Raw genomic sequence first — 116,582 nt, forward strand, 5'->3', positions numbered from 1 at the left:
CTGCATCTTATTAATGAGATAATCTGTCATCATTCTTGAAAAGGGATGAAAAGTTCCCTCAGAGTGCAGCATGTTGCTCAGTGATTCATTTACCTTCATGCTGACTAATGTGTTGCCGTGAGCAGATGCTTTCCACTGTACATTTCTAATTGGTCTCAAAGGCAAAAACAACCATTGCAAATTGCAGCCTCTCAGCAAATGGATGGTATGAGTTATACTGGAATGGTGTCATTACGGCTTCTAATTATTTATACTATGGTTTAATCACACTGTATGTGTCCAGTTTTAATTCAGATAGCACTCAGAGATATATAATGATGAACACATGGGCGCGTGTGTCTACATTTTGGTGTGGGAGTGTTTTTCTCATTTTGGATATTAGAGCGTTCTTGTTAATGTTTCTGCATATGACAACGTTTTAGTGAAATGGCGATTTCACTGCTGAGAGGAAACATTTTTCCCTGTTTATTATAGAAGAGCTTGACCGGCCTCTACAACAATTCTGACCTCAGTCTCATCCGGTGACTTGGGCATGACTCGGGACCTGGACTGTGAACCCGGCCTCATTTCTCAGCATCAGCATGAGGCTTCTCTAACGCATCCACGGCTGAAAGGGAGGAAGGTTCAAGGTTCAATTATTATGTTTGTGAAAGCCCTTTTCAACGGAGTCGACCATTAGGGATGCTGTTTGGCGTACTTAGACGTCTTCAAACAGGATATTTTAGACCTAGAATAACCTTAGAGAATATATTACTATTTTTGTTTAACAAACAAGACTAATACACCCATGCTAGCTGCTTACTGAGGCAGCAGTGATTTGACTGCAAAAAGCTAAAGTTAGTATGCTAACATTCTCACACTAGCAATGCTCAAGCTTAAAAGGTGTTCAGTGGCATAGGTCTTCAACAGGGGGTCCACGACACCTAGGGGATCCGCAGCGGTACTGCAGGGGGATTGCAACACATTTGGGTAATTAGACATTTTTCATAGATTTTTTTATTTATTTATTTTTTTTTAATTTGTTTAAATGCAAATTAACGTAAATCCAACATATTTTAGCGAAGGTATAATAACATAATAATAGGTTATCTTTCAGTCAGCACTCCACTCATTCAGCGATGCAGGGGCTGTTTGAACAGCGCACTATTACACACAGAGCACCACCCTAGCCGAGACCTGTCAATCTTCCTCCTGTACACAGTAGGACCCGCCCCCGTCGCTGCTGAGCCAATCACGAGGCAGCATATTACGCGCCGACTCTCACAGTGAAATCCAGACACAAGCTGCAGAGAAGCTAACTCCCATAAACTGAGACCAAAATGTTCTGGTGATTCACTGTCTCTACTGTATTTAGCTATGTTTAAAGGTAAATGTATGTATGTTTGAATTTGAACATGTATTATTTGAATATCTTAATATTGAACGCAAAATGATAATAATAATGCATATTTACGAATAGCACTAGGCCGAGTTTAATATAGAACACATATAGTAGGTAGGAGGTCCCTACTTCATCTCTCATCAGTTTGGGGATCCTTAGCCTGAAAAATGTTGAAAAGCCCTGCTTTATGCTAATGGTCAGCAATTAAACAAAACAGACTAGGCTGATGGAACAGAAGTCAAATTTTTAAACCTGTATCAAAGCAGAGTCATTCTGAGATTTAAATTAAATTAAATTTATCAACAGTTGAATGTGTTGATCAGCCAATTGTTTCACCTACAGCTGAAATGTGTGAGTAAGTGTGTGAGTCTCCGGTGTCCGTTCAAACAAATCTATAAAAACAAAACACAATGACACAGACCAATGACTCTGGACATATGTGTAGTAAAAATGATTCTTTAATATGGAACAAAATCAGAGCTCAGCTCCAAGGCTCCGTCCACCCAACACACTCTGTAACACTGATGGGTGGAGGAGAACGAGAAAAATCAACCAGTAAGATCACAGTCCGCTCGGCCCAAAAACAGGAGAGGCTAAAAAAAACATGGAACGCAAAACCAAAGTGCTACCGGGCTTCGGCCTTGAGACGCCCTCGCTCCCTTCCCTCCTCACCCAGGGTTCGACCTCAGGGACACGCCTCTCTGCTGCCACCCAGGGCTCTCCCACCTCCTCCCTTACCTCACCCGTCTCACCTCACCCCCCCCCCCTCGTCGAGTCAGCGGCTCCTCAAACCAGTCGGTGACCCACTGAGCTCTCGGAGCGGGTGAGGTCTGCGTGGAGGTGCGTTTAGAGGAGCAGAGCGGCATGCGTGAAGGTCTTCATGCTGAGCGTGCTGCCGCCGCCGGTTTGTGGGTTTAGGGCTCTCGGAGAAGAGGGGTGTGGGGGCGTTTCTGAACAAGATGTCTGGGTTACCAGCATGGCTCCAGTGGAAAACGGAGTGGAGGTCGCTCCCAGACTAACCTGAAATCTATATAACTTTATAATGACTTTCAGAAGAGGTTCAGATGGAATGTTTGAAGTTTCAAAGGAGATGAGGCGAGGACGGGAGGGAGAGGACGTCTGCGGAGGCCACCCGGTAAGAACCCGTCACTATACTAACACAGGGACATCAACAGAAGTACTACACAGATATGTACAGAGCAACCAAGCAACACATCGGAATACTGAGTAATAAATCTGGCGTGGGAAGGGGAGGGTAATAATAGTCCACTACAAATGCACATATCCCACTACTTTTTTCGCGTAGTTGGTCCAATCTTTAAGGCTATTCTCTTGCTCTTGCTACAAATGGGCAGCAGTGAAGCCGCCGCGACATAGATTCTGTGCTTGACTTTTGAATATGGCTGCTTTGTGATTCTGCGCGCTGAGCTGACAGACGCCCTTCCCCTCAGATTTTGCACAAGGTACGGAGAGAAAAAAAAAAGAAAAGAAAATGACATGAAGGCATGACCAGAGATGAGTTGCATGAATCTTTCTTTTTTGTGCTAAATCACTCTCTGCTCCACAGACCTCCACAGATATACAAGGTGCTCTTCAGCAACGTGGAGGGTGACTGATGAGAGATGCTAATGTACAAAGGAGCGCGGATAGATGAGGGATGGTAGACCGCTGTGAAATTAGACTCTGGTGGGGGTATGCATTACCAGCCGAACGGGAGAGTAAATGAACAATCGAGCAGAGGAAGTGGAAATCTATACTTAGTGGAGGATTAAAATGAGGCGCTGTAATGAAGAAACGGGGTGGACATGAGGAGGCACGGAGAAAATGAAAGAAAGAAAGAAAGAAAGAAAGAAAGAAAGAAAGAAAGAAAGAAAGAAAGAAAGAAAGAAAGGGCATTTGTCAGCTTCAGCAAACACAGTCATCCTGCACCTTAACACACACTGAGTCACATGACAAACTACATCAGAGGGAGGAGGGAGGCACTGCACAGAGAGCACTAGCACTACCATGGACGGACGCACACCTAACACACGTACGCACACGCACACACTACTGCACAGGGTCCCAGTCTGCGTTCCACTGCTCTCTCCTGGCTGCCAGAACCTCGCTGTGTCTTGTCGAGAGAAAAAACAACAAACGAACCGATTCAACAAACGAACGGACGGAAAGAAGAACTACACACACTTTTGGCTCCCCACTGGCTATAATAAAAAAATGAACCAGAAACGAAACCTAGGATATAAAAAGAGCCAGGGGCACCGGGTTTTACAGAAAGCATTTTCTCAATAACTGGCTTTTGAACAGCTCTACGCTTTTTCTTTTAGTCTACCAAGTATATACTATTAACCTTACCAGGCAGCTAAAATCTATACAGTACTGTCATTTTTCATATATTTATAGATATTTATACACTATACAAAGTTGGCAAAAATACATAAATAAATACATTAAATTAGATTGTACACATCACAATTGTGTGTTTTAAGTTAGAGCACTCTTTGTTGAAGAGGTGGGCCGCGGCAAGTGGAGAAAGTGGGTGAAGAAACAGGAGTGTTACCCTCGACATCCCTTAATGCAAAGAAAGTCACCATCGCGCCCGGTTAGTAACGTTTCAGAGTATGGCGTTAGTCATCAGTTGAGTGTATTGCTTATTACCTACCTGATTAAAAATGTCCACATTATGGCAGGAGTTAGAGGCAGCTCCAACTGCATCACAAAGTCTATTTACAACCGGCGAGGGAAGGAAAAAAAATACTCTGAAGGATCTGGGTTTAGGGGAAGTAGTCAGAGTTTATTTTTAGTGTGTCTGTGGACTTTGTGACTCCTCGTGGGACTCCCTCTAAAGGATGGTGTTACAAATGAAGGCAGGACTGTATCCACTGTCCTTCCTGCAGACGGCTGCTGGGAGTATCTGCTCTACCGTATCATGTCTGTGGCGGAGGCCGTCCTCAAGGTAATGTGAAACTGATAAGCTCCATCCCTGCACTGTACACAGGCCCAGCCAGATACATAAGGCTATGGCATATGGAAGATAGGGAAGTGGGTGTAATGACACCTGCAGCGAAACTAACCGGACCACAGCCCTGTGCAAATTCAATACGCGTGTCTGTCTAGAAGGCACGGGGCACATTTTGGACACGCGGAGACATTTTATTCTCCCATCTTTTTTTGAATGATTAAAAGCGATTATTACTATCAGATTCGCCACGTGCCCCGTTAATCGTCTGGCTCTCGCACTAATCCTGGGCCCTTCTCGTTAAAGTTTGAGAGTTCTTATAAATATCTGACGAAGGAAGAGACGAGCCAATTATGTGGCAAGTTCCTGTCAGTCGGTTGTGCTTAATCACGACTCCAACCCCAGAATTAGAGCCTGAATCACAAGCGTGCAGACTGCCTGTACGGGGTGACATGTTGTGGTTTACGTCCCTCGACTTCGCCCTCCGCACGTGCTCGCTCCCACACACTGTACGGCCTCCGGCCCAAGCCGTGAGGAGTCCAGGCTGAATGAGGAAGGCATCATCAGTGTCAGTACAGGGCCAATCCCGTCTAACACAATGACATTACAGTAAATCCCCAAGCCTATAAGCAGGCAGGGGTGAGATGTGGTGCCAAGACACCAGGGCAGAGCGCCTCCGTGGGGGAGGTGAGCAGTCCTCACGTGCACCCAGGGAGCACACAAAGACGTTTTATGGCGTAAGCGGCTACAAGCTACAAATTCGTTCAGTCAATTTCCTGCAGGTGTGGGAGGGGGAAAGGTATGTGGCAGTGTTGCTACAGTGGGCCTGGGATGTGTCGGGTATCACTCCGCGCCTTTGCTTCTCTTGCCCCGACCGCACGACGCCTCCAACAAAAATACAGCGGACATCAAAAGCCCTTATTCAAGAAGGGCAGGTATAATCAGCTTCAGCATCATCAACATCACCACTGGTTTTCATGGATATCATTGTTTTCTTCATCATTTCGAGTGACAAATGAAAACTCAGCGTAACAACAAATGTTAATTCTCCACCGACGATATTTACATAAAGTTTTTAAAAACAGAAGGACTTTTCTTCTCACGGTTTATGTAAAGAAAGAAACCCAACACAAGAACACCAAGCACACACATACGCACAGACCGACCCACAGTCGAATGTGAACGAAAAAAAAGGAAAGAAAAAAAAACAAGATATTATTACTCATTATTGTTTTTCATATTCAGTTTGTTACGATTCGGACGATGCTTACTTGAACCCTGATTGGGAGAAGTCACACTGGTTCCCACCAGATGCTTAAAACAATTGAAAGGGTGAGTTAGGGGAGGCGAGGTCTGTCCGCGCAGGGCGAGAAGTGCACACGCACACTCAGGCCGACTGGACAAATGACAAAGGTGACCTGGGAGACTTCTGAGCTTACTCAGCCGTCATAACATGAGTCAGCGGAATAAAGAATCAACTGCAGTCCCTCCAGGATGAGATTACTACCGCCTGATTTCAATACGCGCGCACACACACACACATTCTCCAAGACAAAATACAGCGCACCCTTAATTTAATATAGAAAAACCTACAGCAATGCAGGCACCTTTCCAATACAGTGAGTCACTGATGCTCGCCTTATGAAAAACCAGATCCGTCAAGCAAAACTAGAAGTGATGAATAACCGAGCGAGTATGACGAGGACAAACAGGCGCAGGAGAATATCATGCTAATCCCTCGGAAAACAGGTGTGACCCCTTCAGCCAATAAAGCCGCGCGTTATTTAGAAAGTAAACAGGGAAGAGGAAGCTGCTGGTGACAGTGATGAATTTGGGGGTGCATACCCATGAATAAACACTGCAGAGGAGACGGGTGTTCCCGGAGGTGAATGGAATTGTTCATGATACCAAGCTGGCCGTGGAGGATTAACCACGGAGAAACAGGGGGTTTGAGTTACATCAGGAGGGTCTGAGTTGTGTTTTTAAATGCAGTCACGCCTTCGAGGTCGAAAAATGAAGCCGGGGCACAAGAGCCAAAAACTGCATTTCCCCCGAATGGCCACTTGAGGCCGACTCCAAAGGGAGCAGGTCGATCCATATAAACCACATAGAAAGAATCTAATATTTGCTGGCACAAAAACAGTTTTTGTTCTCTATAGTTAATTTCATATTTATGACAACTGTACCGCTGAATTTCGCATTACTTGGACCAAAGTTTATAATTATTGTTAGTGATGAAAATAAGACTTTAACCAGATAATACTTCAAAAGTTAGGGTTAAGGGACAAACTGAGCCCAAATTCATCCTGAGGGGAACTTGAACGTTACTGGACAAATAACAACTCACATTCCTAAAGTAATGACGCTAACTTTGCCATGCCGGCAACTTGACTTGACTTAGCGTCAAAGAAAACTTTACAATAGAAATGAGAAAGTGTTGCAATACCCTCCAGATTCGACACTAAGCAAGGACACATAGAAGGGAAGGATGAATTTACATAACATAAAAGTCAGCGTGGAGAGCTTTCATTCTGAGGCCAAGTTTGCGGGCAGTGTTAGCTGTGTCTGTCATCTCGGATTAAACCTTTGTGATCAAACGCTAATTATCCACGCATGCACCTACGAGTCGACTCCGCCAGGGAACGCAGCAGCGATGAAAGACAGAGCTGAGGCTGAACACGGGGAGAGCGAGCACGCCAAGCCGAATTGGCCTTACAAAAAGAAGAAAAAGAAAAAAAAAGAAACAGAAATCTTGACTCAGAGCATCTGCAACACCGCCATGGTATATTCATGAGCTCTGGTTTGGCGAAGGTCACTGCTGACAGTGTAGCTGCCAACAAAACGCAATAAGTTTAGAGGCGTGAGACAGGTGGCAGCGTAATAAAACCAGGGATCTGGAGATGGCTTTCTTTCTTTATACCGTTTGGCTCCGGGCTCACCCTCCGTTTTAATGGCGGTGCTGTTTGACTGCTGGCAATGAGAACATAATGTTCAGGACTCCTGGCTATTTTATGGAGTGTGCAACTTTCTGGTTGATTTACGGCGTGTACCACCGTGATTCACACTGTTTACTAAAGTAAATAAGTTATGGAAGAGCAGGAGTCACGGCTGAGTGCTGTTTTCTCACCAGTTTTGGAGGCAATGCAAAAACGAATGCATAAAAACAACAACTTCATGCACTATTCATGAATATGAGCATTAAAAGCCTACTTGAATCTAAAGAATTAATGTTGCTTTTTTTAAGGCTCGTAAGTAGCACTTTTTTTTTTTGGTTCGATCCCACGTCTGAGAGCCGGGCCTCCTAAACAGCTTTAAAAAAAAATATGATTTGAATTATTTTATTAGCTGAAAATGTCACGACATTTTCCACCTTTAAATATGATTCTCTTTATCATTAACTCTGCATTTTACCAACTCTGTCAAGATAAATATTTACCTGCATATTGGATTTTAATCGGACCAGAGGAAGAGCTTTAAATGGTTGTTCTTGCTCCCATTATTAATATTTTACAGACACAGTTGCGTGGTCCGTGAGAGAAAGAATGAGGAGGTGAGTCCACCGTTGCATAACTGCATTTTCTAGCATTTCACTACTTTACATAACCGCCCGTCTCTCCTCAAAGGGTGTACTTAGGCGCACTCGCTAATCATTCGATGACCCATCTATTAAATAACTATCATTAAAAAAGAAAGCAGATAATAGTTTATTTGCATTTAAGATCCCATCTGTATTCAGAAGCGCTCGGCACTCGAGCCCGACCCCGTAGCCTTCCACCCTCCAGTCTACCTTCCAGGATCAGCAGCATCACACTGCGCCTCGCGCTACTAAAAATAAAGTCATACACCCAAGTTAGCAGGGTCACTGATGACGAAGCTTTGTAAACCCATGCAGCATAGCAATTTATCACTTCTTGAATAACATGGGATCTTGGTAAAAAGGAACCAGCAGAGGTAATGTGTTGACTCATCACCCGCACATGCGGTTTTCCCAGCTTCAGCAGTGATCACCCACTGATTATTTTCCATTTTTGACTGACGAGCCTTTATCCCTCCGCGCGTCTGCTAATGAGCTCAACGTCCTGTATTATTCTTAGCGAGCGCTACCTCTGCAAACAGCAGAGTCCTCGAGGTCCGAGGGAGCGGATACTGCTCCTTTCTGACCACCTAATGGGAGTGTAATGTGCTGTGACACTGCAGGCAGTGGCTGTCAAAACAGTGGCCCCTGTTCCACGGCTGGCCAATTGTTCTGAAGGTTGCTGGACCGGATCAGCGCTTCACAGCGGCCAGCACCGAGGCTCGCCACACGAAACGCGCTGCCCGGCGCAAGGTCTGCACACAAAGCCTGTTGCCCCGGACGAGCTCCAAAAAGACACAAGATGCGGAGTAACCTGGAGCAGATTAGGCCGCGGCTGAACAACCAGTCAGCTGGAGTTGATCAGATTATTGTTAGCATGGAAACATGCAAGACACTGTTAAATTACTGCGTGATAAGGCGAAATAAAATCCGCCGCGGGGCCCGTGGCGTTTTGATGACGACAGAGTTTGTAAGGACTGCGAATGTAGCATCAACAGAAGCTGGAAACAAACAACTGATTGCGTTTGCTCGCGGAGCCAGTCCGACTTGAGAGACGTTTGAAAGGTCGATCCTCGTTTAGAAATGACGGCTAATCTGCTGGAGTGAAAACAGAAAGTATCAAGTATCCGACAGGATTATGCTTCACAGGACTTTATGAATGTAGAAACGGGAAGTACACTAAGATGAGGCAGACGTCTGCGTGAATGGCTCGTGCGGCCTTCCTGTTGCCGCTTTGCGATTTACGTTACAGGAACATCGAGCCGAGCTGGACGTGCCTGACAAGCGGCGCGGCCACCAGCACACTCTGCGGCGCTCTTAAGCACTTAGCGTAGAGATAATCATCTGCCTCTCCAGTATCTCATAGTGGCACGTCGGGCCATCGTCTAATACATCTGCGATACATAGTTTATTTTTATTCTGCCCACATTCCCATCGGTTACCGTTTTCAGAGACGAACCTATTGTTCGCCAGCACAAATTCACACACGCTTGCGCAGAGCTCCGACTGGGCTCGTCGTTGATGGACACTTTGTGTAATAGCACTGTAGCGCTGGCCGACCTCCATATGACAAGCAGACAAGCCCGATATCTCCATCCTGGCCTGACATTTCAGACACGAGCAGTCTGCCACCAGGGGTCCGGTAGCTGACACACACACACACACACACACAGAAAAAAAACACGCACACACACACACCGAAGGGAAACAGCCAAACAGGAAGAGGAGGATGAGAGCCCCCCACATCCTCCGTGCCCTCAACGTCGTCTCCAAACCCTGACACCACAGAGCAGACGTCACCTCTCCCCAACTGCTGCTCACCCTGACAGGTACTCCTCCCTTGATTTTCACCGGTACTATAATCATCATCGAAACTATCACCGACCTTATTATTGTTATTACATTTCCAAAAAGTGCAGATAGAACTTCCCCGTGCCCTCATTCAGAAGGCAGGGCAGTAGAGGATGGGGAAACGATGGCAGTAAGAAGAGCAAGAAGAGCGCAAGATGAGAAAGAGAAAAGAGAAGAAGATTTCCGTCGAGTTTGAGTTGTGTTGCTCCCGTGAACACACGCGCACGCACATCAACAGGCACACGTTAACACGGCCGCCCCCCCATCCCCAACCCCCGCCCCCAACGTCGGCACAAAACAAGAGCACAGGGCAGCACAAAGAATTCATAGGATCAATAAACAGAGCACAAACTTTGCTTTCACCTTAACATCGGAAGAAGGTTTTAAATGAAACTCTATCAGTTGATGATGCTGTGAAAAATGACATCATAGTATCTTGGGGGGAGACTTGTTTGCTTGTTTTGGTTTTTTGTCGTCTTCTTTTTTCTCTCTCCGTCTCAGGGCTTTTTTTCGTCTGGAAAAATCAGAAGCGATCCGTTTCAGAAGTTTATCGTGTCCCCGCTTTCCCAGCTTCGGAAAGTTCAGTTTTTTGTTTTTGTTTTGTTTTTTTTTGTCTTTTTTTTAAATCTCTATTTTTGTTGGAGCTACAGCACAGCACCCACAGCACACAGACGACGAGGAGGGGGTCCAGAAAAGAGGGATGGGGGGGTCAGTTCACTAATAGTGTGCCAGAAGAAGAGAAAGGGGGAACAGTAAGAAAAGGGGGGAAAAAGACATAAAGAAGAGCATCAATAAGAAAAAAAAAAAGAAAAAGGGGAGGGGGGGGCAGGGAGAAGAGAGGGCAGTATCAACAACTCCATCTAGAGTTCAACCAATTTCATCACAAACCTAGTATTGATTGCTTTCGACATCTTCAGCTGAACATTAAACCACTTTCGAGTAAAAAGGAGGAAGGACTGAAATGGGGGAGAGATATAGTACACTTGAGACAGATGACAAGGACGAGGCAATAAATGAAGAGACGGGAGAGATGGGAGCCGGCAGAGAGGCTATGGATAAGATACTGTATACTAGTTGTGTGTATAGGGGGAGTTCTGCCAATCTATTCGCCTAATATATCAATAAGTATATGTACATACAGTACATACTGTATAGTATCGTTTACCTGGAATATTCATATGACATGATTATATGAGACTAGATCGTTACTGAAGGTTCTCTGTGATCCCACGGGACTGGCACCTTGAATGGGTCAGGGACGGCAGTGCAGGGATCGGCAAAGAAACTGATTATCAGACCTCCACAGGCAAAGTGCATAAGGACAGACAGACGTACAGACAGTCAGAAACAGGGGGACCATTGGCAAAGCGGTGAGACACAGAAATTAAGACACGGCCGCATGAGGGGACGGAACAGAGGAGGAGAGTTGGAGGGAAATTGAGATTTTGGAAAGAAAAGAGTTTAAAGGTTTAAGAGAGCAGATGGCTAATTGTACCCGTGTTTCGCAGCCTGGCAGCAAGTCAGTCTTGTGCATAAGGACGGGAGTGGGAGAAGAGGAGTGAGGGAGGCGGGGGGGAGGAGGAGGAGGAGGAGGAGGACGAGGTGGGGGAGGAGGAGGGGGCAGGAGACGGAAAGGGGCCACGGAGGAAGCTGGGCGGTGCGATCAGGCCTTGAGAGCGTGCCACTGGGCGACGTTAGTGCGCGGCCGGGCGAGCATGTCTTTCCAGTGCTTCACTTCTCCTGGTCCACTCTTCCACGATAGGTAGATCTGAAAGAAGAGGCAAGATCGTCTGGCAAATAAAATAACCTTTAAACCGTCTCAGGCATGCACGTCTCCCTGTTCAAAGCGAGTGGGCCTTTTAGCGCCCGTTCGGGTTAATGCTGCTCATGCCTTCGCTCAGACACCACGGCACCTTCGCAACAAAAAGAGGTGCGATATCTGGCGTCTGGTGCTTGAGAGGGAACGGCGTCGCTGCCGGAGAGCAGCAGTGAGATGGAAAAGCAACGGAACGCAGCAAAAATAGTGGTTTCGGTTCTCTGCCACGCTGCATTTCTTAAGAGGTAAATTAGCGAAGCCTTTTTTTTTTTTTTTTTTTTTTTTTTTTTTTCCTCGGCTGATGCCAGAAACTTTCTGGAGACTCCGATGTGGCCAAGAAACAGCCTGGCACACAAACCCGCTGCACAAAATCAAATTGTTATTTTCATACTTAATTTTTTTTGCCTTAAGGGTCCCGGCGGGACGATTCTGTTTTCGCACTGTTTCCTGCCTTTATGCTAAGCTAAGATAACCCCTTGGTTTATGTGTAATGGACAGACGTGAGAGTTGTGTTAATGCTCTCACTTAACCTTTATGGGAATGAGTGTGTTTTCGAAAATGTCAGAGTATTTCTCGGTTAGCAGCATGACACAATCCTCAACAGTCAAATTGTGACACATATTTTTGCTCCGAGCCGACCTGTTTGCTCGCTGCTGGTGAATAATGTATATGTGTAGTAATTTCGTGAATGAATTCCTCCTCAGCGGACGGGGAATCGTAACAGTGAGTTCCCCGACCTCAGCGGCGACCTCTTGCTGAAAGTACCTTAAGTCAGTTGCACTTTCAGACCTGGTCTCAGGTCACGTTAAATAACTTCCCAGGCGCCTGGTGAGGTTTACATTCTGCAGCAGAGAGCTGTGAAACATTACCTTGCCGATAACATCGTTGCGGCTGAGCCTGTCCTTGTCCATGACGGTGATGATGATGGTTGTCTCCCTCAGCACGTGGGCGGGCACGTCGAAGGGGAATGACTCATTGAAGACGGGGTTCAAGCAGCGCTTCATCGTCACCGTCTTCTTCTTCTCCACGCGCTTGTCCTTGTGCATCAGCCACACCTTCACGTACGGATCTGCAACATGGACGCACACAGCGCAGCGGTTTACACGGGCACGAGGCGACAAAGATGCACGGCGATGGTGATTTTTTTTTTTTTTAGGGTCAGGTTCCCAATTACCCTTGTAATTGTTAAAGTCAAAAAAGGCAGCAGGGAAGAAGATACTTCGTTTGAGCTCAAGGTCAACGTATTCCCAGGGCTAGGAAACATACAAATGAGGAAGTATTTATGGAAATAGGGCCTGGGATTTGTACTACCGATTCTGGAGCATTATCATATTCTGTAATACTGACAGACACCACTGCAGGAAGCCATAATTTTACAAAAATACGCCGCAGAGAGCGTCTCACACTGAGACAGGATACTTTAAAAACTAGCGGCAACCAGACCGGGCTGACACAGATTCGTCTGGGAGGCTGAAGATGCTCGTAGATATACGGAAAGCGAGAGAACGGTGGAAAAGAGAGGTCACGGGGGAGAGACGCTTGATGTAATGTCACCTTGCTGCTGCAGCTCTCTACGGCGGACGGCGAGTGCGTGTTTGAACACGGTGACAGGGCCATGTGTGTGAAGCCACTGAGCTTCCAAAGTCACAGGGAAGGCTTCACGCCGGCGAACAAGGGTTAGACAAAGAGAAGACTAAACAAACGAAGACCAATCTTTACCTGAGGTGCCCCCGATATCCATGGCTTTGAGATTGCGCGCTTTGATGATGTTCACAGTGATGGTGTTGGCAGTGGGATTATAGCAGAGAGACAACAGCAGGTCTCCTCGTCTCCCCTGGGGAACACAAGGACCGCAAACACAATGGAGCATGAATAACCTGGTCCAATATCAGATTCCATCAGGAAAAATCTAAACTCCACATTACTCACTAGTTTGTTGTGTAATCTTACATCACTGCCCTTTCTGCTCTAACCCCTTGTGCCAAACACAGATGGTCCAGTGACCAGGCTGGCACCGCGGAGCATGTTGCTCACTCGAAAAACTGCGTCAATCTAGCTCACGTGTTGAAAGTAGTCAACAACACCGTCACTCTCGTTTTAATAAGTCCGCGCTAACAACACTGGAGAAAAAAGAGTGGATTTATCCTGGCTCTACCTCCCCACCCCGTCCCCCGTCCCCACTTACGCTGCCATCACTGCAGGGCTTGAGCTCCTTCCAGAAGGTCTTTATCTGGCCCAGTTCCACCTTATTAAGGGGGATTGACACCTCTCCAATGGGGTCATTCCTGCTGAAGCGGTCATAGTCCAACACCTGAAGGTAGAGAGTGCGCTCTCTCACCTTCTCGTAAGGGAAGCCTGAAACAGACACAGATAACGCTGCAGGGTGAGCGGAGGATTGGCAACAGTGGAGAGCAGGAAACCTGCACCGTGCCAACAGGTACAAATTTGGCAAAAGCCAAAGGGCATTTGAAAAACTGCTTGACCGGACTATGACCTCTCAAATGACTAAACAAGATCATTATACTCCAGACACGAAGGCCTGTGTCGTTAATTTTTTAAGAGCACCGGCTATTGTTCTGATTTTAGAAAGTGTTTGAGTTTCTTGGAGACTCTCTTGGCTACAGCACCGCTGTGCTGTCAACCAAAAACAATACTCATAATGAGCCGGATACAGCTCATAGTGATACAAAACACTTCACTTGCCAGTTTACGGCGAGATTATTATCATTTTAAACAATGAAAAAAAAAAAAAAAGAAAACACGTCCCAGGGTTGGACATTTTATCAATGCAAAATCATTTCACACCTTCATTGTGAGTTTTCGCACGACTCCCACACTGCTCTTTTTGTGATGAGAAGCAGTCCTTTGTCATAGCTGCGAGTGCTTGAGGAAACAGTATAGACTTTTGCTGTGAGCTTTGGACTGCATGCATAATTTAAAGGTGCTGATGTGTGAACTGTGTTAACTTAGGGATGATTTTCAGTCTCCGTGCTTTATGCTGAGCAGCTCCTGTCTGTAGCTGGTTACAATTTTTGTTGGAGTAGAGAGCGACATAAATCTTCCCACATAATATTCAGGAAGGTTCCCAGATTGTCACTTTGAAGTGGGTTTACAGCTATTACGAGGCCTAATAGTGAAATTCATCTACCGTAGAGGGGAAAAAATGCTGTGAAATATTTTGAAATGAAAAGCTGTGGTTGGTTCTTACACCAGATTTCTAAATCTCTATTATCGTACCATTCTTCCTGATTTGAAGGGGACTCTGTTAATTCTCATTATTTAATATGAAAGGGATATACTGTGCTTATTTGGACGACAAGACAGAGGAAAACATGCAGTATGAGAGATTATTTGTCGCTGTTACAGAAACTATGAATTTGATGAGTGGAAACAATACAAACCCTCAAACAGGAAGGTTTCATTCCAGTGGGGGTTGAGGTTCTTCCTCTTGACCTTGGTCTCCAGCTTGTGCTTCTTGTCAGGCAGCAGGTAGATTTTGACAAAGGGGTCGGAGGTGCCGGAGAAGTCCTTGGCCGGGAGGTCCTGGCCCCTGAGAACTTTGACGGTGAGGGTCGTGTTCTGGAAGCTGTAGCCTATGCTGAACTGGATCCGACCCAGCTTTTCACTGATAGGCCCTTCACCGTCGTCATCCTCTGAACCTGGAGACAGCTGCAGGGCCACAAAAACGCAGACGGATAAATATAAAAGCGCACACATCGGGCAGTAGCAGACACTCACACGAAAAGTTCAGTTCAAGGGCGCACACTTTTTTTTTTTTTTTCTGTGTCACAGGCACACGCACAGAGACCTTGACGGAGAGAAGCTGTGAGGGGGGGAGGTTTTACAGCCGCATTTCTGTCATGGCGCTCTCAAACAGCTGCTCAAAAGCAGAGATTGGTCTGACATTAAGAAGACTGAGAGAGTTTAATTTCCTTACTAATGTTCTTAAGAGGCAGGAGGCACTCAGATTGAAGATAGGGGAGCTTTAGGCCACCCATTCTCTTTCACAGCCACTCTGACTGCTTTATCATTGCTGTGGACTAAAAGGCCACTATCTGATAGAAGCAGCGGATGGCAAGAGGGAGTGAGAGAGTGAGAGACAAACAGAAAAGAGTAGAGGAGAGAGAGAGAGAGAAAAGGCAGTGCAGGGAGAGCACAGCTCAAGGTTGGCATTCTGCTCTTGCATCTGTCTTTACAGTCACTTCTTTTCTCCCCGTGGCTCCACCTTCTGCCTCTGCCTTTATTTTATTTTGTTTTATTCGCCCTCACTCTCTAACAATAGCATTCATTTGAACAAAGAGTTTGAGGACTTTACGTGGAGATAAGCAACCAGCAGTTCATAAAAACACACTGAGCAAGAGCTGAAACAGCTAAAAAGACGCGAGCTCTGAAGAGTGCTCTGCACTGGGAAGGTTTTCTCTGAGTAATACGCGAAATTGTTTATTTTGATGCATTACGCCGGAGCTACAATTTCAAAGTGACAAAGACTCACTCAGAATTTGTCAATATGGCTTTTAGAAATATCGGGCAGAGCAAGTGTGAAATATTCCAGGTACAATTTATCCAACAGTGTGAGTCACCTTGGGCAGCTTGTCTCATTGTGACTGCCACTGCAGGGACAACCTGGAGTGTTTGGTTGTATTTGACTCCTTTTCTTCTTTAAATCCACCGTCTATTTGCATTGAGGATGACTCTGCAACACTAGTCTCTCCAGGGTTTCCTCTATCCGCATACTTTTATTTTTGGACTTAATCAAATATTATGAAAGCACACTGAACACTTAATTATAAAATTATGGACAAGATCAGTCCACTCTAGTCTGACATCTTTATTAATTATGTTGATGTGCTGGTTCAACAGTGTTTCTCTCTTACCAAACTAGTCAAAATCACAGCATTAGTCCTGAAGATGTTCTCATGATTATCTAAGACTGACTTGGCTCGCAGACAACATCTTTAAAAGTGTGTTTTATAAACTCGAGCTTAAAAGATGATCATTCCGTGTGCATGATGGATGCAGTGTTTCTGGAGCCTGCCGCGCTCTAGGGAGTAAAAACCAGAACATCTTGGCATCTGCTGCTAAAACTGTGTCTTATGAGTCCCCAAAAATCGTGGAAGTGAATCCTAAACAACCGAAAAGCCTAAAACTATCACTGATTTGATCTCACTAAGTGTGATGGAAGTTGCAGGTTTTTACCCGTGCGGGAGGCTCAGAAGCCTTAAGCAGAAACATTCACTGAGGAGAATTAAAATGACACAAAAGTCGCCAAAGGTGTCGCCGCCACAATTCTGAAAGTCTCTCTCTCTTTCTCTCGGCAGTGCGTTTTTTTTGTACGCACACATTTTTAGTTCTTCAGACGTCCTTGTCTGCAACTTTCCACAATGTGAAGTCACCCAAAATAAATAAGTATTTATCTCTGCAGATTGTGGCATTGTGGCCTCAGGTCCTTGGCAGAGCTTCGGTACATTCATTCCAGCCTGGCACCAGCATTGAAAAATAACAATTGGGAGCACTGTGACCCAGCTTTAACGTATGAATAGGATTTTCTGGTGACAGCTCCTGAATGAAGCCAACGTATGGATGTAAGGATGAACGGGTTTTCCGTAAAACTATTTAAAAACCACACGAATGAACCGCATTGTTGAAGTGGTTGACATATTCCTCAATAAGATGACGATGGGCACAGTAGATTATTTTGACTCAATCCCACGTAGCTTGCACTGGTGCCATAATTATTATTAATCATAATAATTTTACATATTCATCAGCTCTGGTTTGAGACAGGCTATAATCACTGCCGAGCTGTTCTCCCTCCTACTTCCTAGACGTTCTGATTGGTGATTCACATCTTCAGTAGAAACCGGTGGAAGCTGCAGACAGGGTGGTGGTGTTACTGAGAGAGAAGCTACCATTATAATGTTGTTTGATGGGTTTTTAAGGGAAAAAAAAAACACCTGATTTATCTTTTCTGTGTGAGCAAAGGATCTTAACTGTGAAAACCAGACCTAAGTCAGAGCACAGAAGTATGTGGACATGGCAGATGAATTCGTTTAGTCACGTATCGCAGACTGTGAATCATCAGCACACGTGACAGTGGGACTGACGCGTGGCGGGACAGGGGGTCTTACCATCACCATGTCTCCGGTGAGAGAGTTGGCCAGGTCAGTTACGGAGGAGTGGCCGTCAGCATCAGGGGGTTGGCCCTTGGGGCTGTTAGCTGGCTTGTTGCCCCTGTAAGCAAAAACTCAGGTTGACAGAGGAAAAAACGCAGAGGACAAGCGCTCAAGCTAACTTATCTACAGAAAGAGAGAACGTCTGAGAACACGGGGAGTCCAGCCTCCACCTGTTTAACGCTTGAAGGCTGCCTATCTGAAAACGGTCGGTCCGCTCCAAGTTTACTTTGCATAGATGCCACTTCAGAGTAGCAGCACTTCAGTGCTTTTTGTCGGCAACTAACTTGAGCGAAGCCAAATAAAATCTGCCAATGATGCTACAGATCAATGCCGGGCGCCAGACCTGAGGACAATTGATGCAGCGAGTTGTGTTTGAGGAAAATTGGAGTCTGAGGCGACTATATGTGAGTCCGGTGTGGCAGTCGTCCACATTTCTAACAAGAAAGTTACCTCCACCAAAAGAAAACAACAAAAAAAAATTTAATAACACAACACAAAACAGAACAGAAGGACTAAAATTAATTATCTCCATATCCCCATAGAGTTAATGATCGACCTTTATTCACTCTGAAGACATTAACGAGACACACATGTATAATGACAGATATAGCAACATGACGTTACAACAGAAACAACAGACAGACATGAACAGCAACATGTAGAGGACCAGACGTTTGACAAGACAGACGTTGAACAGTTTTGTAAAGTATTTGTGTGTTTTAATGTCTCTCAGTTGCATCAACAACACAAATGATTTATTTGTTTATTTATTTTTTAAAAGATGCGAGAAATAAAGGAGAGAGCAGAGGTCTCCCGTGGCACAGCTGGTACTCAGATACAAATGTTAATAGATTTAGTTCCTTCACGTGAGGATTGTTAAAAACATTCGGGATAAACACTCTGGGAGAAAAAACCTCCATGTTCATACATCATGTAAAAAAACAAGAATCACAACGTGGAAATAAAAGGAGACCAAAGAAATCAAACAAATAAGAGTTGAAATCATGAGATCAAAGAAAGCATGAGCAGAGATAGAACAAGAAAGAGTCAAATGCAAAAGTCCTTGCCAATGTAAGGTGACACATTGGACACACAGCACTCCATAGATGACTGGTCAAGGCACATGGAGAGGCTGAACACTGAAACACCATTAGCCAATAAACAAACGGTAAATAGAGGAGAAAAAGAAGGACACACGCACACAGAAAGAGAAAAGAAATGAGCAGACGCAGAGAGGATGCTGAAGTTGCAAACACAAACACACACGCACACCGGACAGAAATCATAAGGACTGAAGATAAGATAGAAGTTCAGAAAGGAATGTAAGAAATAGAAAAGCAAGCTGAAAAATATTTGTCTGTATTAGAAGAGATAGCAAGTATTAATAGCATGAACAGTACAAAAACCAAAAAACCAAACAGAGAGAGTGAGATTGTTACAAACACCAGCACATTAGAGAGAAAAACAGAGCTGCAAGAAAAGATAGGGAATGAAGGAAGGAAGCCTGGAAACACAAGAGAGGCTTAGTTTGGTCAGTCTGATAAGTATCAAAGAATAAGAGACAAAAAGAAAGAGCTACGCACATACAATATCTCTAACAGGAGACAAAGGAGAAAACATGCGAAGAGGAGAAAAAGAGCACAAAGAAGAAAAGAAAAAGACAATAAATACAGTTGATCATCAGGAAAAAGAGAGCGAGAACCACCGTTCTTTACGAGAAGAGTTCAAAATAATCGATAGATGATACAGTATGGAAGGGAGAAAAAAGGTAGATATACCGTACAAAAAAATAACAGCACAAAAAAAAAGGGGACGAATAGTAAGAACATAGGAGAGGCACATTTAGAGTGTTACAAAAGAGGGCGTCGTTGGGATTTAAGTACTGAGTACAAATGACAAAGGTTCATTTTAAAACTAACCTGATTTTCCAACCATTTAGCAACACTCTAAAAGTGGGGACTGGGGACACAGGGGCCAAAGCACGAACTGGCATTGGCTACATGTGCATATATAACATATGCAAGTAGATGTCACTCGAGAGAGTGAAGGCAATGCCTTGGACAGGCCATAAACAAGGAGCCCATAGAAAGTCTGTCTGTCTGGCCAGCATTCTCTGTCGAGCTTTTCACTGAGAGAATGGATGTTTCTGGGGTCGTCCTCATTTATTTTTTTTTGTTAGGCGCACTAAACTGCAAATTTGGATGGGAATAGATGTTGAATGCAATAATGTGTACATTTTTTTTTTCTTTTTTTTTTTGCAGAAGACAAGGACAAAACCAGGGGAAAATATACTGACAAATAGACAGACAGAAAAAAAAAGCAAGCAAACAAGACGGGCGAACAGACAATCACTTGAACCAGCAAAGGAACCAGAGCGAGACGGGGGGGAAGGAGGGATGTTAACCATTTCACGAATGGAGGGGAATATTCATCAATTGGTGTTAGTCGTATTAGTTGCCTAGGGAGGTAATTGCATTTTCAGGGGGCTGTTCGTTTTTTTTTCTTTTTTTCTCTTAACTGCAGGCAACGGGTTTGAGAGGAGAGGAAAAGGCTGGGTAGAAAACTTTATATAAGGACCGGCTCTAAAGCGCGGAGACACTCTGGGTTTGAAGTAAAGCAAGGCACCTCCCTCCTCCTCCACCTCTCAACTATCGATGGGGGAGTGAACGTCTTGAATTATTCATTCTCCTTCATGCTTCATTCAGGGCTTCAGTGCATTCTCAGGTAAGAGCTAGCGCTGCCAGGGGAATGGCCTTTCTACCAGCCTTGCTCTACAGCACCTGAGGTGGTCCTCTGCTTCCTGCCTCCAGGCTGTTTAAACAAAGCGGCTGGAGCTGCAGTTTTGTTGCAGAGAATAAGTCACTTCCTCCAAATCGCGCTCACTGCGTCACAAATCGAAAAATGAGTTCAGTTTATTTAATTTCTAAAAAAGCAATATTAATTGTGGCAGATGGTCTAACTACAACTGCTACGTCTTGGTGCCAATGCGTTTTCCGTCTGACCCCTTGGGGGGTTGATGTGGCTGATAAGACTCCGTAAAGCCTGCAGTTGTCTACAGTATCCAGTGGGAGGCAGAGTGGACTCAGATCAGATTCTCCCACTGCTAAGACACAGAAAGTGGGCTGTTGGCATAGCAACGACTCTAGAAACACAGACCATACATATGGGGGTTTGGGGGTGTTTGTGATGAGATGCTGTAAGGAGAGGGGGGCGAGGGGAGGGTGTGTTTTGGAGGGGTGCAACGAACAAGCAAACACACTGAGAACAGAGAAGGTATAGGATATATGACAGGTACGGGTGAGAGCCTCGCGGACACACACATTCACGTAAACACACATATGGAGGCAGGCGGGGCCACTTTGGGTTTCACCGTCCTGTGATACTATCCTGTTTTGTTACCTGACCGAGGGCCAGCAGCTCGTAGAGAGGGGGAAGGGGGGGAAAGACACTCCACTTCTAGGCTGGAGAGAGACGCGAAAAAGAAAGCCCAACCCAGCCCCTCTTTTTTTTTTTTTTTTCTTTTTTCTCAGACATTCATACTCGCCACCCTTCCTCAAAAACATGTCACACTCAAACAAACACGTTTGCCCGAGTCCATGAAGTGACGTGTTTCGGCACTCGATTTCACAAGCAGCCCACAAGATCCATCGTCCTTTCGGGGCACACAGCACGCTTCCCAGGATCATACACAGCCGCGCGGCGCGGCGCCGCTTACATAACCCACTCATCATCCACATGAAACACATGTACGTTCACACCAGAGTCAGACCTGCTGCTTCACTTCTCAGGCTACAGCCTCAAATTCTGCCACGGCATATAAATATGGACGCCTTCACTGTCGGCTAATTGCTTCCTGCCTGTTGGAACTGGAAATGTGTCTAAAATAGCATCATTTAGTGAAATTCCATTTCAGGAATAAGCGACAAGGGAGGCGCTAAACACAGCCTTCTGTGTATCTGCCTCCTTCTCTGAACCCCAGGACGGAAATAGAAAACCAGAACCAACATGGTTCAGTCACCTTATAAGTAGTCATATTAGGACACAGTTCCTTTCAGCTTTCCTGTTCACTGCCCTCCATAAACTGAGCACACTGTGAAAACAGCGAGTTTGATTACTATCAATAACAGCACACAGTCCCGCTTCCCTTTATGGCCTCCCAATACTCTCTGCAATTTAGCATTCACGTCTCGGTGCTCAGTCAAACAACAGACCTATCATTCCAGTATGAATAACACGAAATCGTTTACGCGTTTGGAAGGTCCATTAAAACTCCAAACACGAGTCGACTAAATGTTTTGAATCCTGATTCGTTCGAAAGGCTGCCTCCGAGGTGAAGGCTCCTGCTGCACATGTGCCACCTGTTCTGAGGCGGGACGCGCGAGTCCCGGGGTTAATGCTCCTAATAGCCCGTCTCCCCAACCGCCATCCATCCATCTATCTGGATGCAGGAGATGAGCATGTGTACCAGCATGTACCTGCTGGCTAGAGTGCTGCCTCCAGCCACGCATAATGCATGGATGTGCAGAGTACAATAAGTACTCCCTCTCGATGCTCTCGTGGACGGAAGATGGATTTGTGCTATGAATTTTCTCTCGTCCTCCCCTGAGCTGCGGTTAGATGGATGGATGGATGTAAGAATACACGCCGCCTCCTCCTCCTCCGCCTCCGCCTCCTCCTCCTCTCTTTGTGCCTCCATTTTTTCTGCCATAACGCAATCTACTTCCCCCCCTCTCTTAGCATGTAACTGAACGCATCTCAACATTGCCCCTGTGATGTGGTGATGAGCACAGTGGCCGCAGGGAGCCAAAGCCTCGGGGACGGTCTCAACCAGAGCCCCTGAAGACTCTGATGATTAGTCGGGCCTGCAAAGCCCTTGTCACAGGAGGAGCACAGTGTCAGACTAGCAGAGCATAGCATAATCAATTTACATGTTTATGTACACACACACACGCGCGCAGATTATATCATCTGAAAGAATAATAACAGCATTTCTGTCGGGCCTGAAATGTTAAACAGCACAAAGGCCCAAACATTATTGTTTTTTTATTACAAACCCCTTGAGATAAAACATCTCGTTTTCGAGGGGACACTTAGAACGAGCATGCAGAAAAACACAATGTGAGCAACCTCAAGATGACCTTACTTTACATTAGCCTAAACACACCACGCAGCACTGGATGATTTAACTCCTCCTTCTCGACTAATGCAGTTATAGGACGAACCCGCAGTCAGGATGTTAAATATACACACATTTATATTGATTTCGGTGAAGGGTCATAACCACCATCCACCGTGTTTGCCTTAGTCTTTCATGTCGAAGTTAAGCAACGTAATAAGCTCATAAATTATGGAGCAATGTTATATAGCCCATTTGGCAATTAACACACACTCTGAGACTCTCAGTGAGTGTCTTTGAGCCAGGGCAGTATACATCTCTATCTATTAATATCTGTGAGATGTGGTCTGAAACAAGAAACAACTCTGCTGGCTTACACAAAATGATGTAACATGCATGGATGAATAATTGAAGGACCACAGGCAAGTGGATTGAATGTTAATGTGGCACATGGATATATCCCGCCTCCTCTGCCCTGAACCTCCATCCCCATTGGGCTGTTTTCACTTGATGCTCAGAGAAGGATCTAGACTCAAAGCTCTTGGGTATTGTGGCTTCTCTTTACAGCAGCCCTGGAGAAAAAAAAAAAAAAAAAACTAACAACAAAAAAACTACAGTATATGTTCACTGAATCGCAACCGAATTCTACGAGTGAAGACCAATGAGGCATTCACAAGCCTCTGTAACATCCTAATTAAGCCTTCCAAGGACCACAACCTATGGGTGACTGGGATGTAAACATCTCAGCATGCGCCGATTGTGCTTCAACCACAATCAGAGCAAAGCACGCTTTTTTTTTATTCATTTATTTATTTATTTTATATCGTCTGCTGTATCGTCCTTCTATTTCTCTCCCTTGAAAATGTCCAGAACATTTCTATCACTATAAGCAACTCTGTCGGTCCGTTTCACTTCATAAACAAACGGCCGCACAGGACACTTCCATCCAGCGGCCGCGCACACACAAGGTCGGTGAAGGAGCATGACGAATGTCACGGACGATAACACCTCCTCATGGCCAGAGCATTTATTTGGACTGCCTTTAACTACAGCCAGGAACAATGGAGCATTAACACACCACTGGAGGGTTAATGACAAGCCTCTCTGCTGATTGCCTTAAGTGCTTTACATACATTCTCACTATACAAAGATTCTTTGGCTAATTGCGGCGTAAGTAGTAGGTTACTGACGAGGCAGAGAAAACACTCAGCCCCTCCTCTTTTCTTCTTTCTTTTTTTGTATCAATACAGCTACGTAAAAATACTTAATAAGAGGTAAAGGTCACACATTTGACTTCAAGTTTAGTCAAACATGACATAATCAGATTGCCTCTAGCCTTTTACTTCTATAGTCGGCTAAGGACTTCGTATACGGCAAGGTTAAGGTTAATGCAGCAAGGGGTAAGATCACGCTGAGGTGATATGACGTAGAGCCGACGCATTGTTGAGAGGATTAAGGAAAAATCCCTGCGGCAAAGTTTGTCTTAGGTTTTAAAATTTTTCCCTAATATTTGCTCAAACAGCGCAAACAACAAATAGATGTTTGCAAAGTGACCAACGCCCTCTAACCTTAACCTCTCATTGTACTATATGCATTGGTATCTACGCATGGTATCAGTGTTATAATTAAAAAGCACTCACAAGCAGCTAAAAGTTGTATTTAAGTATCGTATTTGTACTTTCTAAATGTACTTTGTTCTTCTCAGCCAATGGCTGTTTGAGTAATTTAGGGCGCTGAATGTCAGACTGCAGCTCTTTGCTATTCAGGAGTGGAGAGAATTCACTTTGATGTTACCACTGATGGTGTCAACATTTGAGTCCCATAAACTATTCACATTAACTTCAGAGGCTTTATGTTTGGTTGAAATAGTTTGCCAGTGACATGCCATCCAGGTGAATAAATTCACGGGATGAGACATCTGTGATGCAGGTGGAAATGAGCGATGGGTACAAACACATGAGTGATTGCGCAGGCTGCGACGATATGGCTAGAAACAGGGCGTGGAGGAAGAAAGACGGGGAAACGCGTGACTTTGTCTCCGGCTCAAGAGTCCCCGTCCAGAATGAGCAATACGCCAAGAGTGTGATTGATTAAATTATGGTTAGACATCTGTGAAGTCAGCACTAACACCACGGGGAATGATAAACTCCCCGCAAGCTTATACCTTGCATTTCTAATAGACCGTCAACGTTTACTCAAGCGTCTAAATTTAGCAGCCAATTAAAGCGTGGCTAAGTGATTCATTAAGCATTTGAATTTGTAATTTTGCATGAAACAAACACAACAATAAGTGGCTCAAGTGGAATTAGTTAACATCTCCGGGGAAGGATAGACGACAGGAGCGCGCAAGAGGGTCAAGACCTTCAAAGCTTTCATTAGAGTCCTATCTTTACTCTTCAGTCCGCAAAAACTGTAAGCCGTAAGTTATTCTATTTTGAGCGAAAGCAATTAAATGAAACTCGGGTTAATCCAGGAAGCACTGCAATGTAGTCAATCACAGTCATTTAGTCGAGGTGGACCATCGCTGGTCGCGTTCAGGACCAACGACCAACCGCGTGCTGTTTAGCCCTTTAGCGGATTTCACAACCCATTTGCAGGGGGGGGTTTCCAGGTGAACACAAAAAGCTGGAAAGGCTATGAAATGTAAATTACACAGAAAATTGCTCTCCTGCGGCTCCACAGGTTCCACACTAATCCTGAACAATGTGGTCGGTGCTCACAAAGGTGCTCACAAAGGCGACATTCTTTCTCAAAGAAGTGACTCTTTGTGTCTCCGCTGTGTTGACTCTAGGAAAACGCCCCCGAACGCTTTGGGCAGGAGGCTAACATGAGGCGAAACAAAAAGATAACAACTTTTTATGATGGGTGGGACGACGATTGGGACGGCGCTAAAGACGCAAGGGACCCCGCTAAAGTCTCCGGTGGAGACGGGGGAATCGTGTGCAGCTTGATGCTGCAGCTGTGCCGTCCAGATAAGAAAACAGTTACCATCTGTATTGTAATAAGAGCCCTAGTTTTAAATCATGTGTCAAATTGATGAAACACTTGTGAATGAGGAATAATTGGTGTGACGAGTACATCAGAATTTGCTCACCCTCCCAGGCCACTTTGTTTTAAGGTGTGTGTCATATTATGTATCTCCAAATTGTCTCCCATTTGTCACAGAATCAAAGTGAGGTTAAAACTGCCTAATTGGACTGCAGGGGAAAATGAGTGTGTCGCGTCTGCCACGGGGCTGGACCCAAAACAGAATTTCCCTCCGACTCTCTGGTGTTACACGCCGCCGGTGCAAATAATCCAAGCTACCATCCGCGGCACCGAAAAAAAAAAATGGCTTGAGCTGCCTGGTGCACCAGCCACACGCACTGCCGCTCATTTGTTAGCCGTAAACTGCTTCACAAAGATCGGTCCAAATTACTAAACAGGCTGCAAACCCAATTATTTCAGGAGGTAGGGTGACGCGAGCGAGGCTGGTGCATCCTTATAGATGAGTGGAAATATTTTGGCTTCTCGCATGTAAGTTGGCTGGCGAGGAAAAGGGTTATTTATAGCAGCATGTTTATGTAAGTGACTAACATGTTGTGGAATAATGAGGAGGCTCTCTGGGCCCTCGCGGAGCTACAGAGACGAGACTCTCAGAGCAGCAGAGGGTGATTGAAGGAAGCTAATGAGCAGGAAGGAAAAAGGAACACAGAAAGGCAGAGAGGACCGGGATAATAAAAGCATGGATATACAAAGGAAATACGACAATTACCGACGGGAGGTCTCTGAAAGGCGGGAGTGAAAAGACAAACAAATCGAGATGAAAATGGTGGAGGGAAATGTCATTGCGATAGGGGAGATAGTTATCGTGATCAGGAAGAGAAGAAGAGCATGGGCATGGGAAAACACAGCTTTATTTGATTGGCCTGAATGTTGCCACTAAAAGCAGAAAAATGGGCTGCGAGAATCTGTGATTTATGAGCTCATTACTGCTTTCCAGCTAACACCCAGATTGTTTTATCTCTTTACTTATCTCAGCATTTCAGGATTATTTATTTATTTTTGTACCAGTGCAATTTCAGGTCCATGGCACGATACGTTTAAGTGCAGTGACTCACCTAAAACGCCATCTAACTAAACTACTCTCCTCTACCTAGTTTCGGAAATCATTTTTTCCCCTTCAATATCATGTCCTTTGCATCCTTTCATTTACACCCCATTCTCTCTTTATCTTTCTCTCTCTCTCTAACACACACACACACACACACACTCACACATTATCTGGTACCTCTTCTCAGGAGGGGGCTCCTGATTGGCCGGCGGCGCCGCCTGCGCTGTTTCCTGCAGGTCAGGGATATTGGCAAAGTCATCTTGCTCTGCCACGCCAATGGTCAAAGCCAGGACCACCAGCTTCCCTTCACTGGCTCCCCAACAAAACAAAATACAATAGATAGAGGCGGAGATAGAGAAGGAGGCGAGAAAAAAAGATGCGAAAGATAGAGGAATTGAACACAAAGGAGGCGTGGTGCGGGGGGGAGAGAGGAGAAGGAGAGGTCATTTTAGGTGAGGAGGGGCAGCGGACGGAGAGAGGCGGCGGAAACAATAAGAGACCGTGTGAGAGTAAACAGAAGAGTCAGCAACAGAGAGAACGGTCATAATAACACCACAGCAGTGAGCACTCGGTCCGGGGAAGGATATTAAGAAGGTGCCTCAATGTGAAAGGCCAAATTGATAACGATCTAATGATTTTAATGAAGTGGTGCTGACAACAGGTGCGGAATGTTTTCAGATCTGACCGACCAACAAATAACTCGGGGAACTGTAGGTGATTAGTTCGTGGTTGCTAATGAATGTGATATTCAGCGCATCAGCAAACACGCGTGTATATCTGTAGGTCTCTGTGCACATACACTGACAAAACACCACACACACACACACACACACACACAGTCGTTTATCTAGTTATTTAACCTGCCTCCTGCTCCCCCTCCAGACTCACCTTTCCCATGCAACATGCTGGGCGTCTTTCTCCAGAGTTAAGATTTAATTAAGCCTCATTACGAAGATCTGGACTAATTGTTTCTATTTGAGCGACACAGTATCTTGAGGTGCGCGCCGTGTGTCACCGTTTTCTGGGTCAATGCTCTCTCACTCTCCCCGCGTCGCACTCTTCTCATTTCATCTCCCGCTACAGTCGCTCTCCAAACCCCCCCACCCACTCTTCCTTCCTCATCTCCACCCCCCCCCCACCACCACCACCACCACCACCACCACCCTACACTTAATTCCCAGCCTCCTCCTCCTCCTCTCCTCCTTGTCACCCACACCCACGGTTCTATAGCTTAAGCCCCCCGACTGCATTACAACGTCTCGGCTAAGAAAAGCTGTGGCGAGATATCACCCCCAAACTGCCCAATTTCATCTTTCTCACACTCCGTGTCAAAGGCTTTTCTCGCGGCGCCATCAAGCTTGTTTAATAATCTTCCTGTTATACACCAGCGGTTTTATGTCTGGTAACTCAAGTCATCAGATTAACAGTTGCTGGCACCACCTGTCGCAAATCGATTTTATTAAAGTGATTTTTCTTTTTTAAATTCTATTTATTTTTTCATTGCTGTAATACACTTTTAACAACTTTAACTTGTTATTAGTTATTTCATCTCAGGCCGTATAAGTGTTACAGTTGAAAGAATTTCTTAATTATTATTATTATTATTTTTTTAATTAATTGAGGTATTTTCTGATCTTTCCACAACTTAACTGCAGAAGCACCATCTTGCATAAATGTGGCCCCTGCTCATAATCACTGGCCCACGGTGCTTGTATTGATAATGTAAGTGTAATGGTTATTGGATCCCTCTTCTCCCATCACGTTTTAAGTACGAGCGTTTACACTAAAGAATGTAGTGAGAGCACTTGACTCGATGGACTGAACATTAGGGAGGGAGGAGACACTGAGGACACGAGGATAAGTTATTGGTTTAAAATCAAACGGCAAGAAAACCCGCGTCCCCAGAGACCCATTTGGTCAAACGTCTCCAAAAGCTACATTATCTGCGTCAATGACATCAACACAGTCGTTTGAGCAATGATTCACCCGGATAGGGAATCTGGCGAGGGCTGGAATTAACTGGCTCAAACAATGGGTCATGTCTATTACTGAACCGGCCTGTCATCAATCATACGAGGTGAGGCTCTTGCAGAAAAATTAAATACAACAACAATGACCTCAGTTTCACATTTGCGTGATGAGTGGTGCAGCTGACTATTATGGGCGTTATTCTCGGTGACCTTGGCGCTCGCTCGTGGTACGGCGCTGATGCTCGGGGGGTAGCCGGCGGTGTTAGCTCAGCTGTGTCACACTCAAGAGGCCAGAGAAGCTTCGACGTGAATAAAAAAAAAAAAAAAAAAAAAAAAGGAAAAACCAATTGTGAAAAGCTACAATAAAAGTGATTGAGTGCACGTTAAACGCATGTCGTACTTTGACAGTGTCCTTGCTCATCCCTTCATCATGACCCGTCTCCCTCCTCTGCCCTCCTCTTCTGGGCGTGAAGCAACAATATGTCGTGGAAGCGACGGCGCTGGTGACATAAGATCAATGCTTCAGGGTTAACACGAATCTACACTCAGCTGATTAACCCTTGTTCTTACACTGATGCACAGCGACAGACAGGCTGTGTGAAGTACACATGTTGTAAGGCAGTCTGGCGGCGCAGCGATCACGCTCTCCATCGGCACAAAAGTTACAGAGATTCAGAGTGAAGAGCTGCCAAATACTCATGAAATATGGATCAGGCTTCCTGGTGCGTTTTCTGTAGAGGGCATTTAACAGTCATTCCGAAGGGTCGCTCAGAAACGGCGTCTTGTAATTGGGTGAGACGGTGTGAATATACAATATATTGTGACTTCTCGTGACACCACCTCATGAATATCGTGAGCTAGCATTCTAGCTCCTGTCCTGTAAAGACGATCGCGGCAGTCGGATTGAATGCCAACTAAACAGATGTTGGTGTTTAGCGGAGCATACAGCGTAAACATTGAACAGTTTTTTTTTTTTTTTTTTCTACGGAACGGGACAGAAATAGCCCCACAATATGCCCCCCTCCCACCGCCATTTTTGGTAGACACGACGCTCGCGCTGGGATCAGAGAGAATGTTTTGTGACAGATTGTTCACATGAAGCTTTGCGATTCATTAAAACCCATCAGCGAGACAGCAGACGGCAAGAAAAACTAAAACTAGCACTGCTCACGTTGTCTCCATTAAGTAAACACTCATCTGGGATAGGAGAAAAAAAAAAGTGACGCATCTCGACACAACTGCAGGGCTTAGCGCTGAAAGACAACAGCTTATTTACATTCATATCCTATCCTTAGTAATGTTTTAATAGATTTTTCATAATATAAGTCTTTTTTCTTGCTTCACCGTCTCCATTAAGCTTCATCATCCTACATCAGCCTCATGTGCTATAATGTGAAGTGAATTATCTCTGTGACTGTGTATAAAAAACTCCTTGCCAGTAGTAGGATTCACTAGAAGCAGAAACTAACCCGGGACTCAAACACGCACAACCCACAGACAGAACACACACATACGTGTATGTGCACGAGCGCACGGTTTATATTTTGACAGACAGAAGTAATATCCTTCCCTGGATATCAGATGCAAACTGAAAGGAAACACCTGGAGGGAGAGGCACAGAACAGTGTTTCACAAAGATAAAAAGTAAAAGTAGATTAGTTATTATTGTTGTTATAGACATAGTAACTTTATAATTCTTAGACGCTAAGTGTTAAACATTAAGACAAAAACCTTAAACAGCTAAATAAAATAACATCTTAATGAGGCTTATAGTCTATGACATACTCTACTAAGGTATGAATGAATAGTGAAAGAGACTCACAGGAAGGACTTGACATCAAGGCCTCGATTTCGGATCTGGTCCATCATGTAATCCCAGCTGCCAGGATTTGCACGTGAGCGCCCTCCCGCTCCACCTCCCCTATAGCGGGAGGCACCTGCTGCCGCCGACGCAGCCGCCGCCGGGCCACCCCGTGCACCCCGAGGACCGCCTCGCGTACCTGCGCCCCCACCCTCACCACCGCTGCCACCTCCCTCTCCTCTCCCAGCACCCCCGCCTCCCCCAGGCTGTCCAGGCGCAGTGTGTAATTGTCCCAAGCTCTGGGATGTGGTGGGGGGATGGCAGAGACCAGGGCCCGGGGGGTGGATGAGGGGCTGCTGAAGACTCTGCTGGCGCAGCAGCGTTCGAGGCCGGGCCGGCCCAGAGGAGACGTGCTCCAAAGTTGAAGCATAGGATAAGACCGGATCCCCAAAGCTAGGAGGGCAGAGGAGCAGGGATGAAAGAGAGCGTGAAGAAGGCCACGGCCGGCAGACAACAGGATTATTGGGGGGGGCAAAGGAGTCGGAGGTAGAGGAAGAGGAGGAGGAGGAAGCGGGAGCGGAAGAGGAGCCGTGGCAAGAGGAGGGGTGTTGGTCAGAAGCGGTGAGGTCAAGAGATGAGATGAAGTAGAAAGATAAAGAGTCATCAGAGAGGACACAAGGTGGCACGGGGCAGTAGTGAGACGCAGCAGGAGGAGTCAGGTTGACGTCAGGACGGACACAGGAAAGTTCGCCCGAACAGGAAGTTGACGGTTGAGGGACAGAGGAGGGAGGGGGGTCGATGGTGTTTGAAGAGAGAGGGGGGAAAGAGGCAAAGGGAGGAGTGTTGGGAGGAGGAGACAGGAGGAGGAGGAGAGAGAAAGAGAGGACCGTGAGGCAGCAGCAGTAACAGCAGTAGCAGAAATAGCAGTAGAAGGTGCAGCCTGAGTGATGGTCGCTGTGTGCCGTGTGCTGCTCGTGCGGCTGCGGCGGCGGCCAGCCGTGCGCGGCCTGTGATCTGGCCTTGTGCGTCAGATGCGCGTGTACCTTGCGTGTCTGCGCGGCCTGAGCGTGCTGTTTGCATGAGGGTGTGTTTCGCAGTGGCCGGATGCACACTGTCCGCGCGGGCGTGGAGCGGTTGGGCGCCACGTGGCCGCGGCGGGGCGTGCGAGTCGTGGCTTTGCAGCTGCCGGGCCTCCCCGATGACGGCTTTTTGGTCTGATGAGAGATCCCCATTTCCTCCACTCGTCAGTCAACTATTTCCATCTCTGCTAGTCTCGCCTCCTTTTCTCTCCAAGTCTTTTTCGTCTTTTAAATACGTGCTGCGCCTCCGGAGACATCCGAGCAGCCAACCAAGTTCTACAGGAGGACCCCCCTCCCTCTGCCAGCCTCTCGTTTTCCACTCCTCCCCTTCGTAAATGCTGCTTAATTGGCTCGTCGACTTTCCTTAAATGTCACAACAGCATGGAGGTGACAGACCCTACACCTATGGCGTTATTTATGTGTCATTGCTTTCTTACACATACATGTTTTGCAGACTCTACAGTGCCTCTCATCATCTTTTTCATATTTTCCTCCACTAACTAAATATATCCTCCTCTGTCTCAGATCGCTGTGTAACCCAGACTACCAGAATTAGGTCATGAGAGAGCTACTCACATCATTTAGGTGCAGTTTACTCGGATTTGCATTACTTCACCCGACGCAATTTTGCACAAAGCTTTTAGCGCGATATCCATCACGTTTAACGGTAATAAAAAGGACAATGGAAGATTTCATAGAGCCGGAACAGTTTGTGGGCAAAACTAAACAAAGGGGGAGAGCAAGTGCAGTCGCCTTACGACGGCGACGGAGAGATGGAGAGAGCGATGGGAGCCATAAGAGCAGAGGGTGACGATGGAGGAAAGACGGAAAATGGGGTGCGAGACACAAACACAAGAGACACGGACACTTATAGCAGCCTGAAAATAGAATCCAATTATAGACAGGGGCAAAAAGAAAGATGAGAAGAGGAGAGAAGGAGGGAATGAGGAGCGAGGTAGTGATGAGCGTAAATGTGTTGTGGAGGAAGAAGTCGCGCGCACACACACAAAGTGCCAAAGGAAGGTGCAAAATTTCGGGAGGAACCAAAAATGTAACTGCCTCATTTACAAGACGCCGAATATAGACCCCGAAACATGTCATGACGTCGCGGCTGGTGGGTTACGTGCAGCCGGCGGAGAAAAGCACGCGCTTCACGTTTCGCTTTTTAAAGGCGGCTCCGGCAGCGTGTTGTTGCAGTTAGCGTGTGAAGACGAAACGGTTTGTGTTGCAGTTGCATGCTTGAAATGACGTCACAGGCCGTGCAGCTTCTCACAAAAGTAAATCATCAATCAGTCAGATTCCCAGCAGAAGCTACTGCCTGCCGTGCAGTGGCTGCAGATATGAGTCAGTGTGATGTAGCAATGTGTTTGGAGGTTCTCAGTCATCCGGGTCGTGGTAATCCAACGGGCGTTTAAAAAAAAAAGCCAACTGGACTTGAAGAAGAGCTGAAGAAGCTACTCGGATTAGCGGCGAAACGTCTTCTCAAAACTCTACAAGTCCAGTCGCCTTTTCTAAACGCCTTTCGGATTAGCTTCCCCAGTGCTCACACCTTGATCTCCCATTGTCACCTGAACAGCAGGCTCCTCTCTGCTGAACCCCACCTGATTCAGCTACCCTGAATCTAACAACAAGGCTAACATTTGCGTAGTGGAAACGTGTTGGCTCCCAAAGCCCGGTACTGGACTCACTTGTTCGGCTTCAATCCTCCGGACTGCATGTGGCCCTGGACGGTCTGCCACCTCCCGGCCTTGACTCCCTCTGTCACCATGCTCTTCACGCTGTCACTGCGATAAGGACCCCCCCCAGCATCCCCATGCCCAGTTGCTGCCCCCTTCTGACCCCCTGACACTGCCCCACTAAGAGAAAGAGACAGGGTGCAGAGATCCCACAGCAGACAGACGGTATAGGGTAGAGGAGAGTAATGACAGGAGAGGAGAAAAAGACCAAAGAGTGTGAGAAAGATGCGCACAAACGCGCACACAGGAAAATAGACTGAGCAACCACTCGGCTAAGGAGGTGAGACAGATCAGTAGAGTGTGTGGAGGGGCAGGCCTAGTTCTCCAGGCCAACTGAGAGGCAGGTTGGATGGAAAGGGTCTGGAGTCCAGTGCGGAGACGGGGGAGGGATGGGGGAGAGGAGAGCGGGGAGGAGGAGGAGAATTTACAGGGAGCCTGTGGAGGGTGGAAAACCAGCAACAAGTCACTCCTCTGGGCCTGGAGGACCAATACTACAACTGCCAGCATTCACTAGAGGCAACAGTGTGCGGACACCGGTCATTTAGTTCTTATTTTCTCATTCATTTAGGCATTTGGAGCTTGAGATGCGCTACTATACAAGGCAATTCATTGCAGCAGCTTAGAGCAATGGGAGCACTGCTTGTACTCGAGCGCCTCATAAACAAAGAATCAAGTTATGTGTGAAGTCATTCAGAGTGATATTCTGTTTTTAAAAAGGGGTGGGGGGAGGTGGGCATCTGTTTCTGTAAGATATCCCGCTCTATTTTTAGATCTCTAATCTGCGCTTTTCACAATATCTGTCGTGCATCGATCATACTGGCCTCTAAAAAAGAACCAAGATTAATACTAAGACCTGTTTTCTGCTCAGACTTCCTCTAAAAACTGGTTTGAATTTAAAATGTCATGTTGACACTGAAAGCAGTGATGATCAAAAATAAAGAACATTAGTGCCCTCTGGTGACATGACTACACTTCATTAATATGCATGGTTCTCCTGCTCCTGGAGACAAAAAAAAATGAAAAAAATAAGAGGCACTGAAGATGTCGTTGTCTGGTGTGCGCACACTGGCGCACGGAGGGTGCTAGGCTAGCATCCTGTCCCTACGAAGGTCACCTTTCACATTTAACTCTGACCAATTGACCCCGGCGGGGCACGCGGGCAAGTCATCAATCACAACAGCGGCATGGATGACGCCGCCGGAGCAGCGGCCGGCACGGGAGACGTGGGCCTCATTCATCGAGCCAAGCACAAGGTGAACGTCTTTACTCTTTATTAAAAGTAGGAACGCAGCAAATAAATGCAGCCGTGAATCATCATCAGGTGCGTTCGCAGCAGTGCTCGCCCCTTCAGACACTGATCTGACTGCACTTCACTGAAGAGCGGAAGTGATTTGCAAAAGAAACGTAGCCACATAAAGTCAGCGGCAGTTTTTCATCGAAGCCATGATGAAATGATGACGGATAGGTAAAATATAGAGCAAGATATACTGTACAGTAAATATCATTCCTCAAACTCGAGTGCGTAATTTTGAAAAATGTCAATTCGCTAGTATTTTCCGAGACGATACTGTTGACAAATGCTGCGTTGGGGAGTGATCGCTGATGGTAACCTGTCTGATAAATGAGGCCCCGTGTCGTTACAGAGATTGAAAGCTGCTGATCTCATGAGGATCTCAAGCAGGATATGATTTCCCAGGTGTCAGTTAGCTTTAGCGACACGTTACTGGTCGGAGTCGGGAGGTCGTCCCGTCTCTCTCTCCTCGTAGAGAATGCCTTCATAATGTGTTCTTGTTTTAATTGAATGTCAGGATCTTGACTGATGCAAACAGATTATTTCACCATTACTGCAGCGAAAAGTTCGTCTTTTAACATATTTATTTTGAAATGTGCTGAAAGAACCTAATGATAAACGACGGCTTCCCAAGACACAAACAGTGCGTCTGAAGCCGACATTAAGATCAGCAGCCATCATCTTAGAGTTTTCAGACACTAATCCATATATCCACCGCGTTCATAAGCACACTGCTGCCTCTTTTCTGCAGGCAATTTAACACTGAATCCTCAGCGGCTAAAGATGACCAGTTATTAGACAGTTTATGTGACAGACGCCTGGTAGCAGGATGTCTAAGCTTAGAGCCTTCTCAGTGTCCAAAGGGAGATATGCATGACCTTGCCAGTGCTTTATTGAATTCAAGTGCCTAGTGAGTGAAAAAAAAAAAAAAACTTTCATTGCAGCAAGGAAAAACACTTATACTTTGTTTTCCAAAAATGAGAGACAACATATGCAGTTCAAGGGATTGTCATGTTAGTGCAGCACACGTTAGTTGTTGTGTTGATGGGGATTAGAGGCACAGACGGATGCAAAAACAACAAGCGGCGCCACACGGCAACCTGGTGTAACGGTCAACCCTCCACAACGACAAATTCCCGTTCACACAAGCAGAGGAGAGGGAGGTACGCCGATCACAGAGAAGGTGGGTTAAGGTACGCACATCTCTTTTGGAGAGGAAAACTACGAGGGTTGTCCGTCTCCATGGTTACACTCCATGGGAGAGAGGTGAGAGGTTAGAGGTCAGGTGTTAGTGTGAGGGCGGCAGGGCTGTAGGGAGTGGGGGGGCATCGTGAACGTGCTCCTCTGTGTTCATTTGAAGGTGACAAGATGCGAGGGGAAGCAGCAGAAATTAGCCCGAGGGGGGGTTCGGGTGAGGGGAGGGGGGACTGTGATGCTGCTCTGCCGCTGCAATAATAGTTAAATGGTTGTCGCGGGATGCCAGCATGTGCATGCATGGCATTTCCAACACGCACATTTCCCAAGCAGATTATGAGTAATCATTAGTAATCATCCGTGCCCTCCAGTGTGCTAACATCAGATGGGTTGTTATTGTTGTCGTTATTACTATTGATGACGGAAATTACATTATACAACCAAAACAGGTCCATAAATGTGAAGTTTGTGTTTACTGCAACGCTGTGACATTTATGGAATAGGCTTTTTAACAAAAAAGGGCCTTTAGCTAAATATGCCACATGTTCTTTATGATAAAAAACAATCTGAGGAGTTGAAGCATTATTGAGATTATGAAACTAGCTGGATTTAATAAGCTGTAGGGCATCACGATATACCATGGTTCAATTTTATGAGCGACTAGTGGGTGCTTTTAAAAAAAGGGGGGAAGGTTGAGGGAGGAGAGGAGGAAAGGAAGGGAAAGGAATGAGGGGAACTAAAAGGAAAAGGGGAGAGAGCGGCACTGCCCCTGCCTCATTACAGCCCTGCTCAAGGGGAAGTCTCTTACCAGCCTTGGACCAAGACTCACTTGAGCGTGAGGCGAGGATCTCCATATGGGGCATAGGGAGAAATGTTTAGTACGAACTCCTTGGGCGGATAGGAGCTCCACCTCTGCTGCACTGTGCTGCTGTCATTGTTATTCCAAAAGTCTCTGTCTAGATCACTGCGGCCAAAGAGAGAGACAGGTCAGAGCAACACAACTGTGGACAGCCTTGGCACCAACCAACCACTCGCAACCAGGCGCTCCTCCGTTCGGAGAGGATGCCGGGCTCGGTTTGAGGAGGCGGGTTGTTCTTACAGCTGCATCAAATGGGAGTTTGAAACACCACATGCCCCGGATTATTGTCTACTTTTCTACCTGAAGTAGATAAGTTACCATAGTGGTTCGATTTGGAAAAAGGAAAAAAAAAAAAAAGAAAAAAAAAAGTAGCAGCCTGGGGGGAAAGAGGCATTCACAAAAGCATTTCATAAAGCAATGTACTGTAGCAAAGATAAAGAGACAGAAAAAGGAGATAGATAGCGAGAAAGGAATCATAATTTCATGAATACATACAGCACGTGATTACATTCTGTTCATCGAGCATAGCACCACTGATGAAAGACATTTGAGTAAACATTAAGAAGTCGGGGCCCCGTCCTCGGCGAGTGCAGTGAGGAAGCGTGAACGCATGAGACACAAGGCAGAGAGATAAACCACACACAGTCAAAGGCAGAGGAGGAAAAGGTGAGCAGAGTCACTGATGTCATACAAAAGTCACACGGCAGTGGTCATAGGTGTAGCACAGGGACAGAGCAGGAGAGAAAGGCAGTGCACAGAGAGTAGGAGTCTCAAGCTGAAATGGCCAACAGAGCACACCAATGCTGCTGGAGCCGGTGAGAAAGGAAACGCAAAAAATTTTAGACATTGAAGAACCCAAGTCAGAATACATTCACATACGGTAGCCCAGCAGCAGTCCGTACAGAAAATTAAACTCACAGACGGAAAAATAGCTGAGGCAAAATCAGGCTATAGAAGAAAAGTAGTGGTGAGCGGGTTAATAGAGGCATTTAGTGGAATAAAGAAATATATTTAGCATTATAAATCTGACATTTTCTGGTACTGACCTACGGCCCTGTATTATTAAGAACAGGAAATGCCTTAATCTAGGTTTGAGCCCTGTAAGAAATGTTAGAACAGAATCTTCCCAAACATTCATACCATTTCAACGAGCCGCCGTCTAAAGCGTCGCAGAGGCGCGGCACTTAAAGGAGAGCTATCTCACGACCCATAAGATAAAAGCAGGAGCGCACTCATCCCACCGAAAGCTTCGTAGGTACGGTAATGCAGATTTAATCTAAACTGATTAAATCACTAACCTTTCATTTATTGCGCCCCTGAACATGCTCTTGTGGAGATTGGGCTCTTCAAGATAAAACAACAGGGCTCATTTTCTGCCTTGTTTGTCTAGTGCACAATGAGGGACTCAAAGCTGAACCGCATGGAGTTCATTATCACCAGATTTTTCTACCCCAACCAGTTACCAGGCACTTACTTGATGGCTTTCTTCTCCCCTCGCCCACGTGCAGAGTCTGGAGTGTCTGCTGTCTCCACTCCTGGCTTATTCCTCTTCCCCTTGAGCCAAGCAGAAGGAGGAGATGACAGAGAAACAAAAGGTTAGCTTAGATTTTTCCTTTGAAGTTGTTTTCGCCGCACTAATTTGAAGAGCAAATGCCTCTCCCATTATCTCAGAAACACTGCGCCACCAGTCCTTTACCTCATGGTCTCCTGATTACACTAACCAAAGTCAAATCAAATCTGCTGTGAAGAGCCATTTTCTGACTATGATTATCATTTGCGCCACCCTGAAATTTACATGGCAATTGCCTCTTAAAGGTAATCCGCTGGGTACTGGAAAGAATCCTCCAGAAAGTCCGGCGAAAGCCCGATTTCAAATAGCTAGAGCATGACCCGCGGCTAAGGCGGAAATAATGGCAATTTAAAGGCTTCCAAAAGTAAGGTCTCCTGTGTGCATTCTTCTGGAAAAGCTCATTACAGGTAAAGGTGTTTCACATGTGTCACACTGCAGGTAATCTCTATTGACGCTTTGCTGCAAGTGGAACAGGGAGGGGATCAGCCAAAAGCTGCCCTACTCCCCAAACACCACCGATGCAACACTGAAAGCGATGCTCTGATACACAACGAGAATAAGCGAGGATTCTCCATCCCAGAAAATCAGTGGGAGGAAAAACACTTTGCCAGCATGGCTCGGCTTGGCTCGCCTCGGCACGGCTTGGCCCGGCTCGGCTCTTCAGTTGGCTGAAGGGCAGTTTCCTGCGGTAGGCTTGTTTCACTGGGAGCTGAGCGCGGATCTCCAGACTTTGCAGGTGCAGGGCCAAAAAAATTATCATATAATGAACCACAGAACAAAGAGTTTGCACACTGCAGGGCTCTAATTAAAAAAATGATAATTGAACTTTTAGCTCCTTACTGGAGCTTTGCAGCTTGCACTGCAGCCATTTGCTCCTTGTACTGACTTGGCACCACTCCTGGTTGCACATTGCTCTAGTCAGAGGTCGTAACAAATTTCACCAGACCCCACTAGAGACGTACCCTGACCCCATGGTATGAGTGTCGTTGTGTCAGGTTCTGAGTATTTTCTTGCATAAAGCTACGAGTTAGGGTTGAGTTTAAGGCTGCTTATGTAAAAACAGAATTTATTAGGGAAGAAAAAATCTGTCTTCCATCAATAGATTATGTGTCGTTATTTCACATTTGTAGCTACTGTATTCATGATTTCTGATTGGAGGTTGTGGAATTATTCAGTCCTCTGTCCTCCTAATGTCACGTCACCTAAGGCTACACCGAAACTGTAGGATTTCTGAGTACACAGTGATCATAGGAATATTGTCTATTAATTCAAGATATGTTATGTTTGTAAGCCGACTTTCAACTTGCTTGTACAAATGCTTCAGTCTAGTTCTTGCTGCCATTTTCTCCTGATATTTATTCTGAATGAAGGTAGCTATGTAGAAAGATTTGCCGTTCTACATTCAGGGGAAATAGCGATCACAAATCTACATGAACTGCTGAACAAGTCTGAGATGTAGACGGAGAGCTCTTCAACAAGGCTAAACTAAGCTGTAAACAATGGAAGAAATCTAGAGGAAACTTGCAAAGAGGCGGCTTCTCAAACCCTTAAAGGATTTGATGGCGAAGGCCTCTGCCCACTCATCTTTGTGTATTTCTTCTCTTGCTCTTTAATTTTACTGTGAGTTTAATGTGATGTTTTCCCCTAAAAGCGTAACCCAAAATCTAGCAATACACAAACAGGCACAACATCATGACCTAAAACTGTGTAGGTCTCCCTTGTGCCTCTAAAACAGTTCAGACAGAGAGTGTCCTGAGGTGTCTTGGCAACAAGGATGTTGTTAGTGGGGGTCTTTGGGTCCTATTGGCTGAGGGGAGGGGTCTCTGTGGATCACGCTTGTTCCAGTGCATCCAACAGATACTTGATTAGTTTGGGATCTAGTGAATTTGGAGGCCAGGTCCAACACCTTGTTGCGCTGTTTTTCATGTCGTCGGGCTGCATCCTGATGGGGACAGTTACTGCCATCAAGGAGTGTCATTGCTGTGGGGTGGGGGTGTCTGGTCTTGTCTAGGTGAGTGGTACATGTCTAAGCAGCATCCACATCAATGCCAGGTCTAAAAGTTTCCCAGCACAACATTGCATTGCCACAAGACGATCAATGTTATTTACTCCTGTCAGTGGTTTTAATGTTGTGGCAGACCGGTGTATCTTGTCTTACTATCTCACTATGAGCTACTTGTGTTTTGACATATTGTTGCCTACTGACCTACTATACATCTTCATTTGTATCTTCAGAGGAAGCTTTGATGAAACACTAACTAAAAGACTGAGCCAGGGTTTTCAGCGTCTGTCTCCAAAACCTCTCGTCAGACTTGGCTGGTTCAGTTGAGTTGGGTCTTCACAGCACCAGCACCAATGAGTTTCTGACATTTAAGTGTTAGGTCCATTGAGAAGAGTCCTGTTCCTCCTGTGGCAGTCGACCAACTGTGTGTATCTAACCTGTGTTATTTAAATCTGTGCAGCATATGCCTAGTTGTATAATTACTCATATTCCGACCCGTCTGTGCAAACACCAGCCCAGAGATATAAGTCAGAGAGGTTATGCATGAGTTTCTGACTGTCATCACACTGACTCAGACCTAAAAGATCGATGCAGTGCTCATAAGCAGTAGGAGTATATGGAAACGCAAACTATCCAAGAGTCCACGACAGGAAAACTGGTGTTAACTACAAACCCCAGCCCTGGATATTGTAGCTTTGGATACTGTTCAAACCTGGTACAGAGCCAGAGTTGACAATAGCACTGCTGAGAAAAAATGATAAAGCCCCCAACAGCACCACTGATGATATCCATTACACACCAGGAAACAAAGCTGCTCATCTATTGTATAATCAGCAATAACCTGAACTAGAAAGGTCAACAAATGAATAAACATAGATGCGACGGGATGACTAGTTAAACAGCGACGTACACGGGGCTGTGTTTCTAATATACACACTGACTTCCAGACAAACAGCCTCTTTATAAAGTGACACACAAAGAGTTGCTCCCGTGCTCTATACCGAACGCATCACAACGTGTCAGCATGTTCTCAGCTAACATTAGAAAGAGCACTTGTCATCTTTTATAGGCGCTTAATGTGTCTGACAGCTGTTGGAACTGGCGCACACGTCGGCTGGATGCACAAACCCACCTTTCATCATTTCTTACACCATTTTGGATACATACGGTCGCGCCGCCGCCGCGATAAAACATCTGCATGCCCGAGAGATACACTCTTAATGTGCTCTTGCGTGACGATTTCCAAACTGTCTATATTTGTGTGAAGTGAGGATAAGCTATCAAAGGAAACTCATGTATCATTCAGCTCTTTCTTGAAAAAATGTTGAGAAGGTGGGAAGAGACAGAGGATGAGTGAGAGACCAGTACAGACAAAGAGGGGTGATAGAACATGGAAATCAAATTAAAAATAAAAAAAGAGGCAAACAGAAGGCGAGAAAAAACATAGAAAAACAAAGATGGTGTAAAAGAGCATGTGAGACAAAGGGATGGGAGGGAGGGACAGGTGCAAATGGCGAACAGAGCGAAACAATGAGTGACAGAGAGTCCCGTGAGGACTGGATGTGGAAAACAAGTAAAGACTTGAACACCGCCGCACACGGACACACAACCTCCCACTGCGCAGCGCGCATATACACAAAGATAGACGCGGCTTCAAAACTATCTCTCAACGCCATTCGTCCGGCTCATTCACAATCTTCAAGAGACTACTGCTGAATAAAACAAAGCTCGCCAGCTCCACAGACGTGAGGCAAGAAACAATGAAGAACATCGACTCAGTGCCACAAATGATGGTTAAAGAAAACCAGCGGAGGAGCGTGTGATCCGCCCCCCCATCCTCCCACCCTCTGCTTTTTGTTACACAACAGAGGGTTTATAACGATCACAGCATTTTCCGTGGCGCCTGGCTCTGAGCCATAACTTCATAATAGCGCCAACTCATATGATCAACCAATTACGAGACGTACCCAAAATGCGACAAGCCTCCACTTAGAGAGGGGGGAAAAAAAATGAATCAGCTGACAAGTTGGAACAATCAAACCGGAGCAGAGCGTTTTACAGGCGACATCGTTGAAGTCTATGGCGGATCATGAGCGAGGGGAGGGAGGTCACATAGTGAAGGGTGTAGCGGTGCTGGGTACACACAGCTGCTGTCAAAAAAACCTGGAGTTAAGTGTGTTTACCGTCGACTATTTTGACATTTCGTAGTATTGGAATTAACCTACTACTGAAGGTTTGACAGACCACACATCAGCTGTGTTGTTCAGTCTTAGAAATGTGATGCAAATCCATCCTCAGGAGAATCACAAATGTCGATAAATCAGATCCTATTGAAAATTACTGACGTTTTAAGATGAGGAGTCAACCACCTCAGTAAGTCAAGTTGGGGAACTACACGTCAAGGACTATGATCGGCAGCACTGGAGCACCACAGGGGACTGTCCTCTCCCCTGTCCTATTCACCCTGTACACCTCGAATTCATGTCTGAAACTCTGCAGTTGTGTGGTGTATCAGGGATGGACAAGAGCAGAAATATAAGAATATAGTGAATAACCACCTCCAAATCAATATAGCTAAAATTGAAAGAGATGGTGGATTTCCAGAAGTCCAGGTCCCACCTGCAGCCTGTAACCTTCAACAGGTGGTTCAGACCTATAATAACCTGGGTCTACAGCTGGATCACAAACAGCTGGTCGGCTAACATAGACTCGGGTCAGGGCTCTGTTTCTGTTTCCTCAGGAGACGAGAAGAAGAAGAGAACCTCACAGCTGGACAAACTGATCCAGAAACCAGGCTCTGTGGAGCTGGAGTGACTGACGTCAGTGGCAGATGTGAGGACTGCCTTTAGCTTTGATTACAGCACGCTGTAGTGCAGAACATGTTATATTTTAATACTTAAACATCAAATGTAATTTCATGGGGACCTGATGAAGTGGCTGCAGGAGCAAAGAAGAAAGACGTTTGAGGTTCCAGTTAGTTTCACATTTTTATTCACCAGACAGCTGTCCATATTCCCCAAAAAGTACTATAACAGACAACTGCATGTTCCGAACTTCCTGTTTATTTTTAACCTGTATTTTTATTGGGTACAAATGTTACACCAATTCTTCCACAATACAAATGGAATAAGGAATAAACCTCTGTCCTCATAACCAAAACTGATTTAGAGTACTTTGTCATTTAATTTGAAGGGCTTGTTTTCTCTGTGTACAGTGGCAGTGGCTGTCCATCTTTGTCTTATGCCATGGGTTTAATGACCCCAAACATTGTGCTTTGCAGAGAAAGCTTCTGGTAGTTGCAGGATATTGACAAAACTGAGCTGAAATATGCTGTAGACCCACTATTATGAAGAGCACTGATTTAAAAAAAAAAAACTACAGACACATGTTGGAGAAAGTGGGCCGGACGAAGCTGCACGCGAAGGAACTCGGATCCTCTGTTTCGCTCGGCCAATGTTAGATGAGTGAGAAAAGACTTGGCGTTGGACTGCCCAGGGTGACGCTAAGGGTTTTCTTGAACAATCCAGACATGAGAGGAGACAGAGTGAAACTACCGCTCTCTCTGTCTCAGTTGGCAGTGCACTGCCTTCCAACACCCAGCTGTGTTTGTTTGCTGTGAATTAGCAGGCAGCAAGAGTCTACATGCTCGCTCAATATTACCCACATCACACCATAATTAGAGAGGAGTGCACTATTAAAATGGTCGTCTGCTGTTAAATCATCAAGTGATCATTTGTTTTTAGCGTCTGTCAAAACATTTTTTAATACCTGTAGTAGTCGCTGACATCAAGAAGCGTATAATCGCGGCCGCGCAAATGTAGGTATCAGCGTGTGTCATGTCAACGCCGGATGTCCACGTAATTCGCTGTAATAATAATTTTCCCAATGACTAACAATTCTCTACTGAAATTCTATAATTGATGATGTTTGCATCTTTTCTTTTCTCTGGTGGACATAATTACTATGATTGTCCTAACAACTGTGAAGCGCTAACTCCCAGCTAAAGCAGACTACTGAAGGTTGCCGAGGAAAAGCCCGACAGAGACTGAGGGAGGCCGTGAAAATGGTCAGGTCCAATCTCAACCTTGTTAACAACTATGTCATGGATCAAACAGCACAGGGCTCACAGGAACAGGCAGAGGGTTTCTGAATGCCAAACAGACACTGCTGCTCAAACAGATGTTAGCGGCACCACCTCTGATATCTGAAAATCTCTCCCAGCACCGAGTACACATGCCCCCGCTGACAATCATCAGACCTGCACTGAACACCGGAGCTCAATAACCAGGTGACTCATCTCATCGATCTGTATTTACATTTCGGTCGGGTTTTGTTGCCTTTAATTAGAAAGTGGGCAGAGACAGGAAAACAACGAAAAGCAGATTAATAACTACTTTAAAACTCGGGGGAAAAAAATTAAAAAAAATACAAAAATAGACCGGCTCGGCACGTATTCAAAAACTTTGACGCTAACGTATCTATAAACAGCATTGAGGAAACAGACGGCGGAAGGAGAAACATTCGATGCGCAATAATTCCAGGGGGCTTAGATAACAGAAAGCCAAGCAGGAGGAAGGCTTCAGGATGACTGCACATGAGTACTTTTAAAATAAAAACCAATGTGCCGGTTGCCAAAGCCGAAACACTGAAAGCAACACTCGCCTAAAATGCCTTGTCTATTAACCTATGAATCATAACCAAAACTGGCACTGGCCCACTCGCGACTGACACGAGAAGCTTCGGGCAAACATTTGTTCTTATGAAAGCTGACACTGTCCAAGAGTACACTCAGAAATATCAAGAGGGATTCATTTTATTTTCTTTTAGATGCCTTGTTGCTTTATGAAAAATGATAATTAAAGAGGGAGCACTTAGGAGAATGTTTTGGTGCACATGAAATCAGCCCGTTACAGTCGATACAGTACATATTTATAATGAGGGATATAAGTTGAAAGTAACTGTGTTCATGCAAATTATGCTATATATACCCTCTAGGATGGCGTTCAGGGAATTTAGTTGAACAGATCAAGGGAAGTGAGGTGGAGGGATCTTTTTTTATTTAGAAGAACAGACTGTATAGCTGCCAAGCCTCCAGGGTGATTCGTTAAATATAGAGGACATACGTTTTCCCGATGACGATACTTATCTAGGCAGATAGTTTTTAAAGGGATTAGCAGCACTGGTGCCGCGTCAAAGCGAAGTGTGTCGTCAATAACGCGTTTGCCATCATTGAAGGGACTGCCATTCATCTCAGTCACACTTAATTATTTTGTACATTAAGCAGACGCGTTTAATGTGGTTTCACACCAGTGGGCGGCTGACATTTTTCACCAAAGTAAGTCTTCCGAAGAGTACAAAGGCCTTAATTAACATCTTAATGCCACTCTGTGTTACCTCCGCCACTACACACACACGCACGCACAAACACACCCTGAGGTAAACAGGACAATAAGCAGCGACGTGGGGAAAAAATATATCATCACACACGCAGTTAGGCTGGAAATCAATAACTGGCTCAGCATTGTAAGATTAATTGCTCTATAGACGCTGCCATGTTTTTCTGACGGTGCAAAACAATGCAATCTACGCGGCCGTGTTGGTTAGGAAGACCAGAACATGTCTTCATAGCTGTGGTGGCAGAAACACGGTCCTTTCAGATTGGGGCGAGTATCCTATGTAATTTAACATTAACTCCACAGAGGAGGACTCAGCACATTTCTTATTGACTTAGGAAAAGTGCAAATATCATCTGTCGCTGCAGCCAGCTCAACACTTTTACTTTGCTTCAAAGACTCGAACGGGCGTCAGCGTGCAGTCACATCACTTTCCGTAAAAGGTTTTCACCCTTTCTTGAAACTACGGCTAAACAGCGGAACTTTGGCTCCGCCCGAGATTCTCGGAGATGATAACAAGGTTGCATCGGTGCCAAAAAAAACAAAGAATCGGGGACGGCAATAATCAATAACATCAAAAAAAAATATATCAAACATCAGTTCCCATTCCTTGGTCTCAAATGAGACGCAAGGAAATCATCTTGTGAGTGAAGGTGTGGTTCAGATTTGCCTCCGCAGGGTCATGAGGCCAAATGACTGTCTCCCGGTCCCAGCCCACTGCTGCTCTGCCCTGCTCTGCTCTACTCTGCTCTGCTCTGCTCTGCTCTGCAGCGACTGCACGGCACTGTCACAGCAAAGGAAATAAGATCCATTTACAGCAGTGCTCCAGAGAGGACCCCCGGGACTTTGCAAGGTGCTGGGAGCTGAACAACCTCCATCCACAGCAGGAACCCAGGAGTCATTCACTGCCCCATTTACTTTAAAGTGGAATATCAAATATAATGTGATGTTCCAGTGAAGCAAACAATGGACATTCTGTGTTGTACCACTGTCCCATTTCAGCATGGACCATTTCCCCCCCTATCCACGCTGTTGTAATGACATCGAGGTGTAATCTAGGTACCCTCACCTTACTGGGGACTCTGGCAAAGCAAATTTTATTATGTAGTAACACTCGTGGTGTGCGGAGGCTGCAGTGATGCCAAATTCCACCATCTGTGGTCCAATAAGTTTCACAGCAGTGCGACGGCGAGCTGACACGAGCAAGAGTTCGAGCCGGCATTAAACTTAAAATAGGCGACCTGTGTTCCTGGGTTGTACAAGTACAGGATGAATCAGAAATCAATTAACTTCAAAGGCATGCAAATGTAAGGGAAAAAAATCAGTCATGTGAAGTGGCACTCAGAGCTCAGAGCTCTGTCCTGTCTAATGAGTGGTTGCCTCCTTTTAATCAATCACATTTCATACCACATAATCACGATGACATGCCCTCTGTCAGAGGTCAGCCCGTTTGATCTGTGTTCGGTTTCTCCTCGGCGACTGGACTGGTGCCGACGCTTTACCAGTGCAGCTCGCTGACGTTGGAGCGCACCGACAGATTAATTAGACCTAGCTGAAGCACTGGTGCAATGTAACCGTGGCCATTGGTCTGCAATGATGTGCAGTGATGGATGATAAATGACTGACAAGTGCATTTACTGAAGATCGTGTTATTTGTGCATTACAGATGGAAAAAATAATATTTTTTACTCAGTCATATCTGGCAATTAAAGTTACATCTAGGATAAGGATGGGCAATCCATACGATATTATTGATACCGATGCCATTATCGATTCTGCTCATAGATCTGATTTTCTATTGAATTCTATCAATTCCTCCTGTGGATGTCTGTTCTAGAAAAGGTAGGCGTTCGTGGTTTCATGTAACTCAATTTTATTGAGTTTCTAAACAAGAGATAAGAGCTCGTGTAAGAAAACAAACAGGAAATTGGTCACTGGATCCTGACTAGCTCTGCTGAGTCTTAGCGATAGCTGCACTCTGTGTTTAATGCCATGCGTCATCCACAAATGCTTCAGCGTGTTGGTCGTGCTTGAAATTGTGCGGTGCTGCATAAGTTACTCGTTGTGCCGGATAAGTGAAGCCACACTTTGGACCGTTTAAGTCCCTCTGCCATCGCGTCTTCCTTCTCGTCACCTGAGCGTCACCTGCTTTGACCATTGGCTGTGTCAAAAATCGCCTCCTAACCCGTATATAGGGCGTCTGAAACCTTAGTGGTCAAATTCTATGCTCTCCATAGGGCAATTTCCCATAAAGCATTGAGAAAAGTAGTGAGCACTCAAGCATTACGTCTCTAGCAGTGCCACCTTAAGAGACACGTTTTTGAAACTTACTGTAAATATAGTTTGATATTTTAGTTCGTGAACATCACACATGTGTTTACAAAATCATCACGTTTTAGTAAAGTGTAAATTATAATGGGATAACCGGGGGAGCTGCGGGAGTCTAAGATGTAATGATGCAACAGCAGTGACGTCATTAACGTCGCGTCAAACGATGATACGTGTAGTGTCTGAAAGCTGTTGGGATTGAACTCACTATATAGTGCAACCCTACACAGGGAGCAGAGGTTAAAGAGTGAGTGAACAATTTCAGACACAGGGTTTGGCTTTGACTTAAAGATTTTTTCGTTTTATGGTGGTTGCTAAACAACTTGTAGATACATTACCGCCACCATCTGGACTGGGGTGTAAAGATTTGGCACGAAAACTATCCATAAGGGGAATCGATAAGCATGAAGGCTAATGATATTGATGAAGTTATCGATGCCCATCCGTAATCTAGGATTACCTTATAATGAACTTTTTTACAATGAACTGTAAAAACATTGCTTAGGAACACATTTTTGGGGGTGGAATTTGTGATTCCTTACAAGAAGAAATGAAAATAGTTTGGGTCTCAAGAGAGAGTCAGACAATATTCCACTTGACAGCAGCGACTCAGTTCAAGGTCCAGTGAATACCAATATGTGACATTTTTATTTTTACCATTTGTAAAGTTAATACTGAATAAAGTCGGTAAAACTTGCTCCAGCAAATAACAGCAAATAAAACTACATACACACTTATTCATCAGTATTAATGACGTAAAAGAGAAATTTATAATGTGGTATTAGACACAGTTGGTGTTATAATAATATAATTTTGAATGCAGAACTTTCACTTCTTGCTTTTTTTTTTATTGGTGCTTACATATGTCATCATGAATAACTGAGTCTTCTCAGAAATGTGTCAAACGAGGAAGATTTCCATAATGTTTGCACACATTGTCCTTTTCAATGAAGCACCCCAGTATCATTTATCCGTAAACTCTGAACACTCGTGAAGGCTCCGTGATTATTAAAGCACATTAGGATGAACAAATGTGACTGGAAGCTATGGCGGATCTGTTAGTGAAGCTCGTGCGTGTGTGTAAACTCACCAGCTTGCGTTGACACCAGCCACAGACGCCACAAAGAGCCACCAGCCAAACAGCACACACTGTCACTGCGAGGGAGACCAGGAACACACTGAGGGACACGGAGCCTGTGCACACAAACACACACATGTACAGGGAGAGAAAAATGAGTGCATGTACATGGAGATATTTTCTCCATTATGGAATAAAAAAAAATAAAAAAAAGGGGATCCTTGCCACAGCGCTGATTGTGTGCCACAGTAAATCACGTTGTCAACAGGGGCAGACCAAAATAAAGCCGGGGCCTTCTCTCCCCGCGTTTAATTGAATAGCCGAGCAGAGCTGCCATTTTTACATTCTGTCACAAGAAAACTGAGAAACACAATCTCATCACCGCCACCCCCTTCCCTTCGTGCCGGAGCATTTCAATACCTTTCCAATAAGGACTGCAGCCAGGCATCAGTCAGTCGCACACACATCACTGTCATGGTGTCACTGCTTGTTAACTGACAGGCTGAGGGAGGGGAGGGGGGGAGGAGGGGGGGAGAGAGGGGGAGGCAGGGCTGACAATACAAGAGAGCTCATGATTAATGGGTATCAGTAGATGCCCAGTGAGAGAGGTGGCTCTGGAAGGCAGTTGTTAAAAAAAAAAAATAAGAAGAAGAAACCATCATGTATTGCTGCTCGTATGTGCCTCAGCATGTGTGTGAGAGGCAGAAAGGATTCACACATCAACACTGTGGGTTTTAAGCCGCGCATTTGCCTCATTTAAACAATCGGATGGCCTTCGCCGAGGAGGACAGGGATACGCAGCCTCATTGAGCGCTGGTATTTACACCGCAGAAAGATGCTAATGTATTCAAATTCATGATTTCCTTTGAACAATCCTGATTCCTAAACGGGCGCCAGAATACATTTTCACACGGTTCACCGGCAAACGCTGACAAACAGCCGTGATTTTCCTTTCAGTAACTGGGTTTTGTCTTCTCCCCAACTGCCGTCTCCTTCCCTCCCTACGCCTTTTCATCTCACTTCTCCGTCACAACTTTGCCGTACTCTCCTCCTCGCCATGTCCTCTGGGAACGGACCAGCGCGGAATGGAGGAGGAACGGTGGCAGGTAAAGGGGTTTCATATGGAAAATCCGAGCGGGATCGACGTCGGATTGCACGGTTTTCCCACAGCCTCGGCTGGTGTTTGAAGTCAGTGTGACACCTGAGGCTACATCAGAAACAAGAATGCATACAGAACTGCTCAGCCCAGAGACAACAAACTCAACGTCAGGTAGACAATGATTAGACTTCTAGTTATTACCTGACAAATAATACCGTAAATGTTTTTGTTGTTGGGCAAAAGATCATTTTATTTATTCATAAGCAATGCAGGCTGTATACTCTAGGTAGGTATATCTTATTAGTTCTGTTTTTCATCTGACTAACCCAATAAACACACATGTGGCCGTCGTGCCACTAATTTAAAATGACAAAACACAGTCTACACATCTGTGTCATCCAGTTCATACCCTTAACATGTATGACTTTATATTACTATTATACATCGCAACATTTGGGTTTAAACTCATTATCTGTTCTGCCTATAAATGTTATTACAGTAGTCCGGAAGTAGTTTGCTGTCCTGTAGAGTTTACTTGGAAACTAAATTCTACTTCTATTCAGATTTTCAATTCAAAATGTTTATCTATGTAACTAGACAGGTTTTACTGGGGACTCTAGTCAAACCCGGTGCATTCTTACCTGATCTATACAGGATTCAACTTCAGTTTAACATAATTTAAATCACTGCCTTTCTGACACGGTTTTAACATAATCTGAAGATTAGTCATGTCAGAGACATCAGTCAGGAAAATTTGGTGAAGGATAGTTGCATTAATTAGGTGGATGTAGTATCTATCTATCTATGGTAAAGGAGCCTGTTAATGGCAGTCGTGTCCTCCTGAAAACGATCCCGAGGGCAGCACAAAGTTGACTCCATTCGATATCATAACATTAACAAGGCCAGCGATGGATCTTAAATAAGACGAGCTGAACTCGTCTCCGGTTAAGGGCGTCTGGTAGCATCAGAGCTAAGTGGCTCCATGCTGGAGTCAGGCAGGTGCGTGTGGGAAAGCGTGTTTCCACTGAAGGTCGACGGATGGGTAGAAGTGTGGGGGGGGGGGGCGCGCATGGTTTATGAACTGTGTCATGAGAGTAAGAGAGCACAAAGCTTCTATCTAAAATGCTTCATCCAAAGAAGCCATGTTATTGCGCTCGGTAATGGACAGCTGGATTCTGGTTTTCCACTTCATGGATTATACGTTCCCTTTAAACACTACAGAGAGCTACTGTACAGCACGCAGAGCATGTGCAGAAGGAAAAAAAAGGTAAGTCTGTGTTACAGTATTAGACAGATATGCAAATATTCAGCATTTTGGCTTTGGAGGAAAAGAGGTATCATTAGAGTAAGAGACGCCTGCACAACACACAGAATTAAATTTCTCCTTCCTCCTCGGCACAACAGAATCTTTAGTTTGAAATACTCGTACTCAAAAAAACATATGCTGAAACTGTAGTAAGGATCTGACTTGATGAGAAACAGGAACAGCTAATACGCAGCCATCATTAATATATGTAATGAAGTGAATGAAGAAAAAAAATGATGGTAATGAAAAAAAGATACTTTCAAATGGAGGGCGATGAATCACATCTGAAATGGCACCACTCGGCAAAACTGACAAGTGAGCTGAACAAGCCATTGAACCCTTTGATCAGAAGCCTTTAGAAGTCAGAGCACTCTTGAACTTGAAAGTCTCTTGTTTGTTTTGGATTTCAGTGGCCACCTCTTTTATATGCACATAAAAGAGGGAATAAATGGCACGATGTACCGGGGCGAGTAGCGACAATGATGCTGTAAATGAGCTCGCAATGAAGCTTCTCGCTAAAGAGGACAACAAACGCCAGATCACAGCCGAGGTTAAACGTGGACCATTATTAAAAGACAGAACTTGGAGAAACTATGAGGGCACGGTACGCTCGTCGGCGTGGAGAGCACAGCGGCTTTGAACGCAACAAGCGCCGCTGTGGTCGCACACAGTGACGCTGTACACGCAGGTGATCTGGTCCACACGCAGTGAGCTAAAGCAGGCAGAAAGAGACCAGTCCTCAGGGGTAGAAGAAATTGCTAATTGGACAGGCGGAACTGGAGCAGTGTCCAGTCAGCAAAGCTGCCACACCTCATCTGTATGCTTGCACTGAGGTGGAAAGGGCAGTGCTTCAGAAGCTCTGGGTGCAAAGCTCATAGCCTAATCGCCACTTCAAAGTGCCCGCTTGTTGTAGCTGAGAGTCTGGTTTCTGTCCTCTTTATGTCCGCTGAACTGCAGGGCAGTCCTCAGATGTCACTCAGATGTCTTTAAGGCCCGTCCCCTCGGAGGCAGGATGTGTGTGTAACTGAAAAATGTTATTTACTTCCAGTAATATTGCAACACTCTGTATTTCAAATTGCTTCCGTCTACTTCCTCATTCAATTCTACGCTCCAGATTATTGCTTTTTTTTTTTTTTTTTTTTTTTTTAAACACAGCTGTGTCTCAAGACAAAAGACTGTGCGATGGTACAACAGCACACCCATATGAAGGCGTTTGAACCAAATATTTCAAAGTCACACGAAATAAATTGATTCAAAAGAGCAGCTGTGGATAAAACGAGTAATTCCCGCGGTTCCAGGTAAATAACGCGATTGTCAAATGAACTGATGAGGTGACATTTAACACGGCGAGTTCAGAGCTGGGCGCCTCGATTCAAAGAACGAACTAATGACATGGTATGTTTTATCCCTAACGGTGTTGTTGTTAACTCAGACAGTCTGGGGAGGCTGAAATAGACATTTGTTTATGACAGATCACCATTTCAAGTGGGGTAGGCGACAGATGACTGACAGTTTTCTTCATGCAAGACAACAATGTGTACCACTTTGGTATGTGGGTATTCCTGTTTGCTTAAGAAAACATGGCAGCTCTTCCAAAAATCACATATATCTGCTAAACTAGTCTCTACAATGCTTGTCTTGATGAATTTACAGTTGCACATTTGTACATATATATACACACTACCGCTCAAAAGTTTGGACACACCTTCACATTCAGTGCTTTTTCTCTATCTTTAATAATTTCTACATTGTTGATACCCACTGATGCAAGATATATGGAACTACATGACAGCACTGCAAACCCTTGGCCTTCTCTCACTGAGCTTCATGGTGTGGTCACCTGAAATGGTTTTCACTTCACACGTGCGCCTTGTCAGGGTTCATTTGTGGAATTTCTTGCCTTATTCGTGGGATTGGGACCATCAGTTGTGTTGTGCTGAAGTCAGGTTGGTACACAGCTGGCAGCCCCAATTGACAACTGAATCAATCAGCTAAGTAAAGAGAAACGCCATCCCAGCCACCATCACTTTAAGGGCTGAAGGTCGGTCAGTCCAGAAGAGAAAGAAAGAAAGAGAAAGAGTCACCTCTGCTGCTGAGGATCAGTTCATTTGAGTCGCCAGCCTCAGAAATCCCACGTTACCAGCGGCTCAGATTAGAGCCCAGATAAACGCCACACACACTTCTAGGAGCAGACACATCTCTACATCAGCTGTTCAGAGGAATCAGGCCTTTATGGCCGAATAGCTGCTAAGAAACCTACTACTACTAAGGAAAAACAACACGAGAAGAGGTTAGTCTGGGCCAAGAAACACCAGGGATGGACATTAGACCAGTGGAAATCTGAGTTTTGAATTGATGAACCCTAACTTGAGATCTTTGGTTCCGTATCTTTGTGTGAAGGTGAACGGATGGTCTCTACATTGCGTGGTGCTTTGCTGGTGACACGGCTTATTCAAAACTGCACCAGCATGGCAACCACAGCATCCTGCAGCGACATGCCGTCCCATCCAGTTTGTGTTTTTTGTTTTTTTTTTTGGGTCATCATTTATTTTTCCAAAAAGCGTTGAATAAGGTCAGCTGGACTTGTAGAATTTCTTGAAGACGTTTCGCCACTCATCCGAGTAGCTTCTTCAGTTCTGAAGAACTGAACTGAAGAAGCTACTCGGATGAGTGGCGAAACGTCTTTCAACGCAAATTCAACGCTTTTTGGATTACCATGACCTGGATGACTGAGAACCTTCACAGACATCATTTATTTTTACACACCTCCAGGCTGTGTAAGGGCTGTTTGACCAAGAAGGAGATGATGTAGTGCTGTGCCAGATGACCTGACCTAAACCCAACTGAGATGGTTTGGGATAGGAAGGCAAAAGGGCCAACAAGTCCTCAGCACCTCTGGGAACTGAGAGAATACCAATGTGTGCAAAGCAGCAATCGAAGCAAAGGGTGGCTATTCTGAAGAATCTAAAATATAAAACATATTTTGAGTTACTTCACACTTTTTTGTGTACTACATAATTCCATATGTGGTCTTTCATAGTATTGAAGCCTTCAGTGAGAATCTAAAATAAAAACATTAAATGAGGTGTGTCCAAACTTCTGACTGGTAACATGCATTACAGCTATTTTAAGCACTTGCGATCCTGTGGGCGATTTTCAGTGGATGTTTCGATATATATAATTACTGTCCATCTTTAAATCATAGCGCACATTAAACAGATGAATGCACACTTTATATTCTGTTCACAGCCGCTGGTTCTTTTACTTTCAGCAGGACATGATCCAAGCTGAGACCACTCAATAAATTCTTGCTTCCCAACAAATGTGCTGCCGGGACATTCATACATCCATAACTGCACTTGAGTGGAGCACACAAACGTATGACCTACATGGAAGGAGATGCATATTTTATAAGATCTTTGTCTACGCATTGTTTGCGCTCCCCAGTTGGATTTTCTGACATCATCCTGTAGCTTATGGATGACTGGCAGTGGACTCTCAGCGTTTGGGCTTACCGCCACCACTTTACATTATCGTGCGAAGATAAATGTGAAAAGCCATAAAGACCACTTAATGTTCACTGCAGCTGATAATTAATCTCAAGCAAGTGGGCAGGAGCGATCAAAGCCAAACCGACGGCTGGAGCATCCATTCAGCAAATTAAAAAGCGACTATGTTGACGGCCATGATGTTTTGTCCGTGCAATTTGCAGCAGACGTGGAAAAACAAGCAGAGGCCTGGTAGCGCTCTTTAACCACTAACCCCAGAGCAGAGTGAACGCCGGAGCCCCATGTGTCACAAATCACAGGGATGTGTAGAGGAACCGGTGAAATTTTTGACAGGTGGAGAGCACCTGTGGTGAGACCGAGTGTCTCTTGCATCCCCTGTAGGCTACAGTGAGCTTTGCCAGATCACTGTCCCTATATGCTCCCAGTGGCTCAGCTGTGGCACTCTTGTGCTGTCACAGAGGCTGCTTCACAGCAAGTGTAAAAAAAAAAAAAAAAAAAAAACTGCCACTCACGTTTGCCTGAGATGAAGGATAAGCTTCATACCACCCACATGATACATGAAGGACAAGCTTCATCTCGGCTCAGTGACACGCCGGCCTGGAAGTGGACCAGCATCACACCATGTGATACATGCCTGGTGTCACCTACTGTATAATGGCACCATCATCCAATTAGCACCTGTGACGGTGGATGAGCCCATAAAAATCCAACAGAAGTGGGACACTGTGGTTGCGCAGTGAATGAATGATGTTTTTCGTGTGTTTACAGGAGAACAAAATGATTACGTTTGTCTGATTTGGATACGCCTGGTATACAGACACTCCACGGGGTTTTCATGTAACATAACATAAAAATAGCCAATCATCACTCTCCATCCTGCCTTCCTTTGTTGCTCTGGCACATTACCACCACCTGTAGATTAGCCGTGGGAGCAGATCATTGGTAGAACTAATAGTTAATAAATAGTGTGAGCGAGTGTCAAAAACAACCAGCATCCTGCTCGCTGCGAGAGTTCACTCTGCAGTAAATGGTGCCATATAATACTGACAAAATGAATTCATAAAAAAAAATAATAAATGTCCTGATTAGCAAATTTCCTATTGCAATACACATAACTCAGTCTCCAGTCTCTACAGCTTCTCCTGTACATTCCTTTATGTGTGGGTGCCTTTCTCTCATTTTCTCAGAGCATGTTACTTCCGTGGAAACGCAGCACACGGTTGGAAACTAATACATCACATTTTTATTTATAAAAACCCGCGCAGCACCACTTTCTACAAACCAAAGCCAACGCGCTGAGCGACGACTAATTATGTTTAATGTTGCCATTTCAGTGGGGGGTAAAATGAACGTCTGCTTTTACTTCTGATTGAATGAGTGATAGAGCTAACATCTTGGGTGCATCTATTCCTTCTGCCTTTGAAAGGGACTTTATGCTGTAAGCATGGTCTGATCTATCACATAATCCATCAGTGGCTCTGCCATAATTTTCTCCCCCAGCTCTGCCTCAGAATTAACTGGCCAGATTGAAATAAATGACTTTCATATGTAAGCCACAAAGGCCCATCACATTTACCAAACACACTCTCCCCTGCCTTCCGGCAAGCCACCTTGTATTTGTAAGTGACTCTGCCTCCGCATCTAGCAGGCATTAATAAAGGATAACAGTCATACATCACAGGATGACTCCGAACGCAGGGGTTAACTCATCCGTCTGCTTGGATACTATTTTAGCGTTTTTCTGTTGGTCAGCGCGGTTGATCGGTTAATTATCCGCCAGGACTAAAGAAATAATACACCGTGGATTCAGCTTCTCATTAATTGTACCTCTTGACCTGATGCTGCTCAGGTCAGAGTAACCGCCGCATCCTCTTCACCTCTCCTCTTTTCTAAGTGCCACCCCCAACCTGCGCCGTGTGAGTGTCACACTGGGACAAATGGCTGTTATATATTACAGAAACTTGATCAAGCTCAATGAGCTCCACCATCCCACTGAGCCTTAGGACGACATGGCTACTTCACATGGTTACAAACAACCCATTATTCACTGGTCCCACAGTTGCCCTTGACTTTATTGATTTAAGTCCACATGGTGGCGGTTGATACGCTGGAGGTGGACCAGTGTCCATCTCAGTAATGAGCTTGTGAACCATAAACCAAGTCAACCATGACTACCATTATTCCAGGTTCAGGGGCATTAAGCTGCCCGTATAGCCCACATTATTAGCTCTAAACAGGGTCAGGGCTTACAATAAATTTTACCGAGTTGTTTTACTACACTTCTTCCCTTTCAGTATGTCCATTATTACTCCAACTGACCATTTGTTCACTTTGTAAACGACTGAGGTTAAAGCTAACGGGCTCGAGGCAAAACGAGTTGGCCTCGTTATCGGTTCACGATCCATGTAGAAGCCGTGGAAACGCAGAGGCTGCCTTCACCTTGTATTTATTTTCATGTATTTTGTAAAAAAAACCCATCTTGTAATCTGGTATCGAGGGGTGTAGTCTTCCTGTCAGCTGGTTGACGAGTTGGTCGATATGCTGTCATCTGGCCAAACTCTCACTGTCTGGAGAGTCGGCGGTGTTATTTTCGTGAGGTGAAAAGCGATACGGACTTTCAGGATTAATCTATGGATTTCAGCAGGGTCAGACGACCAGTGGGGAAAAGACTAGATAAACCTTAGAGACTGCTATGTCTAACTTTTGTGACATTTGCTTAATGTCTTCTCAGAACTGGCTACAAACCAAATGACAGTGAGTTCTGTCAAAAAGGAAGCAAACAATGGCAGATCATCCCAGAGATGAGACTTATTAAACAGAACGTAACAAAATTAACTTTAAAAAAAATGATGGTATGAGATGGAAATACAAGCTTTTAATGCGTATTTAAATTTATCCTTATAATGCTCCGAGGTAGGGCGCACCGTGGCCAATTAATTAATCAACACATGACGTGAAGGTTTTTTTTCTCCATGACTCATCGTTTAATTGAAGGACAGGCAGCATTTCAGACGATCATGATTTTCTTTGGTTGGTATCCAGTTAATGCTAAATAATACGCCCATGTTATATTTATTTATATTTAGTCATTATCAAGCGTGGTGCACATTTTGCCAGGCTCCTCTGACTTATGACACCCGGTCCCCTTCTCTCTCCTGCTGTACCATTTCTGCATTTAATCTACAGCTATACCGCCTTCGCCATCCGGGCTGAAAGTTGCGTTTTAGTTACAGCCTTTTTTAAAAATACATGCATGTGCTCAAAGCCGCACACACCAGGTCACACATATTCTTCCACTTGACACAGCTTAAGCGCAGGGACATGAGTGGGAACGCATGCAACCGGGGAAGTGGAGAGAGATCAGTGCAGGAAAGAAGCAGAGTGGGAGTGAGGGAAGAGGGACTCAACTGTAATGCTATTGAGAAGCAATTTGTGAAGCTTGTGCATATGCATACAGGCCTAGAGTCCCCCATCTGCCCACATCATCAGCTCACTGCTGGTGACATCAGCCAAGACAAAGAGGTCTCGGATGCTCCAGATGTATCGTGTGGGTGGCATTATAAAATCTAATTCAAGTCAAAGTCAATTGTATTTGGCCAAAGATACAGAGTTGCATGCATTCGTGGTATGTCTGCGCCTGGATGCATGCATGCGCCAGCACTGTCCAAGATCCAGAGCTACTTTCCATGTTAAGAAGTATTAGCCTAAATATTCTCCGTCTTTTCAAAAGTGGGAAAACAATTATTGAGGGTGTAATTAAAGTATTGGCAGGACAAGTGCAACTTTAATTGAATGACAGCTAAATGACAGTCAAATGACAGTGGAGCAGCCCGGTCTCAGTATATTCCGCGATGCTTTCCATAAAGCCTCATCAAACACCACGCAACTACACAATGAGCTCAGCCCCAGACGTTTACACGATTATTCACGTCCGAATCTGACACACATCCACCGAGCAAAATTCATGTGAAAATGCCAGACGGACTCCATTCGACATAAATGAATTAATTTCGCTGGAGGCCCCCCCTACATTTGCCTTTTTCATTCAATTAAAGACGGTTAGTAAAAAAGTACTTTATTACCAGTCTGGACAGACCAGGCAGTAAAAGCCCAGGACAGGGCAAACCACAGCTTCTAGCTAGAGGGTGAAGTATTGACTCCACCACAACCCAGCCCAAGTCGTCTCTCTGTAGACTCCATAAAAAAGCCACTAAAAGACAGGCCTCAAGAGACCTGATGCCCCCTTTTTGTCTGTGTGTCTGCCTATGTGTGTCTTGGTCTGTCTGCAAGTGGCACTCCCTCTCCCTGGAGTCGAGTCCTCCCACTGACTAACTCGAGCACGTGTCTGTGACCACAACCTTATCACAACAGGTGTAAGGAGTTGTACAAGTCCACGACGGCTAAGCGAAAGAGGGCGAAAGGTTCCTTTAGAAGAAATAACGGGTCTGGTGACTTTGTATGTGCAACGCTCCCATTTAAACCGTAATTGACACTGCCATAGGGTTACAGGGGGAGAACAGGGCAACTCCTCTACAGGTCACATTGTATTTGTTCAGTGACTGCTGCTCTCGTCTGATGGAACGGAGAACAACGCCTCTCCAGTGACCACCTTCCTCCCCAGGTGACCTCTACCATCCGAGGCTGTGTATTAACGGCAAAGCTCCACTATGATCTAAGTGGTCCCGTCCTCTTCAGCGCTGCGGACTGGGCAGAGGCCCCGGGGACAACGCTGCCCTGGCGCCATGTCAGGAAGAGATTTAAATACCCCTCTGCTTTTAGACGCCAGCTGGAGAGACACCACAGAAAATAACCCTTATTAGCATCAGCCAATGTCAAAGGAAGGACAAATTTAAGTAATGAAATATATCTTTTTCACATCTACTGTAATGTATCCGCTTCCTCGCAGTCAGAAGTCAGTGTGTTCCAAAAAACACATTAGATAATTAATGATAAAGCCGAATGGGGCCCGTTCCCCCGGAATGTAGTAAGAAATTCTGCAGACAGCCCGCTCTACATAAACATAATTTGCTCTTCATAAGCGTGGGGTCATTTCAGAAGGGCCCTCAGCCCTGCTGTCTGCTGCTTGACTGCTCATTGATGTGTTTGCTTGTATAACTGTCAACAATTTACAGCTGGGTAGTACCCAGCAGACTGAGACTTATTGACAATAGCACGCAGCTGCTCGCATGCAGCAGCGTACAGTCGGGAGCTCATGGGAAATATAGTTTTCCACCACCAGCCACCGGCCCTCGCGGCCTTCGCTCCTGCAGGGAGCAATCTGTAATTTTCCTTTCCACACCAACTCAATTACGCAGCACCTGAGGACATTTTAGCCCGGCGAAAAATTGTAATGGCTTGTCTTAATTTCCTCACAAGCATCTTAATGGCGACTGTTGTGGCGACACAAACCCGGTGTAACATTTTAGGGGTGGCTGAAATACCTGCAGCAGCGCGCACGATGGTCGCGTCAACCAACGCAGGAAGGTTTTCCATCTGGCTCGCGGGGCGGCGGAGAAATAATGGCAGGCTTGGCCATTAAGCAGAGTGATACACACACAGAGCACTCACACCTACTTGACATTATCACCCTAACATCATGACAAGGATGTCATTTGGCTAACTATTGCTGCCGTAGCTAGGGGGAAATAATAGAGGGAGTGCGAGTTCAGACTGGAGAGGAACGGAGGAGCGAGAAGGAGAAGAGATTTAACTTATTACTTGAAATCACTGTCTCTTCTGGCAGAGTAATAGTGAGTAACACAGTTTTTCTGACTCAAATATATAATTAAATGTCAGAAGCGGTGGCGTGTTGCTTTCCATCACTTCCTCAATTTACTTGATACCCTCTTGAGGGCCTACGCTCCTGACCCGGCCACATGCAAATTCACTTGTCACAAACAATCTGACTGGCACAGAGACTGTTTATTTATTGTAATTGGAAAGAAAACAAAAGCTCTGAACTAACCTGATCTTAGGTTGATTAATTAACTCATTTCAAAGGAGCCATAATTCTCTCTGTGTGTAATGGGCCAGACGGAGAAGGCGAAAAAACGACCGAGGCCATTGAGGCAGCGGCTCAGCCTGGTCTCCCTGTGAGGTCTGTTAGATTACTGAAAGGACACACAGGGCACTTTGGTGATTTGTATGCGACGTGACCTTTAAGCCAAATGAGAGGTTCTTGAGAACAAATTCAGAAACAGTTTAGAAACAGTGGTTCCTATTAGAATTGATTTGGTTTTACTGAACAGGGGTTTCACTGAATTAGCTTTGTGGCCTCTCCTTTCCTTGCAGAACTCCTTTCATCTATGTCTTTCTGGTAGGAAAGCGATTTGTGTGATGAAAAAAGTAAAGAGGATATTTTTAGAGGTGAATGTTGCCCTGCCGCTGGTTAACTATCTAGTTTCAGTTTAAAAAGCCTCAACAACTAGTATTTGAATTTAGTGATTTAAATTCATTTATGGTTCCCAGAGGATGAATCGCACAGTATTTAGTGTTTTGATTCAACATCTCTGTGGCTACGTAAAAACTCGCCAACCTACTAACATGTACATTAAAAAAATTATAACTCAGGTCCTATTACTTAAAAAAAACAAAAAGAGAACAGAGTAAATCAAAGATAAATATTGGATCAGACGCTTAAAAGCTTTCTGGGCATATTGAAATCAAACTCATCACTTTTATTTGAAAATCAGTGGCTATTCATAAGTTAATGGCACAGTTTTGTACATTTCTCTAATGGAAATGTGCAAAGTGGCACTATACGGCTTCAAAACACTAAGTGATGCACGGCTGCAACGTAAGGTGGTGGAAGGGGGTGTTATGTGTGTGTGGGTAGGCGTCCATGCTTATTTGTGTGATTGTTAGTAAGCGCCTGAGTGGATGTGGGGTGATTCACCACACTGTTCTGAAGGATTCCTGAGTGGGCTCTCCATCATGAAGGATTGAATGTGATGCACGAAGGCACGGGGAAGAAGAACAGGAGACACATAAGGTGCAAAGATTTGTGCTTCCCCCTTGGACCATCAAACACTTATCGAGAACAACTGGTGAAATATGAATTGACCCTTCCACAGTGTTTCTGCGTGATGTATGGTGATGATGATGTAATAGTTGTCCCATTCACAGTTTGTCAACAGTGTGACAAATTTGAGGGGCGGGGCTTAGCTGGAGGCAAAACATCTCGAACATTATAGCCTGTAAATGGCGGTTAGCATATTTCAACGGACTGGTTTGGCAAGAATGGACGGGGAAAACAAGTATTTTAGAGAAAATACTAATACACTAACTCTCCGAGACCGTGTGCTATCACCAACCCCTACACTCTCACTCACTGGAGACTGAAACTCATGATGCCTTACACATGAATCTGACCTGATATGAAGTGTGGGCATTGATGACTGTCTCACTCCAGTCCTTTCGTTTCATCGCCAAAGCCACACCAAAGTTGTGTGTGATTGGCACTGGCTGGTACGTGATAAAACTTCAAGTTAGTGTTTTTGCTTTTGGCGTCAAAAAATACAGCAAGACGACATTTTCACGGTTGACAATGACCGTGTTTGCCTCAGGTTTCCCTCCGTTGTGCCTCCAGCTAACGCCGTGATGTCACAGTGACGTAGGCCACGAAGGGGTCCGTAATATGATAAGGCAGAGGGGGGTGGGGGTGCGGGGTCCAAAGTGTCGCTCCTGCATCCTGCATCTAGACAAAAGCAGTGCCCAAAATAGGATCAGTCCAGAGCGAGTGAAAAAAAAAAAAAAAAAAATCAAAAGCAGGTGACTGCCAGCATGCCCTACCTCCAGGCTGTGCTAGTTGGGGACTGGCAGGCTGAAGACAGGAAGGGGGAGGGAGAGACTGAGGGGAGACCACGCATATGGCTGACTGTGGTTATGCAGTCCGGCTGGAGGAAGTGAGTGAGGGAGTGTGGTCAGACAGGCATACAGATGCTCAGGGCTTTTTATTTCTCAGCTTTCCACTGTAAAGCCAAAAGGGACCAGGCAGGGCTTGTTTATTAGTCATAACATTAAACCCCCCCACCCACCCCCCCGGAATAACTGTGAATCTTTTTGCACTTCGTCACTGAGAGTGATGATTGCCAAGTGAGTTATGTCTTATACTGCACTATTTTTTGAGCTCGTAAAGGTTCCAACAAATCCTGCGTGATCCTGTCGAAGCAAAGCCGTTCCACGTGCATTTAATGCAAGCAACAGGCAAGGAGAATGGATCAGAATTAGGCTGGAAATTACACTTGACTATGTTTCTTAATGATACACGTTTGATTTTGTGGGAAACTACAACTGCTGCTCAGTGGAAAACCACATTTGTGCCTCCCCTCATGATTTGACTTCAAAACACAGCCTATTCTGTTTGTCACAAGTAAACAAGTTATCGTGCTATGGGCATGTTGTACACAGTAGTAGACCCCACAGCACTTGAATGCAGTCATGGAGGCCCTTCGCTTTCACACTACACTGAATAAGCAGTCACATGCATCACTGGCTACCGCTGAATGCTGTTTGGGCAATTTGATCGCAGGAGATCCTCCAAGCTGTTTGGGTGCAGTTACACCTGTTCACTGGTGATCAGACCACACAAGACGCGTCAGTTCAAAATGCAAATAGAGGATCTCTAAGGGGGGTCTGTAATAACAAACAAGCACGGCATTTATTCTAAGCACACAGACAATACTCCAATCAGCCACAACATTAAAACCACTGACAGGAGAAGTAAATGATACTGCTCATCTTGTGACAATTCAGTGTTCTGCTAGGAAATGTTTGGACCTGGCATTCATGTTGATGTTACTCAGACATCGACCACCCATCTAGACCAGACCAGTCACCCCCCACACCATAGAAATGACACTCCTTGATGGCAGCAGTCATCCCCTGTAGCATGCAGCCTGATGCAGGCAAACACACACAAAATCATGTTGAAAAACATGAAAAAAGAGCACAAGCCTGGCCTCCAAACTGATCAAGTGTCTGAGGGATGATCCACAGAGGCCCCTCCCCTTAACCCATAGGACCCAAAGACCCTCACGAACAACATCCTGTTGCCAGACACCACAGGACGCCCTTCAAAGACTAATGCCCACTCTCTGAGACCTACACAATATTAGGAAGGTGGTCATAATGTTGTGCTTGATCGGTGGAGGTATGTAGTTAGAGCTGAACACCAGAAAATGATTTCAATGGCCCAGTGGTATCTAAGTATAAATGGAGCAGGGTATACACTTGTAATAAAACACTGAGCACGTCTCTGACTCTCTGACATGTCGGTCTCCATCAGTGTCACGCCCTCAGCCTCCTCCTCCTCCTCCTCCTCCTCCTCCTCCTCCTCCTCTCAGTCTGGAGGCTACTTCCCCCCGTTTTCCTAATTCTGTGTGTCTTCTGTTTAATTGCAGCAGTGGAGTCAGGTGTGGGGACTTGCCCTACCAGCTGTCAATTACTCCCAACCACCACTGCTAGAAATACCAGCTTCAACTCCACCACCGCGCCAGATTGTAAGACTTTAGTTGCCTGGTGGTCATGCTCCAGCACAACAAGTGAGGGCATACACTCGCTTTCCAGTCCATTAGCTACAAAAGTGTAAATGAACGCATTATAATACAACAGTCATGCACTAATTCTTATCTTTATGAAGGTTATAATATTCAGCATGTTTCTATTATTCCAACGAGCCCATTTTAGTCGGTATGAGTCGCTGCGTTAAGAGCGAATTTGCTGAATTTGTTCGGCTCTGATCATTGGCAGGACTACCCAGTTACACGTATACATACTTTTTCTTTATCAGTTTAAACGCACAGAACAGTGAAATCCAAAGGACATGCTCCCAAACTCATACTCTGATATGAACTAAGTCGCCAGGAAACTTTCTTACAGAAGGTTTGAAGTTATTAAGGGGAATTTAGCGTAGGGCTCCTGTTTTTGGCTCCATCCTGTGACCCATGCTTGTGTCCTCTCCTGCTCCAAATTAAATCCTCCTGCCTCAAACCTATCCACCGTACTCGCTCCCTCCTAATAGATAACTAAATTACCAGCCTACCTGGTTAAAGCCTGGCCACCGGTTTGTCGTGCTCTGCATTTGGGACCACTCACTAGCCTCCATCCTGATAATCAGACTCTGGAGCAGCATTCAACAAACTAAATACCCGACAGCAAACGTCTCAAACGTCTCACACAGAATGACTGCATACATAGGATCTTCCTCATCGCTGCACACAATAATAACCTCAGCTCAGCGCTGTAAGCACGATCACACACTCCTGTATAAGCACTTGGACATATTCACGCCGAGGCTGGTTACTCTGACAACCAGAACATCAAGAGCATTAAACGTGTTTGTCCTAAAGGAGTCCTGGTTTTAGGAAAAAAAAAAAAATCTTATTTCCAATCTGTGCCTTCACCATTTCTCCCCCCGATTCACTTCTACCTCCTTTGTTGTTCTACCTGAATCTCACAGCCTCCAAATACCTGCGCTTTTGATCTCTTGGTAGATGGTACACTAACAGGAGGTATTTTATGGTCCACGTCCAGGCTGTCAAATCTGTCTGGAACACATTACACAAAGTGCTTCTGCAAACGGTGGGTAATAAACAGTGGGAAACAGAGCACAGCATGCTGTGTTTAGAAGTAGAGGAAGAGGAAAATGGAGCAGCCAAAAGGACACAAGATGCATTTTTTTTTTTTCTGAACGTCCCGAAGCAATCCCCTGCTCTCACTTCTCACGACGAACTCCTCTGCTCTCCCCTCCCAGCCGTCGCCTGCTCCCTCGCTATTCTAATTCTGTCCCCGTCCTGCAAATGCTAAAATTTCAAAGGTAATCTCAAGTAATACTGACCAGAGGTTTATGAGATGCAAAATGTGACACAGAATTAAATATTTAATACAAATAGCGTATTATATTGCATTAATATTTCAGAGGCGTTGGGGAGAGAGGGTGGACGTGGCTCTGGGAGTCGGGCTGAAACAGAGGTGTGAGCAAAATCTGTCTGCACAGAATGATAATATTCCCGCTATTATTAAACCGGGGCCAGTCTTTTTTTTTAAGGGACAGTTTAAGGGAGTCACAGTAAATACCACAGATACATCACATGCACCGATCAGGCATAACATTATGACCACTTTCCTAATATTTGTTGAATGTTGTCAGTAGATCTAGTGAACTTTCAACACCTTGTGCAGTTCTTCGTGTTTTTTGAGTTGTTCCTACATCGTTTGTGTGTGTGTGTGTGTCAGGCTGCACCCTGCCGGTGTCATTACTAAGGTTGAAGGCACTTACAGCAACATTCAGATGAATGAATGACAGGTCAAAACGTTTCCCAGCAGAACATTGAACTGTCACTGGATTGTCAATGTTATTCACTTCTCCTGTCGATGGTTTTGACGTCGCGGCTGATTGGCGTTCGCCTCATTGTGAATAAGAGTTCGCGCCACATGAAGCACTATAGATCCATGCGTCGCCTCTGCTACGTAACCTTGGGCTATTCATGTTTTATACATGGCCCTTTCTTGGTATGTCTCGTGTCAGTAAACCCTGTGTGAACTAGCCTTAATGAGGTTTGTCAGGGGCTTTAAGAGGGAGCGAGCTCGTTGGACGGAGCTGGGAGCCACATGCCTGTCAATCCTCAGCCGCGTCTGATGTGCAGTCATTGTGTGTTTCCCTTTTTTCCCCTCAGAGTCAGAGCCTTTCATTCAGTCGGGGGGGAATTTTAGATCCCTCCAGTCGTCAAACGCTAACTGAAATATTTAACCGAAGCTTCTACTTCTAAAACTACCCTAATTGTGACCGCCCTCCCCGTCTGACGTCACTGTATTAAAGCCGCTCCCGTGCACCCGTATCACCTCCTCTAGTTACACGCTGAAGGCCTTTTTGTTCCCCCCCCTCTCCTCCTCTTCCCTATTTCTGCCTCTCCTTACTTCTCCCACTTTGTCCTCACCTCCTCCCTCTGTTGCTCTGTAATTAAGCGGTGTTTTTTTTAGAGGGCAGCGGACAAGGGAGGAACAGATATACCCCAGGGAAAGATGCTGCGAGAGGCAGATACTATGACGTCCTATGAATGCATTATCTCCCCGTGATAGCTCATTTACCAATCTCCATCATCTCATTAAGAAAGTGATCACTGTCACTCAAAGGCAATCGATTCGCTTTTTCGCATCTCGCATATTTCAGAGCAATCAGTCTCATGTAGTAGGAATCTTTACCACCACAGGCAGGACGCACTGTAGAGCCAGCGCACTAGATGAAACCAAGGCAATTATCACAAAGTGGTTTTAGGCATCCAGGCTCCTTGTTTTGATTATGTAATCACCATGCTTATTTTGGTGGCGAGCGAGCCGAGCTGAATCACGGTGCATTCTGGGAGCTCTTGTTTGACCTGCGTGTTTGTTTTTAGGGCTGTGCAGCAGGATCCAGTCTGTACCCAAATATCCGAGCCCGCCACGGGACTGGAAAGTCAAGACTCCTCTGTTTACTTGTGCAAATGCGTGTCTGAGGGTATTTGAGCGTGCGTCAGCTCTCTGGGCAAATAGACTCCGAGAGTGAGTGGCCAAATATTGAAATATCGCCCAATATCAAGACTATTGGAGTGTATAACTCTTCCCTTTTTATGACTCATCTCCCGAGCCCGGGAGCGATAATCACTATGAAGGGTCTCCGGGCGGTCGCCATCAATCAATGAGCGTTGCGTGCGTGATACGTGATCTGTGGATGTAGAAAATGCTGCCGTCCTTTAGCGCGTGAGAGCGCGGAGGGAAAAGGAGACAGATTTTTCAGATTTTTTTTTTTTTTTTTTTCCTTACACCAGTTGACACAAAAGCACATTTCGGCTTTGTAGCTCAGACCAATCAGGAACGCACTGCTTGGACGAGCCAGCCCAATCTGGTGCGTCTCGGCTCTACCGAGTCCGGGGCTCGAGCTCCCTCTCAGCTCACTCCCGTGCATGCGCGATCGCTCGCCTCCGATTCATTGTGCTCTTCCAGCTGCACCAATTCATGTCGCTGCCAAGGCAAACACGGGACAATGGGCCTGTGACCGCAGAAAAGTTCAATGACTGGTGGGGAAACGAGAGGAGCGACGAAAACAGTAATCCGGGTAATTTTTTGGGGAGATGGAGTGGGACGGAGAGACAACAAAAACACGAGGACCTCGTCCGCTGGTGTCAGTAATTTGATATTTTAGTGGTCATGATAGGTACTCGGTTTCAGGTTCTGAGCCAAATGTCGGAGCTGATGAATCCTAAGCCGCCTCATTCTTCTTCTTCTTCTTCTTCACACACACGTTTATCCATTTTGAATCGACCGTGTGAATCCATATTTGGATTTAGAAATGTGGGACTCTGTATTTCTTCAGTCCCCGTCAGGTGTTCCCACATCATCTGTCCCTCCTGCTTAGGCTCATTACGCTCTGCTCTACCTGTTCCTCCTCCTCCTCCTCCTCCTCCTCTCCGTCCATCCCAGGAAAATGGCATGACACATCTCAAGCAGATCTAAACTGCAATAACTTTGTACACATGTTCATTGAAAAAATCATCTTCTTTCATAACAGAAGAATACTGCAGACAGAAAAATGAAAGTCTGTTACAGTCATTCGAGTTATGGCAAAACTGTAAAAACAAACCTCTTCGTGACCCAGCTCAGCCCTGCTCTGCTCTCTCTCCTTCTTCTTCATCATCTATACGCGTCAAGCCTAAACTAATGTGTCATTCCTGATGCCGCCACAAACTGCTAATGGAAGAAAAGGAGGCGCGGACACACATCGCTCGCTGCCATCTCTGGCATTTGAACCCCGCGCTGTCACCAGAGCCACCTCCTCGGTTCGTGCGCCGGGGGGAGACGGAGCAGGACGACTGATCCATCATTTATTATAGCTACAGTTATGGAACAGTGAGGGGGACTTAATCCGAGCGGAGGCCCCACCTATACAGGGAGATAAGGCGAGTGACGGAAAATATCGCTTGCCCCGCTGGTCGCCGCTGAAGCAGCGTATAGGGAGATGAGGCGGACGAGTGAAAGAGAAATGCTCAGGCAGCCAAGCCGAGGAGATGGCACTCACACAGCCCAATCTGTCAGTCTGGCTACCTTGCCAGATACAGGGTGGCTCACACAAAATCACACACTTTTCTGCTAAATACCAAGAGACAGTGCGGCTACACACACACACACTCACACACACACACACAAATGAAAGCTCTAACACACACACACACACACACCAAGTTGTGGAACAGGCTGTACTGAAGTAAACAGCGTGATACGCCCGATGTGTAAACACTCATTCTTTTCGGAATATATCGGCTCTTTTCAGTTTCTACAAATCTTGTGCTTTTATCCAAAATCACCTCTTTCTCACACACGCACACACACACACACACAATGTCAACACCTGCAGTAAATGTATTGAATAGTTATGTGCAGTGACCTTGAGTAGCCAGTTAGCTTAGCTTAGCTTAGAGCACACAGTGTAAGGAGGAAGTAGAACAAAACAGAATAGAATACGGTCAATACATACAGTACATCGATAGAAATGATACATAAAACAATAAAACAGAATAGAATAGAGTAAATTAAATGTAATGATTTGTCATTGTAAAAACACAGCTACAAATGCCACGATCTAAACCTAACCCTAACTTTATCATTAAACCTAACCCTAACATTGAGCCTAACCCTAACATTAAAGCTAACCCTAAGCCTCCAGTCCAGAGTGACCTGACCTAATAACCTGGTATATAAGGATCCTTAGTCCCATTTCTTTAAGATATAACGTGTAATTGAGCCTTGCAGGTGACAGTAGAGCTTTTTGCCCCTCTTCATCATTTTTCTGCTCTCTGTATGTAACAGCTGTCAGACATAATAACACCAAAAGTTAAGGGTCACGTTATCCACTAGCTCACTCTGCAGACTGTTTAAGACGAGTAAAATTACAGCCTGTGTCTGGCAAAAAGCTTTGGAGCTCATTATTACGGGAGCGATTACTCTTCATCTGTGTAAAATCACGGTGTGGAAAGATTAATTATGCTTTAGAATGGTAATGATGTCTGTCAACAGGATAATTTGCCAAGAATTCACTGGGAGTCTTAAACCGAATGCGATTGTGTGACCACTGAAGGTTTTAATGGGAGGATTAGCGGTGGTGATAGAGTTTGAGGGTGACAGTGGGGAAAAAAGGGCAATTTTCGTAGAAAGGGAAAACGCAGCGCGAATACGTTAAAGGTGATCCGAGACAACGGGAGTCAGAGCTGGGGTCGACCTCAGGGGAGGGGGGGGGGGCACACACGGGAGTGAACCCTTGACCTCCCGCAAACACAGTCGTCACGCATTATCTCGGCCCCACACACTATCGCCCCGGAGAGATAATGTCACGGAGCACCCGAGCCACCTCCGATCTTTCGCATCGGCACCATGGTGTTCCTGAACGCTATGGCAACCGCTCACAGGCGTAATCTCTCCTGGGTGTAAGAGATGCGAGCAGGGCTAATATGTTTTAAGAGACGGCAGTGATCACATTTCCAAGTGACTCTTTGCATCCTGCGGGGATAACCGAATAAAGAATGTTCTCAGCGAACCGCGAGCCTGCTTTCAAAACACTTGATCCTAAGATGACAAGTACCAGGCTATCCATTATGCAGTAGTCTCCCGTTCCCCGTCGCTAATCGGAAGTAGAGTAATTTGCCTGAATGGGATTAATAGTCTCATCCTTCCTTTCTGGACACAGAAAAAAAGATGGTCAGGTGGAGCCGCGCAGCTGTTGCATTTAATTTTCAAAGCACACGCAACTCGACAAAATGCACAACGGCTTCTCGTGACAGGGGGAGCTGCGATGAGACGGCGGAGGTCGCCGTGTGGCGAGGTTAAGGGGAAATGAGCCGACACAATGAGAGACTGTGGATGGATCGACGCGTCGGCGCTGGAAGCAACACACGTGAAGCGTTCCCCCCGCACGCGGAGGCAGCGGCCGTCAACAAACGTGGCTCCACCGCCGCCGAATTTAAGTCAGACGCGTTAAAAGTTAGACATTAAAACAGCTCCTGTCACGAGTGCAGGATTGAAGGGGACATTAAGTCGGCGTTGTGAAGCTCTTTTCATCTCTGGCTTCCTCTGTTTGCTTCCTTTCTTCATCCCTCCCCCCATAAAAATCCCGCATCCCAGACTAAACCAATCTGCTGTCACCAACCTTTCATTCTTTACTATGTGGGCCTCCCATCCGCACTGTTTTTCCCTCCGCACACAGACACACACACGCACTCGCACACGAGGGCCTCCTCTCCTCTGTATGACCTTGACTGGCTAGCACTCCAGGGCTTGTTCTTTGCTTCTCGCTCTCCCTCTGTCTCTCTTGCTCTCTCCATCTTTTCACGCTCGCCTCTACTCCATCATCTGCCTCTCCAGCTCTTGTCTCCTATAACCAGCCCCCCCCCCCCCCCCCCCCCCCCCCCCCCCCCCCCCCCCCACTTCCATCCCCACTCCCCCCCGGCCGGCTGATGTTAACCAGCGAGGCCCTCCCCGAGACTCAGCAGAGAAAGGGACAGAAGATGGCAGAGAAAGGAGAAGTGAAAGACCTCCCCCCTCCTCTGTAATCTAGTCAGCTGAGAGAGCGCACAATAAAAATAACTCCGGCGCTGAGAGGCTGTATCGAAAAGTCAGACGTAAAGATGCCTGCCTTCCTCTTACGAGAATAACATTTGAAAAATAGGCCTTCCATTCTTTGTCATGTAATAGACGGTCAATTATTTGTACCCGTTCTTTAGCCTCGAAGTCAGAATAACTTCCCCAACCTACAAAAAATAAAAATAAAAATAAAAATGCAGCAAAAAGTTGGTCTGGAGTCTCTCCGTTGGGATTATGCTCCAGCAAATTTGGCCGGGTGGGCTTTACGTGGGGATGGACAGAAGAGGAGCAGCGACATAGCGACAAGTCATATTATCTCTGGGCCGTGAATAGGAGTTAGTCTACAACAAAGTGTCTGTGATTGGTTGTAGGACTATGCAATTTGAAGCAGAGCTATTTAGTTTTTCCATATTGCTTGAAACATGCCCCATAATGTCCACCAGGCTAAGCATCAGCACTGCATAAACATGTAGCCACTGGTTTAAAACACATTTTAATGCAGCTGGAAGCTCATAAGTCATTCTGTGGACTCCCAGTGAAAACAAATGCATTCAATGCAACACAGTCTTGCACTAAATCTCGTCTTCATGAAGTCTTTTTTAAAATAACTGTGAGAGCTGTTGATTCAACTGGAATTTCATTTTGGAGTTCTGCAGTTATTAAAATGAGTTGCCGTGACACATGTTTCTATTACTTTGACGACCCCGTTTTAGCCAGTTTGCTAAGCTACGGGACAGAAACACTTTTACATTTAATTCAATCCAGTTTTACAGCAACACAAACTACATCCTCCAAGACGATCACACAGCTGAAAGCTCTTTCATACACCAGTGTACCGAATGAATTGGCAAGTGAGCGCATAAAATAATGAATGGTAATATCTTGAAAGACAGCAGCAATATTATAAAACAAGTGAGAAAGGGCTATAATTAGCAGTCGTTCAAGAGACACTAATAATTGAATTCAGTCACAAATCTGATATTTTACATTACTTTATATTATACAAGATTAATTCTTCGCTATGTATGTGTGATATCTGTAACAGGCTGCAGGTTAATCAAAGGGAAAAAAAGAATTCTATTCTTTACAAATGCGATTTTATTTCTCCGTAGCGCAAATTGCTTGATTCAAAGTGTGATTAGACTTAGCTCTAATCAGCTGGTGCGGCTTCCTGTTCCACCGGGGAGGGTGACGAGCTCCCTCGGTGGAACAGTGAAGCAGCAGGTCCAAATCCGTGTTTCGATGCAGGTGTTCCTACAAAAGCATCTAATTGCCTCCACCGCAGCCTGTTCCTCTGACTCCAGTGATCCTTGAGATTTTCCCAGTGGCTCAGCTTGAAAACATCCATCTGTATCGCAAATTGGAACCGCTAACCGTTTGACTATCCATTCAAAGCTAAATAAACTTAAGCTCGAGTGACAGTGCGATCCATTAAATGTCAAAGGGGCTGAATTAAGCGCTGCTCGCAATTACAATATCCCAGCGCCAATTCATCCACCTTGCGTGTCTAGAGGTCTAAGGGCTGCGATCGTGTTACCAATCTGACGCTCGCAGACTGAAACTGATGAATTTAATTCAAGCTTATCTGTAAAATATGACATATTTATCTACTCTGGATCCGTTATCAATACAGCAAGCTGACAGGACAACAGACTAGCTCGCAGCTGCTTTATGCTCCGAGCAATACTAAGAGAGAGAGAAAATAAGAGAGCATTATGAATGTAATATCTCCAGTAATCTTCCTTTAAAGTTTGATCACAAAAACACAGACTTGTTGCGCACAGCTGCTGAGCCAGATATCTTTTCAGCCCAGCATTCAGCTCTTTTTTTTTTTTTTTTTTCCAATTCACATTTAAGAGGCATGGACATTACAAGACTGCCACAGCAATCCCCCCCAAATAATTTCCCATCCTACATTAGTAAAACAGCCATGAAGTAGAGGGACATCATCAATTTCTACAGGGCAATAATAACAAAGAGGTTAAGAACTCTTCCGCTGACACTTACGCTTCACACCATGTTAAAGACACGCCACAAAAAAAATCGCCCACGTTTTCCCATTTCATTTCCTTAGCAGTTAAAATCCTTTAATTCATTGTCAGACACCGCCGAGGTAGTAAACTGAGCACTGTCAAAAAAAAAAAACCCGGAGCACAATGGAGGCCTTTTGAGTCAGAGGTAAGTCATTACATCAAATTATATCCGCACAAAGGCCATAACTGCAAATGTGAAAATGGATATAAAAGCATAGGTAGGGTCGTCACCTGGGATTTAAAAGGTGGTGACAACCCGCTACTGAAAAGGTGCCAAAAAAGATCTCGTTTTATATTAACAATACTAACAGCGCTATTCACAATCAAAGAGCGGTTCTGTGAGGTCGAGAGGTAAGTGATTACTAATGCACAGCGGTGGCTTCATCTAAATGCTAATGCCAGCATGCTAACGTTCTCCCACTACTGTCAAAGCTAACATGCTGTTACCGTGAGGTTTACGCATGTGCACACGTTAGCACGTCAGCGTTAGCCAATTAGCACACGTATAGCTACAGCGGAGGTGGAGAGGAATGCCAATAGTCGAATGCAGGTCTTGGATCATAACCTGACAATGGTGCTCTATCAAAAATAACAGGGTCGTTTTTGTGTAAAACAAAAGAAAACCCTTCCTGTCATATATGGCTTTGCATCACAGCCCCGAACGCTCTGCCTCATAAACAGCACCTTGCCGTTGATGTGCTTTTATTTCTGTGCAACCCTCCCTGTTTATTTAAATGCATCATGCATGGCAGTGTGCCCTCAATTTATTTTACTTTATGTGTTTGTGATGTGTACATACATATATTATTTCTTCACTTATTTGTTTGTTTTCGTTGTGTGGGATGTGCCTCCTGAATCTCTCGCCTGTATGAATTTGAAATCTGAATTTTGAGCCAGATATGTTGCAATGATTATTTGTTCTGTCATACATGTTCATGTTTTACCTTGAAAATTTAATAAACGTATTTTTTAAAAAAGAAATAACAACACGATCACATAAATTTAGGGATCATCAAGTCCAGCATTTGTTGAGATAATTCACATTCATCTTCCTCCTCTTCTAATATGACACCATCTGCTCATTGCATAACCTTTTTAGCTTGCGAGATTTATCTTTGAGGAAGCCGAGAAAAAAAAAAAAGAAAAAAAAAAGAAAAACAACCTCCACCTGAGGAGCTCTCTTAGTGAAGCTCCTGCATGCCAAACTTAAATCACTGAGATTGGTAGCCCTGGCCGGAGGTTTGGACTCCGGCCAAAATCCAAGGCCGGCATCAACCTGAATCAATAGTGAACCTGACTGTAATACAGTATAACATATTCAAGTTGTAGATAGTGTGGGGTCGCAGACAGAGTACAGGACCACACATCAAATATATATATATAGGGCAATCTGTTCCCGATCTCCAGACAAAAACAAAAAAAGGAGATATCAAAATGTTTTGATTGCTTAACACTGTTAATCAAACAACTGATGCTTTACATCGATTTCCTCGTTGTGTCCGGACACAGACTGCATTAGGTGTCATGCTCCCGACTGAAACGGGGGCAAATGTGCTGAGGTTGCTCCACATGCCGAGGCCATAAACTTGTATTAGTGGGCCACCTCTTGTTGTCAATTATACACTTCAGGCTGATTACTTGCATAATACATGAACTCAGTCAACCACAGGTCCCGCTCTGAGCACGTTTCCCCAAACCAACTACCTGAACCATCCTTCCTCACGGCCATCGATCAATAAAGTCATCAGTACCTGTCTGACAAACCTTTGACAGTCAGTTAATCATTATCAATAGATGAAGCCCGGAGAGAGCTCTTTATTTACTGGTCTCCTTCTATCTGACAAAATGAAAGCTGCAAAAGCGATTTCTGCTGAACGAGAAATAGCAGCGAAGCACAGACGTTTCACAAGTAGGGACGGCCTTCCAGTTATGCACGGGGTGACGACGCTGCCTGCCTGACAGATTTTTCACACTCGCTAGTTATCGTCAAAAAGGAAAAACACACTATGATGTGTGTAAATCTGCATGATGGTGTGGACAACCTCAGTCCTCTGATATGCAAACACGCTGCTTGAAAATTGCAGTAAATAATTAACAAGGAAAAAAATGGCTGCTGACTAGCCTGGTGCAGACTCCAGAGTCAATGCTCATCAGAATACATGTCTGGTAACACCTCACTACATCACTGTCAGGAGTCCTGTTTCTGCAATATTTAACTTTATGACCATTTAACTGATTAGAGTCCCGAATAGTCTCAGTGTATTCTCAAAACACATCCCAATTAAGTGATTAAATATTTATAAATATTTTCCCCACAAATAAGAAAAGTCGTCTACGCGTGGGCTGGATGCTCTGATGTTGTCTTTTAATGGCCTACAATCAAACCCTGCTGGAGCTCACAGTGTAGCACTTTGACCATCACTAAGTAGTCTAAATAGTTGCTGAATGTTTTCTAGTGGGTATAAATAACGAACCATTTAGCCGTCAGACCGAGGAGACAATCACAGGGTGCCACATCATCCACAGCATCCACTCCTTTGTATAATTTACTTTTTTTTTTTTTTTTTTAAAGTTCAGACATTCAATCCTATTTCAGATGTTTATTTGACAGTGGCTGACAGTTTGTCAGGCTCACATATGATCAACCTGTTTGTCCTTACCTCCCTTTAATCCTCTGAGGCCATAATCAATAAGTCCACGGTAGACCTTTCTCCCTCTCCCTGCCACTCCACCTTGAGACGCGGTGTGAATTTAAAGGCCGCGGCAGTGCAGTGAGGGGAAACACCCGGCCATGTGAATCAATTGAGGGCGTCAATCAACTACTGAGTTCTTTGCTCAGAAGAGTAGCCGCAACACATTTGAAGCCAGCCTACTCATAACTTTACTTTCAGTCCAATTAACCACAGAGTCTAACAACAGGATGCAGCTACATTCATTTGCCTCGCTTGCCTTTCCTTACTTCAGCACCCAACACTAATGCTCCAGTTCTCCTTACCCAGCCATCACACAGTGCATTCAGGATGTAGTCGCTTCCAGTATTTCCAGTATTTGTGTATCACGAAGTCTGGACCATGAAAAAAAAAGTACTGATTTGCAGCTCTGAGTCTGTACATATCTACAATGATGCTAAATGTTAATGTTATGCTAACATGGGTAGCTTGCTAATGTTAGCCAACTTAGCTTAGTGCACTAGCAGGCAAACTGCTCAGCACAAAATGTTGTACTAAACAAGTAATCAAAACAGCTGAGGCGGATGGTGTCCTCAAATGAGGTGCTAAGCTAACTGTGGGGAAGGAGCTCAAAACATGTCAGCGGCCCGAAAATGTTCTACAAGCGTGTGAGAAGGACAACAGGCGTTAGGATTCATCGTCTGGGGAAAAGTCATTTAGCTATCCATTTAGAGGTTGGTGAGATATTTCAGTTTGGTGCCAGCACACCAAGATATTAAAATGCTAAAGGAAAAAAGCAGGAACAAAGGTGTAAACTGGCCTTCTTTAAATGTCAGTGTGGGTTTGGCAAATAGATACAATCCTGTCCACCCTTCCCTATCGCAACCACAAGAGTATACTTAATGCAACAAAAAACAACTGAGCTAGCTTCACCTCCACTAGCTACAGCTATGCCAGCTATCTCCTACACGAATCAAGGACTGTGGTGCCTCATTGTGTTTAGCAAAGCACAAACAGAAATGTTACAGTGGTAGTGACACCTGACAAACATATTACCATCTAGCCTACTTACAATGGACAAACCCATCATGACATCACCCACTGGATTCTGAACCTCGAAAATGAAGCCCGAAGTGCGCGGAGCTTGCGGCAGCCATGTTGGATGAGTTTAACTCCGCCCACATGCAGATACTCCAAATATGGACATGGGGCCGTGTCGGACGCTGAGACCTTCCCACCCAACTCTCCTCTACCTGTTAGCTCAGGCTACTGCAGGTCACTTAATTATGCTGAATTTTAAACCGTAATAATAATAATAATAATAATAATAATAATAATAATAATAATAATATAGAGTTAGTTGTCATGACTAGTGAAATAAACTATTGAGACCAAAGTCGTTTTTTGTACCAGGCTGTAAACATGTTTAATAAAGCTATAAATTAGGACTTTTTAACATGGGGGTCTTAGGGGATTTGCTCCCTTTTGGAGCCAGCCTCAAGCGGCCACTCGATGAACCGCAGTTTCTTGCACTTTTGCATGGGCTTCATTGCTCAGACCGGGAGGTTGACGCTTGATCTAGCCTTGATCCCGGCACAAAACGTTAATGCTGCTAATTGCTGCTGCTGCCACTAGCAACATCTGCAGCCAAGCCGACCTGCTTCCTTACTTCCGCACTGAGACACTTGTTTGGAGGTCAGGAGTTTGACACGGCTCTCTCTTCAATTTTCTAAATCGCCTGTTTAAATGCGGCTCGATTTTTCCAAATCTCCTTAAAATGTCAGAGTTATAGCAGCTTGTTTTTTATTTTTTTTTTTATTATTTGGTTTCTGACAGCCTCACACTATGATCTCAAAGCCACCATCCCGTCCTCTCCCCTCCACTCCCTCCTCCTCCTCCCACGATGATGATGATGATGATGATGACAAACATCCCAGTACTGTACCGTGTTGTGGTCTGTGTGCGCTGAGATCACATTATCTCACATCACATCGGGAAATGAACAAAAAAAAGAAAAGAAAAAAACGACTCCTCCCACTCTGCCTTTTCGCCTCGCCTCCTCCCCCTGCCTACCTACCTACTTACCTCCCCTCCCCTCTCATCCCCTCCCCTCCCCTCCCCACACCCCGGTCCTCGGTAGCAGCAGGTGTTATTCTCGACTAACCTGAAGATTTAGGTGGTAATTAGCATTACCTCTCGGCCGCGGAGAGTTATTTGTGCCTCGCGGTAGCAGCGGGGGACGCGAGTCGAGTGTGAGTCTGTGCACCCGACGAGAGAAGAAATCACGCCTCAAAAACACGTGGGAGAGATTACTCAAATATTCCTCCTTTGTACCCTCTTTGCACGGTTATCTCCCCTCCCCAGTTAAGCCATCAGCTGCAGCCCGCTTCGTTACAGTGGACCTGCAGGATGTGGAGGAGGCACCGTAAATAATAACCTATATACACTTGGGTTTCATTGCAGCTGAAGGCTTTGACCTTGTGTTATGTTGCCCTTAAGTAGTAGGTATTTAAAAAAATATATAAAATAAATAAAATAACAGCCTGATTGCAATGCACAGTGGAAGAAATAAAATACAATAAAAAATCCTGCATATGGCAAAGTGTCTACAACAGGTTCACAATTGATTGTTCACGGCGCAGTGAGATAAATAAAGGCAGGACCGGGCTGTAGATAAGCATCCTCCTAGGAGGCAATTAACTGCCCTGATATTACATAATGACCCACACTTTTCATCCATGCCTATACATATATATGTGTATGTACATATATATGTGTTTGTGTGTCTGTGTGTGTGTGTGCATATATATATAAATAGGAAGGAGCGTGCCGGTGCACCCCCACCTTTCCAGCAGGCAGTCACCTCCAAGAGAGAGGCAGCGGGTCAGGGATGAAACACCTTGAAACTGTCGGGATGCTCTCCGCAAAGAGTGGCAATTCTTGGCAGGATCTTACCTTTGCTATTGTCCTCTTCCCTGTTCAGATACATGGCTGTTACTTCACTCCGAGGCTAATGCGAATGGCGTTGTCTCAGTGTTGTGTCGGTACTCCTCTGTGTCGGCAACTCCGCTGCTGTGGTTTGTAGTAGTAGCTGTTTGTTGTTTATGTTGCTCCTCAACAGCCTCTCCTCTCCTCTCCTCCTACTGGATGGGTAGGCTAGCCAGTTTGAGACTATCTCCCTCCCTTTTTTCTCTCTTTCTCTCTCCTCCAGCCTCCCTCTCCCTCCCTCTCTCTTCTCTCTCTCTCTCTAATAACCACCGTACTCTGTGGCTCAGAGGACAAAATGGGGAAAGTGACTTTTGCAGCTGTGTAAAGAAGTCTGCACCGCTCCTTTGCTCTCCGATGCCGTTCTTCGTCCCGTTTTGTGCATCGATTCATCATTATCGCCAAATATATGCACAATATAGATGTGCGTGTAATGAGATTCCCTCGACTGGGATTTAGACGAGGCTTCCATCCCAGTCGGGGGAGATGAGTTAATTGGACATCTCTGCACAGCTGGAATATTTTTTGATGAAGGAAAACTTAAAAAATACTGAATTACAAGCAACATCATTCAGAAAAAAAAAAAGTCTGAAAGAGTGTTTCGAGTCTTGTGTAATGACACACACGTGTCTCTTATTTGTGTATTTTCAGTGTTGTCCTATGATATTAAAAGGCACACAGGCAAAAAGCACACAACAAAATTAAAGGCAAACTACTACACAATACTAATAGATGGAATTTTTTAATAAAGAAAAACGACTGAAGTACTGACGATCCTCGAATGAAAGTCTGGGGTCTGTTGTTATATGTCATGTCATATCATGATGTTATAATGTATTTGTCTTATTTGTGTATTTTTGGCGTTGTCCCAAGACGTTAAACGTCAAGATAAACGTTAAGAGATAAAAGAAAATACTTATTAATTTGAAGAATTATTAATGAGGAAAAATATCAAACTACTGAATTACAAGCACAATCCTCAGGTAAAAGTGTTTAACTTTTATGATGGTATATCTTACCTATATCTTAAGTATTTTTCTTATTTTCAGTGTTGAAAATACATAAAAAGTACTGAATTGCTTAAAAAAAAGGAGTTTCAAGCTAAGTCTGGGGTCTTATATAATGTTACCATGGCTCATATTTATGTGTTTTCAGTGTTGTCTTAAGATGTTAAAATGCATACAGACACAAAGCATAGAACAGATAAAGGCAAGATAAAAGAAAATACTTATTCATTTGAAGAATTATTAATGAGGAAAAAATATAAAACTACTAAATTACAAGTGAAATCCTCCAGTAAAAGTGTTTTAAGTCAAGTCTGGAATTTTTTATGATGGTGATTTTCTTATGCATATCTATGTACTTTTCTTATGTATGTATTTTCAGTGTTGTCTTAAGATATTAAAAGGCATACAGGTACAAAATTAAAGACAAACTACCACAAAATACTATACTATACTATACTATACTATACTATACTATACTATACTAATGTTACATATAATAATGTATTTTCAGTGTTGACTTTAGATGTTAAGGCAACCAGTCACGAAGCATGTCAAAATGTTAAAGGCGAACTTCCACCAAACACTAATAGTAGCTTTGAATCCATTAAAGGTAATGAACCAACACAATTGTAACCCCCTCATATTCTGCCAGGTGGTTAAGTTCTTGAAAAACACATCGTATTCTCTGACACAAGCGCCAGCGTCGCCTGTAAAATGGTGCCGAACCAATTAGCCAGAAAATGAACTCATCTGATTAATCATTTAAGTCATTTATCAAGGAAAGAAAAAACACCCGCTTCTCCAGTGCGATTTTCACGCTTTTTCTTTGTTTTAAGTCGTCGTAAACGGATTACACCGGTTTGTGGGACAGATCTGGAGAAATTATGATGAGCCAATGTTGCCACTTTGGTGTGGAAATGTGAAGAAGAAGAATTCATTCTCAAACAAAGTAATTGAGTGCTGAGTGGTCAAAACTTCAATTCCTAATTGCTGTTGCTGGTTGCACTGTATTAGTCATTAACAGTTTCCAGTCAACTGAGAGACACGTTTTAATGGATCAATTTGCAAAAGTCCAGTAAACATCAATATAATGTGAGAAAAGTTGGGATCCCCCCACTTGGACCACATCCACACTGCTTATTGACATGGCGTTGCAGGCAAGACGGCGTCGTGTGCGAGTCCACTGACCACATTATTAAGCACAGGGCAGAGATTAAGAGCTCTCGGCGAGTAATGGGGTGCGTCCTCCGTCGTTTTTTTGACGCAAGGTGATGCGGCTGCTGTGCAAATAACTCCCTAAATTAGATGCAGAAATGAGATGTAGATTATTTCGCCACTCGGCATTCAGGCGGTCTTACATCACACATAGGCGGCCCTGTAAGTGGAGAAAGGAGCAATTTGTCTGTGACCTTGACTAAAGCCAGTCAGGGAGCAATTTAAAACAATTTCTTCAATTATTACTCTTCTTGTCCTCAGAGCAAATTTGCAATTTGAGATGGAACTTCTTGCTGTGCGAAGCTGGTGGAAGGAGACATGGGGCATTAGAAAATAAATGGGATGAGCCTATCTGCGCTGTAGCATGAAGCCTCACCCAACGCATGGGCCGCTTGGACATAATCGACGCAGAAGTTGTTTAATTAATGGACGATTAAAAACAGTTTGTCAAATGCGTATGAGCTTAGTCAACCAATTTCCTGCGACCTTAAAGTCTCTTGAAATGTCCCGCCCTCTCCCGCTGCGGCTCTCAGACGGTTCGAGCAATAAATACCACCATTTCCCCTACAAGCCTGCAAAACAAAAGCTAATATTCCATTCAATCATGCGGCCTTCTGATACCACAGATTACAAATTCAATAGGATATGAGTAGAGCTGCACTGTGGATGCAAATGTTGAGCACTTGCAATACTGCAACTAACAGTTTGCCTGCGTTTTGTCAATATAGCCGGGAGGGTCATTTGCTCAAAGCATCCAGCAGTGATTTCCATTTGATTATATTTAGTTTTGCACTGCGCGCCCTGCTATTTGTTCACTATTGAGAATCTTTGGCCATTTGTTGAGAGAAATCTCTGCAGACTAATTTGACCAGAGTCAATTCCCACCTCCCCCCACCCCACCCCCCTGCTTCCAGCAACACTGTGCCTGTCACTGATGCATCTGTCTCCACTGGTATCTATAAATACCCCCCCTTCTCTCCCCTTCAAAAACCTGATTCTCATTGATTTAGTGACCTATATACACATCATCACCATCCCCTCCTTCCCTCCGGCTCTCTGCTCCTTCCCGTCGATGGTCCTCCACCGTCTCCACCTTTTCCTCCATCATTCGTCCCCTTTAAGCTCAACTTAGGCTCCCCCCGTTTCTCCACCTTCCTTCCCCTCCTCTTGCTAGAAAGCAAGGAACGCTAATAATAGTTCACGGTGGAGAAGCTTAAGTCATGACACATGAAAAGGATTTGAGCGAGCATAAGAACAGTGGCTGCTGCTCATTTCTACATTTCAAAGTCTCGTCATTGTGGGGGGAAACGGAGCTGCGGCTAATCTCGTGAGTGTGTGTGTGTAAACACTGGAGTAGATAGTCTGATGAAAGCAGTCTCTCAGAGAGGCACAGAATTCAATGCGAAATCTGACTCGGGTTGTAACAAGATCAGGATACAATGAAAGAGACTTAGAAAAAGACGGCGGCGTGTGTGTGTGTAGGGTTATATGAAGGTGCTATGATGTAATTATGCTGCAGGGTGCTGCAAAACAGCACCCTGGAAACTAATGCCATGAAGAGTACTGTTGAACACATGGCAAAGCAGAGGATTAATAATGAATAAGCCTCATCATAACATCAGTTCTGCTGAAACACGCAGGAACCATAAGCCCAAACATTGGGCGAAATCCACAGGGAAACATATTTCCATATTATTATCCTGCAAGTTATAAAAATTATTCGGGCCTTGTTTATCGAGCGAAGCCACAAACATCCCAGGTACGAGTGTGTAAGCTCCGCCGCCGCCGCAAGAGTTAGAACCAGTACTGGGAATAAGGCGGCTAAAGAGAGTGAGATGCGTGATTCACTGTCACGCCGACCAGGCTCAGCATACACCTGTAGTAATGGGCACAGCTGACGCTCTTCACACTACCCACCACCGGGAGGACGTCCTGCGCCACCGCGACCCCACACTGACACCTGGTGGCTCCGGGAAGCAGCAGCTCATCACAACTGCTCCCGCGCCCCCCGAGGAGACACAATGTCATCCTCGCGCTCTTCAAAACCTCGCCCCGCTGTTTAGTTTTCGCAGCGTTGTTATGAACAGAAAAGGCACGGCGTCAGTTCTTTTGCATTCAGTCAGACAGCCACTGGACGTTCACGGCGGACACTGAGAAAAGACGACTACATCAGCCGGTTTGAGGACAGTAAGTTTATTGAACAGCAAATTGTGACAGGGAACACAATATAATTTTTTTTTTTTCCATTGCATTGTAAACAATGTTCAGGACAACTGTGTCATTCACAACACATATTCATGACCACCCTCTACGTCATAGAGAGAGACGTTGTAGATGGACAGCCAGGTGGGGTCCTTGTTTTAAAGTGCTATAATGCACAATTCCTCTTGGAGGAAGAGAACAGAGGCCATGAAGAGAGCTCAGACCCCAGAAGGCCTCCAAGGTCCCCAGTTGCATTATTCATACATTGTGTGATGTCTTGTGATTGACAGATTGTGTTCACTGTTTCCGTGAGGGTTTTTTTTCTCCCTACTGTGTATCCATGTTGTGGCTTCTACTTATTGCATATCAGTGAGCTGGTTCATGAATTTTTCAGTGAATGTGTAAAGCACAAATCTTTCAATTAAAATGTCATAAACTCTTCACTATAATTATAATACATCTGATAATATCTAAGTTACATTCTTATATCTGATTCATTTAGAATATGTAGGCGATATACTCTTTTTCCTTTTTGTGGATAACTGCTGATGGGTAACATAGTGGACACCGTTACGCGGGACTCTTATAATGACCTGTCGTCTCAGCCCTGTGCATCCAGTTTTACAGACATATATCAACTCTTTTTTTTTCTCTTTTTCTTTTTTACAAGATTAAAAAGTTTCAATCGACATCTGCACAGAAACAATTCATATCTGACAAATGTATGCGGTTCCATCTGTGCCAAAATTACGTCCATATGCGCACTGCACATGTCGACTGAGCATGTGACACAAACGTGTGCCTGTTCAACTTTGAACTGTAAATCATTTGTTTAAAAAACCATTTTGACATCAGACCGCCTTGTGTCGATCGCTCGTTTAACCAAACTGCGCGTCTGCCATCTTGTTGCACTTCCTGTCACATGAAAAATGACAGTTTAAATTTGAACCGACAGGCATAATTGTGGCACAAAATGAACGCCGCACACTTTGTGTTTCCAAGAACTTTGAAAAAGTGGCCACGTGGTCTCTTGTGCCTAATAATCCTTGTGCTTCCTTTGATTGTGTACACTCTACGTTAAACATTTGGTGTTTTTCCTCTGCTAACTCGCACCCAGTCATTAGACACAGGGTAGAGTAGAGGGCAGAGGAGTGTGACAGATAGAAAGAAAGAACATGGGAAGGACAATCAGAGAGGAAAATACCGCAGTGTCACACTAACAACTACACACCAACTACAGCACTACACTGTCAGACGCACGCTCACACACGTAACCAAATGCACGATTGAAAATTCACAGCTGAATAAAACAAAATGACTTGCACGACATTTTCATGGACAGATAAAAAAAAAAAAAAAACGATCAGTGAGGGAGGGTCGGGGTTCAAATGAAATCATAACAATAGTCTCAACAGACACACACACAAAACTAGGCATTGCAATCACAACAACAAATTGGATGAGATAAACTTGGAATGTCAAAAATAAAGTAAAACTCCAACAGCTAAATATAAAGCCCAGCTCACATGTTTTCCTGCGGCTCAGCTTGTAGTCGGCCGTCGTGGCTGGAGGTGCCACTCGATCTCTAACGGCCCTGACCTATGGCTTTCAGTTAAGACGTTGATAACGGTGAGATGAGCTCACTCGTGATTCACTCATTACAGCCTCGGTCGTTTTGCGATGCCGCTGTCACATTGCAGCTACCTCATGTAAGAAGCACCATTCAGAAAGACAGGTTTACATTACAGCCCAGACAGGTCTCCACTGGTCGTGCATCAGGGTGGATTACATTTCATTTTCAGGCCTGATTAAGCAATGCCACAAGTCATTCACTTAAAACTAACTACGTCTCTATACAATGCCTCAATTGGTCCTGGTCGATTAACCAGTAGGAAACAGGCCCATCCGCACACTTAACCAGCAGCCTGGAAGAAATGGCACCTCCAAATAAAGCCGTCTAAGATCTACGCTAATGTTCCCCTTTGCATACCTGTTGCATTAATGTTCCTTCATTTGATATCTTCACATCATTACATAAAATCAACACAATATGGATTGAGGGAGGGGGGGCTGGAGAGGTAGGTGTGCAAATAAGCTGTCATGTACAAAACGAACAATAAATCCTAAAACATAAAGTTCATATCATCTGCATATGTACAATATAGTTAAGGTGGACACTTTGACACAGTAAAACAACGACACATACAAATATATAGTGCTATACTGCCTATGGAAAGGAATATTGATAAATAAAGCTCACTCCCACAAATGATATCACACTGACAAGTTGCACCATGTATCTACAGTGCAACGGTACAATAGACGAGCTGCTTGGAGAGTGGGAGCAAGGAAGGAATGTGATTGGATAGTACACGTTAAAGTCACCTTGATCTCCGAGAGATAAACCAATGGCAGGGCTTCAGTTTACTGATGCATAAACAAGATAGGACAGGGCTGCTTTCCCTAGCAGCTTAAAGCAAACAAAACCTCTAAAGCAAACAAGCAGAGATGTTTGGTAGAAATCATACACTGAGAACACACTGGTTGGATTTTCTGACAGATAAAAGTTTTCTTTGTTTTGTTTTTTTCTCTCATTGGCTCTTTGGATCTTGCCACTGAATTCAAGTTGGGACAGGAATTTAAAACTGCGCATGAACTCGTCTGTAAACAAAAAATAATTATGTCTGTATCTAAGGGGCATGAAGAACTCCAGGCTCCACATTAGATGGCTGTATTCACAGGTGCATAATCACTAATCGTCTGGCTTTCTATTAAAATTAGTTACAACCCATTTAGCGTTCACATCTGAATCCGCACGTGGCAGAAAACCGCCACCGCCGCACACCGCGCTTCAGGCCGCCATCCAATCAGTGATGTCACAGCGGGTGTTTTCCATCATCGGACGAAGGTCTACACCCGCTGTGATATCACTGATTGGGGTCCAGGCAGATGCACCACATGCTTGACGGTTTCAACCCACAGAAAGACACGTAGCAGCAGTTTATTCTCGTTTTTGGTGCGATTCTGAGCTTAAACAATGGTAGTTTGTAGTAGTGCATAATTCTTCAGTCTCGTGTGTCACCGGGGAAACATATCTTTCAGGGAGGCAAAACAGTCGGACCATTGTGGTAGCGCTAAATGTCAGATGGAACCTGATCTACTTAAAAAGCCAAGGCAATCGGAGTCTGGTCGGAGCTGAATGGCTGAGTTCATTACACCCTCTTACAGGAAGGGATGTGGGTTCTCAGGAAAGATCATAGGGATTGCGCTGGCATCATGTCAACACACTGCCTGGGTCTTTGTCTGAAACAGAGGTGTGTATTTCACCCTAACCGTATGTATGTTAACTTTTAAGACACAAAGTCCGGGGGAAAATATTCTACCAGGCCTAATGTTCTCCGAAATCTTTCAAACTAAGGAATGTGCGTTAAATTTTTAATTTAAGCTAATTATAATTTACAACTTCAGATAGATTGCTAAGGTCCTCTCTGTCATTAAAAGGCTAATGAAGTTTGAAATATTGGGTACTGGCAGAGCTGCAGCAGCCAAGGGCAGTACATCTACTTTTAAAATTTAACAATCATCAAAAAACTGCAATAAAATTATAAAGCAAGTACACTCCTTTGAAAACTCGAGCTGATATTCGTGGCTTCTTTTCCAGAGAGCTCGCTGAGCCTGCCAACTGGAATTTTGGTGCGCCACCACAGGCAGCTTGGCAAACAAAGGCTCTGTCCTGAACTACACAAAACATTCAACACAACTAATCTAATCGAAATGTGGCGACCGGTCATGCTTAGACCCATCAGAAACTTTCTTTCAGAATGAGATGAATCCTCTTGTCGTTGGTGTAATGCATTATGGGAGGGAAAAGGCAGAAAGGAGGCGTTTCTTAGTTGTCTTTTTTAGGCAAGAAGCTGAGGATAAATTCACCCACGCCCAAGAAGTACACCACCTGGGCGATGCCAAACAGAGGCGCGATGACCAGAGCTCGACAGTAGGCTCCCTTCAGGAAGGCCGACGGACCCTCGTTACGCATGATTTTCCTGCAGAGGAAACAAAAGGCCAGTACAAAAGATGAAACACACGACCAGCACTAGATATGTGACAGTAAAGATGGTGGTGGTCTACGCACGCACACTGTAGAGGTAAAGACATAATGAGGTCACCTGATACAGTCAGTCACTCCGCTGTATGTGTCTTCTGTGCTCCCTCGGTTCAGAGACTGCAGTCTGGTCTTTATAACTGCAACACAAAGGGTTCAGGTGAATATATAACCTCAAGTGTCAGCGCACACGTTGCTATTCGCGTTCCCACTGCTCACCATCTACGGGGTTGACAGCAACAGCCGCTGTGCTCCCCGCAAGGCAGCCTGACATAAATGACACGTAGAAAGGAGCCGGGCCGTCTCTGCCTCTTTTGCCCAGGTTATTCAGGTTGGCAAAAAGAGGGAAATAGATGATGGAGAAAGGGACGTCCCTACAAAAATACAAAAATATAAAAATCATTGTAAGACTGAAGAAATTCATTACAGACCGTTGGTAAATCTGGTTGGCAGATGTTTTTTACCTGAGCAACGTGGCACCAAGACCTTTATAAAGCCCAGCGATACCCTTTTCCCTCAGCAATTCTCTGGTCAGCTGCATGGCTGTTGGAGACTTGGTCTCAACTGCACCTGCTGCCACCGTCTCTGGCATAAGCTTCCTCTGAGCAGCTACCATATGAAGAGGCGCAACGTTAATTACAGAATATATTACAAGCAAAAAAAAAAAACTAAAAATCACCAAATGTTAAGAACAGATAGACAAACAATAAAACAGCTGTAATCTCTGACTTGACCACATGAGGCCACTGTTTCTCCAGTGAGTCAACAGTCTTTGTTCTTTATTTGCTCTTACCAATTCGTCCAGCGTCTTGGAGCTGGATTTTCAACATCTCCATAGGAGTCGTGACAATAACCTACAACAAAAGCAAAATACAGGTGTCAAGTACAAAAATATCACACAACACCGTGACTTGATAATGTGATTTATGATGATAGATTTTGATGCAACTCATTTTAAAGTCAGGGTGTAAGGTCGGTCAGTACTGAGAGGGTCCGTTGTAAATCTACTGGCATCCCTTAGCTGAATGTCGACTCTTGTTTTCTCCTGTAATCTACACAGTAGTAACTAGTTAACTGGATTAAGGGTGAGATGGCCAGCCTTCTCAGCCACAATCTTAATCCAAGGTCTGCAACACTTAATCTAATCACATTCCTTCGGCTTGAAGCCTTTACTCTCATTGACAACAAGCGTTTCCCTCTGACTCACTCACACAGCGCACAGGGCCAAGCACTCTCACAACGTCTTATCTGATCACTCAGGTTTAGCCGCCAGTGTATCACCCGCTGACAGGACAACATTTCAGTGATTAGAAATCATTCATTAAAACAGAACGTAGTGGGTCACAGTCAGACCATAGATAACACAATCCACTGGGACAAACTCCTAGCAGGTTTTACGACGGCCCATTCACGAGTCTTATTTAAACGTGGTCACCGCTAATTGTAGCTGCAGGCGAAGACAAATGAGGCGGAGCTGAGGCCCCGAGGTTTGTGTGTGATCTGACAGTGGTGCTAAAGTTCCAGATGGAGGACAGGAGGGTGCAATTAAAGCGGCACCTCACTCACTCACTCACCTGGCATGTACCTGCCCCACAACCAGCCATCATCTCTTTGACAAGAGTGAGTTTTCTAGAGGGGAAAAAAAGAAAGATCAGATTAAAGCACACAGCCACAGTGACTTGTTTGAGAGCCAGACAACTTTATTTCCACAGTCCCTGAAAAAGGAATCGTCGCCAGAGCCAGTGATGGTAATCTTTGTCTTCCATATCAACATGTCAGGCACAAGGGCAGATTAATAATTCACAAGGTAAGCAGCTGGCCCAGACAAGTCAATCATTCATCAGCCTCCATGTTTGTCACCATAGCGATGGAGATAGATGGCCCAGAAAGCTTCAGGTTTGTTTCTTCACACTGTGATCAGGGGTGGACTATGGGCGCTTGCTCTCAGCAGCTCCGGTTGCTAATGTTTGACACGTGATACCATTATGTGCTAATTTTACTTGGTAATGCGCTTCGTGCCAGAACGTCCGCTGACAAGTCACTCCGTATTTATAAACCAGGCAGTTAACAAACCACCATGAAATGCTTGGGGCCTCGGAGGAGATGAGTGGTTGAGGATGAACCTCGGTGAGAATACAGACGGCTAATGTGTCAAGTTGCATATCTTAGTAAACACGCCGGTTAATCACAGCGCGAATGAGAGGAGGTGTGCGTCCGAGTCAGTCTGTCAGCGCTTTCGTGCCTTACCCATCCTTAGAGAGGTGATGCCTGAAGAAGTCATTAGCAGCCAGTTTGATGGCTTTCTCTGGCGTGACTAGTGTTAAGTTCACTGCAGCTCCTGGGTGGATTAAAAAAAAAAGGACAGAGGGCAAGAAGGAGAGCCACAGAGAAGAAAAAAGAAAGCAAAGAAAATGAGGTGTTTTACAGTGGATGGTTTTTCCACATAATTGCCTGAAAAGTCAGACACAGATGGCTGCATTTGATGTCTGTGGCCTGAGCGTGGAGCTGAAATTAAATCTCCTATGCTGCCCAACAGCTCCGATGCTCTAATTTGTACACGTACAGAGTTCACACATTAATCACTAGCATCTCCAGTCACGGTTAAATATCTCCTCCTTACCTCGGTACATCCCGAAATACCCTTCTGATCGGATGGTCTTAATAAGGCAATCTGACCTGAAACACAAACAGTTGTGGTATGTGAGTCAAAGTGCAACCTGACAAGTTGATTCATTCTGTCTACAGTGCAGCAGCAACATGTCTGTGAATTTTAGTAAATTACTAAAATGTCATACATGCTGGTGTAAAGGCGAGATCCATTTTGCTGGTTTTGCAGACGAGTCTTGGCCAGGTCAATGGGAAACACACAGGTCACTCCAATCAGGCCAGCGATCCCCCCATTGATCAATTTGGCAGGCAAACTGGATGGAGATGATGCAGGGAAAGAGCATAAGATGTGTAAGGTAGCTGATTTTGAAAAAAAGCAACATTTTTGCTAAAAAAAACAAAAAACAAACAAAAAAACAGGCTCAGCCTTACCTGATCTGTTTGTCAGCCATTTATCTGAAGCCCCGGCAGGTCAAAGTTCAACGTGTCTGTTGGCCTGTAACTCAGGTGAGCTCTTCTCCTTTTGTTGTTTGTTAGAGTTGTGTTCTGCTGTCCAAGCTGAGTTATGTGGTGGGGGCTATTTATTGTCTCCTCTCGTCCGTGGGCAGTGGCTGGTTAGTTAGTTAGGTATTTAGTAGCGATCTGTAAAGATACAGAAAAGAACCTGTTCACATTTAATACTAGAGAAATTACAGAGTATTGTAGCAATGTTGGCTCAACAAATATTTCGACATTTTGGTTTAGTAGCAAAATCTATACCAGAGAAGAGCAAGACAAAAACAATTTTACTTTAGTTTTCTCGTAACAAGCTTGGAAGCAAGGAAACAGTGAAACCTCACAGTTCACAATATCCTAAATTCCACATTTGTCTGCTTCTGTCCAGGGCACTTTGTAACACACAAACACAAAAGCACCTAGAGGTCATCGAAAACTAAAAGTGCAACTCTCTTGACTACATAAGTAGAAGCATTTTAGTTTAGTTTGTTTGTAAAAGACAGATAGATAAAAGATGTTTCAAAAACATAAAAGAAAAAAAAGAGACATAAAAGAGAAATTGGTTCTCAATTTACAGTGAAAGATGGACAGTGACTCTGCGGTTTTGAGTTCAGTGGTGAGTTCAGTCCACTCCCTGTAACCCACAATTCACAGAGACACTGTGAGTGTGCTCATGCTAGTCTATATCTAATATTCTCATCCCTAAATGGAGCTTTTCTAAAAACAGCCTTCAAACAAAGCTGGATGTAGGTGTGCTTAAAAATTACATTGAACATTTTAAACTTATGAGCCTCAACTATTTAATTATCAATTTTTTTCACCTGCTTTATCATCCAAGAACGACATTCTGTGTAAAGCAAGGACAGGAGCGCACGATGTGCTCCCATAGTGAAGCACGACGAGGCAGCGCTGCTGACAGCTCCCACAAAATAGAGCTACCACTGTAGAGAGATTACTCTGTTGAACAAATCTATCTGTCACCACGGGAACATCTGTGTTGTGTGTGCCCTTGAACACTCCTGTTTTATGCATAAGCGCTTCCAGAGGAGAAAGAATTTTAAGGGACGCTCGCTTGTCCGTATGCTAAAACTCCAATTTTGTGCAAACACGCAAAATATGGCTGATGTGGCCAAGAAGCTCCCTATTTTTTGCTACAGGACACTCTCAGTGTGAAGAGATGCTTCCCATTTCCCCTTTCACTCTCTCCACCCCCTCCATCCACCAATCATAGCCTGCCTCTGCAGGAGCGACCCACCTCCTTCCCCTTCTTTCTCGCCAGCCCTCCCTCCCCCCCCACCACTTCCCCCAGTCACGAGTCACGACTCTCAAACGCAGCTTTTTCCTCTCAGATCTATGCTGACTTGTGAGTTTCGCTGCGAAGTGCATGTGCGTACGGCGCGCCGCCATCACGACATCTGAGATCCTCTTTCACAGGGTTTCCGCAGCACGAGTGGACGCTCTGGTTTCTGATTACTGCATCTGGCCATGAATGCAGCTGCAGTCTGGTGTGTTTGGTTTGGATGGGGGCTTCAGGCCCTTGCTGGCTTCTCCAGAGGTGGAGGAGGGAGGAGGAGAGGAGGAGGAGGGAGAGGTTCAGAGCAGGTCAGCGAACCTCCTCTCATCTCCGTGGAGCTTCTTCACAGCCCACCTCCACCTCTCATCTTCCTCTGTTTTCTCACCCAGCAGGGGAACTGAGCCAACTCCACTTCTCTTCGCTGCACGATCCTTTTGTTTTCCAATTTCCTGACCTCCTCTTCAAGACGTTCACACCATAGCCAGCAGTGTGATTTCTCTTCAAGCTATAATTCCATGTATGGTATACGTACAATTAATAATGTATGGAATGAAAAGGCCACCTCCATCACATATGAGTCACCCATCAAATAGACATGTCCCTCCTTCTCTACCATGCCTGCAGCTCTGCTGGTCGACTTGACAACTGTGTCTGCCACAGGACATTTATCTAACCCCCGGCCACAGCCCAGTCACTATGCCTTGTCATGACAATTGGAGTCTGTACTGAAACAAGTAAACCCAGTGTGTAGTGTCCACAGCAAGACGCATCACTCATCAACCAGATCTCCGGTGAATTCCTTCCTATTCTCACAAACCGTCATGAAACTGCAGGGGAACAATTATTTCTGCTCTCCAGACTCCACAAGAGCATGCATGAGCTTTGAGGACACTTTTTTTTTTAAATCACACTGCTATAAAGGAAGAGAGTCACTTCTGCAAACCATGTAAGAGTCAACAGTCAGAAGCAATTTGAAAATATAAAATGAAAGACTGGAAAAGCTTCACAGACCGACAGGCCACAAGAGGCTTGAGACATCACACGCTGAGGTCATATTTTGAGTTTGCACCACCAGCACTGATAAGCGCAGATGAGTAAACAACAGGTGATAACGCAATGATAACGCAACTTGTGCAGAACGTTGAACTCCACAACCTAAAGCGGCCATCGGATGCACGGCGTTTAAGAGCCAGACAGATAACAGTCCAGATTTTGACCTTTGTTAATCATTTCGACTCGAGGGATGAGGCAATAAACCTTGTTGACAAGAACATGTGAATGGTCTATGCAAAACATCTTGCTTCACACGTGCAATCCCACAATACTATTTATGAATGACAATGGCTTTTATGTGCAATACAGTCAGGTTAAAGAGTAATCGAGCAAACAAAGAGGGCCCTGGATGAATAACACTCTTTCTCTCTCCAGTGGGAGTAAACTGTACATTTCTGTACAACTTCACTCTGATAACACTGATAACACTAAGAAGTCACCTATATAAACGGCTTCACTTCATCTAAGGCATGATGAATAACTTTTAAAAGTAAGCCTAAGTTAACTAATGCGTGTATATTTTCATTTTGTTCACAAATTCACTAAACTTACGTTTTTCCTCCAGCAAAACAAATCAGCAACCGTACTGACAGAACTGGACCAATGAAGAAGTGACGTAGCTTTACGCATATAACTGATCTGCTCTAAGTCACATTACGATCAAGCATGCACTACGAATTAACACGAATTAACCTTAAAGATAAAGTGCAAATCTGCAGGCCAATCCACCCCAGTTCATTTCCCATGCAAAACCAAATGTAAATCCTATTCCTATCATTCAAATCTAGCAGTAAAGAAATACCTTGTCCATCTCAGGTCCTTGGCTGCTTCTCCGCTCTCAAATGCCAGCCAAGTACTTGAGGGTGAAGTTCTTGCAAGCTAAACATCTTTGGTGAAAGATAAAAGGAAGTGAGTAGCTGCGGTGACAGAGCACTTCTGTAGACAGCACTCAACTCACATGACTAGTTAAATGAAACAAATAAAGCAAATCACAAGGGCCCTCCTCATTAGCTCAGTGGAGGCTGCAGTCAGCAGCGGTCCATCTGTCTCACATGGCTTGATTAACGCGCTGCAAACACCGAGGACACGCTTCTGACACGACCGTGTTTCTGAAATCCTCTGTCAAAGCTGTCTGAGCTGTCGGAGGCTAGATATAATATAAAGCTCAATCTGTTCAGTTTAACTTTCCTTTGGAGACACAATCAACTCCTCACTATTATTTAAATCTGCTGCAAACCTACCATTAGGTAGCATCATCTCCAGATTGATAAATGGGTATGTTTGTTGCATGATTATTTTAAAATTACTGAGTTTTATATAGTCCCCTACAAAAGGGGTGTCAAACGCATTTTAGTTCGGGGGCCACAAGTACTATAGCCGATGCATAACGCGCTTCTATTGAAAGGTGTTTTGCAAATGAGCTGCAACTCTTGTGATGTCTCATCTCGACGATATCCCAATTCTCTTAAATTCTCATCACGCGAGACTTCACTTTGAGGAAGACGGACTTTAAATTACCTGACAACATGACCCCCTGCGTCATCTCTGGTCACACCGGCGATGGAAAAATGCAGGAAAAAAAAGGTGTTTCCATTGCACCTTTGTGAAAAGCTTTTATATCGATACGTCTGAAAAAAACCCTCATGAGAGCATGAAAATGTTTCAGTGATATTTGAGAGGTTTTTTCGAAATGTAGGTGTTTCTATTACCAGTTTTTTACTGTCATATTTAGTTTTTGCGCATTACTAGGTGCAATGGAAGTGCAGCAAATCTTGTGTTCTGTCCACTTCTCTTCCCGAAACATAACAACAGCCTTGTCTGTTATGGAAATTTCGCACTTTGCAAATCCGGGCCGTATGTTTAACACCTGTGCCCCACAATGGCTGGTACTGTTCTCGAAAGCAGTACCACAGGGGCTATTTTGCTATTTTCATTTTTAATGTAGCGGCTTAGAAGATGCCGTCTATTTTTAGAACGAGGGATGAAATTTGTGGTGTCGCATAAATCTGATTACTATTCCCTCTTCCTCTCCAGCATCAGGATTATAAACCTAATGCCTACTTATAAAAGCTCTCCCGCAATCTCCGTTTACAACCAGAGGAGTGAGAGTTATGATCCGGGCACAGGAAATGCAATTTCTGCTACAGGTGCGCTACTCTCGAGTTTTATATTGCAGCCATTCAACAATTATTCATTGTTACAATCACCTTCTGCAGATGAGAAATAACCGGCCGGATCGAGCTTTCAGGAAAGACAAAGCGCCTCTTCTGTGCGGAGCAGCGGTGTAGTGTTTAGCTGATACCATAGGCATCCCTAGTGGTCCGGTTTCTAAAGTCACCTGGGGCTTTTCTTTCTCCTCGGTTCTGTCTACGTCTCAGCTTTCCTACGGGCTTGGGAAGGAAAACAATAACTGGTGGTTGAACCTCCTTAGAAATAAAAGATTAATTCAGGATTGAAGTATCTGGTTGCAGTTTGCAGATAAGGAGAATCTGTACAGCTCTGTGTCATTCCCATTCAGCGGACATGGAAACTCACCTGCCAGTTCATTAGGTACACTAGTGAAAACAAATGCATTCTGATGTAATAGTCCTACGCTAAGTCTTGCGACTTTGTACCGACACATTTTTCTAATATTTTGACGGCATTATAGTCAGTGGGCTAAGCTACAGCAACAGAAACACTTGTGTTTAATTCAACGCACACAGTGCGGTGTTTCAAGGAGAATTTAGTGCATGAATGTTATTTATTGTGTGCATGACAGATGTAGGTTTATCCTGTTCCTCCTCTCCTCTGTTTTTTTTTTCTGTCTCTACCCGCCGTCCTCAAGCAGATGGTTCCCTCCATATGAGCTGGGTTCTGGTCAAAGTTTCTTCCTGTTTTTCTGCCTTTCCTCGCCACCATTGCCTTAGTGGTGGGCTCTGAAAAAACGCCTCGAGACAATTCATAAATAAAAGTGAATTGTTATATTAGAATCACTAGTGCACCTAATGAAATGGTTAGAGAGTGTATACTAGTGACACTTTTTTGCAGATTAGACCTACCTACGTTCATCAAGGTTGTTGCCGAATGACAGCAGAGTTGTGTTGTGAATAATGTGTGAATAAAAGCAAAACAGTTCCAGGTGAAAGCACAGAATGTCACCCTACACCCTGGAAGAAAGGCTCGCCTCATCAATTATTTGAAGGCAGCGGGGAAAGCTTTGCTGCACTGCCCGGCCTCGTCATAACCAGGAAAAGGCTGATTGAATCAAAGATGCTGCAAGCCTCCATGATGCTCTGACGCGTTAGTTGCCCCGTGTGAGGCCTCGGCAGGGGGGGGGGGGGAGACGGAAAAACGTGCAAAAAAGGATGTGACATTACTGAACACGCTCCCCTCTCCGGGTGTAAAGGTGACACCGTACGCTAACGTTTAGCCGGAGAGCGGAGCGGAGCCGTCAGAGCAGCTCGGCTCTGCTCTACCAATGAAAAGGGAGGTGGGCACAGTTTAAATGGGTTTACCGACACCACGGTCCACATGATTATAATTACACCCTCACAACGGAGCGGAAGCCGGCGAGGTAGGCGCCCGCAGGTCCCCCCCTTTAAAAAAATTAAAAAAAAAACAAACAAAAAAAACGATAGTCGTGGATGGAGAATTGACGGTACCTGACCCGGTTACGGTTCCCGTGTCAAACACCGCCTGTCTCTCCTGACATGTCTGCACCGTTAAATAACCGGTGTCCGCGTCCGCACGGTGGTCGGTAGTTTCTATGCATAAATGATAACGGCGAGCGCATATTAGCCCCGGTTATTATCACCGGTTATTCGGTGGGTGTTTCATAACGGTGCTCTGACACAGGCCCGACGTTACCGTTAACATGAATTTAACGGCCACAGCATGGAAACGCTGCACATACACATAACGGGAAAAAAAATAAAAATATTAGCGGCAACCTCCCTCTTTATAACCAGCCTCGACTATTTCACAGCATATAGCATGAAATAAAAGCGTTAACACACCGCCGGTATTATTATTATCATGATTATTATGATGCAGGATATTCTTAGGTTTAAAGCCATCCCGTTATGTACGTACCACACGGAGCCGCTTCCGCCGCCGTCTTCCCCCGGTTTGACTGCGGAGTCAAATCAAAGCCTTTTTAGACTCTTTGACTGAGAGACAGACAGGGAGACAGAGCAGAAACCCACCGCCACTACTAACATTTAGGTACAGTCAGAGGAGGCGGAGGGAGTGAAGGCAGAGAGGAAAGGAGGGAGTAGGATGAAAAAAATAAAAAAAAACAGAAAGTGCCTTTAAAGGGGTCCTCTAGTGGCAATGTAGTAGAAATACAGACACATTTTATTTTTTACGTGCAGCATAGGTGTTGAGTTGAGGGGGTGGGGGATGGGATGGCTCCTCAACGAACTGACCTTGAAAAATAAAATAGAAAAATATATAGAGTTGAAGTCAGAGGTGGTTCAGGGGGAAACATGCAGCAGCATGTTTCTGCAACATCCATCTATAGTTGCCATCAACACAAAACTCCCAGCAGACAACACTGCATTTACACCACAAGTTTAATCACATTAAAATAGTGGCGATTCATAAAAAGTACAAAAATGTAAAATCCTGGTACGTTAGTGAGATTGTGCAGCTGCTGAACAAAGGCACTCAGGAGGAGGGAAGAAGTGTCATCAGCTGTGGAAAGAGATATGGTCCCACACCTTTGTGTTTTTTTTTTTTTTTTGCTCTGTCCGAACAAATACCAGCACAATCGATGGAAGCTCCTTACTGCCAGAAAATTAAAATAAATAAATAAATAAATACAACCAAAGTAAGAGATGAAAAAGATGGATTAATGACATACTAATACAAAGTAAACAAAAAAAAAAGCATGATATGAGTCAATCAGTATTGGCAGTTTTTGAAACACGGAGGAAATGATGATGTACTAAAGGAGAAATAACACAAATGTATGAGAGAAAGTCAAACACATGACTTTGTTGTTAGAGATCCAGCGTGTATAGGATTTAAAGGGGTTTTACTAGCAGAAGTGTAATATTCATAATTATTTGGTCATTAATCTATAAATCACTTAATAATAGGAAATGTTAGAATGAACCTTTTATATTTGCAGGGGGAGCGTTGCCATGTTGCACTGCTTTGTTTCTATAGTAACGCAGAACAGACAGAGAGTACACACCAGCTCTAGATGGGGCCTTTTGCATATTTAGCAGCATCATAGGATCTCATGGTTGGAAGGGGGAGGGAGGTGGTTTCAGTCAGGTGCTACATCATGGCTAGATTCCACTAAATCCTACACACTTTTAAACGTGAGACAATGACTCCAGTTATTACATACCTTTGCATCGATTACTATTCAACTACTACTAGTACATGCTTTTCTCTTCTTGGCACAAATGGGCTCCCATAGGTTTGCTTTGCATACTGGGACAGAGAATTAAAAGTGGCAGGAGCCCAAACCACAGGCACCACCATGCAGTCCATCCATTTGCCTGCTCCTTTGTAGTTCTTGTGAAAGGTGCCACCAGCTGCTATCATGGCTGTGACAAAGACAGACTTTTTTTTTTTTTTTTTTGCACCGGGACAGTTGTTTAGACAGCAGGATGAGATGACGACGGGGGGTCCACTGTAAACACACAGGTTACTCAAGTGTAAGTCAGCCATCTGCACCCAGTGTGGGCTCATCTATTGCTGTATTTCACCGAGGGAGGAGCTCTCTGCCTCCAGCCCTACTCTCCTCAGTGACTCTGAGTACTTTCTCCTTCCTATATTGACAATGTCCTCGATCTCATCGGCCAGGTCTTTCCTGCCGCTCTCGGTCATCGCAGCCACCAGCCTCGACACGGCCCCGAGTCCTTCGTTCCTCTGTCCCCGGGCCCACAGAAACAACATGTCCATCACTAAGGCACCCAGGTTGTCCCTTGCAAGAAGAACAGAACATGCAGATGTAAATATATAGTTCATTTAAGATTTCAGCACATTATTACAAGATTTTTTACTCCCAGGAGCTGTGCTTATGGGAATATCTTTTTATGTGCAGCTCTCTTAGTATCATACAGAGATACTGACATGTTATGAATACTACAACATTTATACACAACCTGTCCCAAAGACAGACTGTATATAAGTCATTTTCCAAATGTTGGTCAAATGAAATACAAATGTATTTCTGCATCAAAATCTTCCCAAGATCACCACAACGTGTTTATCTGGGGTTTTACATAATGCATTCTTCCTCCACCTCCAGGATGCGTCAGGACCGGCTTTCTCTGTTCGATGAAAAGGGGGAGGGCTAGATGAGCATCATTCTGTGTGTAATCTCCTGCAGTGTCCCAGATGGCCTAGTGATGGCTGACATTGCAGATTAAAACAATCAAAATTCTCCACAGCTTCTCTCCAGTTACATGCCATCCCACTATATCTTGTTCCCGCAGAGGCTTCGGCTGTGCTGCACCGCGTGTGCACAAGCTGGTTACACAATTCACTCATGCACAGATCATTTAACATGAAATGTATTTTTTTTATCTAAATCTCTATTGCAACTGGGAATATTAGTTGAGATAAATCTGGATTGATAAAGAATCAGGTTGAGATGATGCTGTTCGTCTTAGACATGCACCTCACCTCACCCCACCTCCATAGCAAACAACACTCCCCAAAAGCTGCAGCCAACGCCAACATGAAAAACAGCCCAAGATGATGAACCGGCCCCAAACTGCCCAGAGATCCCAAACTGATCGAGTATCTGCACTTTGCTAGTGGGAATAATGACGTCCACTGCAAACATCCTGGTGTTTGACCCCACAGGACACCTTCAGAAACCCTTGACCCTTCCCAAACGAGTCACAACTGTTTAGTAAACCACCTATTAGGAAGGAGATTTTAACGCTGTGGCTAACGGGTTATCAAATAACCTCACTCTGACTTGCAAGTGTACTTTTCAGAGACCCTTGTTTATTGTTCAAGCACCAATTTTCTTTTCATTTCTCATCAAGATCTTAAAGATTATGAAAGAAAACTGATGTCTCAGATTAAATGAAAACTATTTTATGTGGTTAAGTGGTCTTCACCACAATATAAATGCACCACTACACTGAATTTAGAAAATATCACAGCCAATCGTAGCAAGAAAACATGACATGCTGTCAACACAAGGAAACTGAAGCAGCTACACGCAAGTTATTTCCTGTCAAAATTTACTGAAAATGAAAAAAGGGCTTTTTCTCTCACATAATTTTCTTTGAACGAGATTTTTAATTCCCACCTGTGCTTGTACTGGATGCGGTCGAGCTCTTGGTAGCTCAGGCCCAGATTGATGCCAATAACACGCCAGTCGTGTCCTATCTGAAGAGAGATGGACAGCAGGTTGGCTTCGGTCAAGTAGCCACTCTCAGGGTCACCCAGGTTCAGAGGAGGGTACTGGGTGTCCTCCATGATGAAACTGTTCTCTGAGTTCAGAGCCTAAAACAAAGATATGTGACATTACTTCTAGGCAGCAACATACAAGGATTAGGGAAAACAGGGTTGACAGAAGTAGTTTGAACTGTAAGTCAAATCTAGAAACAAAATCAAGGAACTTAAATACAATAGCACCAAATATTTTAAGATAAAATGCACTGATGTCAATTTATTTACTATCCATAAGATCAGATTTTACTTCACTACTTTCACTTCAACTGACAGGAAGTCTTAGTGGCAAAGTCGCAAGCCACTGGCTGTCGAGTCCTTTCCTCTTTCTGGCGACTTCCTCCGGCAAACTGCTGGGAATCTCTCCTCTATAAAAAGACACCTGTAACGGAGACACGAAGCACATGTTCAGTACGGCGTCACAAAAATCCTTGCAGCTTGATTCACGGGACACAATAAAAGCATAACATCTGCATCCCATGACGGCCACTGAGCTCTGCAGCTAAGCTAATGTAATGTCACGGTTTGCGGCTCGCTTCCAGTAAGTGCATGCGTCAGACCGTAATCATCTTTCCACCCATATTCCACGGGGCCTGGAGTACCCTTAAGGACGGCTTGATATTGATGTTCGAACAATGAGTCTCTGAAAAACAGGCTATTTTGTTCTTTAGAAGAATTATTCTTTGATGACAAAGAATCAGCCTGAGGTTCACAGCTTATTAACAAGAAGAGCAGAATGATGTTTCTCTATAATGTTTCTCCACAGCGAAACCAGAACAAACCTCGATAGCTATCCTCCATTTAGATATTCTAACAGGGGTGAGGTGTGACGTGCACACGAATTGAGACGGGGTAATTCATTACCTAACTCATTTAGATGAGCTGACAGGATATTTCCAGATTTCTGGGCGAGTTAATACAGGGTTTGCATGAGGCCAGGATAGAGTGTCACTGACTCACGACACCTTTCCTCTAGATACTGCACCTCCTTCGATTATTGCAACAGACTTTCACCAGAGAGGATAAAATAGCTGCGAGAGGCCAACGCTTAATATTTACGACAGAGCATATAATCACATTGCGGTGAACTGTTGAAGGTAGCGTGGGGTGGTATCACATCATTTTAAGAGATTTTTCCTCTCTATTCTAAACTGCCTGATTCAAATGTGGCTTTATAGACCTAATACAGTGGCTGCTTTGCAGTGTAGGTGTCTTTCGGTGGTACATGGCTTCCTTTCCTGAAACCAGCATAATCAGAGAAGGAGTAGGTGCCTGGAGAAGCCCAAGAGTCACCCGTCTTTTTGCTACAGAAGTTCACCATGTGTCTGTTTGCCCTTTTATGTAATTTGTTGAAATAAACCATTTAAGACCAAGGAGCTTCAAGTTCCTTTGTCTTCACATCTCTGCTGATCTCACACATTTCCAACCATGTGAGCAAACAGAACACACCACAGACAACAGACACTCTACTTCCTTAGGAAGCTAAGAGAGATAACTAACAGCTCCTACCCTCAAGCTGCCAAACCCTCCTTCACAGACTGCTGCGCAGTAACCTCTATATTTACACCCCAGTCCACTTACACTCAATAGACAGATATGCACGGACCTAGATGCCATTTGCATGATTGTTTAATTCTTTACTGTTTTAAATGCTGCTTTTTTTCCCCTCATCGTATCAATTACATTCATTTCTGTGCCACTGTGTGCTTTTATTGTATATATGGCATTTTATTGTGTATAGTTGCCATAGTTTCCATACAGTTCTATATCTTTATTGGTCCTGAGCCAAAGAGCTGCCAAACTGTATTTCGTTGTTGTTCACCAGACAATGACAATAAAAACGTCTTCTTATTTTGTAATTCTGATGTTTACTCTCCCTTTATGCTGCAGCTCTCGATCCAGGTCACAACAGCGTTACCTCTCTTCTGCAGAGAGATACAGTTAGGTGGAAAGTTTGGTTTCTTTGGAGTGCGGTTGGATGAAGTACTCATCCATAGTGCACAAAGATGGCGTTCTGCACGCCTCCAGAATCAAAGAGGAGTACTGGCACATGCACCAAGCAATAACCAGAGCTTAGACGGAAAAACGTATCGAGCTATCTAAATCAAGCATCTAAAAGAAATCAATACCAGTTTAAGTGCATGCTGTTATTTAGAAAATTATCACCTGATCTATGATCTCGTCAAACTCATCAGACTCCACTGACAGGACCAAGGAGTCGTTGGTTTGTATCAACTGACTTTACAGAAACCAAACTTTCCCTTTAAGGCCACGTAGTTGTCTCCACAACATTTAATAAAGAAAATGTTGAAAAGCTCGAAATTAATGCTCGAGCGCTTCATTCCCTGTGTAAAGGTATATACATTGAGAGGTACCGGATGACGCTTTGTCGTGTTTTGAGTCGCTTGGGGACTGTACTTTGTGGTTGTGATGTTAAGTTTAAGGGTGTGTCCATGAAAATATCAGACATCAGAAGCATTTCTAAAGTCGTGGTCACGCTGCGTATAATGTGCTGCATCATACTGTGCGTATGTTGTTTTAAAGATGCAGTATAAGTTGGGTCACGTGGTTCTGAATCATGCCTGCATGTACGAAGAGAACATTTAGCTCAGCACATTAGCATGTTCTCGGCTGTTGAATGTTTTTGTCTTACCTGTCCCCTCACTGGTCCCTTCTGACCCTGGGCTGGACAGATATATACTTCCTTTAGATTCTTTAGGCTGGAGTAAAACACAAAGCACAGTCGTCCCCCCTCACAGTCTGGTCTGTCTGGAGAAAACAGGATAATATTAGCTCGGGCTGTGTAACTTAATAGCTGTGACGGGGCGGTTGTTACACAACGGCACATCATAAGACCTCGGCAGAAAGTGGATGATGTGAGTAAAATTGTTTGATTAAGATACAGTCTTGAGGAGGACTTCAGACCTGTGCTGATATCTAAGCCCCTCTCAAAGCCAGCGAAGAACTGCTCTCCTTCAAGCAGGTCGCACAGGTCCGAAGGCTGAGGTCCATCGTATTGCTCTGCCAGAGACTGCACTCTGTCGTCTACCTGCGCAGGAACCATCGCAATCGCTGTTTTAGCATCAGTGATTTACATTTACACAGGCATTCACATGACTAACAAATCAGGTCAGTCAAACAGCACTGAGCCCAAGATACCACAGGCAGAGGCTGATAAAACAAGGCTGAGATTGACGACGTAAAATGCTCTAGTAAACTCCACAGAACAGAGCTTTATTACAAACCCTGTTCGAGGGTAAGCACTGCAGCAGAACTTGTGAAGGATCCGTCTTCCGCTGCAGGACGAGGAACTGGACTTTGAACTGTTTTAGCCTCTGATAGACCTTCCTGGCCACTCCGCTGACGCAGCGCTGCGTGGTGTACCACAGCCAGTACCTGTGATGGGGCAGACATTGTGAAAATATAAAACACTGTAGTGTCGAATATCAAGCTTAAATTGTGAGAATATGCTACCAAAACTTACCAGGAGAAATGCGTAATGTAGAAAATGGCATACAAATGAGTAACATAGAGAGACACTTGTGTTGTGATGTCGGTCCAGGTTTGGGCGGTGGGGTCTCCATGGAGAAGATGCAAGCAGGACATGTCAACGGTGTGGCCTGCAGAAGCACCGGGCTACTATGTTAATACAGGCTCATATATTATTATTGTTATTATTACACGTGTGTGAAAATCTATAAAATGCTATATTAACAGATGAACCTGTGATTCCAGATGGCAGAGGGATCTGGACTTTGACTGGCTGCAGGAAATGCATGCTGGGAGTCTGGGAGAGACAAACGAGGGGGCTGACACTGGCCTGAGGATCACCACACAGGACCTGCACCTCTGACAGAGACACCTTCAAAACCTATAGACAGAGAGACACATTGAAGTCTGGCAGACTCTCTTGTGACGCTGTTCTTACATATCAAACCACCTGTTGACTGATTTTACCTGCAGGGTTATGGTGCGAGTCTGCACTGTGGAGTCTGGAGGGAAGGTGAGCTTGATTCCAGGATCAGAGCTGGAGACCAGCATAGCTCCAGCTGGTGTAACGGAGCAACTGTCTTTCACGGGACGGGACACTGCCATAAACCAGGAAAAGTGTCTCACTGAGCAGCACGCCAGCTACAGGTACAACAAGAAGTCATTTTTTTTTTTTTTTTTTTACCGCACACACACAATGATAGCTGTCGTGATGTCTTTAGTTTGGGTTTTTACCCTGGCTGGGCGTCCTCCAGGGTGACTGCTATGGCTCTTGCTTCCTCTCTTCAGAATAGTGGGCAGAGTGCTCCATGCCTGTCCGTCAAACCTCCGCACCACCACCTCTCTTCTTTTCGTCCGGTGATATGGCACACACACCTCCACGGGCTGCGAGCATTTCACAGTTGAAGTACATTTACCTCAAGCAAGCGCAAGAAAGAACAATCTCAGTAGATACAACAAATACCATAAAAATGTGAAAACAAAAAAACATTCAATTAAAAAAATACAGTGTAAAAGTCTAAATTGCAGATACTCTGACTTGAAATTATATTCTTTGCAGAGTGCAACTTGTTAGATCCTCACTTCGTGCTTAATTCACTCTTCTCTAAATCAACACATCTTCAATTTGCAGTCTTTCTTCTTTGCAGACCCTGATATCGTCACTATAATATCATAGGGGATGTTTCCTGCTATTTCTGAGCTACTGACAACGTTATATTACTACTGAACATGACAAGTAAACTGAGATGGAGTTTCCTCACTACTGATAAACAGGCTTTCAGCAAACAGCTTATACCTTTAGAAACGTCACCCCGTGAGGACGAAGTTCAAGCGGACGACTCAGCAGGATGTCATGCTCCTCCAGCCACACCAGTTTTCTTTCTGGCCTTTTCTCAGCCCACTGCAGTCTTGTGGTTGTCACCAGGCACCTCGGGGGGAACACCAGCTCGGCCCCCCCTGGGAGAAACACATGACACCCAGCAGACGAAACACAGAAACTGAGGAGCAAAAGGCATGAGACAACTTTAATATAATATATAATCATATGATAATAATAGTAATATAATTAGAAACACTTTAGCTGACAATACCATTTCGAGTATTGACGACATCTGCTATTACCTGGTCTGAGAGTGATACCGTACCTGTGCTGATTAAATCCAAGATGCAACTCGGGAATCTTTGTGTCTGCTTTGTCTGGTAAAAAAAAAAAATAAAAAAATAATAATAAGATGTAACAGAGACAATATTCTCACAGGAAATGTAAAAATAATGTCTCACCTGGTGTAGGAGGGAGGGGTGGAGGCGTTGGGGGTCGTCCCAAGGGATTGTCACAGACATTTATTTGAAGCTGAGGCAGTTTGTTCAGACAATGCGGGATCAGGCGGAGGTCATTGCTGCAGACGACAAGCTCCCTGAGCGAAAGGAGAGATCCTGAGCAACAAAGGAGACAAGAGTTACGCTACTTTTTTTAAATTGCTGCACTCATTCTAATTTATTCTCCGGACGGTCTTTCGCCGACACACCCACTCACTCTTAGACCCTTACCCATGCTGTCCGGTAGCTGCTTCAGCTTGTTGTGCGACAATTCAAGCCTGACAAGCTCCTCCAGAGAACCGATTTCATCAGGTAGTTGCCAGAGAAGGTTGTGCGACACGTCCAGCGTCTGTAGCGCCTTCAGTCGACCCAGACTCGAGGGTAGACTCTCCAGCTTGTTCCCCAGGAGGGAGAGGTAGGTGAGGGAGCACAGCTTGTCGATGTCGGGAGGCAAATCAGAGAGGAGGTTGTGGCAGAGGAGTAGAGAGGACAGCGTAGGCAGGGTGAGCAGGCAGGACGGCAAACGGGGGAGCTGGTTGAAGGAGAGATCTAGATGCACCAGGTGAGTTAGGAGGGACACGGATGTGGGTAAAGTGGTGAGGAGGCCAGGCAGAGGGTCGCCTCGTGAGTTGTAAAAACAGTGCCCTTTTAATTAGAAAGAAATTAGTAGAGAGGGACAGAGAATGACACACAGATTATTAACAAAGTATTCATGTTATAAACTCTTATAAAAAATGTAATAGTTTTACAGAGGCTTAAAAAAATACGAGTAAACGTTGCTACCAGATAAAAATAAAGAGGAAAGTACCCCGGATAGCCAGTGAGCGCAGCTGTGTCAGATTGTGTAGGACGTCCAGAGCACCGTCCAGCCCCGGTTTGTCCTCAGAGCCCAGCCTCAGGTACTTGAGGCCCCTCAGCAGCTCTGGGACAGACCCCCACAGCAACGGCAAAGCGGCTGCTCCTCCCTGGTACACATCCAGGGTCAGCCTTGTATCAGCCAACACAGCGGAGAGCTCCACAGAAGGAGGCAACGGTGGACTCAAAGACAACGCAGCGAAGGAGGAAGAGGAGGAGGTTGAAGAAAAGGAGCACGTGGAGAGCGAGAGGCTTGACATGGAGGGATCAGGGCTGTCTATCGTCGGGCTGGAGGGAGACACAGATGGAGGGTCCCCGTCTGCTTGGCCTTCAGACATCACACCACTCGATACCGTCGGTCCGGTCTCCCTCTCTGATTTCCCCTCATCTCTGTTCACATGAACTTCCCAGAGCTTACGAGCCAAAACAGCTGTAGAGATGCCTGGACCTCCACCTTTGGATGTTGCCCTCGATGGGTTACATTCAACCTTCACCTCGTCCACACCCTCCTCTTCCTCAGGGGCTGCTTCTTCTCCTCTGCTTCTCTCCATTGAGGACACACTTTGTTACACCAGTCTGCTAACTAGCAGGCCTGTACGAGCCCAGACGTAATGTCTGGAGAGTTACTCGTGACATGTTTAGACACGTCCATTGTTTTAAACCCCACATGGAGCTAAATGAGGGATGTGACACTCAACGAGCAGCATCATAACAGACACGTTGTCTGAGTGAATTTACTGTAACCGTTACAGCTGTATTAGCTACTTACAGCTGTGGTGTTTCCATCAATATTAGATAAAAAGTACATATCTGCTGGCGAATGCGTATGACTTTAGGGTCCGTTAAGTACCTTGAGCTGGTGACTAGTTAATGTAGTGTTATTTACCAAGTAACGAATAGCATTATCTCTGCATCGACCTGCTCTGTCTGCACTTTGTGACACTACTTCCTGGAGCCTGAATGTTTTCAAAGACGAGGCTTTGCGTCACAGCTGCACGTTCGTTTTTGTATGCATTGTCAACCGGTGGAACTCACTGGGAGGAGTCTAATGGGCGTTCTATGTTTAAAAAAGAATGAGCCCCGCCTCTCTGGCTGCTCCTGTGTGTTTCATCGAACGCTTTGACTGTGGCGCCGCCAAAGTGTCAGCTCAGGGCGGGACCGTTGACGCCAGCCCCTGATCCACCATCGGGTGGCGCTGTCTAGTCGAGAGCCTTGATTTATTCTGCTTTACCGACAAGTCCTATCTACAACAGTGGTATACACAGTTAAATAACTTAAATATCCTTCATATATGTTTCTGTGTGATGGATAAATAACGTATCTATCTATCTATCTATCTATCTATCTATCTATCTATCTATCTATCTATCTATCTATCTATCTATCTATCTATCTATCTATCATTTTTAGTTTGTTTTCAGTTCGTTAACCTGTTAAACACGTGAATATGATAAAATAAAAAAGGGCTTTAAAAATTCTTTAATTAGTTTATTATAAATATTCAGTACAATCTACAATAATTGTGGCACACAGTCTCTAAAACCAAAGGCAGTATGATACAAATAAAAACATAAATTCTAATTATTAATCCATTATTTCTTTTATCAAAAAACAATGTAGCTCTGAATTATACTCAAGTGGGTGGTGTATTTGTTTTATTCTCCTTCAGCAGTCTTCCACATCTTGTTTTTATCTAACAACTGTGTGCCCAAAAAAAAACCTGCATTACATTTTGGTCAAAACACAATGTCAAAAGTTCATTTCTGTTGTGGAAACCAGTCTCATGTGTGGAAAAGAATTTGTTCAACTCAGATTCACAGTGCCAAAGTCCAACAGTGGCACAGTCAGCTCTTTGGGTACAATAATAGAAAAAAAAAAAAAACTCTACTGTCATCGTCCTCTGAGAATTTCACCCTTCTGAGTCACGTTTCTTGGAGCTCATAGAATAATATTTCTTTCCTGACTCCAGGTGGGTCCATGGAGTCGTTGGTAATGTAGCGTTGACTGTCATCCGTAAGTACATACTAAACAGGGGCATAGTTTTTTTTAAGAAAATGAATTCTTGCTCATTGAGATTTCATAATAGGATATGCTCTCTAAGGAACCCAGTGTCCTAAACAGAATCTGAATCAGTCTTTTTTCAGTCTATTTCTGTGAATAGTTTATTCAAGGAAGAGTTACAGAAAAACATTTCAGTGTTATTGTTGAATGTGCTTCAAATGCAAGACATTTGTGATTTCACTACTATCTGTTGTCAGCCCTTACTACTACAGTTTACTATTTCGCAGCCAGGATTTTGCAAACTGCCCAGATTTGAACAAACTTATTATTAGAAAAAAAAATTGGCTGAACAAAGCTTGAAACAAAGACATCGAGGCCAAAAAAAACAGAAATTCAAGTGTCGTTACAAATTTAGGCTAAAAACTGAAAAGGAAAGTACAGATAACTTGTAGCTACATGCTATCGCAGATCTACTTTGGTCGTTATAGACATAGGTTAATCTGTCCAGTAACAAATCAATACACATTCTTCCTAATCATAGCACATATTATGAAAGAAAGTTCCAATATAGCAGTGTTTGGCATTTCCCTGACAAAACGGGAACATAAACAAGCAGATAAATTTAGAAAGGACAAAACAAAACGCGGAGCTCCGCCTGGGGACAAACCTTTGACAGCTGTCAGCGAGATACGAACGACCGCTCACTGACTTCACGGTGTTTCACCGGTGCCGACTGTGATTGGTCAGTGTATCACCTCCTTCGACTACGATTGGTCATCGTATCACCTCCTTCAACTGTGATTGGCCAGCCTGCTTTACGGCGTGGAATGTGATTGGACGGTCAGGTTCACAGGGTGACCTCCTCCCAGCTAACTGTGTGTAATAACAACAACTCCCCGTGGTTGGAAACGTCGCTATATTAACTAGCTCAGAGTTGTTTTTTAATTATTACCGACGGAGTTCACCTTCAGCAGAGGATCATTTTTTTAAATTTTTATTTTAAATATTTTGTCGACGTTATTAGCAACGAAGAGACGGACGTCCGCTGTTAGTTGTAAAGACAAGGTTTTTAAAGATAGTATTCAGAGAGACTTCAATAACAAAATATGAACTTCGTTCAGCTCTGAAACAAGAAGACTTTTATCATCATTATTACTATTATTATTTAATTTATTAGTTTACAAACTATCCCGTGTATCGGTTGACAGCGACCTTTGCCCCAGTGGGCACAGAGTTGCAGCATGTTTCCTCTGGACTCTCCGTGGAACATCTCGTTCGCGGGCTGCGGCTTTCTAGGTATCTACCACATCGGCGTGGCCAGCTGTCTGCAGGAACAGGCTCCCTTCTTGGTACAAAACGCCAGGCACGTGTATGGAGCATCAGCTGGTGCCCTCACCGCCACTGCTGTGGTCACTGGAGTATGTCTTGGTAGGTGTCTTTGAACTAGCAGCATTTTCCAAGGATGCTGCATGGAGTCTTTAAACTGTTAGTAGCTACTGTGTTGGGATGATCTGTGCTGCAAAGTGATCAGAAATTAAAACTTTAACTTTAACTTGAAGAAGCTGACAGTTTGGAGTTTCTGCATGTAAACCGCTATATAAAACATTTGATAATAAATATGTAAAGACCCTCTTCCATGTAATGCTGCACCCTCAAGGTGATCATCATCTTCTCCTTGTGAAAAAGACTATTTTTTATCGTATTAAAGGTAAAGGTGCAGGAAGAACTTGGAATGAGAAGTTATTTCCCGATGTCCAGACATCTCTAACCTTATCATTTTGAGCGTTAACTGCCTGTTATCCGCACTCTCGTGCAGCCTTCATCAAGTCACGGGCTTTTTAAATCTTTCAAAGGGGAGACCGGCGCAAGTATCATCGAGGTGGCCAAAGAGGCGAGGAAGCGGTTCCTCGGGCCCATGCACCCGTCCTTCAACCTGATGAAGATTGTTCGCAACACGCTACGGCGCACCCTGCCCGCTGACAGCCACCACCGGGCCAACGGCCGGCTGGGAATCTCTCTCACCCGGGTCACAGATGGAGAAAACGTCCTGGTGTCCCACTTCAACGACAAGGAGGAGGTGGTGCAGGTACACGCTGCATCTCGTCTTCCTTTTGTGGAGTTGGTGGATATCTCTGGGGATGTCTGTTTGGGTTTTCTGGAGATTATTTGTCAGTTATGTTATAAAATACTATGACAAACTGTTTTTCACCATTATCTGATGTGTTATAAAGAAGACAACTAATCAGCTACCTAGTAAGAAAGTTTCAGTCCCACTTGATGTTATTTCAAGTGACTTTAATTATAATAACATCAGCTAAGATCAGAAAAATACTGATACCGCTTTCATTTCTGAATAACCAACTGCGATGTATTTCTTCCTATGTCTCTGTTACTTATATTACCTTTTGTGTTGTTTAGGCATGTGTGTGCAGTGCCTACATCCCAGTATATTGTGGACTCATTCCGCCAACATTGCAAGGAGTGGTGAGTAGATCCTCTGTCATTCAGCACATGGGCACCACAATAAGATTTATTGCCACGTATTGACACACATACAAGGTTTTTGCGCTGGTGTTTAGTGCTATAAACATCTACAAAATGGACTTAAGAGGTGTCATGACCAGCCCAGTTTCCTGTTTTACTTAAATTATATCACTGTTTCCTTTCATTGTGCTTTGTTGTTGTTGCTTTTGGCACTTTTTTTTTTTGTTCTGTAACTGTGCCCATCAGAGTCCTCCCTTCCTCAAGAATGTGTTTTTACTGAATGGCACACGTGTGGAAACAATGATTATGAAATTCCTCTGGAGTTAGTGTTTGTCTGAGATCTCACACTAAAGGGGAAAGTAGAACTTTTTTTTTTGACATGTTTCTAGTGCAAAGGCTTTCTGGGAAGTACCATTGAGCAACAGCGGCGGTCCCCACCCTCCCTCTGTGGCCTTTGTGATGGCTTTCACTAGCTTATTTCAGCTTGTGTGTATGCCAGGCTTGTGACCAAAATTAAAGAGTGGCATAGGCAGATGTGACCATGCTGGGAAAAGACTCAAGCCTGTGAAGCCCTTGAATCAATTTCAAAAAGCTTATGTCACTCTGATGTTATTTGTTGACACGCATCGCAGGCCTCCAAGTTAAAAGTTCAATATCTTCAGTAAGAAAAGAAGATTAGCCTAAACTCCAACCCAAGTGTGTATTGATATCCCTATCAGTCCTTATCAATACACAGGATATGATGTCACGCTTATCATATCTTGCTCCTTGACAGAATACCAATGCCACTCTGTAGGTTTTACGCAATATATATATAAACTTTCTCCATTTTTAATATGCTAATACTTCTTCTCTATCATTCAGCGATACGTCGACGGAGGAATCTCAGACAACTTGCCTCAGTATGAGCTGAAAAACACCATCACCGTTTCCCCGTTCTCCGGAGAGAGCGACATCTGCCCCCGAGACACCTCGACCAACATACACGAGCTGCGCTTCACCAACACAAGCATCCAGTTCACTCTCACAAACCTCTACAGAGTCTCCAGGGCACTTTTCCCCCCAGATCCAATGGTAGGTCACTTGATTCCAGCCTCCCAGATGCCGTAGACCCACACAGAGAGGCGCGCACAGCTACGGCTAAATTGATTAAACTGGAGTGAACTCGGCAGATGGCGAGAGATAAATGTATGTGTTTGTTGCTTTTGTTGCGCAGGTTATGAAAGCCATGTGTAAGCAGGGATACAAAGATGCGATGCACTTTTTAAAGAAGAACGGTAAGAGTCATCAGTTTACTTTCTTAAAAACTGGGGTGGAACTAACAAACTTTACTGATCTTTTGTCCCCTGGCCAGAAGATTTTAGTGCACACAAACAGTATCGCCCTGATACGCTATCAGCACTTGTGTTTCCTGTGACCATGCCAATAAATCAATAAACGCATTTTTCTTCTGATTAGGGTTTGTGTTACTCACTTATTTGTTCGCTCCGGGAAAGTGTCTTAAAACCGTGCCGGAACATGGCCAGCAGGGGCTCAGTAAATACCTCGTGTTATAGATAGACAGTGATGACACGAAATAAAATGAAATGTTTTCATACGTTCTTCCCAGGGTTGCTTAACTTTAACGGACCTCTGAAAGACAGACCCCTGATGGCCAACGCGGAGGAAAACGAGGATGAGGAGGAGGAGGAGGAGGAGGAGGAGGAAGATGAAAATGAGAACGTAGAGGAAGACAAGTCACGTGTTGAAGAGACGGCGGTGATGGTTTTGGCCAGTTCCTCGTTGGAGGAGCATATCATTGAGCGCCTTCCACCCGCCTTGCACAAAGGTAACGCGATAATGTGGGGAAGTGTAGCTGGTTTTATGAGAACCATGCGTGACCAGTACATGACTGACCTAACCCTTCAGTATCTTCTTTTTCTTTTCATTTGATAGGCAGAGTAACCCAGCTTAAAGTATGAATGCTGTGTTGACTTAATATGAATTGAATTAATATTAAGTTGTGTAACAGTAGTTGAGAAACAGGTTAGAGTTTAAAACGCACTTTTTTTTTGTTTGTTTGTACTGAAGAATCCAGTAGACACGCGGGCTACTTGATAATTCCTTATTAATGAGTCATCATTTCACATTATCAAGATTTAGCCGGATTCATCTGTCGGAGATAACTCATGTTTTCACAATTTAGTTTTCTTGAGCAACAGAACAAATATACTTAAAAAACAAAAACACGACGTGTCTCTTTGCCAAACGGCTGATAACCTGATGTAGGGACCCTGAAAGTATCAACAACAATTAATATTGCTATTAGCTTTAGTTCCTTTTGCACAAAGATGAGTAAGTCTGTCTTTGCCTCCCTCTGCAGCTCTAGTCGAAGCCTGCATCGAGAGGAGGAGTCTGGTGCAGTCGCTAGGCAACCTACTTCCCGTCAGGATGGCGTCGGCCATGATGATCCCCTACACGCTCCCTCTGGAGTCTGCCATGTCTGTGACTGTCAGGTGCTGTACGGCTTAATTACATCTGGTCCCGTTCCCCCTGTGTTTGAGCCTCGCATGTCAAGTACCTTCACATTCATATGTTACCTTCAAACTGCACTTTTGAATGTATCTAGATGGCAGAAAACACTCTAGCAGTGTTTCACTAGGTTGACCTACTATACGCGTTGACTGACTGTCACCTGTCCCAATGCGCAGACTTCTGGAGTGGCTGCCAGACGTGCAGGAAGATGTGACGTGGATCCGAGAGCAGTTATCGAAAGTCACGCAGCATGTCTTTCGCCAGGCCTCCAGAAGCTTTTCGCAGCATGTTTCTGCCAGGTAGTTAACCGTGAAATTACATGTACATACGACTTAGAATATCAGTGACATATTTATACCACGTATTTATTCACACTGTAGATATAATGTTAGATACTCACCCGTGTACAGCACGCTATGTGAACCAGACTGAAATTCCAAGTTGATTTTGTAGTCAGTCGGGGGCGGCAGAAACAAGTTGTGGTTTTTGTGGTTGTGTGAAATGAAAGTAAGTAAAAGTGCCTCACAGTGTGAAGATTGTACGGTATAGTACCAGTGTGGATTTGAGGTAATACGTTATCACCTGAAGAGGGCGCTGAGGTGTTTGGGGAGTTTCCCAGCGTCTACCAGGAGTGGCTCGAGGAGGGCAAATGTATGTTTTTGGATACTCCGGAATAAAACAGTCATAGTAACCTCTGCTCTCTGTCGTTTCTTGTCTCCGAATGAACAGCTTCACATCACAGCACACAATGATTTCTTATCTGCCTTTTACATGCAATCAATAGAAATATCTGCCTCTGTCCCACTCACCATTAGGTCACTAACCGTACTGTAGAGTTGTTTTTTTAGGGATTTTTGACGTAGATATCTGCCTGCCACAGCTTAACCAAAGCAGACAGTCGTAACACGGTGACTAAACAATTAGCTCGAGCTCCCTGTAAAGCCACGAGAAGCAGAAAAGAGCTGATACTTCCCTGCATGTTAGCCTTCGCCTGCTTTTACCTTTACACATGACTCATCCTACATGCTTGAAGTGCTTCAGTGAAACAGCTGCCTCCTCATTCATGCCTCTGTGTGTGCTGGTAAATGCTTCTAATGAATAGATTGTTCTGCCAGCTGGAGCTGCACCGCTACCACTCCCTCCCATCCCAGCTCGGCTCCACCAGCCTGCTTCCCACCTTGGCCGGTGGGAGTGGTCCTTCGGTCCAGGACGTCTTCAAGCGTCTCGACCAATACAAGAGACAGCTGCTGTCTGGAGTGCTCTGTGTCAACATGGACCTGCGGGGCTCCTTCAAGACCGGAGTGATGTCACCAGATAACCGCCCTCCGTCAAGCCTCTCTCCGCAGGACTTTGCAGTGCACTGAGGTCGTCCGGATATTCCACGTGTTTCCAACTCTTTTAGGTTCAAATGTAATTATTCCGAACCCAGAAACAGTTCAAAAGAATTGAAATGTGCTTTGAATATCTGTTTTCTTCCTCACATTTAGATATTTTTAAGCTGCCAGAACGTCGTTACAGCTTAATCAGCCCCTCTGTGTTCTAGTTGCAAATGGTCGTGTATTAATCATTACTAAGTATTAAATATTTTTGGACCAACACATGACAGTGAAATGAGCCACACTATAGTTAGACACGTCTGTGCTGTAGGACCTCAGAACTGCATTTAAACATGCGCTCGGTCGTGTACAAACTTGAATTGCAGGATGTTAACAAAAATGCGCACTTGAAGTAGCATAGTTAAAATAGGCAAGTGTTTTTAGTGGAATGCTGTCAGACCAGTAGTTATGCAGCGTTTTCCTGTCGTGTGCGGTTATGAACTTTAAGTTACTTGTGCTGCACGGGCAGCGTAAGGGCCGGAGGGAGAACAGTGGACGCACCAAGATGTTTGTTACAAGCAGTTACTCCATTTATGCAATACAAGTGTCAATGCGCTATTGTCAGAGGAACACACTGCCTCTGTGTTTCTGGGTTCGTATTAAGGCCACTGGCTTGTGTGTCATAAAAATTATTTATATGTAAAATACCAAGCTGCTTTGCTCATTTGCCAATCAGAGAAACTGGGTTCTATCATCTTTATGTACATGAACGTTACAACTCTTTTTTCATTTTGAATCTGTGAATTAATTAATTAACTTTTAATCCGTGTACAGTAGACTAAAACTGTAAATGCTGATTTATCAGTTTAATCTGAATTACACCTTTTCTTCTTAGAAATATCACCTATCTGTGCCTTAAACGGTAATGCAATGATTGCCAAGTGAATTATTGTCTGTAAAAAATGTCGCAGTTAATAATATTTATGTGATCATAAAAATAAACTGGAATTGTTTAGCATTAACCGCAGCTTTTCTCTTTGTTCCGAATACTGAACACTGGTACACTGAAACTATTCTCACGACCGTAAAAGCTGTGACGAGTGGAGGAATGTGTGACCAGACAGTGGCTCAGGGACCCGAAAGGGTTCCAGGGAAAATGAGAAACAATAGGGAATGATGATTCCTGAATTAAGAGGTGTAACATTTTGTATCAGGCTTAAATATTAGTCTTAGTTATCAAAAATATAGGCCTG

The 116,582-nt window shown here is 44.6% G+C and overlaps 4 protein-coding genes across 8 annotated transcripts; 1 reads left to right on the top strand and 3 right to left on the bottom strand.

The window, feature by feature from the left end:
• Window positions 1-1,821: 1,821 nt before the first annotated feature.
• Window positions 1,822-79,696, bottom strand: syt7a (synaptotagmin VIIa). 3 transcript variants are annotated; one of them, XM_047595466.1, is made up of 12 exons: window positions 79,438-79,696; window positions 49,274-49,377; window positions 38,365-38,444; window positions 36,861-36,995; window positions 30,753-31,184; window positions 27,138-27,269; window positions 17,707-17,809; window positions 14,980-15,247; window positions 13,764-13,933; window positions 13,298-13,412; window positions 12,448-12,647; window positions 1,822-11,530 (listed from the first exon to the last, which is right to left on the bottom strand). In XM_047595466.1, the coding sequence occupies exons 1-12, from the start codon at window positions 79,469-79,471 to the stop codon at window positions 11,426-11,428; spliced, it is 1,878 nt and encodes a 625-aa protein (XP_047451422.1). In that variant the 5' UTR covers window positions 79,472-79,696; the 3' UTR covers window positions 1,822-11,425. The 3 variants fall into 3 exon arrangements, with proteins under 3 accessions (XP_047451422.1, XP_047451421.1, XP_047451420.1); XM_047595465.1 differs by lacking the exons at window positions 36,861-36,995; window positions 38,365-38,444; window positions 49,274-49,377; window positions 79,438-79,696 and adding an exon at window positions 33,499-33,621; XM_047595464.1 differs by lacking the exons at window positions 36,861-36,995; window positions 38,365-38,444; window positions 49,274-49,377; window positions 79,438-79,696 and having other exon boundaries at window positions 30,753-33,597.
• A 4,166-nt stretch (window positions 79,697-83,862) lies between these two features.
• slc25a22a (solute carrier family 25 member 22a) lies at window positions 83,863-97,691 on the bottom strand. Its single transcript, XM_047595667.1, has 11 exons — window positions 97,517-97,691; window positions 91,033-91,242; window positions 90,789-90,914; window positions 90,614-90,669; window positions 90,241-90,331; window positions 89,568-89,622; window positions 88,787-88,847; window positions 88,458-88,602; window positions 88,213-88,367; window positions 88,058-88,133; window positions 83,863-87,934 (listed from the first exon to the last, which is right to left on the bottom strand). Exons 2-11 carry the CDS (start codon window positions 91,050-91,052, stop codon window positions 87,781-87,783), a joined length of 939 nt encoding a protein of 312 aa, XP_047451623.1. The 5' UTR covers window positions 91,053-91,242; window positions 97,517-97,691; the 3' UTR covers window positions 83,863-87,780.
• A 289-nt stretch (window positions 97,692-97,980) lies between these two features.
• pidd1 (p53-induced death domain protein 1) lies at window positions 97,981-107,963 on the bottom strand. The gene is made up of 15 exons (XM_047595666.1): window positions 106,968-107,963; window positions 106,391-106,804; window positions 106,124-106,276; window positions 105,988-106,039; window positions 105,639-105,840; window positions 105,077-105,226; window positions 104,810-104,983; window positions 104,576-104,723; window positions 104,337-104,472; window positions 104,098-104,248; window positions 103,778-103,901; window positions 103,506-103,621; window positions 101,127-101,234; window positions 100,710-100,906; window positions 97,981-99,365 (listed from the first exon to the last, which is right to left on the bottom strand). Exons 1-15 carry the CDS (start codon window positions 107,563-107,565, stop codon window positions 99,131-99,133), a joined length of 2,958 nt encoding a protein of 985 aa, XP_047451622.1. The 5' UTR covers window positions 107,566-107,963; the 3' UTR covers window positions 97,981-99,130.
• A 1,449-nt stretch (window positions 107,964-109,412) lies between these two features.
• Window positions 109,413-116,351, top strand: pnpla2 (patatin-like phospholipase domain containing 2). Of its 3 annotated transcripts, none has more exons than XM_047597490.1 (9): window positions 109,413-110,443; window positions 110,869-111,101; window positions 111,434-111,499; window positions 112,364-112,573; window positions 112,716-112,776; window positions 113,109-113,327; window positions 113,862-113,994; window positions 114,190-114,312; window positions 115,116-116,351. In XM_047597490.1, exons 1-9 carry the CDS (start codon window positions 110,257-110,259, stop codon window positions 115,375-115,377), a joined length of 1,494 nt encoding a protein of 497 aa, XP_047453446.1. In that variant the 5' UTR covers window positions 109,413-110,256; the 3' UTR covers window positions 115,378-116,351. The 3 variants fall into 3 exon arrangements, with proteins under 3 accessions (XP_047453446.1, XP_047453448.1, XP_047453449.1); XM_047597492.1 differs by having other exon boundaries at window positions 109,414-110,443; window positions 115,129-116,351; XM_047597493.1 differs by lacking the exon at window positions 115,116-116,351 and adding an exon at window positions 114,743-115,096 and having other exon boundaries at window positions 109,423-110,443.
• Window positions 116,352-116,582: the final 231 nt, after the last annotated feature.

The sequence above is a fragment of the Mugil cephalus genome, chromosome 10 (genome assembly GCF_022458985.1).
Source record: "Mugil cephalus isolate CIBA_MC_2020 chromosome 10, CIBA_Mcephalus_1.1, whole genome shotgun sequence".
In the NCBI taxonomy this organism is placed as follows: Eukaryota; Metazoa; Chordata; class Actinopteri; order Mugiliformes; family Mugilidae; genus Mugil; species Mugil cephalus.

What these genes read in the sequence shown, in the direction of transcription:
- syt7a (XM_047595464.1), bottom strand. Translation starts at nt 31,963, where the DNA reads ATGGGGATCTCTCATCAGACCAAAAAGCCGTCATCGGGGAGGCCCGGC. An exon ending in TGAAACCTTCCTGTTTGAGG is followed by an intron (nt 13,934 to 14,979) that starts GTTTGTATTGTT and finishes TGTCTGTTTCAG; the next exon opens with GCTTCCCTTACGAGAAGGTG. An exon ending in AGCCCTGCAGTGATGGCAGC is followed by an intron (nt 13,413 to 13,763) that starts GTAAGTGGGGAC and finishes TGTGTTCCCCAG; the next exon opens with GGGAGACGAGGAGACCTGCT.
- slc25a22a (XM_047595667.1), bottom strand. Translation starts at nt 91,052, where the DNA reads ATGGCTGACAAACAGATCAG. An exon ending in ATGGCTGACAAACAGATCAG is followed by an intron (nt 90,915 to 91,032) that starts GTAAGGCTGAGC and finishes ATCTCCATCCAG; the next exon opens with TTTGCCTGCCAAATTGATCA. An exon ending in GGAGTGACTGACTGTATCAG is followed by an intron (nt 87,935 to 88,057) that starts GTGACCTCATTA and finishes TTTCCTCTGCAG; the next exon opens with GAAAATCATGCGTAACGAGG.
- pnpla2 (XM_047597490.1), top strand. Translation starts at nt 110,257, where the DNA reads ATGTTTCCTCTGGACTCTCCGTGGAACATCTCGTTCGCGGGCTGCGGC. An exon ending in GGTCACTGGAGTATGTCTTG is followed by an intron (nt 110,444 to 110,868) that starts GTAGGTGTCTTT and finishes AATCTTTCAAAG; the next exon opens with GGGAGACCGGCGCAAGTATC. An exon ending in CGCCAACATTGCAAGGAGTG is followed by an intron (nt 111,500 to 112,363) that starts GTGAGTAGATCC and finishes TCTATCATTCAG; the next exon opens with CGATACGTCGACGGAGGAAT.
- pidd1 (XM_047595666.1), bottom strand. Translation starts at nt 107,565, where the DNA reads ATGGAGAGAAGCAGAGGAGAAGAAGCAGCCCCTGAGGAAGAGGAGGGT. An exon ending in GCAGCTACCGGACAGCATGG is followed by an intron (nt 106,277 to 106,390) that starts GTAAGGGTCTAA and finishes TTTGTTGCTCAG; the next exon opens with GATCTCTCCTTTCGCTCAGG. An exon ending in CGCATCCAGTACAAGCACAG is followed by an intron (nt 99,366 to 100,709) that starts GTGGGAATTAAA and finishes TCTTCTTGCAAG; the next exon opens with GGACAACCTGGGTGCCTTAG.